This window comes from Antennarius striatus, chromosome 23, assembly GCF_040054535.1.
Source record: "Antennarius striatus isolate MH-2024 chromosome 23, ASM4005453v1, whole genome shotgun sequence".
NCBI lineage: Eukaryota > Metazoa > Chordata > Actinopteri > Lophiiformes > Antennariidae > Antennarius > Antennarius striatus.
Window position 1 is genome coordinate 8,654,090 of NC_090798.1, and position 138,795 is coordinate 8,792,884.

Genomic DNA, 138,795 nt, shown 5'->3' on the forward strand with positions numbered 1-138,795 from the left:
ACACACACAAACGTACACACACACACACAGACACACACACACACACACACTCACACAGACGAAAACCCCATTGGCAGAAATAGTGGTTGCACAGTTTTAATCTCAATCATGACTGAGCAAAAGGGACCCGACTCCTAAACAGACGTTACTCTCGTCAAACAACGGATGCATTCTTCTCTCTTGTTTCTGCATAGCACTAGAACCTAAACTTAAGAAGGGACCTAGACCTAAGACCTTCACGGCCGCCACAGAAAATGCATTGATTAATTTGGCTGACTTGAGGAAAACAATCCCGTTCCATTTGTTCTTTCTCAGTTATATCGCTTGATAGTCCAGCCATCTGTCAGAAATTATGGAACCACAAGACAGAGAGAAAACCGATGGTTGAAATCACTAGAATCACCCGACACACAGCCTTCAAAAGCTGGTTTCATTCACTGTCACATGTTTCTTCATGAGGCTTTAAATCCGGTCGGCACAGAGGATGTATGAACGGAGAGCAGCCAGTTGAGAAAGACAACACAGGAAGAGAGGGACAGATGAAAGGAAGGAGTTTTACACTACAGAATGGCAATAAGTGAGAGCAACAATAATGGAATAGAAATATAACATTACTGAAACCTAAAGTCGCATTACGTAGCAATGTCACTGGATTTCTAGATTTGCACTGTCTGCGCCAACAGTCTGTGTTTGTGGTGTTGAAGAAAAACCTTAGAGAAGAAGATTAAGACAATGCAGCAGAAGAAGAAAATGTATATTCAGGGGACCAACACTGGTGGGGGGTGGGGGGTTTGAATGCAGAGAGGCTTACTACTGTATGTAACATTACAGGGGGGGGTGTGAAAAATGGAGAAAAAAACAACTATGTGCTAAAAATGAAACTTCACTTCGAGAAAACACTCTGGATGTCAGTGTTGTTTTTGTGTCACCTCTTTTGTCTCCATTCATATTCCGCACTGTTAATTCAGCTACATTTTATTGATCATCTTGATCAACAGCCATAATGTACTCAACAAATTTCTACCATTAAATAGACAATGTTTGATGTGACAGCGGTCGCTTGTTTCATTCTGAACCCAACAGTCGACCAGAGGGCGTCTCAGTGCTGCACAATCACCATCAAGGCCGAAACATGTTTGTGTGGCTCGTCTCCACAAAGCACTGCTAATAGACACAGAAATGATTTGCATGAAAGAGAAAATAGAATCCTATTCAGTGTAAACTTTCCGCGAGATCTGATTAATATGTAAATCTATCTGCACAACAACAAACAGATGAAGTTAGCACCGAGCTAGCGGGACGTTCCTCCCAGGATAGGTGGAGACCAAAGAAGAGCGAAATCGAGGTTTATTTGTTGTCTCTTATAAATGCACATATAAAAAATACAGCTTTAACCTATGAGAACGAGTCACAAATTCATCCAGTTCTGTATTGAGTTTTCTTTGCTGGTCGTTTCACACATTGTTCAACAATTAAAGACCAGCGTGGATTTCCACAGGATGTCCAGTTCCCACCGTTGTCCTGTTTGTTTGTTGTTGTTTGTCAACATGAGGATATGAAAACTGTTTGAACTAAGTGGAAGGGTTGGACATATGGCGGAAAAGAAAAATTTGGAGCTGATTTTCTAGGAGAGAATGTTCGTTTTTCTTCATGTTACTATACATTTTATACATTTACATTTTTTCTTATTACATGTATTTCACATAAATTCCCTGACAGAATGTGACGGAACTTTTAGTTTACATTAGGTCAAAATTACAGTGTGTTCTACTGAGGTTACATAAGGTGTCAAAATCTAGTTGCGGACCCTCAAAAGTTGCTTGACTGTTCTGAAGAAACAGACAAGCAACAAACAAAACAGACAATTATTTGGACATCAAAATACAAATTTACAATTTTCATTATCAAATTCTATTGATCACTACATTCATTTATGTCCTTTAGCTTCGGGTTTCTTCATGATTTTTTCTAGAATAGGAGAAAACAGTTGAAGGCAATGAATGTTGGACATTTAAATGTGATCAAAATGTTATCATACAAGACATGACCAACCATTTCTACAATATTATGAAGACCTTCTATGTCTCTGCCACCACTGGTCTGTTTGAAGGGCTTACAGAAAAGTTATTTAATGTTTTAGTTTTTCCTGTTTGGGTTATTATCTGTAATTAATCTCATGATAACCAGTCTCAAGTCATTTTCTCCAGAAGTTATCAACTCTCACGTGCTTCAAAATGTAATAATTAAATTATTATTCATTTTACCTCTGTACTGCATCTGTTTTACATGTTGAACATTTTCAGTTGAATTTATGTCTTGTAATTTTTAAGATAATTTTTTCCGTTTTTTTTTGTCTCGTGTTCTGACACTATTAGCTTTTGTGAGGCTTTGAGGTTTGATGAAGAAAACACATTTTGATGTGTGAATGACTTCACTACATTAACGCCCCGTCCACACGATGACAGATTTTTTTAAAAACGGAACTTTTTAAAGACGCATCGAAAATGACAGCATTTTAAAAAAAATCTCCGTCCACACGTAAACGCATCAGTGCATTTTCGAAGACGGCTATAAGCATGCCAAACCATGTGCTGGCAGTATTGAGTCACATTTTATCCAATAGGAATCCTCCGTGTTTTGTTGTTACAACACATGGGCCGATAAATATGACGTCACAGCGGTTTTCGTCGCAGGCAAGACGTCAGCGTTTTTAAAAAGTTGCGGATAGGCCGTCCACACGACAAAGTAGACCCAGCGTTTAAAAAAAAATCCACATAGGCCAGTGTTTTTAAAAAGTTGCGTTTTCGTTCTGGATATCTGCGTTGTCGTGTGGATGGAACAGAAAAGTTTTCAAAAAATCCATCATCGTTTGGACGGGGCCTAAGTGACACAGTTGATGATAATTATCTGGGAGTTGCCTACATTGCAAACCACCCCTGCTGTTTTGTCTTCCGTGCCCGTCTCCCCCTGTTGCTGAATTAACACTTTATTTTTCCCATGAAAACAAATATGTCTCTTCCTTTAGCTCCTTTTCCTGTGATTTCTAGGAAGTTCTTTGCCTGGGTAGAAGAATTCCTGCATGCTTTACCTTCCCACCACTCCTCACAGTTCAGGTAAACTCTTTCACCTCAGGCTGATCACGTGTGGAGGGGTGGTCAAAGAACCTGCACTACATCTTCAGGCCAGTAGATGGCGGTAAGCATGACCTGAAACAAATACAAGCATGATGAAGACTACAGGCGTCAAAAAATACTGCATCTCAATTTTTGAGGCATTACGTCAGGGTGGAGGATGAGAAGGATCAAAGGATGTGTCAGAGAAGACTTTTCATTATTTCTGCCATCATCTTAGACCAGACCCATACAGAAAAACAAACAAACAAACAAACAAACAACAAGTTGGTAAAGTAACCAAGTGTCTTTTTAAGCTTGTGTTAAATAAATAAATAATAAAGGAAAGAGTTTTACACTACAGAATGGCAATAAGTGAGAGCAACAATAATGGAATAGAAATATAACATTACTGAAACCTAAAGTCGCATTACGTAGCAATGTCACTGGATTTCTAGATTTGCACTGTCTGCGCCAACAGTCTGTGTTTGTGGTGTTGAAGAAAAACCTTAGAGAAGATTAAGACAATGCAGAAGAAGAAGAAAATGTATGTTCAGGGGACCAACACTGGTGGGGGGTGGGGGTTTTTGAATGTAGTGAGGCTTACTACTGTATGTAACATTACTGTGGGGGGGGGGGGTGAAAAGTGGAGAAAAAATCACTATGTGCTAAAATGAAACTTCACTTTGAGAAAACACTCGGATGTCACTGTTATTTTTGTTTCACCTTTCTGTCTCCATTCATATTCCGCACTGTTAACTCAACTACATTTTATTGATCATCCAATCAATGGACATAATGTTTTCAATAAATTTCTGCGTTTAATAGACAATGTTTGATGTGACAGCGGTTCATTCTGAACCCAACCGTCGACCAGAGGGCCTCTCAGCGCTGCACATTCACCACCAAGGCCGAAACATGTTTGTGTGGCTCGTCTCCACAAAGCACTGCTAATAGACACAGAAATGATTTGCACAAAAGAGAAAATGTTATAGAGAATTCTGTTGAGTGTAAACGCTCTGTGAAATCTGATGAATATGTAAATGTATCTGCACAACAACAAACAGATGAAGTTAGCACCGAGCTAGCGGGACGTTCCTCCCAGGATAGGTGGAGACCAAAGAAGAGCGAAACCGAGGGAAGTCTATTCGTTGTCTCTTATAAATGCACATATCTAAAATACTTTTTTAACCTGTGAGTATGAGTCACAAATACATCCAGTCCTGTATGGAGTTCTCTTTGCTGGTTGTTTTCCCACATTGTTCAACAATTAAAGACCAGCGTTGATTTCCGCAGGAGGTTCGGTTCTCACTGGCGTTCTTTTTTATTTGTTGTTGTTTTTTTTGTCAAAATGAGGACATGAAAACAGTTTGAACTGAGTGGGTGGGTTGGACGTGTGGCAAAAAAGAACTCATTCAAATTTGGAGCTGATATGGTAGCAGAGAATGTTCACTTTTCTGTATGTTAATATACATTATATACATTTATTTTTTCTTATTATATTTATATATATATTATATTTATATGTATTTATTTTTCTTATTATATTTATTTATTAATTTATCACATAAATTCCCTGACAGAATGTGACGGAACTTTGAAGCTACATAAGGTCAGAAACACAGTGTGTTCTACTTAGGTTACATCTTCTTTCTTCTTCTTTTCCTTTCGGCTTTTCCCTTCAGGGGTCGCCACAGCGAATCAATTTCCTCCATCTAGCCCTGTCCTTTGAATCCTCTTCTCTCACACCAACTACCTTCATGTCTTCCCTCATTACATTCATAAACCTCCTCTTTGGTCTTCCTCTAGGCCTCCTGCCTGGCAGTTCAAAACTCAGCATCCTTCTACCAATATATTCACTATCTCTCCTCTGGACATGTCCAAACCATCTCAGTCTGGCTTCTCTGACTTTATCTCCAAAACCTCTAACATGTGCTGTCCCTCTGATGTACTCATTCCTGATCCTATCCTTCCTGGTCACTCCCAGAGAGAACCTCAGCATCTTCATCTCTGCTACCTCCAGCTCTGTCTCCTGTCTTTTCTTCAGTGACACTGTCTCTAGACCAAACAACATCGCTGGTCTCACCACAGTTTTGTGCACTTTTCCTTTCATTTTAGCTGAAACTCTTCTATCACACATCACACCTGACACTTTCCTCCACCCGTTCCATCCTGCCTGTACACGCTTCTTCACCACTTTTCCACACTCTCCATTGTTCTGGACTGTTGAGCCTAAGTACTTAAAATCCTCCACCTTCTTGATCTGTTCTCCCTGTAACCTCACTCTTCCACTTGGGTCCCTCTCATTCACACACATGTACTCTGTCTTACTGCGGCTAACCTTCATTCCTCTCCTTTCCAGGACAAACCTCCACCTCTCTAGCTTCTCCTCCACCGGTTCCCTGCTCTCACTACAGATCACAATGTCATCTGCAAACATCATAGTCCATGGAGATTCCTGTCTAACCTCGTCTGTCAGCCTGTCCATCACCATAGCGAACAAGACGGGGCTCGGAGCTGATCCCTGATGCAGTCCCACCTCTACCTTGACTCCTCTGTCACACCTACAGCACACCTCACCACTGTCTTACAGTCCTCATACATGTCCTGCACTGCTCTAACATACTTCTCTGCCACTCCAGACTTCCTCATACAATACCACAGTACCTCTCTGGGCACCCTGTCATAAGCTTTCTCCAGATCTAGAAAAACACAATGCAGCTCCCTCTGGCCTTCTCTGTACTTCTCTATCAACATCCTCAAAGCAAATACTGCATCTGTAGTACTCTTTTTTGGCATGAAACCATACTGCTGCTCACAAATGCTCACTTCTGCCCTTAATCTAGCTTCAACTACTCTTTCCTATAACTTTATTGCATGGCTCATTAGATTTATTCCTCTGTAGTTGCCACAACTCTGCACATCTCCCTTGTTCTTAAAAATGGGCACCAGCACACTTCTCCTCCATTCCTCAGGCATCTTCTCACTATCTAAGATCCTGTTGAACAACCCAGTCACAAACTCTACTGCCACCTCTCCTAGACACTTCCATACCTCTACAGGTATATCATCAGGACCGACTGCCTTTCCACTCTTCATCCTCTTCAATGCCCTCCTCACTTCATCCTGACTAATCTTTGCTACATCCTGGTCCACAACAGCCACCTCTTGTAGTCTTCTCTCTCATTTTCCACGTTCATCAACTCTTCAAAGTACTGTTTTCATCTTCCCATCACACTACTGGCACCTGTCAATAGACTTCCATCCCTATCCTTAGTCACCCTAACCTGCTGCACATCCTTCCCATCTCTATCTCTCTGTCTTGCCAACCTGTATAGATTAGTCTCTCCCTCCTTACTGTCCAACCTAGCATACAAGTCATCATAAGCTTCTTGTTTGGCCTTTGCTACCTCTACCTTCACCTAACGCTGCATCTCCCTGTACTCCTGTCTACTCTCCTCAGTCCTCTAAGTGTCCCACTTCCTCTTGGCTAACCTCTTTCTCTGTATACACTCCTGTACCTCTTCATTCCACCACCAAGTCTCCTTATCTACTTTCCTTCCAGATGACACACCAAGTACTCTCTTACCTGTCTCCCTGATCACATTAGCTGTAGTTGTCCAGTCATCTGGAAGCACCTCCTGACCACCCAGAGCCTGTCTTAACTCCTTCCTAAAAGTCATGCAACACTCTTCCTTTTTCAGCTTCCACCATTTCGTCTTCTGTTCTGCCTTTGCCCTCTTCATCTTCCTCACCACCAGAGTCATCCTACACACCACCATCCTATGCTGTTTGGCTACACTCTCACCTACCACTACTTTGCAGTCACTGATCTCTTTCAGGTTACACCGTCTACACAAGATGAAGTCTACCTGTGTGCTCCTACCACCACTCTTATAGGTCACTCTCTGTTCCTGCCTCTTCTGGAAGAAGGTATTCACTACAGCCATTTCCATCCTTTTTGCAAAGTCAACTACCATCTGTCCTTCTGCGTTCCTCTCCTGGATACCAAACCTGCCCATCACATCCTCATCACCTCTGTTTCCTGCACCAACATGTCCATTGAAGTCTGCACCAATGACAACTCTCTCACTTTCTAGGTATGCTCTGCATCACTTCATCAAAGTCCAACCAGAATTTCTCCTTCTCCTCCAGCTCACATCCTACCTGTGAAGCATACCCACTAACAACATTGAACATCACACCTTCTATTTCTAGCTTCAGACTCATCACTCTTTTTACCTCCAGGGCATTCCTAACAAACTCCTCCTTCAAGATAACTCCTACTCAATTTCTCTTCCCATCTATACCATGATAGAACAACTTGAACCCTGCTCCTAAACTTCTAGCCTTGCTACCTTTCCACCTGGTCTCCTGTACACACAGGAGTTGTACACACAACTCTCTACCATTTCCTGTCATAGTTCCAACATTCAACGTCCCTACTCTTAGTCCTATGCTCTTGGTGTTCCTCTTCTCTTTCTTCGAGCGAACGCACTTTCCTCCTCTCCTTCTTCGACCAACAGTAATCACATTTCTACCGGCGCCCTGTAGGTCAACAGCGCCGATGGCGGTCGTTGTTAACCCGGGCCTCGACCGATCCGGTATGGAAGTCATAGGTTTGATTCACATCTTTGATTTGGCAAAAGTTTTACGCCGGATGCCCTTCCTGACGCAACCCTCTGTATTTATCCGGGCTTGGGACCAGCACAATAAGACACTGGGTTGTGTCCTCTTGCGGCTACATTATCCGTAAGAAGAAAGAGTATACTTTATTAATACCTGCAGGAAAATTACATAGTCACTCAGGTGTATACATGTTTTTTGATATGTATAACACACAAACAACAAAGAAGAAGTCGCTAAAGTAATCAAGTGTCTTTTTAAGTTTGTGTTAAATATGAACGTTCAACTGGCCACTAGACTCATAGGGTCTACAGTTCACCTAGAAAAAAATTATGCCTGTTAATTGTTTATTTTTCTCATGATAAAATAAACAACAGAAAACAAGCAAAACATCCTCCCTCCCTGTACGTTTTTTTCATCATTTAGATATATCGCACCCTGGAGACTTGGATGTATTCTTCTCCACACATGAAGTAGAACAGACTAGATTCAGATTTTTTTTGTCCTTAACATTAAGATGAACTTTAATCTGTTATTTTACACTTAACACAGATGTTCTTCATATTCAATTTTCACGATGACCCAAAATGGTCATTGCTGTCATCATTTCTACAACCTTTATTCTGGTAAATCCAGGTCAGCATTATAACGTTCTCAACACAAATGAGATCAGTCAGTCAGTCATTTTCAGATTACCACCGCTGTATCTGCTGCAGCGGGTCACGGGGAGCCGGAGCCTATCTCGGCGGCATAGGGCGTGAGGCGAGGGACACTCCTGGCGCGACGCCAGTGCACCGTGGAGCCACATAGAGACATAGACATACACGCACACATCTACTGTCAGTCTAAAACCAGCCAATTAACCTAAAGCGCATGTTTTTGAAGGTGGAAGGAAGCGGGAGAACCGGAGAGAGCCCATACAGACAAGGGGAGAACATGCAAACTCTGCACAGAGCGGGACTCGAAACCCGGAACCGCCTTGCTGCCCACTGCGCCATCGTGCTGCCCAAAATGAGATCATGATGACAATAATCTAAAAATCAGACAGCTCAGTACAGTAATCTCTAACTACCATCATCAATGACGTCATGTTTTCTGTGTTTTACCACAGAATGGATTTCAGACACCCCTCCTTGAGTCGTCACTGTATCGTGGTGGAGGGGTTTGTGTGTCCCAATGATCCTAGGAGCTAAGTTGTCTGGGCTTTGTGCCCCTGGCAGGGTCACCCATGACAAACAGGTCCTAGGTGAGGGACCAGACAAAGGACGGCTCAGAAACCCCTAATGATGAGTACAAACAATGGAACACGTTTTCCCTTGCCCGGACGTGGGTCACCGGGGCCCCCCTCTGGAGCCAGGTCTGGAGGTGGGGCTTGAAGGCGAACGCCTGGTGGCCGGGCCTACATGGGGCCCGGTTGGGCCCAGCACGAAAGGACAACTTGGGTCCCCCTTCCCACGGGCTCACCACCTGTGGGAGGGGCCATAGGGGTCAGGTGCACTGTGAGCCGGGTGGTGGCCGAAGGCGGGGACCTTGGGGATCCGAACCCCGGCTACAGAAGCTGGCTCTTGGGACGTGGAATGTCACGTCTATGGCAGGGAAGGAGCCCGAGTTGGTGTGTGAGGTTGAGAAGTTCCGACTAGATATAGTCAGGCTCACCTCCACACACAGCTTGGGCTCTGGTACCAGTCCTCTTGAGAGGGGTTGGACTCTCTTCCACTCTGGAGTTGCCCATGGTGAGAGATGCCGAGCAGGTGTGGGTATAGTCATAGCCCCCCGGCTTGGTGCCTGTATGTTGGGGTTCACCCCGGTGGACGAGAGGGTAGCCTCCCTCCGCCTTCGGGTGGGGGGATGGGTCCTAGCTGTTGTTTGTGCTTATGCACCAAACAGCAGTTCAGAGTACCCACCCTTTTTGGAGTCCTTGGAGGGGGTGCTGGAGAGCGCTCCCACTGGGGACTCCATTGTTCTGCTGGGGGACTTCAACGCTCACGTGGGCAATGACAGTGAGACCTGGAAGGGCGTGATTGGGAGGGACGGCCCCCCGATCAGAACCTGAGTGGTGTTCAGTTATTGGACTTCTGTGTTCGTCACACCCTAGGCCACAGTTCGATGATCGACTTTGTGGTCGTGTCATCGGACTTGCGGCCGCATGTCTTGGACACTCGGGTGAAGAGAGGGGCGGAGCTGTCAACTGATCACCACCTGGTGGTGTGTTGGCTCCGATGGTGGGGGAAGATGCCGGTCCGACCAGGCAGACCCAAACGTATTGTGAGGGTCTGCTGGGAATGCCTGGCGGAATACCCTGTCAGAAGGAGTTTCAACTCCCACCTCCAGCAGAACTTCACCCACGTTCTGGGGGAGGCGGGGGACATTGAGTCTGAGTGGACCATGTTCCGCGCCTCCATTGACGAAGCGACCGACCACAGCTGTGGCCGTAAGGTGGTCGGTGCCTGTCGTGGCGGCAACCCCAGAACCCGCTGGTGGACATCAGCGGTAAGGGATGCTGTCAAGCTGAAGAAGGAGTCCTATCAGGCCTTTTTGGCCTGTGGGACTCCTGAGGCAGCTGATGGATACCGGCTGGCCAAGCGGAATGCAGCTTTGGTGGTTGCTGAGGCAAAAACTCAGGCGTGGGAGGAGTTTGGTGAGACCTTGGAGGACGACTTCCAGATGGCTTTGAGGAGATTTTGGTCCACCATCAGACGCCTCAGGAGGGGGAAGCAGTGCAGCATCAACACTGTGTATAGTGGGGATGGGGCGCTGCTGACCTCAACTTGGGACGTTGTGACTCGGTGGGGAGAATATTTCGAAGACCTCCTCAATTCCAGTGACACGCCTTCCCATGAGGAAGCAGAGTCTGGGTTCTCTGAGACGGGCTCTCCTATATCTGGGGGTTAAGGTCACCGAGGTGGTAAAAAAGCTCCTCGGTGGCAGGGCCCGGGGGTGGATGAGATCCGTCCGGAGTTCCTAAAGGCTCTGGATATTGTGGGGCTGTCCTGGTTGACACACCTCTGCAACATCGCGTGGATGTCGGGGACAGTGCCTCTGGATTGGCAGACTCGGGTGTTGGTCCCCCTTTTTAAGAAGGGGGACCGGAGGGTATGTTCCAACTACAGGGGGATCACACTCCTCAGCCTCCCTGGCAAGGTCTAATCAGGGGTTCTGGAGAGGAGGGTCTGTCGAGAAGTCAAATCCCGGATTCAGGAGGAGCATTGTGGTTTTCGTCCTGGCCGTGGAACAGTAGACCAGCTCTACACCCTCCACAGGGTCTTTGAGGGGGCATGGGAGTTCGCCCAACCAGTCTACATGTGTTTTGTGGACTTGGAGAAGGTGTTCGACCGTGTTCCTCGGGGGGTTCTGTGGGGGGTGCTTCGGGAGTATGGGGTACCGAACCCCTTGATCAGGGCTGTTCGGTCCCTGTACGACCGATGTCAGAGTTTGGTCCGCATTGCCGGCAGTAAGTCGGATTCATTTCCAGTGAGGGTTGGACTCCGCCAAGGCTGCCCTTTGTCACCGATTCTGTTCATAACTTTTATGGACAAAATTTCTAGGCGCAGCCAAGGCGTTGAGGGTGTCCGGTTTCGTGGCCTAAGTATTGCGTCTCTGCTTTTTGCAGATGACGTGGCAATTTCCTCCGGGATTAATAAAGTATCTATCTATCTATCTACTGTTGGCTTCATCAAGCCATGATCTCCAACTCTCACTGGAGCGGTTCGCAGCCGAGTGTGAAGCGGTTGGGATGAGAATCAGCACCTCCAAATCTGAGACCATGGTCCTCAGTCGGAAAAGGGTGGAGTGCCCTCTCCGGGTTGGGGATGACATCCTGCCCCAAGTGGAAGAGTTCAAGTATCTCGGGGTCTCATTCACGAGTGAGGGTACGATGGAATGGGAGATCGACAGGCGGATCGGTGCAGCGTCTGCAATGACGCGGACTCTGTATTGGTCCGTTGTGGTGAAGAAGGAGCTGAGCCGAAAGGCAAAGCTCTCGATTTACTGGTCGATCTAAGTTCCTGCCCTCACCTATGGTCACGAGCTGTGGGTCGTGACCGAAAGAACGAGATCCCGGATACAAGCGGCCGAAATGAGTTTCCTCTGCAGGGTGTCCGGGCTCTCCCTTAGAGATAGGGTGAGAAGTTCGGTCATCCGGGAGGGACTCAGAGTAGAGCCGCTGCTCCTCCACATCAAGAGGAGCCAGATGAGGTGGCTCGGGCATCTGGTTAGGATGCCTCCTGTACGCCTCCCTGGTGAGGTGTTCCGGGCACGTCCTACCGGGAGGAGGCCCCGGGGACGACCCAGGACACGCTGGAGAGATTATGTTTCCCGGCTGGCCTGGGAACGCCTTGGGATTCTCCTGGAGGAGCTGGACGAAGTGGCTAGGGAGAGGGAAGTCTGGACTTCCCTGCTTAAGCTGCTGCCCCCGCGACCCGACCCCGGATAAGCGGAGTAAGATGGATGGATGGATGGATGGATTTCAGACATGACATGAAGAGATATAAAGAATCGCCTGGGAGGTTTTGTGTTCTTACATATATATCAAAAAAGAATAAAAATAATCTGCTAGAACCTCTTTTCTTATGTCTGACCTTCATTTTTGCTCATCTGACTTGCAAGTTGTTCAAAGGGCGCAACACAAAACAGCTGCCTGCTGCTATACCTCATTATTTATCTGTGTGCTTACAGGCCCCCTCTGTGTGAGTGCATGTTCAAGGGCCTGTACCTATTTATATATGTGTGTGTATGAGTGCTTGTGTGAAAATAGGCTGCAGTGGAAAAATAATTTCCCTAAGGGGATACATTAAGTACGTTTCTTCTCTTTAAACAAATTCCAGATCAACCTAAACACTTTAACACCATTGGTTATTTCAAAACAATGTCCTGGCAGCATGATCCAATTTAATGTACATATAGGGCGATGTACTTGTAAGACGTCAGAGATTCTAAGTGTCTCTGTAACATTTTGCAAAGTTCCAAGACTCTTTAAAGCCAGCCTGATGAGGCAGAAACACTCAGCAGCACGTCTGTTTGCTTTAGTTTTACAATGCATACCGTCCTTTCTTTGGGATGTTCTCACTCATTTCATGCTGTGCTCACATGTTAGCAGAAAAAATCTGTCTCTAGATCAAATATTTATAGTTTCACCACAGCCACAGTTTCACCACAGTTTCAACACATTTCATTTAAGAAGTCTCTTTTTCTTTGGATGAGCCATGCAGCCACTGCATCAGCTCCTTGTATCGACTGTTGTCCATACAAACTTGACAAACAGCCATTTTTCCTCATTTGAGGATGACTCAGTGTTCCGGATAAGAGTGCGGCTACAGCGCTTTGCATCCTGGGTGGTCGTAGGTTCGCTCTCAGTCATCACAGGATGTTCGTAATTTCCAAGCATGTATGTATTTATAGCTGCTGAGCTGCATTGCCATGATGGCGAATCGCGTCGATCACGTCGCCAAATGATTTATCCCAATGTTCACATGAGACTACTGATTGTATTTAAGGCAGTGCAAAGAATCTTCACCACAGCTCACTAACGGCTGCCAAACTGCAGGCTTGTTCTTAAACAGCAGGCGTTCTTCATGTCAGGAGTTTTCAGATTCTAGGCTGATTTTGCAGGCTTCAATGCGCTCTGGCACGGGTGTGTATAGACTCCCAGTAACCTGGAAATGAGAGCAGGATAACAAATGTTTACAGACATGGAAGGAAGAATTGAGTACAGCACACCCCTAAATGTGGAATGTTTCCTAAAATATACCTTCAGTTCTTTGCTTCCATTCATCATTTCCTCGAATATTGCTGAAGGATCTGGAATGACGGGGAAAATAACGCCTCTCCTGCAAACACAAGAACCACAACAAACATGACAGGCAGCAACAACCAGCACATCAATATTTCCATCATTACATTTAAAATTATATTTTATGTCTGATCTCATCAGGGCTTGAAGTAACTTGTACTCTAAGAATTTACATAGAAGTGATAATAGATCCTTCCTAAGTGATGACATCCACAGCTACTCTAAAACTCTTTAATGTTGTCTGTCATCTTTAAATGTTGCTCAGTGTACCGACGTCTAGCAGCTGTTTGATGGTAGCATTTTATTATGCTGTGTGCTTGTTGAGCTTCAGCTTCCTGCTCTATACTCCAGACGTAGGAAAGATATTTATGTGAGCAAAATATTTTTGTTGCCATTGCTGCACAAAGTAGGCTTAAAGCGCATGTGCAGACAATATTCTGGCATATGAAACATGACTCCACACACACAAACCTACAAACACCACACTTTAAACGTTAACAAAAGATCACTTCAGCATCACAAAAACGTCCTCCGAGAAAAATACACTTAACTAACCCCAGGTCCATTAGTAATTTAAACAGGGAAGTAAGATCATTTTAATGTCAGGTTTGACCTGCTGGACTTCTAACTGACCACTTGTGATAGGATGACCCCTGATAGACACCAGATATGAAGATATGAGCCCCCCCATTCAGAATTATTTTTCTGGAAAAGGTTTCTCCAGCCTATGATGTTTTACTATTTCCTGTAGCTCTACTAGAGAACCTGCAGATGTACCTGAGGGTGAGGAATGGAAATCCTGACACACCCACACCCACAACACTCACTATGTGTTCTGGCAAAGCATTGAACACACTCCACTGGCATTGCTCCCAGAAGGTCCGGTGGAGATGAGCCTCATCAACTTCCTTTAATGGAAGATTCAGTGTTGTTTGATATAAGTATGAATTCCTATGTAGACTATAAACTGACAGCAGTTTATAAGTGTGTAATAAGTGTGTATGACATCCCCACTATACACAGTTATGGTAGGTGGGTATAGGCTGGTTAGTTCTCTTTCCATAACGTACCTCCTGTAGGAGCAGCAGCACAGAATGACACAGATGGACAGAATTAAAGGGACGGCAATGGAAACTGCAGTCAGGGTCAGGTCAGGTGGTTTATTAACACCTGTGACGAACAAGAGACACGTGTTCTTCAGGGTGTTGTTGTCATGAGGTGAAAAATTTGTTTTAGAAATAGTAACTGCACACGTTTGTCCAAACGAAGAACTTAGAAATGAAATTATGAGCCTGACACAAGTTCATAAAATTGGAAACAGGGATTTCAGCAAACATAACTAATATTATAGTCAAAGTTGACACTAATGGAAAAATACAATTTGGACCAACTAAATTCTGAAAGAAAAAAACTTTGTACGTATATGGGTCAGTCTACCGAATCTGCAAATTGCTGTCCCAGGACAAAAAAACCCACTTAACAAAACAATTTAAGAATTCAGACTTTCAATATTTACAAAGATTATGTTGTGATCTGGTTAAACACAACACTGTAACTAGATAGTAATTAAACTAGAGATATAGTGCGCCCTCGCACATCAACGCTCACAGCTTCACTTCATTCCGGACTTTTGGTAGGCACGTGATACCGTACGCACATTCTATTGGCTGATGGCATTTGGAAGTGCGCATTTATGCAACCTTCCTAGGTACTTTCTATTGCAAAGTGGTTGTCCCAATCTCCAACTCCTAAATTTCAATCCCTGAAAATAATACTTGAAAGATTTTTTTTTTCTCATTTTTTCCAATGGTATATTTTAAAATATATATTTGGTGTATTTTAAACAGAATGTAAAATTTTTAGATTCCCTTTGCAGTTGTTTTTGAAATTACAAAACATGCTTAAAAAATGCTGTCCCACGCTTTTATGTCACAACTGTAACACAAGTTGTTTTACCATGTGGATCCTGGTTTTAGCCACACATCTGAATTTTTGGCCAGGAAGTTACACAGCATCCCTGTCCCTTATGGCTGGATTGTGAGTCATTATCTCACATCATTTTTAAGTAAATGTGTTTCAAAGTCTGAAAAATCAGTGTTATATATATATATAAGTTTTGGTTGCAATGTGTTGCTGTGTTAGGGTACTGACACATTTCAGGTGTGGGAACATATTTCAAGAACAGGAAAGGCATTAATATATGAAATTTGACTGCGCCTTTTCTGGATTTGTACCGTAGAAACATGGCACAATTTATGTAAGGACAAGGTTTTTGGAAAAAAACAACTTTTAAAAACGTGTCTCCAACTCTGAACTTTGCACAAATTCAGTAGAATGGCCAATGTACAGGCCTCAATGTCTAAAACCTGCAGTTCTCGAGATGTTGTAACACGAGATATTTACACAGAGATATTTTTAACATTTTTAATTACCGTTTTTTTTCTGAATAGTACCTGTAACACAGTAGTAAAACAAAACCGCAGGATTCAAAGCATGACAAAAAGTAGCAGCTTATAGTCTGGAATTTATGGTAAATTAAGGATTACATTTGAACCCTTTGTGTTGGCATGGTCCAATGGTTGAATGATGGTTACTGTATTTATAAAACCTGTTAAAGACTACAGAGATAGTTTGTTTGGACATTTTTGATTTTCTTGTATTTTGGACATTAGACGGGCTACGGTGAAGTTATCTCATTAATGACACAGATTGTGTGTTATTTGGATCTTTTATAAGGAATAAAACAAAAAAAATCATCTTTTATTTTCCTCTCTCTGGTTAGTATCTGTATTTGGGTCCTCGTTCTCTATTTTTTATAATATCATATGACTTGAGTCACCTTTCAGATCACATGATTGAGTGACAAACAACAGAAACACAACTGGTTGGATTACCATGAGTCACAGTTTCACTGAAGTTGCTGTTCAAACGTGAGCAGTATTTACTCATCCTGGCTTTAGACTGGAACTCATAAAGACAGTTCTTATCGTAGGGCACCTTTATGGTAGGCTCGCCAATGCTTGTGTTCTGACATACCTAAAAAATAGCAGCAGACCAAAAAGATTATTTTCTCAACATTATTACAAATGACTCAAATGGTAGATCTAAGAACACAAATCATCAACGTAGCAGCTAGCCTATCGTCACATCATCATCATCATCATCATCATCATCACACTTAATAAAGATAAACACTTAAGCAGTTTACTTTGGTTTTGCTGCAAGGTTTATGGCAGACTTCATATGTCCAGCAGGCTTTTTCTCCCACTTCAGGAGGCGTGGCGCTCACTGTGAGATAATCGCCCACTTCTCTGATGGTCAGCTTTGGAGGAGGAACACCTAGAGACGTGTAGAGAACATAAATTTATATAAATTCTTATACGACGCCAAGTATCTCATGAAATGTTTTAACCATCAGAGGCTGCACCGACTGAGTCGAGCTATAAACGTGCTCATTGCAGCTTCAGTCTCCACGAGGACACAGACGTCCTCCACAGAATAATTGAGGTGCAGGTCACAACAACTCCTCTCCCCAACGATATAAGGCTCATCGCATGTTTTTAAACTCTTTATGCTTTCCTCCAAACTTCCACAAAATCTGTAATGACATTTTAATGAAAAGAAATTGAATTCAAAGCACACACACAGTACATAGGGTACTCAATATCCATAGGCCTATGGTACATATATAAATACAGGTAGTCCTAAACATATGAACACAACTGTTTGTGAGAGGTTGTTCGTAAGCTGATTTGTGTGTAAGTCATTATTAAATTTCAATCTATAATCACCATTTGAGGTTATTTAAATTCCATTACTACTCTAAATACTAAAGTACTCTTTCCTAAGGCCAATCAGAAACAATAACAGGATATAAAAACAACACATAATAAATAAAACACAGGTAAAGTTTGTTTCCAGTTAAGTCATCTCAATTATACATCATATAATGCGCATTAAAAGTCATGTAAAAATAATAATCAAATTTATGTAATTTCACTCGACTTTATGTCTGTCTGCCACAAGTGTTGAACTCTTAAAATCACTAGGAAACCAAGGCACATAATATCATGTTACTGTTTAGTAAATAAGAATAAAAACATATAATCATAATAAAGTACATATGTATAGTAGCAATATCTACTGTTAAGAGCCACTTGTGATTCACATGAATGTTTTTAATTCTGATTAGTTTAATGCAAACTTTTGCTCCTTATAATTTAATCCTTGTGGAGGAGACGAGGAAGAAAACACAAAGGATCCCTCCACCCTGGCTGTGAGCACTGGGGCCCCCGAGGGCTGTGTCCTCAGTCTGATACTGTACACCCTGTACACCCATGACTGCATCCCGTCTAGCAGCAGCAACTTCCTCATGAAATTTTCTGATGACAATACTGTGGTGGGGCTGATTACAAATAATGATGAGGAAGCGTACAGGTAGGAGGTCCTGAACTTCAATACCTGGTGCTCCCTCAATAACCTGGCACTGAACTCCTTTGAAGCCAAGGAGATGGTGCTGGACTTTAGGAGAAAGAGGGAATCTTCTAATCCAGAAGGACCTGGTGGAACGGGTCAGTGACTGAAAGTTCCTGGGAATGCAAATCTCAGAGGAACTTACATGGGGTACTAATACTGGTGCCCTTGTGCAAAAGGCGCAACAGCGCCTGTACTGTCTAAGGTCCCTGAGAAGAGTAAAAGTGTCCCAGGACCTGCTGCTGTCCTTCTACAAGTGTTCTGTGGAGAGCAACCTCACCAACAATATGCTGGTGTGGATTAACTGCTGCTCTCAGGCAAGAAGACTCTGGAAAGGGTCCGGAAGTCAGCACAGAAGGTTGTAGGTATACTTATCCTCTCTGTCGGACATCTACAACACCAGATGTCTGTGTGGGGCCACAAGCATCACCAGTGACAGTTCACACCCTGCCCATAGCCTGTTCTCACTGCCCTCTGGGAAGAGGTACAGGTTCATCAAGGCACGGACGTCCAGACTGACCAACACACTTTACTCGTGTGTGATCAGAGTACTGAGCACAGCACTCCGAAAGTAAGGGTTTGTATGTCGGAAGTCCATCCCAGTTAGAAACCCAGTGCCATGCCCTTGTTGCAGTTGCTGCTACTGAGCCTTCTACCACATCGTACGTTGTACAATCTTGAGGGCTCATTGTAAAAATATTCTCTTAATTGCTTGTTTTTGTACCTGTGTTTTCTTGTTTTATATTTATAGTTAATTTATACTTGAACCTTTTGCACAGAGAGTTGTAGAAGAATTTTGTTGTACATTTGTGTATAAAGACATTCAAGGTATTCTATTCTATTCTATTTCTACTCTATTCTATGTTAAGCACCGCATCTCGAGACATACTGCATTCTAACCTGTAGAACAGCGTCAGGCTGAGAGAACGATTCACTGGGATCCAGGAACACTTCATTACCTCTGAATAGACGACACATTTGAAGTCCTTCACCAGTTGGGCTGGAAGGAACAAAGACAAAGGAGTCACACACAGACATTTGGTCAACCAGCAGCATCTAAAACATCCTCTCAACAGTCTGCTTCTCACCTCTGGGCTTCCAGGTAGAAATGATTGTATTTGCAGGTTTGCTGCTGTGTAAATGTTCACAGTCTTTGACAGTCCAGATGTTGTACGTCCAATCTTTAGAAATATTTTCTTCGGTGAGAAAATTCTCTGAAACTCTATAATTCCTCAAAGATCCTTTTACGCATGTCGATTTCTGTAATAAAAAACAGCAATCAATTTTAATGATGACAATGACACACAAGTGTAAAAATTACACTTCATTCTTTTTTTTATTATTTATCTTGTGGATTCACAGGACTTCAGTGTTTAAATATCTTGATATTATTGTAGAATTAAATCAAAATAATGTAAAAAATAAATAAATATTGATTTTTATAGCAATACTTGTCCACATAATGGGATTAATGTTTTTTTTTTTACATGTGCACAATTTTGGACACTTAGGCCTGCCTACCCCCCCCCACACACACACACAGACACAGTTTTTCAGCAATGATGATGCATCAGTTAAAATGTTGTTTTCCACATTTCACTGTGGTTGAAGCAGCAGAATAATCTTCACCTAACTGGTAATACTTGTCTTAAGCACAAAAGAATTTCCATGAAAAACACGGTGGGTGCCAGTCATGTGAACAAACGTCAACGCGACTGCAGCCTGTTACAGTTGCTCTGCTTGTTTTTACTTTTTTTTAAAAACTTTATTAATTTATCACTACTTCTTTCTCACTAAGTTTTTAATTACATTTACCATGCAGGTGTCCAAGTTTTTTTTAATGCTAGAAGTTCTTTCACGCTTGCTCTCAGTTAGTGGAGCACAACAACTCCATGGCCGAATGGTTTACACCCGGGAACAGCTGATCAAACTAAAGCTGTCTGGCACTGTTCCAATTCTAAGGCCTACTGACATCCTACTGACTAGCAAATCTGTATAACCAAACATTGGCATATTTTAGCTAGTGACCCTCTAGTGGGTCATGCCTTTAAAGATTTGCCTATTTTTGTCAATAAGGGGGCCAGAAACCTAAGAGATATCCTGCTCAGAACTGATTGCTATACACCACCTCAACATTTTCTATCTCATTTACGTGGCGGCAATTTTCCCTGTTTGAACTGTGCTCAGTGTAATGCCATGATTAGAGGAGACGTGTTCCTACATCCCCATACTGGCAAGAAGAGGCTGTGTCAGGGTGGTTTTTCCACAGATGAATTCTGGTAGTTGATCATGTGTTCTCTGTGCTGATTGGTACTTGATTCTGACCTCACCTGTTTATGATGGATGTCAGTTCTATTGTTCTTGTTCACGCTGATGAAGGCTGTTTGCTGAAATGTGTCCGTGATTTTCCCATAATAAATTATTTAAGTATTTATCTGTGAGTGCCGGTTAACTGATTTTTTTAGCTCATTCACTCCACAGGGACAGTTCTCTCTCCGTTTTCTGTTTACTCTTTACATCACAGACTGCAACTACCACACAGATGCCTGTCATCTCCACAGCGTTGGTTGGATGTATCAGTGAGGGTGATGAGAAAGAGTTGACTTGGCGACACAGCGTAGTTTGCTGGGATTGATCAGAGAGATGGTGGTGGCTTTCAGAGGGAGTGGCAAGGAAATGCTTCATCTTTCATACATCAAAGACAAAGATTATAGTTGCCCCCCACTTCAGAAGCAAACAAATTAAAGATAGTCTCCTGACCTCACTGACACAAACATCTATCCCAGACACTCTATTCCACAACGGTCCTTACATCCTCTGGGTCCCCTTTCAAAAAGAAGAAGATCTCATGGTCGTCTGGCAAACTGCTGGGCTTCGTCCAGGACAGCATCACTGTAAATGGGTCAAGCCACTCATTCCAGAAATTTATAGGTGGAGGGAACTGATCTGTAGAAAAAGACAAAGAGCTTTTAGTCTCCTGCGTTAAGATTTGATGTCACTGTTCTATGCAAGCAAGTCATGAAATCCCCCTGAAATGAAGCTGCTGTTAACGTTTACATGACTGGAGTCCAGCATTTAATTTTAACCCTGACGGGGTTAAAATTATTATGTTATTATGTGAAATATTGTTGTCACGGTTCAGCGTGGCTGCACTGGTATGTGGCAGGGAGAGGCCAAACTCGTGGGTGGAGCCTCGACTCCACACCTACTGATTCTTTCCAAAACTGTTGATCATCACCACACCCATTACTGGTCGTCACACCTGGACTCAGTTTGGTGAAATCATCATGAGGCTTTTTAAGCCAGGAGGGAGTAGAGCTAGGCTCCGGTTTGTTTCTCTAGTTTGGTTCCTGTAAGTTTTCCTGATTTTGTGATTCTTGTTTGTCTGGGGAATTTTTGGGTTTCTTATTAAACCATGGAGTAAAGATTCGCTTTTGGTGTCCTGCATTTTGGTCCAAACCCCTCCAGTCGTGACATTTATGTTATAAGAAGGTACTGCTTCCAATATTGAAATTTTAACCTATATTTTATAGATTGATGTTATATCTTGTTTGTAAAAATTCTACCCAGTTGTTGGATAAAAATTAAAAGTACAATACTTTCCCCTCTGAATTTAAGGATGTAGTTTAAAAAAACCTTCCCGAGATACTCTACAGAAATAGAAATTTGTTATTAACACAGCAAATAGGAATAATTTATGTCAGAGGAACAGATTGATATTTTTTGGACATTTAACAACAGAGACAGTTCTAGGGTGAGACTTCCGAGATCCGAGGTGGGACAGATGATTGTGGACATTCGGATCTGAAACGAGTACTCAGCTCAATAAGTATCCGGTACGGATAATGCATTTTTGACGAGTACAAGCACGATAAGACTAAAACTCGTCAAAACTCGTGCTCGTAAAATCCTCTGAACTGACTGTCATCACCCTCAGTGATTGGCCAGTCACACACAGCGCTCGCCCCTCCCTACAGAGACTGACTGACCGATCTCTCTGTCTGTGGCTTGGTGAACTTGTTTCTAGTTTTGTTTTGTTGCATTTGACCAGACAGAGCTGAAAACTGCTTGTGTCGCATCGGTCACTACCCCCACTCCAGTGGGGTTTTTTTTTTAGCTGCTTGCTCTTAGTTTAATACTTTCTCACTTCAGTTCAAATGAATGATTTCTATACTGTATAGATATTTTAACTGTTACATAGCGCATGCACAGACACACACACACATACACACACGTGCTCTCTCTACTTCTCTCTCCCTCACACAGTCACACACACCATGCACAGACACACAAACACACGCGCACACACACACACACACACACACCTTAACACTCAGCCTCCCAGAATTCTGCAGCTGCTAAAACTCCCATAGACAGCGAATTTGACTGCTCGAACAATATTTGTATATAATTTGGATTATCATTGAAAATATCTAACGAATAAATTGGTGGAATAGATAAAAACAAATCAGGACACTAAATTAAAACTATAATGATTGTATGTTTTGCTTATTTAATTGACACAACATAACTTCTCTGCAATTACACATCCAAACGAAAACTGTGAAATTAAAACAGTTGTGTCCTGCTTCAAAATAGATAAACAATAAAAATTATTAACTATTATGAACATTCAATAATGCTGTGATGGCTGCCAGCCAGCTGGAGACACTGCTGTTACAACGCCAAGTTGTTGCTTATGCCTCACAAACACTCAGTCAACACAGGTAACTTGTGTTGAGGGGGGGAAATATCACCACTGATAACTTCTTTACTTCTCTTGAACTTTCCAAGGCACTAAAGGCCCAGAAAACCAGCCTGGTTAGTCCAGTAAACAAGAATAGACGAAAGCTCCCTCCATCTGTAGAGGAGCAAAGGGCCCTGCACACTAAAGAGGTGCTGAAATGTGACAGTGCAACCCTAACAACCTATCAATGCTAACCAAGGAAAAATGTCTCCATTCAAATCAAAATCCACACAGCTGTCAACATCGCAAGTGGCCATGAGGCTAAACTGGAGACTGTTACGTACAGTACCACAACAGAACCAAGGTTGGAGTAGATGTGCTTGATCAAATGGGGAGGAAATATTCAGTGTAAGCTCCTACATGATGACGGCAATTGGCGGTGTTTCGTAATATTCTTAACCTGGCAGCCATAAATGCTTCAATCCTGTTCAAGAAGTGCACCAATAAGATGATGTCACAGAGGAACCTCATGATGCGACTTACAAAGGAACTTTGCTCATGACACATGAAAGCAAAACCCTGACAAATGATAGTGCAAGAGCCCCTTTTGGAGCAGCAGAAGATGGAGAGGAGGAGGCAGTGCCAAGTGAAGAATTTTTAAGAAAAATAAAGCAAAGGATAATGGTGTCAAATGTCATAAAATAGTGGGAGCTGCACAAGGAAGGTGCAGGTTACCTGTGTTGACTGAGTGATTAGGAGCCATACGAAAACCATATTGGCATCGCAACATCAGTGTCTCCAGCTGGCTGGCAGCCATAACAGCATTTTGGATTCTTCATAATACAGTAGTACCTCTACTTATGAATGTCTCTTCATACGAAATTTTCAAGTTATGAAATGCCTCAACAGGAAAATATTGTCTCGTTACAAAACAAATTTCAGGATATGGGTTGCTACTTGCCGCTCCCAAAGTTCCCTGAAAGCAACATTCTTATAGCTGCTCTGCCATTGGCTATTACCTAGCATTTTCTTGGCATCCCATTGGCTAAGAGGGACCTCTATGTGTAGCTAGATTGGTGTCTATACAGCGTCTTTGTCATTCGGCCCTCCACCCATGAGATGTTCTGATAGTTTTAACTAAATATATTAACTTTTAGAGTATTTGCTATGGACCCCAAGAAAGTGACGGAGAAAAGAGGAAAAGAAAGGAAGAAGAAAATAGTTTTTTGTCCGTACAAACATAGCAAGAGATAATAGAAAAGCATGAAAAAGGGATGCATTTTGTTGATCTTGCCAAAGAATATGGCCATAATGTATCTACAATCACCACGTTATTAAAAAAAAGGAAGCCATAAAAGCTATAACTCATTCCAAAGACCTTGCTATGATTTTGAAGAGGAGGTTGGCAGTGAACGATGAGATGGAGAGATTGTTTCTTGTGTGGATAAAGGAGAAAGAGGTGGCTGGTGACGCAGTGACTGAGGCCATAATTTGCAAAAAGGCAACTGTCCTTTTTAATGACATTGTGAAGGAGGATTCAGGCGAGGGAAAGTCGGTGAAAGAACACCGGGAGTTTAACGCATCAGGTGGGTGGTTGGAGAAGTTCAAAAGGAGGACTGGAATTCACTCTGTTGTTTGGCATGGTGAGGCAAGTAGCGCATGAACCAAAGAGGGCAAAAAACAATGAGGACAGCAGTTAAAAGGTAAATGACCATCATTTTTATTCTTTCTTTGTTTTATTACATTATGCACAACTCTCATTTATTGTGTATAATCTAATTGTAACATGTATTTTTTTTACATGTTTTGATGCATTTTTATGCTTTATAAAACATTTATGTCTGAATTTTGAGGGGCTTGGAACGGATTAGGGCATTTGGATGGAAAACGCATCTGTACTTACAAAATTTTCTACTTAAAAAATTTCTTTCAGTACCAATTAATTTCGTAAGTAGAGGTACCACTGTACTTAACAATTTTCATTGTTAAGGTCTAATGATGACACCAACGTATTTTGAAGCAGGATGCGTTTGTTTTTATTTCACAGAGTTAAAATTGCTTTTATTTCAAAGTTAGAATTTGGATGTGTAATTGCAGAGAAGCTACTGTATATTGGTTCAATTAAATAAATAAAACACTCAATCATTCTGGTTTTAATTTAGTGTCCTGATGTGTTTTCCCTGTTCCACCAATTTATTCTTGGATATTTTATTGATAATCCAAATTACATACAAATAATATCCGAGCAGTCACTACTCAGACCTCTTTTGTGTTTTGGAATTTTAATGATCAAACAATGTCAGAATAAAATATACACACATTTAGGAAAACTCAGGCTCCTATTGGTAGATAAGTTTTTTTTAAAAACCAAGTTATGACATAGCAAATTTACAAAGCAGTCAAAATGACTGCTTTGGGAGTTCTTGTGTTAATCAACGATGTTTAACTTAACGTGAAAAAAAATGGCAAGAACATTAGGTGGTAAAAATAAACAATTTAAAAAAAAGTTTGATCAGAAAAATAAAAGAAAAATTAAAAAGAAAAAGAAAAAAATAGAAAGTTGTGTTGAGTATGACCATTCTTGGTCATGCATATTTTGTAGTTCATAGTTTCCTATTGCATGTGTTGTATTCATTAATGCACTTCATATTCTGAGTTCATAAAAAACTTGTTCTGTAAATAGTTCTTACTTTTGTGATCAAAAATATTGATTTGAATCTCAATTCTGAGGCTGTTCTTTAAATAGTTTTAAAATAAACAATAAATATAGCTGTAGATGTAACAGGAAGCCTGTCATGAACGTGGATCAGGTAACGCATGGCACAAATGCACGACAAACTGGCAGAAATATGAGACACAAAGGAGGACATAAACAGGACTAATGCATCTGACTGGAGACAGACTAGGACGGACAGACAGGACAGAACCACCGCCATCTCTGGGCTCAGACTAGTTTTAGTTAAACACAGGTCAGTGAGTGGAACTGAGCTGAAGGCGTGTTTCTATAACCAGGAAAACACAACATGACATCATGGAGACAAAACAATGTTAAACACTGAAAGAAACATATCTGTTGACTTTGTTTGGGTCGGTCCCATTTCATAATGCTTATGTTTCAAATCATTTCTATTTAAGGATCCTGTTTCTATTTAGACTTATAATAAGAATTATTAGTTATTATTATTTCATCAAACATATTATAATTAATTAATAACAATAACTATGATACTGTATTAATCCCCGATTGGAAACATTTTTACTCTTTAGTTCACACATGTAGGTCACAGACACACACACACACGCACACACACACACACACACACACAGGTGAAACAGACTTGTGGTATCTTGTGGATACCGTGACAACTTTAAATGGTTTTGGCGTGTCTTTCTTCCCAAAATGACACATGTTTGTGAAGAAAAATACAACAAACAGTCCATGGTCAACACAAAACGCCTGCTGACTGCAGACAGTAACAGTTCATTCCTCATCTCACAGTTTCTGAGGTACGTGTACTGATCCACCTTGATGAGGAGACCAGGGTTTTATTTCTTCAGTCAGTCATCTTCAGATTACCACCGCTATATCCGGGGAGCCGGAGCCTATCTCGGCGTCATAGGGCGGGGGACACTCCGGGCACGACGCCAGTGCACCGCCGAGCCACACACAGACAGACAACCATGCACACACACACACACACACACACAAACACAAACACACACACACTCATTCCCACGGGCAATTTTGGAATGACCAATCAACCAATCAATTTTGGAGGAAGCCGGAGAACCCGGAGAAAACCCACCAGGAGAGCGTGCGAACTCGAACCCGTATCCGCCGTGTTGTGAGGCGGCTGCGCTACCCACTGCGCCACCGTGCCGCCGGTTGTTAATTCATTTCTCAGAACGATTTTTCTGTGTGTAACATAATGTTTCCCATTAGGACGTTTGATTCTGAGACATCCTGTTCACGTTACACCAAAATATAAAAAAAGGATTTGGCAAGAAAAGTAAAAGTGAGAACGAATCATTTCACAGTCCTTAGTTTAAGCGTGTGAGACTTTTTAAATGGACTAGGTTTTGTGACGATATACTCTAATTACATTTCTTAATAGTTTTATTTAATTAAATTGAATTAAAATAAGACGAGAGAGGCGTCGTTACCTGCGTGACAGTAAAACACGGTCACGGCCGTGTGCGTAAGGAGGAGGAAGAACTCCAGCGTGAACCTCATGTCGCCTCGTGGTGAGTCCGCGTCCCGCTTCACCTCCAGTCGGTCCGCCGGATAAAACCGAAGGTCCCGCGGTTTCTGTCCCGAAGCTCGATCACACCAGGGGAACACCGTCCATATAAACAATAGGGTGGTTGTCACCGTGGAGCTCCGTGGGTGTCGTTGTAACAGTGGGGTGGAGTCGGCGTGGAAGTGGGAGGGAAGACTTGTGTCTCCGTTCCACATTGTTCCAAACAAGCAACAATCAAACATACCCTCTGGAATCGTCCTAAAATAATAGATAATCATCTTCTCCTTTCAGCTTTTCCCTTCAGGTGTCGCTACAACGAATCAGTGTCCTCCATCCAACCCCGTCTTCTGCATCCTCTTCTCTCACACCAATTACCTTCATGTCCTCTGTCACCACATCCATAAACCTCCTCTTTGGTCTTCCTCTAGGCCTCCTGCCTGGCAGTTCAAAACTCAGCATCTTTCTACCAATATATTCACTATATTCACACTATTTTAAAGACAAAACTGAGATGATTAAAATCACATTTTATTTACAATATCAAATGGTAGTTCTCAGGGATGATAGCAATATTGTTGGATCAATAAAGTTGATCTTGTCTGATCTTCGGAGGCACTAACCCACCCATAACGATGTGACATCAACATAAAGCAGTCACCTAGTAAACTATCACAGGATTATTTACCTGATGAGTCATCCTTTATAACAGTTCGAAGTGGAAGGCAGCCGTCCATGCAGCGCTGTCTGTGAATGCATCAAGCCTGAGTGTTGGGGTTAGTGGAGCATCTCAAACCACAGGCCTCCTTCCATCTCCCCAGAATGGGTTCAATGCATCATTAATGTAATAATGTGTGTAATAATGGCTTCACACAACTGAATCAGCATTCAATTACAAAGCAGTCATATCAGGAAGAACATTCTACAGTTTGAAGAGCAATTCATGTTGGAGATCGCATCCTTCTACCAATATATACTGTAGATAAACAGTATTTAAGGCAGTGGAAAAAATCAGAAGGGCCAACTGGGGACACTATCATGTTCTGACACCTGCTCTGAGGGTTCTGTGTGATTAAACAGTGAAGGTGCAGCAGTAGTAAAACTGAGTCATACAGTGACTTTAATTACCAAACTTTGATCAGTCTGGTTTATCTCCCCACTGACCGTCAGCCACCATCCGCATCTGTGGACTTTTAAAGGAGACTCCAGTAAGACTCCCAAGAATAAGCGACTCAGATTGCATGTTAATGGTTGAACAGTTCCAAACTGTGTTAAAGTTTAATAATAACCAATGAGTGTGGAGAGGCACAGAGAACAACTGATCTTGTGTTGGAAAACTCAGTCCTGAAGAGCTGAGATTCTCAAGGAGACTAAATGTACATGTCAAACTCAATGTCCCTTTTTTTTAAAAAAAAAAAGAACGTGTCATTGCAAAGGCACACATATCTATCAATCACCATTTGATTTGCATGAAGTCGTTTTTTGTTTTTTTTACATTTCAAAACAAGCCTTTCTCATCCATGCTGCTGTGAAGCAACCAAAGTCAAGAAGCGATGCAACTCTCAGTTGTTTTTCCCAGTTTTATTCGAAAAAGGCATTAAAAATAAGTTTGAAAGCAGCTGCATTTCAGCGTTCAATAAGACTTAAAACATTCTTTCTTGTGGACAGATTTGACTCAAGTCCAACATAATTGAAATCCAAACACATACAAACATATCTGGATGAAGACTCCACTTTACAGCATAACGTAAAGAATATGTACATTTCCTTAAACACAAGTCGCCTGTCTCATAATTACAGTGTAGCGCTTGTGGAATACTGAGAATATCAAGCAGCAGGTGATGGCCGTCGCATTACTTTAGATGGGGAGTGAAAAGGCACTGGATTTGAGTCCAGACAGGAGGAACTCCATAATGAAACCAACCACAGCGCTGTTTATCTGCAGCACAGAAAATAGTCCTATAAAGAGTACTGTTCTACTTTTATACAACTTTTAGACAATTTAATGTGGTCATTTTTTTGTTATCTGGTGTGATGTTATTGACTTCCCTATAACCTAGACATTATTATTATTCATATTATATGTCAATTATTTGAAACAAGGCAGGTCCTTTAGTCATTAAACTAAAAAGGACTTAATTTCAGTCCAATGGCTTTAAATTTGGCTACCAACCAACCAAGACTAACCTTTAGCATGACAAGAATAACTTCAATGCTTCCAGTTAGTCTTCCTCTTACAACAGAACCGGTTTGGTTGTTTCACTTTGCCAGATAACAAAAAAACAAGAAACAAAAAAGTTCTCATATTTTCAGAGTCAAGTCTGTAGTTTAAAACCCGTTGTGGGGCATGCTGTCCCACATCTGATCTAGAACAGAATCTCCCCTGAAATAAGAAACAGTTAAGTCTAAAGGTGAAAAGTGCATCTCAACCTAGCATGACTCAGCAGAACAGCATGACAGCGCTGAGCCACTGCTGATGAATTGTCGTGGCAGGACGGTTTTGTCCTCTCAGCCTGAACACGTTCTGATCCCACAGACTGAAGTCCTGAACAGGAAATGGACGCGGCGGTGGAGGGAAGTCAGCCCAGGTCACTGGACGTCCCGCTGATGGCGCGAAAAACATGAAGGGAGTTCTGCAACAGCGAGCGCATCATATCCTCCTGGTAGATCTGTGGTCAAAACAACATTACAATTTGATCAGTTCTCAAGTAAAGGCAGAAAAAGAATAAACAGATAAGCAAAGATAAAATACAGCAAACGGAAATACAAACAAAACATTCACATATAGTGCCTACACAGCATTTCTTATTGTCAAATGGAAAGTCACATTCCTATACATCAGCAGGAAAACAGACGCGTCTCAAGATATTAGAATAGCATGAAAAAGTTCATTTTTTCCTGTGATTTAATGAAAACAGTGAAATATTTTATTGCAGATAAATTGAAAGATTTCAAGTCTTTTTGTTTCAATTTTGATAATTATGGCTCATAGCTCCTCAAAATCAAAAGTAGGTTCGCCCATCAGACCCAGTAATACCACAGTGAGTAAAGAAAATCAGAATATTCATAAAACGTGTCAGCAGGTGGAAAAATTAGAAATGAAAAAACTCCTGAAACTGTTTTGTTTTAGTTTATGTTATGCGAAGACTTGATAACTTTTCTAGAACGTTTCTATTATTTTGAAGAACAATTAATAGCACGGTGGTTCAGTTCCTTTGAAGGTGACCTGAGATCAGCGATAATGCTTTGTTGTTTTGGTTTGATTTCAGAATTCTTTAATTGATAAATTGCCGCCCTGAAGGATTTTCAATACAAGCCTGACACGAGTGTCTGAGGAGGTTGATATGTTTGTTCCCTGGCCAGATTCCCAGATGAAACTATTTGAGCTGATCAATGCTAACAGGTTTAACTTCAAATTGTTAATGACTTTATTTTTCCTACAAAGAGTCTCCAGAGTGTTTCTGGCTTATAATTCTGAACATTTTGATTGGTCAAAAGTATTGCAATACTTTATTTCAGCCAACAGCTAATAACCTGCAGTGACAATGTGATGTTTATTATTTTTAGTGCTTGAATGCATCAACATGGAGTTAACAAAGAATGTTACCAAAAAATATATGAATAAGTTAAAAGGATGTGAGTGATCTTGTGTTCACTTTTTGGTTTTTAGGGCCATGCTGAACTACATCCATAAAGCTGTCCATGTAATGTTGAGCTGAAATAATACATGGACTTCTCTGAACATGCAGTGGAAGTCACAGTAACTAGGACTTCAACAATGCCTGCTGCCAAAAAGGGAAAAGATCTCAAAACATTCCAAATCCATCTGTGGGAGGATCTAATTTGTAAAACTTCTGTAAATCCTGTGTGTCTGAGTGGAATCCAGTGACTGGACTCAGGGCAATCAAAAATCAGGGAATAGATTTTATTTTAGAACTCATTTCTTTTGAATTATTATGAATGATTATTATGACTCTTTATACTATATTTATACTTTATTAATCCTACTGAAAACAGAAAACTGGATGACGCGTCAGTCTTTCGGTAACTGAATGTAATTTTTGGTTAATGATGTTTGTATTTTTCTCATCCTTCGGTTAGGTTTATCTAAGGAAAACATCTCACATGAATGCATTTTATTTAACCATAAACAAACAAAAAAATTTAAATACAGATTTTAAATACAGACAAAAGCACAAACTAAGTTTGAACATTCTGATCATATTACCTGTTTTCCTTAAAGCTAATGGCCAGCACATTGGAGAGAAAACATCACAACAGTTAGTTGGAGAGAAGTTGCTGTTGTTATCAATGTCAGCAGGAACAATAAAACAAACCAAAATGTGGTGGTTGTGCTGCAACACAGCTGTAACAACACAGCTGTGTGTGTGTGTGTGTGTGTGTGTGTGTGTGTGTGTGTGTGTGTGTGTGTGTGTGTGTGTGTGTGTGTGTGTGTGTGTGTGTGTGTGTGTGTGTGTGTGTGTGTGTGTCTGTGTGTGTGTGTCTGTTTGTGTGTGAGTGATGGATTGTACAAAACACCAGCAGTCGTTTCAGGAAATGTTTCATTGGAATCACTCCTGGAAATTGAATTTCCAATCAAACTGATCATGGTCAGCGTTAATGAAATGCAGATGAAGGATGTGGTTTTGCTAGTTGCAACAACTCCAGTCACCTGAGTCACACACTGACAGTAACTAGAACAGTATTATTCCAAGCAGTTACACTCCTGTTTGCCTTGTTTAATTTTATGGCCAATTCACTTTGAAAATTAGAAATAAAAGTTAAAGAGTTGAAAATCGCTTCTATTGTCTTGCTTTCCAAAATGAGTGGGTTGGGAACAGGTGTCAGATATTAGAATTTGAATTATTATTTGCATTTATGGCTGCTTCTCTATTGCAAAGCTGACTTGTTCAACCGACAGTTGATAATCTGATTAGAAGGTTCAACCAGAATGAAGAATTCAGGAAGTTGGGGGACATGGTTTAATCTTAAACTTTACGCCGTTTCAACCATAAAACAGAAAAGATTTTCTCCTTCAGCTCTGGGTTTTGTTTCATTTTGACATCTGTACTAAAGTGAAGTCATTCTGATGATGGAAGTCAAACCTAAGCCAGCACACATACAACCAAAGAAAATTTATCATTTAATAATCGACCATGTCCTCATTATTTGTGGACTATTGATGGAAGCTAAAAACATGGATTATAAAAATGTGACATGATTAAAAAAGATTTATTGACTGACCACGAGGATACACAAATGTTCAGGCCACTAACCACCAAACTTAACATAGGTGTGAATTCATGGAATTACCTGTTCATGGATGATGTTAGACAGTTCCTTTACCATCTCTTTGAAGTTGGCCTTCAAGCCCTCGTGATACTGAAATTGATCCTCTTTGATTAGACGCTCATTAATTTCCAGAGCCATACTGCAAGCCTGGACAAAACACCTGCAAGGATCCCAAACATACAAATTAAAAAAATTAGAGGTCAGGTTATCCAAATCTGTTTAAATCAATCCACTGGACTTTAAGAAAGTTTCTTGAAAACGTTTCACCTCTCGTCCAAGAGGCTTTGTTACTGAAGCCTCTTGGATGAGAGGCAAAACGTTTAAGAAACTTTCTTAAAATCCAGTGGATTGATTTAAACAGATTTGGATAACGATGACCTGGATAACTGAGAAACTACAGACACCTTAGAGGTCAGGTTGTGTAATTCTGATTTGACTCCTGGAGCATCTGACAGCTCTACAAAGCAATGGTTCCGTATGCATCCTAGCCTTTGAGACAACTGTTAGTTAGCCTACCGTTGACAGAACTGCTGCAAACCGTGTTTAATGTTTAAAACTGTTGGAGATTGTTAACAGCAAAACAACAGAATAAAAATAGAACCAACAAGCAGCTAAACGTTAATTGAAAGCTGAAAGGATACCTGAAAATGTCTTTTAGGTCTTTCACTTTCTTGTTGCCAGACTGGTTGGACTTGCTGTCATCCAGGAATGTTCTTGCGTATGCCATTGGACCTGCATTCACCTGCAGACAAACCAGGATGTATTAGTCATTCTGGTACTACGATTAGCACACAGATGCTAATCACATTCATGAAACGCCACCTATCAGATTTCCTCTTTGTATGAATTTGACATTAAATCAAATGTGACAAGCAAATGCTGCTGTAGCTGTTTTGAATGCAGCAGTGAGGGTTCATGGTTCACCTGAACAGAGACACAGCCCTGAAGCTTGAGCTGCAGCTGGATCATGTCCACCTCCTGGCAAGAGCACAGTTTGGTCAACTCTGCCGTCCGTAATTTCATCTCATCTATGGCCACATCCACAGGCTTGAGCTCCACCTGCTTAATCCCCACCACCTCCACCCGCTTCTTCACGTATGGGAAGGTGTTAGCAGCTAGGGACCAAAGGCAAGAAGAAATGGGAACATGAGTGAAAGGCGCTTCCCCGGATCTGTTAGGAAGGTGTGGGTGAGCAAGCAGCTGCAAATGACAACTGGTTTGGTGTCAATGAATTAAACTACAGTAGAACCTCGACATACAAGCATTTAGAGATACGAGCCTTCGCTCTGTCCATATTTTTTTTTGACACACAAGGGAAAATCCGAGATATGAGCCGCGCTTCAGGACACCACCACATGTTGATGGATGGATACATCAGCTGAGACAGGATCTTGTTCTCATTGGTGGAGTAAAGATGTAGCTCGCGTGTTCTCTTGACTTTAGCGTTTTTCATTTATCACTGTTTATGTAACTCATAGAACTATACACAGGTGAAGTCTGCATGTCTATTGGTTGATAAAAAATGTTTTCTTCATAATTTAGGGGGTTTGGGGCTTTTTACAGGATGAAATGGATAAAAATGATTTTAATTATTTTAAGTGGAATAAATTTGACTTACAAGCTCAGCTACGGAACAGATTTAACTCTTATCTTGAGGTTCTACTTTTTCTGCTTTTTCCCATTCATTTACATTGACTTTCATCTCTCTTGTCAAATCAGTTTGTGCACAATGAGAGGACAAGAGACTAGTCACCGAAAGCTGCTGGTTATAAATGAGCTATTTGAATATGTTATAACATCCAACTGGTACCTGACAGTGCTGAACACATTTGTACACATTAATGACTTTAAACAGACTAAACAACTAATCTCTGATGTCTGGTCCAGATGTCATGACAACATGACTATAATAACACGATGTTTGTTGGAAGTATTAAGGAAAACAGGTTCCCAGTGGGTTTTTCACCACAAGAATGTGTGAACAGTGTTTTTCATGTACTTGTAAGCACCGTCCTCCTCTTGCACTGCTCCTCCACCCCACCATGTTTTTTGCCAGACAGTGTGTAAGGGGTCTCGAACACAAAGCGGTTGATGTTATGACACTTCTCAAAGTCAGTCTTCTTCTCCGGCACCTCCTTCTCATCGAAGAACGGCTTGACAAACGTCACCTGGACAAAGGCAAACTTTGGGTCCAGATCTTTGTGGTTTACCTGTGAGAAAGCAAATTAAAATTAAAAAGACAGGCTGCAACCAAAACAATCATTAATTATCTCCTTGAATTTTTCCACTGCACCTTGTTCGAGTCCTGAATTATCCTGACATTTTCCTGTCCAAACTTTTCCCCGTAGAGCATGAGCAGCCGCTGAGAGATTTCAGACAGCCCAGTGAGTTTAGGTTCTTTGTAAATGTACTCCTTCCCATCCTCCTCCTCAAAGTAGCACTGTGCAAAATATACCAAAAAAATAAAATAAAAAGCAAAAGAAACACATGTTCACATCTGATTTACTAGAAAAAATGTGTGTAAAGTCATCACTGCAGAGAAAAGAGTGATATGAATTAGTCTTCACACATTCATTACATTTTGTTTTACTGGCAACACAAACATATGTGACATTGAGCAGAATTTTGTCAAACTGTTGCTCTGCAGGAGAAAAGCTGTGAATGTAACTTAAAATCTCCAACACAATTTTTATACACACACGACTTTCATAATGACCCCCCCCCAGAGAATACGGAGTTGTTGGAATGCTACTACACAAGTAATCCCAGAGAGTGGGGATATATGGGGCGGATGTGGGACCAATGGATGCTTCGAAACCCACAATCAGGGCTAACAAAGAAACAGCTGTTAGCCCAGTGTTCCAACATCCGTAACCAAAAACTACTGTCACAACTAGAGATCGATGAAATACTACAACAATGCTACGGCAAGGGGGAGCCAGGACGCAAGGTCAGCGGGGGGATATCACCCCCCCCACAATCCATGATTGGGTACCAAGCCCCAAGAGACATACACAGCCTCAATACAAGAGCTGCTGACCTGCGAAGGAAGATTGTGACCCAAATGGAAACCTGGAGCCTCCAACAAATACCGAAGCTAAGTTGTCAAGTACCTTCAGAAGATCTGCTACAAGATGTGAATGCTGCAATAAGAACCATCCCCACAGGGAACATAACTGAGACCAACAAGCAACAGTAGTAAGTAACTGAGACCAGTACAGCAACAGTAATCCTCGAGATGCTGGGATATAAGATCAACACAGGGCATAACAAACTATACCCTCCGTGGAAAAAACGGTTAGAGGCCAAGATAAAGGCGACACGGAGAGAAGTCAGCCAGCTAGCCGAGCTACAGAAGGGGAACATGGTGAATAAAGGGGCACCCAGGAAATACAGCAAGCTCTCCATACCTGAAGCACTCGAGACTGCCAAACAGAGACTAACGGCTCTGGCTACCCGACTGAAGCGATACACCAAGGAGATTGAGGCCAGGAGAATAAACAAGACCTTCTCCACTCAACCAGCAAAGGTGTACTCTCAGTGGCACGGAAATAGCATCCGGCCGGACCCACCAAGAGCTGAGGTGGAGAAATACTGGAAGGGCATATGGGAAAGAGAAGCATCACACAACACTGATGCCCAGTGGCTAGTGGACCTGAGGACTGACCACAGTTGCCTCCCAGAACAAGAACCAGTAACCATCTCAATGGCAGACATCCAAGAAAGAGTGTCAAAGATGAAGAGTTGGTCAGCACCGGGCCCCGATATGATCCATACATACTGGCTAAAGAAGCTGACAGCACTCCACGAGCGTCTAGCAGCACAGATGAACCATCTGCTAAGGGATGGGACGCACCCAGAATGGTTGACTGAAGGCAGGACAGTCCTGATCATGAAAGATCCACAGAAGGAATCTACCCCATCCAACTACTGGCCAATAACCTGTCTCAGTACAACATGGAAGCTCCTGTCAGGCATCATGGCAGCTAAGATGAGTAGGCACATGGATCAATATATGAGCTGGTCACAGAAAGGAGTTGGTAGTAACACCAGGGGAGCCAAGCACCAGCTACTGGTGGACAGAGCAGTACACAGAGACTGTAAGAATAGGCAGACCAACTTGTGCACCGCCTGGATTGACTACCAGAAAGCCTACGACTCACACCACACACGTGGATACTGGAATGTCTGGAACTGTACAAGATCAACAGGACACTAAGAGCCTTCATCAAGAACTCAATGGGGAAGTGGAAGACAACCCTGGAGACTAACTCCAAGCCAATTGCCCAAGTTAACATCAAGTGCGGCACATACCAAGGGGATGCACTATCACCACTGATTTTCTGCATAGGCCTGAACCCCCTCAGTCACATCATCACAAAGAGTAGCTACGGATACCGATTCTGAAGCGGGACAACAATCAGCCATCCCCTCTACATGGATGACATCAAGCTGTATGCCAGGAATGAGTGAAAAATTGACTCACTGATCCACACCACCAGGATCTACAGCGACGACATAGGGATGTCATTCGGATTTGACAAATGTGGCCGGATGGTATCAAGAAGAGGCAAGATGATCGGAACTGGAGGGGTCAACCTACCAGGGGGCAGGATAGAAGACATCAAGGACAGCTACAAATACCTTGGAATGCCACAGGCTAATGGCAACCATGAGGAGGCCGCAAGGAAGTCATCCACAGCCAAATACCTCCAGAGAGTAAGGCAAGTCCTGAGAAGTCAGCTGAATGGCGAGAACAAGGTCCGAGCCATCAATATATATGCACTGCCTGTCATCAGATACCCCGCTGGGATCATAAGCTGGCCAAAGGAGGAGATAGAAGCCACAGACATCAAGACGAGAAAGCTCCTCACCATGCATGGAGGGTTTCACCCCAAGTCCAGCATCCTGAGGCTGTACACTAAGCGGAAAGAGGGAGGCCGAGGACTAGTGAGCATCAGGGCCACTGTCCAGGATGAGACATCAAAAATCCAAGAGTACATTAGGAATCAGGAACTGCTCAGTGAATGCCTTAGACAGCAGAAACCTGAGGAGGAAGAGGAGGAGGAGACGACATGGAGGGACAAGCCCCTACACGGCATGTACCAACGTCAGATAGAGGAAGTGGCTGATATCAAGAAGACCTACCAATGGCTGAATAAAGCTGGACTGACAGACCTCACAGAGACACTGATCATGGCAGCACAAGAACAGGCCCTAAGTACAAGGGCAATAGAGGCCAATATCTACCACAGTAGATCTGACCCAAGGTGCAGGCTATGTAGAGAAGCCCCAGAGTCAGTCCAGCATGTGGTAGCAGGGTGTAAGATGCTCGCCAGCTCAGCATACATGGAAAGGCACAACCAAGTAGCTGTGATAGTGTACAGGAACATCTGTACCCGGAATGGACTAGAAGTACCCAAATCCCAATAGGACATACCACCGAAGGTGGTTGAGAACAGCAAGGCTAAGATCCTGTGGGACTTCAGCTTCCAGACCGACAAACAGCTACTGGCTAACAAACCGGACATTGTGGTGATGGACAAAGAGCAGAAGAGAGCAGTGGTGATAGATGTGGCGATCCCAGCTGATGCCAACATCAGGAAGAAGGAACACGAAAAGATTGAGAAATATCAAGGGTTGAAAGAACAGCTGGAACAGATGTGGAAGGTTAAGGTTAATGTGGTCCCCGTGGTAGTAGGAGCACTTGGGGCAGTGACCCCCAAACTGGAAGAGTGGCTCCAGCAGATTCCTGGAACAACATCTGAAGCCTCAGTCCAGAAGAGCGCAGTCCTAGGAACAGCTAAGATACTGCGCAGAACCCTCAGACTCCCAGGCCTCTGGTAGAGGACCCGAGCTTGAGGATGACACAGATACCACCCCACAAGGGTGAGAAGGACATTTTTTATATATATATATATATATATATATATATATATATATATATATATATATATATATATATATATATATATATATATATATATATATATATATATATATATATATATATATATATATATATAATCTCCCCACCTACAGTCAGGTCCATAAATATTGGCACTTCAACACTATTTTCATCTCTTTCCAAATCAGTTGAACAGTGTAGGAATTACAACAGTTTCTACATGTGCCTCCCACTTTTTAAGGGACCAAAAGTAATTGGACAATTGGCTACTCAGCTGTTCCATGGCCAGGTGTGTGTGATTCCCTCATGATCTCATTTACAAGCAGACACAAAGTCTAGACTTAATTTGAAGTTTGCCTTTGGAATCGAATTGCTGTCAACTCTCAATATGAGGTCCAAAGAGCTGTCACTATCAGTGAAGGCTGAAAAAGCAAAACAAACCCATCAGAGAGATAGCAAAAACATTAGGTGTGGCCAAATCAAGTGTTTGGAACATAATTAAAAATCAGAGATCAAAGATCAATGCTCACCTTGACTTCATGTCATTGAAAGCTACAAATCAAGCCAGAAATCTTGGTGTAATTATAGACTCAGACCTGAATTTTAGCAGCCATTTAAAAGCTATTACTAAATCTGCCTATTACCACCTAAAAAACATTGCTCAAATTAAGGGGTTTCTGTCTCAACAAGACACAGAAAAACTTGTCCATACTTTCATTTTCAGTAGGATAGATTACTGTAATGGTGTCCTTACAGGTCTACATAAAAAATCAATCAGGCAGCTGCAGCTGATCCAGAATGCTGCTGCCACAGTCCTTACAAACACCAGAAAACTGGACCACATCACACCAGTCCTTAAATCACTACACTGGCTTCCTGTGAGTCAAAGGAAAGATTTTAAAATCTTACTGCTGGTTTACAAATCTCTAAATGGTCTTGGACGAAAATACATGCAAGATTTATTAAGTCCTTATGAAGCATCCAGACCCCTTAGGTCATCTGGGACAGGTTTACTGTGTGTCCCCAGAACAGCAACCAAACGCAGCATTTAGTTATTATGCTCCTCACCTGTGGAACAAACTGCCTGACTACCTGAGGTCTGCTCAAACGGTAACTTCATTTAAATCAGGGCTAAAGACATTTTCGTTCACTGCAGCATTTTCCTGAATTTGTTTTTTTAATTATCTGCATTTTTTAATCAGTGGTTATAGTTTAAATATTTTATTCTCCTGTTTAAATTGACTTCTATTTTTAATTGCTCTTTTATTGATATTTTATCGTCTTGTTTTAATCCCCTTTTATCTTTGAAGTGTTCTTGTGTTTTGTTGCCTTTGTAAAGCACTTTGAATTGCCTGTGTATGAATTGTGCTATATAAATAAACTTGCCTTGCCTTGCCTTAAAAAGAAAGACCGCAACGGTGAGCTCAGCAACACCAAAAGACCCGGAAGACCACAGGAAACGACTGTAGTGGACGACAGAAGAATTCTTTCCCTGGTGAAAAGAAACCCCTTCACAACAGTTGGCCGGATCAAGAACACTCTCCAGAGGTAGGCGTCTCTGTGTCAAGAGAAGACTTCACTAGAGTGAATACAGACGCTTCAGCACAAGATGTAAACCACTGGTGAGCCTCAAAAACAGGAAGACCAGATTGGAGTTTGCCAAAAAACATCTAAAAAAGCCGATACAGTTCTGAAAAAACATTTTATGGACAGATGAGACAAAGATCAACTTGTACCAGAATGATGGGAAGAGAAGAGTATGGAGAAGGAAAGGAACTGCTCATGATCCAAAACACACGACCTCACCAGTGAAGCATGGTGGTGGTAGTGTTATGGCGTGGGCATGTATGGCTATCAATAGAATTGGTTCCCTTGTATTTATTGATGATGTGACTACTGACAAAAGAAGCAGGATGAATTCTGAAGTTTTTCAAGCAATATTATCAGCTCATATTCAGCCAAATGCTTCAGAACTCATTGGACGGCGCTTCACAGTAAAGCTGGACAATGACCAGAAACATACTGTGAAAGCAACCAAAGAGTTTTTTAAGGCAAAGAAATGGAATGTGATGGAATGGCCAAGTCAATCACCTGACCTGAATCCAATCGAGCCTTTGTTTTACTTGCTGAAGAAAAAACTGAAGGGAAAATGCCCCAAGAACAAGCAGGAACTGAAGACAGTTGCAGTGGAGGCCTGGCAGAGTATCACCAGGAATGAAACCCAGCGTCTGGTGATGTCTCTGCCTTCCAGACTTCAGGCTGTCATTGACTGCAAAGGATTCGCAACCAAATATTAAAAAGTGACAGTTTGATTTATGATTGATTAGTTTGTGCAATTACTTTTGGTCCCTTAAAAAGTGGGAGGCACATGTAGAAACAGTTGTAATTCCTACACCGTTCACCTGATTTGGATGCAAATACCCTCAATGCTGGAAGTCTGTACTTAAAGTACATCATGTTTGTATCATTTCAAATCCATTGTGGTGATGCACAGGGCCAAAAGGATGAAAATAGTGTTGATGTCCCAATATTTATGGACCTGACTGCTTATATTTGAATAAGCTCACTTGAAAATCTGACTTTGTCAAGCTTTTTAACTCCATCCACGACCTGTCAATCAAGCGCCCAACCAATCGAGGCACATCTGCCAGAAGGAATCACGTGAACAAGAGCTCCTGAGAGCATCGTGGAAATAAACAGCTGTCACCACAAAAAATACTCTATTTTCTGTTTAATGTCCACTGACATATAATGCAAACACACTGTACAGTTTTGGCCGGCGTATACCCGGAACTTCGGGCCGTTAGCCGAGTTAGCTCCGGTCGTCACATTTGTCCATGTCTCTCACTTACGGAGCCGTTTTGGCTTCGTTAAACATAGTAGTTTATATTCTTTGATTGTGACGGACCTCATGGTGTCGTGTGGTGAACCTGATGCCTTATTCACCGGGACCGAACTCCGGAAGCCGGCGTCTACCCGGATGGCCGGACCGTAGCACCAAAACGGCCTTCGTCTTTGCGTTTGTCTGTCCCGCACACATGGAGCCGTTACGGCTTTGATGGACACAGCAGTTTGTTTTCTTGTGACAGCGAAGGAAAAAAAGAAAACAAACGAAGTCTGATATTATTGTTTTAACGTGGAATTTCCACGGGTAAAACAGTATAAATATATATAGATTGTGACCCAATTGGAAACCAGGAGTGTCCAACAAATACCGAAGCTGAGTTGTCAAGTACCTTCAGAAGATCTGCCAGAAGATATGAATGCTGCATTAAGAACCATCCCCACAGGGAACATAACTGAGGCCTTAGCTGACTCACAGCACAGCAACAGTAATCCTCAAGATGCTTGGGATACAAGATCAATACAGGGCATAACAAGCAATACCCTCCATGGAAGAGATGGTTAGAGGCCAAGATAAAGGCGACACAGAGAGAAGTCAGCCAGCTACCTCAGTTGTGGAAAGGGAACATGGTGAATAAAGAGGTACCCAGGACATACAACAAGCTCTCCATACCTGAAGCACTTGAAACTGCCACACAGAGACTAACAGCTACCCAACTAAGAAAAATACGAAGGAGATAGAGGCCAGGAGAATAAACAAGACCTTCTCCACTCAACCAGCAAAGGTATACTCTCAGTAGCAGGGAAATAACAGCAGCCGGCCAGACCCATCAAGAGCTGAGGTGGAGAAATACTGGAAGGGCATATAGGAAAGAGAAGCATCACACAAAACTGATGCCCAGTGGCTAGTCGACCTGAGAACTGACCACAGCAGTATCCCAGAACAAGAACCACTTACCATCTCAATGGCAGACATCCAAGAAAGAGTGTCAAAGATGAAGAGTTGGTCAGCACCGGGCTCCGATATGATCCATACATACCAGCTAAAGAAGCTGACAGCACTCCATGACCGCCTAGCAGCACAGATGAGCCAGTTGCTAAGAGATGAGAGGCACCCAGAATGGTTGACGGAAGGCAGGACAGTCTGGATCATGAAAGCCCCACAGAAGGGATCTACCCCATCCAACTACCGGCCAATAACCTGTCTCTGTACAACATGGAAGCTCCTGTCAGGTATCATTGAAGCTAAGTAGGCACATTATGTAATATATGAGCAGGGCACAGAAAGGAATTGGTACTAACACCAGGGGAGCCAAGCACCAGCTACTGGTGGACAGAACAGTCAGCAGAGACTGTCAGAACAGGCAGACCAAATGTTGCACCGCCTGGATTGACTACCAGAAAGCCTACGATTCAATGCCACACACATGGATACTGGAATGTCTGGAAATGTATAAGATCAACAGGACACTAAGAGTCGTCATCAAGAACTCAATGGGAATGTGGAAGACAACTCTAGAGGCCAACTCCAAGCCAATTGCCCAAGTTAACATCAAGTGCGGTATATATCAAGGGTATGCACTATGACTGAATCCACTCATTTAGATCACCACAAAGAGTGGATACAGACACCAATTCCAAAGAGGGGCAACAATTAGCCACCTACTCTACATGAATGACATCAAGCTGTATGCCAGGAATGAGCAAGAAATCAACTCACTGATCCACACCTCCAGGATCTACAGTGGTGACAGAGGTGTTATTCGGATTAGACAAATGTGGCCGGATGGTATCGAGAAGAGGCATGATGATCAGAACTGAAGGGGTTGACCTACCAGAGGGCAGGATAGAAGACATCCAGGAAAGGTACAAATACCCTGGAATCCCACAGGCTAATGGCAATCATGGGGAGGCCGCAAGGAAGTCAACCACAGCCAAAAACCCTTTAGAGAGTTTGACAAGTCCAGAGAATTCAGGTGAATGACAAGCCCGAGACTCACGGAATGAGCGCACTTCTGGATGCCATCAGCCATCCAGAAGCTTATGCTTATGGTATCACGTGACTGCCTACCAAAAATCTGCGATGTCGCGAGCGTTGATGCGCGAAGGCGCACTGTGTAATGCATATATAGATATACTGTATATATATCTACAGTACAGGTAGTCGTCGACTTACGACCTATGCAACTTACGACCGACCGACTTTACGACCACAATGTCCGGGTAACGCGGGCATTCCCTCCAGCCACAGTACTCACGCTCTGAGACTCCCGCGCTCTCTTCAGTCACCACGGCGCACTCACGCTGTTCAGTCACACTGTGAGATCAATAGCCCAGCCCACTACTGATGGGCTGGGCTGCTTAGGAGGCTGTGACGGAGAAATGTATGAATGGCGTATGGAAAAACTGTCAAGCGTTACGTGAACTCTTCTGCTGGATTTGAAAGTGACGAAGAACTTGATCAGATTCGGGAGAAAATAGTGAAACTGGCAGAAAACCTCTCCTTGGAGAACTTACGAATGATCGCGCTGTAAGAAGAACTGATCGCGCTGGAAGAAGAAAGAGTGGAAGAAGAAGAGAGAAGCAGAGAAAGAAGAGGAGGAAACAGAAAAAATGTTCACCACCAACGGCTTGTCAGAAGGCTTTTCCCTGTTAAATAAACTCCGTGCACACTTTGAAGAAATGGACATAGAACATAGAAAGATTTGCAAGGATTGAACGGATGGCAAACAACGCTTTCCGTCCATATCTTGAAATTTATGAGGAGAAAAAGAAACAAACAATTCAGACAAAGCTCACAATGATTATGAAAAGATCGTCTCCCGCTCCCACCAACCTACACGCTGTCCCAGCTGACGATCCGGACGACCCACAGCTAAGAACCAGCGCTGCTGGATTGAATTTTTACTTAAGAGTCGATTTACGACCAAGTCGAATTACGACCGATCTGTCGGGCCCTATCGCGGTCGTAAGTCGACGACTACCTGTAGATACTTTATTAATCCCGGAGGAAATTGCACATATCCACAACATAATGTAAACATAAACAATAAACGTAAATAAATATTAATAACTCAAAACCTAGTTAGTTCAAAACTTAGTTAATTAAAACTTAGTTAGAAAACGAATAAGTTTAAAACTTAGTTTAAAACCTAGTAAGTTTAGAACCTAGTTTGTTCAAAACCTTGTGGGTTACTTAGTTCAAGTCCTAGTTTAAACTAGTCTAGTTAAAAAACTAGTTCATTTAAAACCTAGTTAGCTCAAAAACATAGTTTAGCACCTAGTTTGTTAAAAACCTAATTATTTTGTTAGTTATTTCAAAATCTAGTTAGTTTAAAATCTAGTTGGTTCTAAACCAGGTTAACAATAATTACACTCAACAAAAATATAAACGCAACACTTTTGTTTTTGCTACCATTTTTCATGAGATGGACCTGAAGATCTATAATTCATTCCAGATACACAATATTACCATTTCTCTCAAACTTTATTTACAAATCTGTCTTCTTCTTTTCCTTCCGGCTTTTCCCTTCAGGGGTCGCCACAGCAAATCAGTTGCCTCCATCTAACTCTGTCTTCTGCATCCTCGTCTCTCACACCAACTACCTCCATGTCCTCTTTCACTACATCCATAAACCTCCTCTTTGGTCTTCCTCCAAGCCTCCTGACTGGCAGTTCAAAACTCAACCTTCTACCAGTATATTCACTATCTCTCCTCTGGACATGTTCAAACCATCTCAGTCTGGCTACTCTGATTTTATCTCCAAAACCTGTAACATGTGCTGTCCCTCTGATGTACTTATTCCTGGTCCTATCCATCATGGTCACTCCCAGACAGAACCTCAGCATCTTCATCTCTGCTACCTCTAGCTCCGTCTCATACATATATATATATATATATATATATATATATATACATATATATATATATATATATATATACACACACACACACACATATATATACACACACACACACACATATATATATATATATATACACACACATATGTATATATATACACACATATATATATATATATATACACACATATATATATATGTGTATATGTGTGTGTGTATATATATATATATATATGAATGAGAGAGGGGGGGGGGTGCTCGATAATTAAAGTCATATTTTCGGTTCTTCAATAAATCCCTCACAGGTTGGACACAGGCTTGGAGCTGGACTCCATCATGGACCACATAAAACTTCCTCTTGCAATAAAAATGACGTGGCCAGCACAGAAGAACTGATCTGTGGAAAGCAGGATTCATAATAAGCAAAAATATTTATGACGTGGTGGCGGTTTCCTCTTTTCTGCCTCTGTTAACACGTCTGATCTGTTCAGCAAATATGTTACCAGAATTGTTACCAACAGAGTTAAATGTAAATACTGAAATACATTTTTTCAAATGTAAGTCTATAGCTTTCTAACACTAGTAGCCACAGATGCTAGCACAAATAGCCAGTTAACTGTTCAGTGTGCTATGAAGGAACATGCATATATATATATAGATATATATATATATATATACACACACACACACACACACACACACACACACACACACACACACACACACACATATATATATATATATATATATATATATATTCATAAACAACCATACATTGTTTTTACACAATGACTCACTTGTAGTTTTTAAAAAATATGTTCTTCAGTTGTGAACTCAGCATGTGATCGATTTTGAACTCTACATGAACTGGAACAGAGAAATATAACTGAAAAGAGCTTTGCTGAAGTCCTGTGATAACAAATCTCTGTATCGCATTAGCAGTGTGCTGCGTGTTGACTCTTAAGAACTGCAGACCGATTATAAGTCTGAACAGTGATATGGGACACGCCTCACGATTAGAGGTCAAAGCGTCCAGTATGGAACAGAGATGGCCTAATCCCAGACACACTTTCATTTATCCACCCCTGGACACTAATGATTCTACAAAGACCTCCTATGTCCTCTGTTGGCTAACTTTGACTCAAATTTTTTTATCTAGTTTACCCGTGTCTCGCCCTTTATTTTCTACTGCAGAAAAAGCTGCACGAAAACATTTTGCTTCAAATCACACTGTCACTTCTAACTTAAGCAATACGTCTTTTTATTTTTCCTGCAAGTACAGTACATGTATCTGCTCCAGAGATGCTCCTGTTTCCTGAGTTGGGATGTTGTTCTTCCAACCTCAACCATGTAAATCATAATGTGAAAATAATGTGGACACTAAAAAGAAAACGTTCTGCTTTTAAAAACAAGTTGATAGTTGTTTGAAGCTTGAAAGGATTTATAAACAGATATGTTGGTATATTTTAAAACCACTAGAAGATTTTTTACTGACTTTTAATCAAATAGTTTATTAAATCCATACTTATTTACCAGTAATTCAATAACTCCGATTGTTTTTAGTCATGCTACATTGACAGATAGTTGTGTTTATAACCTTATTTTATAAAAATGTGTCTGCAAAAGACTGACATTGATAAATAGGTTGAAACCATCACCTGAGCATTAATGTCCATCTGCTCTCTCTACCTCCACAACACTAACAACTTATTCCAAGAGTTGAGTTGGCATTCATTTGAATTTTCCATCTCACGGTGAATGCATTATTATTTTCAATTTTCTCATGTATAACTGAGAGGAGAGTGATTCATCACCATACCCAGGTGCTGTAATATCCCCTTCCTTCGCCTGTGTACCTAAAATAAAAAAAGTTCATTGTTGACCTAACCTGTCCATAAAAAGCCACTCTGAAGTAGGTCCCCAGCAGCCTGCGGCCTGATTGTATCACCTCTCTTATCTTATTGTAGGCTCTGTGCAGGGTGTTGTACAGCTGGCTTAGTTTCTGGAACAAAGGAAGAAAAAAGTTAAGTTTGGTTAATGGAAAATGAAACAGTTTGCAGAAACAATTACAATTAACAAGCACGCAGAAAATACAAGAAACAGTGGCTGTTGCTGTGTGGAGTAGTGACATATTATGAAGTGCCTTTAACAGTTTTGACTGATAATATCAGCTTCATTGACATCACAGCTAAAAGAGCTGGTTGGGTTACTGCATATTATGCAGTATGCAGTTTTATGCAGTATAGTTTTGAGTTTTAAAGAAAGATGCCAACACTGTTTTTTTTTAACATTATGTTTGGTGACTTTCTGTAAAATATCATATTCAATGACTTTGTCCACTTTTCTTTCCTTGAAATAGAATGTGAAGTGTCCCCAATGCATTTGTGTGTATTGAAATAAAAATTATTTGAATAATTTTAAGGTTTACTCACATTTTTAGACACACTACTATTATGACCATAATTGCATATAATAAGAAGATGAAGATCTTCAGAAGACAAAGAGCTTCAGAAACAGCTCTATGTTTAGACAGAACATCTCTGTAAAAGCAGGTTGGGACTCTGTTTTGGTACCTCATACTCATGACGTTTCTCATAAATGGGGATGATAAGTTTAGCGATGTGTGTGATGAGTTCATAGCGTTCCGCTTTCCACAGCGCATCCACACACACTTCCAGGTGCTCAACCAACGCCTCCTGAACAGGGACGAATAAGGAATAACAGGTATAAATACTTACAGCATGAAGGAATCTAATCAACACATAAGGTTTGATATAAAGACTAATATAGCATTTAGTGTGGATCGTCGGATTTCAAAAAACCTTCCTTGACAAGTATCAGACATTTCTTAGTTTATCGGTGAATATTCTTTAAACAGAAGTTGCTATTCAGTAGTAAAAATGTGATTACGATCTAGTTTATAATCCTGCTCAATCAATATTTGTAAGGGGTGATTTATTTCTTTGTCCCTGTACATTCAGAGCTAAACACACACATGTACGAATGGTCAACGAGGTACTTCTAGCTTTAGACTAAAGTTATTCTAATAATTTACCCAAATTATATATTTTTGAGAATTTTGGGAAACAAACTACCAAGCCAAAACAAATCTAAGAGAGCTAAATATGATCATGCAGACCAACACTAAATACACCTTTAATAAATCATTGACATGAAAAACAAATTACAGGTTTCTTTTGAAACTTCAAGACAGTATTTGATAACGAGTGCTACAGAAACAAGACTGAAGCAAGTCACACAAAGTTTTTCTCTCAGCTCCAGCAGTAAGCTTTGAGGGCAATGTTTGTTGTAGATAAAATCAAAAATAAAGCAAACATATGTGTATCACATCAGAAACTAAACCCAACGTGAATGGCCATACCTCAGTGTAGTAGACATCTTGCATTCCTGTGTCTTCCCTCATGGCAGCTTCCTCCTCTATATTTGATGTTATCTTCTTAAAAGCCAACAGACCGCTGGGAAACAGCTCTGAGAAACAAACAGCAAGAAAAAGTTTACAAAGTACAGTTGGTGCTCTTCTGACTTCTGAGCAAAAAACGTTTGTAAAACGTATTAGTGCTTTGTAGTGTTTTATAAAGAAGACGATAACTTTACTCACTGTCTACATTTGACTGCCTGTCCCAGATGGTAAACATATTTCTGAAAGCTGTTGATTCTTTTACATAACCAGCACTGCTCCCAGTAGACCACACACACACAATCACTCGCACAATTGGTATGACCAGTGTAAGTTATAAATTTTATATATCTATGTATAGATGTTTGAATCTCTCTTCCTCTACTCTTGTTACTTATCCAATTGATGTCTATCTTATCCTCCCATTTTCTCTGAACAATACTGCTGTGATCGTGAAAATTTCCCCAATGTGGAACCAAGAAAGGATTATCTTATCTTATTTGTCATTGTCCATTTAAAAATATCTGTCTGCCCAATGTTTGCACACTGTAATCTAAAAGTGTGTATGTGTGTGTTTCGAAGGGTGGAGGGGCCTACTTTTCCTGTGCAGGTATTCTGCCACCAGTGCTCCCACATGAACATAACACATGGCCGCCTGTGGAAAAGAACAGGAGTGAGTGAATGTTTCCCTAAAGGAACCACAGGAACTACAGACGTGATTAGAGACGCCTCTCCATCGGGTTCAGAGACACAGCAGCTTTAATTAGAAGTACAGAAACACCCCAGGAGAACTATAACAATTAATTCTACTGTAAATTTTCCATATTTTGTTTTATATCTGCAAAAAACAAGCTGTCAGCTCTTCATTTGTGAGATGAGAGTCCAGTCTGCTGCTGCTGCAGTCGTTCCAAGTTAACATAAACAGAAACAACATTAATAAGAATTTGTTTTGTCTGGTGGAAAAGAGACGGCTTTTCTGAATTATTAACAAACATTTGTGTCTTTTCTGTATAATTTATTAAAATTAATACAATAAAGCAATATGCAAATTAAAATGATAAAAAAATAAAATGAAACGATACGATGAGCACACAATATTTGCTGTGGCAATCCCTGAAGGGAAAAGCCGAAAGGAGAAGAAGACGATAAGAACATAATAAAGCAACTGACTTGATTTTGAAAAGTATACAGTGTTATTATTAAGACTGCTAATAATCAAAATTATAATAAAATACAAAAATAGAAAAATTCTACAAATAAATTTGTTGGCTTTGCTACGTTGCCATCCTTACTATAATAGTAAAATGTGTTGATGTGAACCAGACCACCCAGGATCTAGCTCTGTGTCCAGTGATGTGTAGCGAGGTTCATGGCTGATGAGGCACTGACATTCAAGTCAGATTTATGAGCCAAACAGAGTGGCATGTTTTCCATTGTATTATCAGCCTGACATTAAATACTGGTTAAAGTCTCGCCTCAGATTGGACGACCAACAGAAACAAAATTGAATCAGTAATAGTAGAACAACGTCGGAGCTTAAAGATCTGCTTCGAACATCAGATCAGAAAATAACCCACTTGTTTCAAACTGAGTGGTACACTTCTAATGATTTTAACAAGTTTTTAACATCAGGCTGTTAATTTAAAGGGAAATACAGCACTGTTTGGCTCATAGATTTGTAATTATGACTTTAATGTCTTTAACATTACTGATTTGCATCAGTAATGACTATTGATGTTCCTTTGGGAAGGAACAAGAGAATCACCTCTCTGAAACATCATGTTGTTTCTGCAGCTCAACTAAATGAGAGCAATAGCAGAGTAATGTCACACTACTCTTCTTTTTCTAACCAACTGTGTTCCAAATAATATAAACTTTATTCTATTTGAGGGAACAACCAGTGTTTAGTTCTTAGTATCAAAAGAGCTTCATTGAAGCAGTGATAGAACGGTAAGAGTTTAAAACAGAACATAAACCATCTCTTTTGGTATTTTGGAATATTATTGTTGTAACAGAGAAAAAAATGGGCCCGTCTCGTTTCTATGATGAATATTATTCCGTAATAAAAAATATTTAATGAATAAAAAACAATGTGACAGAAACATATAACAGGATTTACTCCCAGGTCTCTAACACTAACCCTAACCCTACCTCAGACAGGTCTCCGTTCTTGAGGTGAGCTCGTGCCATGTTGTCCAGCCACGTTCGTCTCAGTTCGGGGGTGCTGGCGTAGGACCGGGCTAGGCTATACTGGAGGTCCAGCAGCATCTCGGGGTCCTTCTCATGTTCCCTCATCTGGGCTGTGGCCATCAGAACTGTACGGATGCGTTTGGTGAGACCCTTCACTTCAGAGGGGAACACTGTGGCCTACATCACGCAGAGATGAGGAAACACATGAGGACTAACAGGAAGTCTTACATGAATCAATACAACATCACTCACTACCAGCATTAGTAACTTGGCCTATAAAGACATATACAGTATAAGCAGACTGTAAGAAATTCTCAACAACACGCCTCCATTTGAAATCTACATCAACCTTTTTACAATGGAAAACAGAAAATAATCACAAAAAAAATTTAAATCAGCAATTCTAAACAAAATTAAAATGTAACCCATCATGATGTCATCTAAATTGTCGATGGATAAGCCTTAAGATTGGGGTTGAAGTTTGAAGATGTTGACATTGTATTTGTGTACACAGAACAAAGCCTGATAAAATATTTCCATCAGGAGATAAAAAACAGGATGCATTATTCTGATAACACACAGTCAATTGTAAGTCTGATAATTTTATGTACTTTGTCCTCTGGAGCTTCAGAAGCTCTGTCCATAGTTCTCAGCTTGGGAACTGGAGGGTATGACATTCAAGACAAGCATGGACCACACAGCCAGTCTTTTTAACATGTTCTTTAACTGGCTTTACTGAATTCAGAACTGTGATTAGAAATATTTTTGTTTTCTACATGATCTGGGGTTGACTTTTACAATACCTTCATGGCCTTGTCACTGTTTGCAAAGTTGTTGATGATGGAGAGAGACTCCTGGAAGCGTGAACTGCCTGTCAGCGCCACATCAGATATCAGCTGGCTTACGGCGATGATGATCTGAGAAAACAGTGGCGCGAAAAGAACAAGGTGGTAAAAGGAAAAAGGGAGTGGAGAAGGAAAATAAACAGGACATGGTGTATATTTTGACACGGTCCAGTGTGGAAATGGGGAGAAACCAAGATGGCTTCTGTGTGTAAACCTATTAATCATCACCTTAACAATACAACTGAGATGCTTAGAGCGCAAGTGGATAAACATTTACTGATTCAGGTCAACATCATGGTGACTAGAGGCCTGGTCACTGATCACTAACTTCAAATAATAGCGAGGGAATCTCCACTACCTGCAGGTGTGTGCGTAGGAAGGTCTTCCTCTTCGTGTATTCGTAGTTGTTCCTCATTAGCAGGTAGAGCAGGGCAGATGCCTCGGCCCTCAGAGATCCCAGCTTGGAGATGCAGCATTTCAGGATCTCACAGCACAGAGCCTCACAAAGCGTCACACGGCCTTTGAAGAGCACCGATGGAAACTGGGGGGCACCAGGGACAGAATGTGTGAACCCTGCACTTGCTGTCATACACTGGGTACTTTGGATTATCTGTTTGTTCGCCGTTATGTCTGTAACAAAGTAGGACAAGTATATCTTCTGGAAGCAAACACAAGTCTCTAATCACACAGAAGGTTTTCTTGCCACAACAAACTTTAAATGCTTTTGTTTTATGATGTTTTATTTTTTTGATCACTTTAAATCAGAGAAACCTGTGCTTACTCTGCTACAGTTTAGGGAATAAAAACATAACTAAAAACACAAAACACAAAAAATCCAAGTTCATCCACAAAACTGAGGTGGAATTCCCGTCTTTCAGGGTCGTGTACACTAGGGATCTGTATCAGCTGCTCTATAAGGAAGTAGATCCAGAGCAGATCCGAATTGTCTGGTCAGGATGAAGCCACAGGAAACTCTTGTGGAGGCCTGCAGCACTTCTGACATGCTAATCAAGTAAAGGACGAAGTCATCAAACCTGGCTATAGGGGCTAAATACAAAACAAACCATAAAGTAACCAGTGCTCAATCAAAACACAGCAATAACAACCAATTCTCCTTGAACATGAGCAGCTGAGTATGATGAATTATGATCTGACACTGAGAAACCACTGATTTGGAAACGCTACTCTGTCTAAGGCAGTGGTTCTTAACCTGGGTACGATCGAACCCTAGGGGTTCGGTGAGTCAGTCTCAGGGGTTCGGCGGAGACGGAGGTCAAGACAAAATACCCGACACGATGTGTCAGGTGCTTTTGCCGAACATACACAAATAACTGTGTACGTTTGACACATTGTGTCAATTCGTGATGACACGCCCCCCTTAGCATCACTGGCTGCAGGTAATCACGCTACGTTGATTAGCCTACCTGTGCTACATGGGGTTTTGCGGACTCATTAGTCGATTTATGCCTGTCATGATGCTACGTCATCTGATTACTTTCTCAATATTTGAATTCATAGTAACTATGTTGAGCAAAAAAAGAAAGTGTTCGGACAAATATGTGCCACGGCTTCCTCCCACCTCAAAAAGCATGCGCTTCAGGTTGATTGGCCGGTCCCAAATTGGCCGTAGGAGTGAGTGTGTGCGTACATGGTTGTCTGTCTTTGTGTGTGGCTCCGCTGTGCACTGGCGTCGTGCCTGGAGTGTCCCCTGCCTTACGCCCTATGCCAGCTGAGATAGGCTCCGCTACGGCGGATAAAGCGGCAGAAAATGAGTGAATGAATTTACATGTACTGTATAACAGAATGTGATGGGAGTCAGCGTTCTGCATGATTTGCAATGTCAAGTTGAGCAACTCTAGTCTCGCACTGGCAAAAATAAAGGAACACTTCCTTTAGCTGCATGGAAAACAAAAGAAACAGACTTTGCTGTGAAAATGACATAAGAGAAGCACTTGCCAAGGTGAAGCCACGCATATCTGAACTGGTCTCTATAACAACAGCAGAAGTCACACTGATTTGCAGGTAGGTCATTTCATGTGAGTTCATGCACTGTCTTGGTTTTGTTCTTTGAAAAAGATAACATTAATGCACAATTCATTAAATACACCAGTAAAACATATACTTTTGTCTTAAATTTGAATTTTTTTTTTTTTTTAAACTAAGGAAGGGTTCGATGAGTGAGCATATAAAACCGGCAGGGTTCGGTACCTCCAACAAGGTTAAGAACCACTGGTCTAAGGTCTTAAAAACTGAGCCCAAGTATCATATCTGAGCTGCTGCTCATTTAGTGTGGATGTTCTTTGTGAAGCTTGTCTTGCCAAAGTAAACACTGGTCTCATCACCAACTGCATCGGCTGTATTTTTACCTAACACCCCCTGTGTTGAGAGGGCTATGTCCATGTCTGACAACTGTGGACCACATGAAAGGTGACAGACAGTAAACAAGTTTGAAGACTGTTAGCTGTGTTGTCTAACCTTACAATTAAGGACCTAAAAGTTAAATCTCACACATAAACATTTTTCTTTACGTCAACCAAACACTAAGCAAAAAGAACTGTGTCTACACATGAATTTTTCGCCAATCATAGACGACTCCTCAACAGTTTGTGAACTTGGAATCATTCTAGATTCAATGGCTTCACTTCAATTCCTTTACCTGTAGACCAGGGGTGTCGAACTCATTTTCACCGAGGGCCACATCAGCATAATGGCTGTCCTCAAAGGGCCAGATGTAACTCAAACGTAACTAAATGTAATGTAAAATGAACGTAACTACTCCTTAATGATAAATAACGCTGAATTTATTAGTTATTCTAGTTACAAACATTACAATTAGACAGAAAAAATGTTTATTTGTTTCTCTTTTACAACATAAATTCTATTTAATTTGTCAGGTTATGAAACCCACATAACCCTATCAATCAAGGACCAAACTATTTAAGTGAATAAAGATAAAATAACATCATACACAAGACATGGGAAATGTAGCTTTGGTCAAAAGACACTTTTGACCTTTTTATTCTTAGACACTCTGGCCTTTTTTGCTCTCATGGGCCACATAAAATGATTAGGCGGGCCACATTTGGTCACGGGCCTTGAGTTTGACACATGTGCTGTAGAGGGGCCAGTGAAGGAATTAACAAGCTGAATCTTATCTGTCATGGCTTCACGTCACTCAGTCCCCACCACTACATACCTTTAATGCTGTGCTTCTTGCTGTTTGTGTCTGCGAGTTTACCAACATACCTTGTTAATGAATGCCCTGAGGGCAGCAAAGACGTGTCTGAGTGCCGTCTCTGATGGGCCAACTTTAAGGAAAGTCAGATAAACATCAAACACTTTCTTCATCAGGAGGTTGTGACCTTCACTGTCCATCAGCTGGGTCTGACAGACACATTTTATTAAAATGTGATGCATTAACTAAAGCATAGATATGAAACTGAAGAAGTCAGGCTTGATAATGTGCGTGTGTGTGTGTGTATTCTGTGCATGAACTTACCTTAAAGCACTGGGTGAAAAGAGAAAGGACGTCCAGGACACTCAGGCAGACCTCAGTAGACATGTTGCCCTCCAACAGAGCCTGATGGTAGATTTCTGTTTCTGAGAGCCCTGTCCCTTGAACATGAAAACACCATTGTCATTTTTTGATTCATATGTGGAGATACTTGGGCAGCATGGTGGCACTGTGGGTGGCACTGGCAAGGCAGTTCCCTGTTCAAGTCCCGCTCTGTGCGGAGTTTACATGTTCTCCCCGTGTCTGCCTGGGTTCTCTCCGGGTTCTCCAGCTTCCTCCCACCTCCAAAGACATGCGCTTCATGTTAATTGGCCCGCTTCAAATTGTCTGTAGGTGTGAGTGTGTGTCTGCATGGTTGTTTGTCTATATGTGCCTCTGCGGTGCACTGGCATCGAGCCTGGAGTGTCCCCTGCCTCACACTGCCAGTCAGCTGGAATTGGCTGCAGCAACCCTGCGACCCTTGACGGCGGAAGAACCGGGTAATGAAAATTAATGAATGAATAAATGTGGTGATACTGACGAGAACCATGAAATTCAGCACAAATCAAACAGACTCTTCTCCTTTGGGTCTGTCCCGTGAGGTGTCTCAACAACGTCTCTAAACCGCCTATCATGTCTGTCACCACTGTGTCATAAACTTTGTCCTTCGTTCTAGCAGAGACTCTTCTGTCCCATCAGACACCTGATACTTTCCTCCACTTGTTCCAACCAGCTCGGATCTGTTTCTTCATCCTCTTATCACATTCACTGTTGCTCTGGACTGTTGATCCCAAGTAAGGGACAGTAAACTCATTTTTAAGTGACATATATGTTGTTCATCATTATGAAAAATAGAAGAAGAAAATTTTTTGGTGGTCTAGCATCATCCCTTAGGTCAGAGAACCTTACAATCTGCGCTGCAGCATCTTCCGCATCCAGTGGTCACGTGGGCATCATACGTCATTGGTGACATACTTCGCTTCATCAGTCAGGGCATCCATTAGAACACAGTGCGATCACCAGAGCCATAAACCCGGTAAAGAACATGGTTACCTGTGAGGTGAACGATTGTGCCAACACAACAGGACACAAACACAAAGACATGGACCTATTCTTCTTCAAAATACCATCTGGGAAGCTTGGAAGGAAATGGAAAGCAAGGCTGAACAGGGTCAAAATGACCAAAGATCTGAGAATCTGTCATGAGCACCCTGATTTCCAAAGAGATTTGAAGGTAAGATCATTTTCGGACAACCCATATTATTTATTCTGAAATCCCAAGGTTTAGTGGATAATTAATTAATGTCTGGTGCAACTGGGGTTATTGCAAAAATGTTTTTATGACCAGATTATGGCACTATCGAAAAGTAAATATAAAAGTGATAGACAGGTCATTTTACTGAGAAGATCTGTGAAACTGAACTAAAACATACAAAAACAGCATGTCAGGCCCTGATCCTTATACATTTGTAAATACAAGACATATGAATATAAACTAGAGTACAACAGTAACAAATGGCAGTTAGCTCAATGCTAACATAATATGGAAAATCCCATTGACGGGCTTGCGCATTAGCATCTGTAGTGCGACTAACTTCTACATACACGCAGTAAACCAAAACGGGACATTATAACTAGTTGGATATCTCTGTCAGAATCTGATTCAGATGAAGACACCTGGGATGAGTCGCTAGATGTCCAAACTCTTATCCTCTGCATACATCGGGTGATAATTATCCGGGATAATTACCCCCCAGGTGGGTTCACAGGGAACTCGTCCCCCGCATCTGATGATGATGACATGATTTTAGGCGATATCCCGATAAATATTAGGTGAAAATGTTGGCTCGTTACGTTGTCGCTTGCTTTATCGGCATTGATATGGTTTCACCCCGATGTCTACGACTGCGTCACTTCCGCTATCATGGTACACTCCATAACTTATGATAAATTTTGTTTTTTTAAGTCCCCATTGCTCATAAAGAAATAAAAATGCCACCAAAGCCTTTTTTTATTTATGTACTTCACATACAGACTTGGTTCATTTCGATTTTACTGTCACTTTACAGTACTCCACCTTTGCTATTTCTTCTCCTTGTACCCTCACTCTGCCTCCTCAACTCCTGTCATTTATGCACAAATATTTTGTTTCACTTCAGCTAATCCATTCCTCTCCTCTGCAACGCATACCGCCACCTTTCTCAATGTTCCTCCACCTGCTCCTTGCTTTCACTGCAGATCACAATGTCATCTCTGCATACTGTTCTCCATGAGGATTCCAGTCTAACTTCATCTGTCAGCCTATCCATTACCAATGCAAACAGGAAGGGGCTCAGAGCTGATTCCTGATCAGTCCTGCCTCTTCCTCAAACTCCTCTGACACACCTGCAGTACACCTCAACGCTGTTCTGTTGACAAATCAAAAAGACAATAGTGTAATATATATGTAACACACATTCCATCTGAAGATCCCAAACACAAAGTGAAGTTCTGATAAATGACTGATGACACAGCTATGATCCCATCTGCCAGTGTCACCCTGTAGAAGGTAATTCATGCTGTGTATGAAACCACAATATCTCTAGCCAAGTATAATCTGGAATTAAACAGTCTACCTCACTATTTAATTTGAAAAATTAAATAAGATAAACATATAAAATATTGAATCTCCAAGAGTATCAAAGGGTCCCTTTATTGTACAAGATAGTTTATGTGTTATGCCTTGGAAACTCATTCTGGGGGGAAATGCCACTCGCAGAATGAAGATTATCGCCTCATTTCTCATGCTGATGAGTAACAGGCATTTTACCTCAACACTTACCTATATTGAGGGTAAGGGAGGCTTCCATGGTACTCAGCTGTAGCTTCGTCTGCATGAGGCTGGCTTGGTTGCCGCGTACTGCTGGCAGGGTCTGAGACTTCTTGTCTGAGAACAACTTCGAAAAGCACGACTCCTGACTGCTGCACAAAGAGGAAGACGGACGAAATTCTGCATGAGCTGAAGATGTCAGAGATTCTTACCGATGTCATTAAAAGAATAATTGCTCAGATGCACCACTTTCAGTGCAAACATTTGTCAGAAAGTCAACTACGACAGAAGAGCAACACTGTTGTTAGTTTATTTTGTTCTTCTTACCGGGCAATGCTCCTTTTTCCAACATAACGGAACTGAATCAGACAGATCCTGTTGGGAAAATGAAAAGAATATTAGCAGTGTTATTTTACATATAAAGATGATAAATTTGGGATCCTGATCCTTGGTTTGTACCGAGCCCTGAGGTTTTATTTAAAAAGCACATGTAAATAAAATGTATTATTAGTATTATTATAATTCTGGTCGGTGAAAAATTAAAAATTGTCTTGGAAACTTCATCAATTTTCTCCTCAACTGATGTATCCAATGTTAGGGTACTTCCATGTGGTATTCAAAATAACATTAAAAAAATAACAGTATAAAGGTACTGATTTCTTTATAACATAGTTTCTTCAGTATCCAGTACAGGGTTATGTTCTTTTGGCACATAAAGGCTGTTGACTTTTAAAATGATCAATGTGCCACAAGAGGTTTGTGCTTCACACAAGACTTATTTTCTGTCATTATGTTATGACAGTTTTGTACACTTAACTTACTCAAGCAAACTGAGGAAGTTCATGACATCCTGTGGGTTCACTTTGTTCCAGTAGGTGTTAAGAGTCTCTGTGGACAAACGCAAAGTTAAACCTGATTAAAATACACTTATCTTTCATGGAGAAACTGAAAGTCACCTGGAGGACAATCTGATCCACTTGATCTTTAACAGTCACTTCAAAAATGCTTCAAATGATCCTATGAAAAAACTATCCAGACAAACATTTTTACAGATTTGGATGAAGGATATTCGATTACCTTTGTTTCTTTTGTTTCTCTGATTGCCTGACAAGACATCTTAAAATATTGATACATTTCAACAATGTTTTGTGGAGGGATGGTTTTGGGTGACATTTTGTGAATTTTAAATTTAAATTTTTTTTCACTTCATCTGTTTTTACCAAACAACCTTTCAGATTTTCCATAAGAAGGTGCTGTCAACTTAAAAGAAACAACTCAACTAAATTTAAGGTGTCCTTTACCCAGCATCCTCTGTGTGAAATGCCTGACTGACCAGCTGTCACTCTTTCTGATAACATCAAAACCAACATTCCACATGAAGACCTCACTTCATGGTGAGGGTATCTGCCACCACTGACCTTCTGATAAGGTCTTGACAATGTGCAGAAAGGAGAGGAGGAGGCTCTTGATCTCATACTGTCCCAGTCTACCAATGGGAGACACGGTGCTGCAGCTGGCGGTTGAGGTGCGTCTCTGCAGCTGCAGAAAAAATAGAGCATGTATGAAAACACAGAGTTAATGTACAGTATGTGATAATATTTAAGACATTCAGCATGAAGCAGTAAAATTATGTGTGAGACAAAGTGTTTGTTCTTTGTAATACATTTGGTTTCTTCACTAAATGCCACATTTTTAAAGTGACAGGCTGATTGCCATGTATCCAATGAAAAATATCAAGAGTGTTACTCTAAATACATTCCTGCATTTATTGTGTATTAATTTTCTTTTTAGGAAAATAATTCCACTCACTTTCAATAATTTATGGTTAATTCAAATCTATTTAAGTTTGCAAACCAATACATTTTATTTTTGAATATACAGTACTTCAGAAAAAAATCTAAATGTACAAATACAATTTGGCTATGTTTACCATACATCACGGACGCTTTATTTATGAATGAATGATAAAATAGAATCCTTTCTTAAGTCATATAAAAAATACAGGAATCATTATTATTTTGCAGTAGTAAAAAACTATTACTTTAAGTTTACCAATCTGTGTACATTCAATTAGGTGGTTTACATCGCGGACGTAGATGGCTGTGGATCATCAACATCAACAGTTGACTGACTGTTGTTGGATCCTTGTCAGTTCTGACGACGCCTCTTGAATGAGAGGCAAAACGTTTTCAAGAAATCTTGGAGAATAGTACTTTTTGATTTAGAAGGATGATGACATTTAAATTACTTCAAATGGAGATTATAGATTAAAATGTTATAAATAACCAATTGGAAGCAATTGTGTTGGGAGCTTGAGGACTACCTGCACATGCCTAATTGAAGTACAGTGCGCCCTTACGCATCAACACTCATGACTTCAAATCATCGTGGATTTTTGGTAGGCAGTCACGTGATACCGCACGCGCATTCTATTGGCTGACGGCATCAGGAAGTACATTGCGTTCCGTGAGTCTCGGACTTCCGTGAGACACAAAAGTGCTGAAAACAGTATATCAGAATGTGGGAAAAGGTACTATAGGTATAAGGCGGTTTAATATCAGTATGGGGAGGGTTCATAAACATTTAAATTACCGTGATTAATAAGAAATAGTTTGTCACTCTATCGATGAACTCGTTATTCACCTGTGGTTCCTGGAACGCTTTAACCACAAGTAATGAGGGCGCACTGTATCAAGAGGTGGAAAGATATACCAACAACAGTAATCCTTTCATTTAATCATTGCCTATACCAGGAGGTCATGACACTCCTACAAGTAACATCCAACTGGGCTTTAAAATGGGAAAATATTAGGGTATCAACAAATGTGTACAGAATATCACTGTGGTAATGTAGCTGCAGCAGCTGCAGCAGACATCAACCTGAGACGGTGAGCTGGAAAGCCAACATCTCACCAGGTGTGAAACGTTCTCACCTCGACGCTCTGTGGTGTCCATGGGTCCATCAACAGGGAACTTCTGGAGTTGTCTCTCCTCACAGCGAGGCCATTCTGACCCAAAGAACCTGGAATAGTGGAATATTGTGAAGGTCAAGAGTTTCAGCTAAAATGAATGGAAAGGTGTACAAAACTGTGGTGAGACCAGCGATTTTGTTTGGTCTAGAGACAGTGTCACTGAGGAAAAGACAGGAGACAGAGCTGGAGGTAGCAGAAATGAAGATGCTGAGGTTCTCTTTGGGAGTGACCGGGATGGATAGGATCAGGGATGAGTACATCAGAGGGACAGCACATGTTAGAGGATTTGGAGATAAAGTCAGAAAGGCCAAACTGAGATGGTTTGGACATGTCCTGAGAAGAGATAGTGAATATATTGGTAGAAGGAAGCTGTGAGACCTGGAAGGGTGTGATTGGGAGGAACGGCCCTCCCGATCAGAACCCGAGTGGTGTTCAGTTATTGGACTTCTGTGCTCGTCACGGACTGTCCATAACGAACACCATGTTCAGACATAAGGGTGTCCATATATGCACTTGGCACCAGGACACCCTAGGCCGCAGTTCGATGATCGACTTTGTGGTCATCGGACTTGCGGCCGCATGTCTTGGACACTCGGGTGAAGAGAGGGGCGGAGCTGTCAACCAATCACCACCTGGTGGTGTGTTGGCTCCGATGGTGGGGGAAGATGCCGGTCTGACCTGGTAGACCCAAATGTATTGTGAGGGTCTGCTGGGAACGCCTGGCGGAATCCCCTGTCAGAAGGAGTTTCAACTCCCACCTCCGGCAGAACTTCACCCACGTTCCGGGGGAGGCGGGGGACATTGAGTCTGAGTGGACCATGTTCCGCGCCTCCATTGTCGAGGCGGCCGACCGCAGCTGTGGCCGTAAGGTGGTCGGTGCCTGTCGTGGCGGCAACCCCAGAACCTGCTGGTGGACATCAGCGGTAAGGGATGCCATCAAACTGAAGAAGGAGTCCTATCAGGCCTTTTTGGCCTGTGGGACTCCTGAGGCAGCTGATGGGTACCGGCTAGCCAAGCGGAATGCAGCTTTGGTGGTTGCTGAGGCAAAAACTCGGGCGTGGGAGGAGTTCGGTGAGGCCCTGGAGGACGACTTCCAGACAGCTTCGAAGAAATTCTGGTCCACCATCTGGCGTCTCGGGAGGGGGAAGCATTGCAGCATCAACACTGGGTATAGTAGGGATGGGGCACTGCTGACCTCAACTCGAGACGTTGTGACTCAGTGGGGAGAATACTTCGAAGACCTCCTCAATCCCACAGACACGCCTTCCCATGAGGAAGCAGAGTCTGGGTTCTCTGAGGCGGGCTCTCCTATCTCTGGGGTTGAGGTCACCAAGGTAGTTAAAAACCTCGGTGGCAGGGCCCCGGGGGTGGATGAGATCCACCCAGAGTTCCTAAAGGCTCTGGATGTTGTGGGCTGTCCTGGTTGACACGCCTCTGCAACATCGCGTGGACGTCGGGGACAGTGCCTCTGGATTGGCAGACTGGGGTGGTGGTCCCCCTTTTTAAGAAGGGGGACCGGAGGGTGTGCTCCAACTACAGTGGGATCACACTCCTCAGCATCCCTGGCAAGGTCTATTCAGGAGTTCTGGAGAGGAGGGTCCGTCGGGAAGTCGAATCTCGGATTCAGGAGGAGCAGTGTGGTTTTCGTCTTGGCCGTGGAACAGTGGACCAGCTCTACACCCTCCGCAGGGTCCTTGAGGGGGCATGGGAGTTTGCCCAACCAGTCTACATGTGTTTTGTGGACTTGGAGAAGGCGTTCGAACGTGTTCCTCGGGGGGTTCTGTGGGGGGTGCTTCGGGAGTATGGGGTACCGAACCCCTTGATAAGGGCTGTTCGGTCCCTGTACGACCGATGTCAAGAGTTTGGTCCGCATTGCCGGCAGTAAGTCGGATTCATTTCCAGTGAGGGTTGGACTCCACCAAGGCTGCCCTTTGTCACCAATTCTGTTCATAACTTTTGTGGACAGAATTTCTAGGCGCAGCCAAGGCGTTGAGGGTGTCCGGTTTGGTGGCCTAAGTATTGCTTCTCTGCATTTTGCAGATGACGTGGTGCTGTTGGCTTCATCAAGCCGTGATCTCCAACTCTCACTGGAGTGGTTTGCAGCCGAGTGTGATGCTCCTCAGTCTGAAGAGGGTGGAGTGCCCTCTCCAGGTTGGGCATGAGATCCTGCCCCAAGTGGAGGAGTTCAAGTATCTCGTGGTCTCGTTCACGAATGAGGGTACAATGGAACGAGAGATGGACAGGTGGATCGTTGCAGCGTCTGCAGTGATGCGGACTCTGTATCGGTCCGTCGTGGTGAAGAAGGAGCTCAGCCGAAAGGCAAAGCTCTCGATTTACCAGTCGATCTACGTTCCTGCCCTCACCTATGGTCACGAGCTGTGGGTCGTGACCGAAAGAACGAGATCCCGGATACAAGCGGCCGAAATGAGTTTCCTCTGCAGGGTGTCCGGGCTCTCCCTTAGAGATAGGGTGAGGAGTTCGGTCATCCGGGAGGGACCCAGAGTAGAGCCGCTGCTCCTCCGCATCGAGAGGAGCCAGTTGAGGTGGCTCGGGCATCTGGTCAGGATGCCTCCTGGACGCCTACCTGGTGAGGTGTTCCGGGCACGTCCTATCGGGAGGAGGCCCCGTGGATGACCCAGGACACGCTGGAGAGACTATGTCTCCCGGTTGGCCTGGGAACGCCTTGGGATTCTCCCAGAGGAGCTGGACGAAGTGGCTAGGGAGAGGGAAGTCTGGGCTTCCCTGCTTAAGCTGCTGCCCCCGCGACCCGACCCCGGATAAGCGGAAGAGAATGGATGGATGGATGGAAGGAAGCCGAGTTTTGAACTGCCAGGCAGGAGGCCTAGAGGAAGACCAAAGAGGAGGTTTATGATGTTGTGAAAGAGGACATGGAGGTCGTTGGTGTGAGAGAAGAGGATGCAGAAGACAGGGTTAGATGGAGGCAATTGATTCACTGTGGCGACCCCTGAAGGGAAAAGCTGAAAGGAAAAGAAGAAGAGGAGAAAACAGCAACAAAACATTTTTCTGACTGCTTTGCAAGCTCACAACTACTGTAAATTCAAAGAAGAAGTTGATACACATGACTACATTTAGGCTCATACTGATAACATATAATACCATGTTAAACAGTTATAGTTTCTCTGCATTGGACTTGCAATTCCTATTGATAAATAGATGTTTCACAGACTTTCAGAACACTGTGGGCTCTACCTCACACCCACTGTGGGCTTTACTTCACAGCCACTGTGAGCTCTCCCTTACACACACTGTGGGCTTTACCTCACACCCACTGTGAGTTGAGACACAGCATAACTGTCTGGTTGAGTCTGACTCATGCAGCTGTTTATTCAGGTGCTTTTATCCGTTGGTACAACGGTTGGGAGTGTTTTTTAACCTTTATTTGACCAGATAAACTGTTTGAAAACCAGTTTTCTTTTACAAACGTTGTGAGTTTGTTTGTTGTTGTCTTCAGGTTACAAAAAGCCAAAAACAGAAATCTGGTCAGCAGTTAATAGTCTAGTTCACAAAACATGTACCTAATACACACGAATCACGCATGAGTGGACTCTGACATCCTCCACCTGCCTACTGCTGTAGGAGTGGAGATCTGCTCTAAACAACTTCACTTTGTGAAAGTGTACTGTGGTACGAGTTTGAATGGGTACAAGAACAAAGAACATTCCTCAGGATCAGATTCTGATGGCATGTAAGAAGAACTTAATAATTCATCAGGTTAGGCTGCTGTGATTTGTACATCAATTGCACAGATGTAAGAGACTGTCATCAACTACTGGTTCTGGTTCTGGAGAATGACACCTGAAAACAATATCTCCATATCTTAACTCACAATGGTCTTTCTCAGGTGCAGTACTGACTCTCCTGCTGTCTGTTGACCCTGTTGATATCAGGTCATCTCTGGAGCCCTGAATATCACAAGAACAAGATATGAAATTTACATTGGGATCATCTGATTCACATGTTAGTAAAACAGTATGAAGGAATGCACAGACAACAGTATGCATATGTACTGTTTTGTGTGTAAGGATATTACACATCTACACCTTTAGTTAAATAATGTGCTGCTGATTAAATATTTTTATTTCTTCACTTTAAAAAAACAAATATTGTAGTGTTTTAGTTATATTTAGCATTTTTGCCCTTATTTGAAAGATAGTTGAAACATTGACAAGAAAACAAATATGACAGTGAGAGTAAGACATTATACGGAACAAAATCCATGTTGACTACTGAGTGACGACAGCCTGTGTATGGAGCGCTCGGTCGACTCACTGCAGCATTATCAGCATAAACAAGCATTTCCAAGTAGGTAGAAGACATTGGAACAAAGACTTGAAGGCCCACAGTGGACGTCCAGGCCTTTAGGTTGACTTACATTGAGGCTCATCCGTGGACTCGCTGTGATTGGTTGGACAGAGAGCTGCTTCAGGTTCTGATAAAGCAGCTCAAAGAGTGGCAGGTAGAGAAGGCAAATCCTTGCCTGCTGGTTCTGAAACAGTCCGACGTGTTTAGATGACGTTTGCGATGTAACATGACATGTGATAATTACCTTGTAATATTCTACATACATATATTTATATGTAGACTAGTATACTCTCTTTAGGCGTGAAATATATGTGTATACACATTCATTTAATCATTTTGGTTGCTTTTTACATCTTAAAATTTGTCCCTGTCTTCTTCAGCTGAATGTTACAACAGTTTTTCTGTGAAGCTCAAAAGATGCTGAAGCTTCAGTTTGAGGTTAGTTGGTTGTTGGGTGATGTGTTATTTTGTGTATACCCCTCACCACTGTTACTATCAAGTGTTATTTTACACAGAATTATCAAATCAATAAATTATTCTGAACTGACTTCTCTTTTCCCATTTGCTGACTCTCCCTCTAACTATCAACACCCCTCACCTTGAAGGCCGTGTAGCGGTCATCCATGCTGTGTTTAATCAGAAGGTTTTTGAGAACGCTCACTGCCAGCTGTCTGACCTCGGGCCCTTGCGGTAGGGCCTCAGCCACTTCCCTCAGGAGCAGGCCCACCAGGAAGTGATTGCGGCAGTACTCCTCTGTCAGGCTGAACTCCAGACTTTGCTCTGTTGTTGCATCAGACAGGAAGTAAACGGACTGCACTTATACAGACTGCACTTAGACTTATACATGGATTTTCGATTTGTATATTCTTGGTGGGTTATTCATTACTCTTTCTAATTGGTGTTGGTGCTACTTTCTATGTGCTGGTGCTTTCTGTGTGCTTTTTCTGTGTTTTTGTGTACTCACTGTGCTGTGTGTGACAGAGATGTTAATTTCCCTGACGGAACCTCATTAAGGGATCAATAAAGTTATACTCTACACTTCTCTACAGCCAGCATTCACCCTTTCACAGAAACATTCATACAGCGGTGGCATTCCGACCATGCAAGCTGCCCATTACACACTGACACTCAGGTATTCTGATTATCCATATGCATGCATTGGTGGAAACTGTGGTTTAACATTCTAAGATGAAATCAGTTGAAACGGTGTGTTTACAATCACCAAATACCAGATCTGAACAGATTCTCCTGAGTAAAACACCAGTAGTTAGAGGGAAGACATGACATATTGTAAAATATTGTGTTAGCGCTTGTTAGTGCATCAAAATCAAACATGAGGGTCTGCGTAGCAGTCTTCTCAAGCAGGATACGAAGCTTCAAATGCATGTGAAATAAGAGGCGCTGTCTGTGAGTTGCCAGTGGGTGTGAAGCCCACTGACCCACAGCACACTCCTGCTAGCTCCAGGAGCTAGCAGGATGCATCAGTGCCAGGAAGACACTTGTGTTGCCATCCCGAGAGGCACCTATAAAGTGTTCTGCTCATGGATTCAGCCCCAGAAGGCATTGCAGCTCCCAAACAGTTTCCCAAAGAACAATTCCCTTATGCACACGAATGAGTAAAACCGAAGTCCTCAGAGGGAGGAAACTAAACAGTGTGAAATATTTTGTTGAAGCTTTTTAGTGCATGCAGTTAGAAATCAAATTGCATGGACTTTTTATCAGAATAAGAATAAAACTGACTAACTAGTTTACTGTATGGATTAAAACATTGACAAATATGTGAGAACATATGAAGACTCTCAAAGCGATAGAATCAACATGTAGCACAAGTCAGACAACAATGTTCCTGTGTTGCGCCAAAAAAACTCATGAAACATTTTTACTCTCAGCCTACAGAGAGAATACAGTACCATGAGATATTTTTGTCTAGTTTACAACTACTTGAAAACTAAGTATGAAGACAAGAGGGTCAACTGATTCCCACCACAGCAGTACTTGACTCCTCTACAACACACAGGCCAAGGCATATGAAAGAATTTGTGTAGCGCTGTGCAGCATGACTAAGTGTCCGATGAGGGAGAAGAGAGGGTGAGGTGCGTCACCTACCTATAGGGCCAAAAAGTTCTGTGGCGTATGGAATAAAATCTGACCATAGGCAAAACAGAGAGGAGGAGGGTAAAAAATAAAGGAACTGGGGGTTAAAATGTAAACAGTCCATGCAGAATTTCCACAGCACTCATTACATGTGCATCTATAAAAACGTTAGTGTTACATGTGGGACAAATTCAGTGGATATTATAGGTGTAATTATCCAGCTGCTTCATGTGTGATGAATGTTTAGGTTAATTAAAGGACGGGTGTACTGGATGCAGATCAGAATGAAGTCAGTGAGGGACTGGAGACGTACGAGCTGGCTAGTGGCGGCAGATCACACGTGGTAGTACACGTCAACTGGGGAGGAGTTTAACACGACACTCACCTTGAACCCTCTGCAGCTTGCTGCGCCCAAAAGCCATGGGCAGGTTGAGCGGGATGAAGTGTTCATGATTACACGTTGTCATCAGGAAGACAAACTTCATTTCTGTCAGCACCTGTGGTGTACAAACAGAAGTATGTGCCCCGCCTTGCATGCGAACACACACACACACAGACACACACACATACTTTGCCTCGGTGTACAGTTCTCATTTTTCTAGAACCAAAAGTACCTAAATCCACCTTTGGAAACCATTGGTTATTCCGACCGGGGCAGCATGGTGGCCCAGTGATTTTGCCTCACAGCAAGTTCTGAGTTCAGATCTGTCTGAGGATGTGGGACTTTTTTTGGGCAAGGACATGTTTTCCTTCTGTCTTAATCTTCAGCTTCATCCATCCTCACATTCAGTTCATCATGGCCTCTGTGATAGCTGTGGTGCAGCATGGGTTACTACGAATGTATGCATTTCAGCCTCAGCATCACTTGATGCTGCAAAGTTTGGATCACTAAAGAAAAGCTATCACGCTGAAAGATGGCTGTCATGATGCAGGGATTTATGGGAAAGTGGATCCTTAAATATGTCACCACAGGTACACTCAGTGAAAAAATACCTACACCATAGCAAAGGAGTAAATACTTCCTGTGCATGTTCTATTAATTACAGTTAAAGCCACGTTAATGTAGATGTGAAAGCGCCACTGCCACCTACTGCAGCAGATGTGCAATTACACTTTATTCTATCACAAAAATGAAAAAGCTAATGTTAGTTTAGCCGTTCATGTTACCTGGGGGTCATACGTGCCTCTACAGGCACCTCATCATGCCCCTCTTGGAGGGCACGCCCCACTGTTTGAGAATCACTGCTTTAAGGTGGGAATAGAGGTGTCTTCAGAAAGCTCACACAAAAGAGGTATCTTGTGCCATATGGGTTGTACCAAGTGAACCAACTGAAGGGGGCTAGAAGCTAAAGCCAAAACATTTCGTTCTGTTGGTACTCTGACAACTTTCTGAATGACTAAAACATTTGTGACTGAGGAGACAGATGTCCCTGGTGCTATATTTGTACCACAAATTAAAATGAAATTGAATTCAAGTTCAAACAGCCCAAAAATGTATAATACGCAAAACTAAATAAGAAAACCACAAAGTTTAAATCTTTAGGTTCTGAACAAGGCGTATCTGATATCTAATTTGCATCCGTCATGTACTTTTGTGGATATTTATAAATTTGATAACATTTAGAATTTAATGGCTGTTCATTCTGACTTTCTCGTAGTTTTGTTTTTTGTTTAAATCATTCATGTCAATAAACATTGACAACTTTTACTCTCGTTATTTTTAACTGTAACTGATTATTTATGTCTGACAAACATTTATTACATTCGTGACGTGGTGATGTATTGTAATTGTCAGCGTTTGTATGTCCGTCCGTCCACCAAATATCTTCACAACCATTGCAGATAGAAAGATGAAACAAAAAGCAAAGGAGGCAAAGTGCGGCAAAGGGGATGACGATGAGATGATGACCTTGACCTGGAAAAAGTAGGTCATGGTCAAATTTAAAATTTTGTACACTAGCTTTGATCTATGATCTGAGATATTTTCTATCCTGAGATATTTTTGCACATATCTCAGGAACCGGATAAGATAGAAAGACGACACAAAAGGCGTTATATTCAGGGAGGCAAGGGGATGAATATTAGATCACAACCTCGACCTTGAAAACTAGGTCAAGGTCACAGTTTTACTTTGATACCTTTTTAGATATATAGTTTCAGTATCTCTGAAACTTCATGACAAATAGAATGCACCAGTTACATGTTGGATCATGGGTCTTTTATTAAATGACCATGACCTATGGAAGTAAGTCAGGGCACAATTTTCAATTCAATTTAGGGGTGTCACAGGATGTTGCAGTCTCTGACTGCCTCGTTGGAAATGGATCTGTGAACCTGATTGTACATTGTTTACAGAGGTATGTGCTCCCTTACTGTGTTGTAGTTGGGTGTAATCTTGTGAGCTGGGACATACCTTAGGATCCCTGAGACTGAAATGACACATGTAGTGGTTGATCAGACTGAAGGCAAAGCCCCGGTTCATGACGGTAAGGCATCTCTACAAGTGTGAGAATGTGATTAGAAGACACACATGAGGTACAGAATGTTAAAGACATGACAGGAAGTGACATGCAGGCAGCTTTAACCACCAGGACTTAAACATATTCTGACATATTTTAGGAAAGACTGATGACTGAAAAAATGAACTTGATAATTTCACAAAAGTATTAACAAAACTGGATTTTCAGTTAGAATTCATAACTTAAAAAGATGGAGAATATTTGTCCACTTTAAAGAGCCATTCAGTAATAACCCACATATAGACGAAACTGGTGTTTCTTAGTCCACAAAAACTGATGCAACCAACAATGGTGGAGGCTTGTTATAAATGTAAGGAAGAAAAATGTGTATAAAATATAGAATCAAATATCAAATCACTCCATACAGCTGATGATTGTAATGCAAGCCTCCAAAGCGTCCCTGAACTACAAACAGGCTTGAAAAGACTGAGCCGCAACCTGTTTGTCATCTGTACCTTCGTCAGAGGGTACATGCTACTAGCTAAGATACTCCACAGAAGATTCCATGTTGCATAATTCCGGTCTCCAGAATCACCGTGGTTCCAAACTAATTTGAAAACAGGTTAATTACATGCATTTATGAAAATGTAAACTTTTCATGTTAACTGTTACGTTAGAAGAGTTATAATGGGTCTGCTTCAAGAGAAAATTCTTCAGTAACTTTTTACAAACGTTAGCATTTACTTTAAGTGCCTCTTAGATCCATCCATCCATCCATTTTCTTCCGCTTTATCCGCAGCAGAGGGTCACGGGAGCTGGAGCCTATCCCAGCTGGCTTAGGGCGTGAGGCGAGACAAGCTCAGTACACAGCGGAGCTATACAAAGACAGACAAACACTCACACACACACACTCACTCCTAAGGGCAATTTGGACCGGCCAATTAACCTGAAGCACATGTTTTTGGATGTTTTCATAGCAGGACTTGAACCCGGACCCGCCTTGTTGTGCGGCGACAGCGCTACGCACTGCGCCACCGTACCGCCTGCTGTGAAACATTCTTCTTGAAAAAGCGTGTAATAATTTAAATTAAAAAACATTTTTTAATCTCAGGGCTCTTGGACACTTGGCTCAACTTTTACCTCCTATGTAATTTCACTGTTTATATTTATGATAAAGACTGGATGTTAATTTCTAGCTTAACTGTTCATTTAACTGAGGTTGAATTCATGTTTTTACAACTCCGTATTCAGACCTTGATGAAATTGGCCAGGCTCAGATTGATGCAGCGTGCTTCCTCTGGGATCTCCATGTGGCGGATGGTGATGTGTGGCATGATGGACAACACCAGTGACTGTAGCACCTGGTGGAAAGTGTCCGGGAAGCGCTGGGCCCGTGGCATCTGAGAGAAAGATTGATGATTACGTCATGATTCACTTAAGCATCTAAAAGTTTAAACGGGGAAACATTAAAAAGACAGATTACCAATAAATAAATAAACATTACTACAGCCCTCCCTCTGCTTATGGCTGGAGGTCTGGAATCATTAGTTAAAACCCTGATGCACTGCTGACCTTCTGAACACGCTGTTATTATCTTCTCAGTGTTGATGTACAAAAGCTAGAAGATTCATTCATGACCAACCTTCATGCGGTTTCCCTCTTTCAGGTACTGGGCCATGGATTTAGCCATAGTTTCAAAGAAGAACCAGCAGTACTATGGAAAGGGAAATAAAAGTTAGATTAGTATAATATGAACCAACAGTTGTTTTATCTCAGAACTGAAATGTGGGGTTGTGCTGCTATTCAGAGTGATTTCAGATGAGTTAAAACTGAACAGTCAAAGGGAAAAAAAACAATAAATTGGACAATTAAAAATTTTACATCGTTTTTAACCACAGTGTGATTGTAGTGACAGTAACATAAAGGTGGTCGTCACACCTTGAGCAGTTTATTGCTGGTGTTGAAGTCAGCAGTTTGCTTGAGGGTGGCTGTCATGGCGGTGGCCAACACCTCATGAGTGGCTGCAGAGTTCCCTGAGGCAGGTTTGTTGGCCGCAAACACATACTGTAAAAAACCCCACACAAATATTATATTCACATAGACTGAACAATGTAAAGCATTAACACTGGAGCTGACACTTTAGAAGAACTGTATGAATGTCATTTACGACGACATTATGTGCTTGAGTGGTCACCTTCACAAAAGAGCGTAAGAAGTGTTCCAGGCCCTCCTCGTGACACCGTGAGACTATATGTATGAGCACCCTGTGAGAACAGAGGAAGGCAGTGCCAGCCTAAGAACACATAGATGTTAAAAAGCAAATCCAGCAGCTGTAGTTTACCCAGGAGTCAACTGACCGCAGAGAGTTGACAGCGATCTCATGAGCTTCTTTGGTTGCTGTAGTGAGCACGTCGAACAGCTGCATCAGCACCGTTGGGAGGAAGTTGATGATGACATGAGTCTCCATAGCATGAAGACACTGTTGGGATGTAAGAAAGTAAAACTAAGTCAGGGTGCAATCGGGACGTAGCTTTAAAGTATGAATGAAAATAGCATTGATTCAAACACACCTCACCCAAAATTACAGAATAAATCATACTCATCTGGTTATATGTAAGTTGTAAATGATGCCGTATGTCAGCTGAATCATCAGTGTTTCTCGATCAGTTTGTTACATAAGCTAAATAAAGACCATCATTTCCAAATACATATACTGATCTCTCATATCTGGGATCAATACCATTTTCTACCAAAGTAATAACAAATACATATATATGCTTCTTGCATTTCATTTCCTACGAAATTAGAATTAAAAAAATTTAAGTTTCCAGGACAGAAAAATTTTAAACAATGTGTGTGGTTCTTTCTTGGTCTGTGCCCTATACTTGTGGAATTTTGCTCAGTAATGTTGTGCGAAATTCTACTAAAAAAAATCCCACGACGTCTGCAGATTAAATTTTTAGAGTTTTTAAATTTTTTAGAGTTTTAAAAAAGATATCAAATAAAGTGCTCAAATGCATAAGCAGCATTTTAATGGTATTTGTACAAGAATATTATTCTTTGTAAATTGTTGGTCAGCACATGCAGTAGATTAGACTTAAATACATTACTTTAAGGGCTTGAAGAAAGAGTCGATGCACATGAATGAGAAAATACATCAATAATGTAAATTCTACCTGATGAAACCAACATTGAACCATCATTTACTTGATGAGGGATATAACTTCATTCAGACCTTTAGTTGTAAGTTATTATCTCTCAGATGATGGTGAAAATTTTGTGAGGTTTCCATTAATGTACACTGCTCTTAATGATCCCAAAATACTGATTAACGACTAAATTTATTGAATGAGAAGACAAATCTGTGAAACCTCAACAAGGTAACAAAATTACAGTTTGTCCCATAGATGAAAGTCTGACAGAAATCACTGAGATGACTGAGATGAGGAAGAACCATTTCAACCCTGACTTATCTGAAGCTGCACATCTGTAAACCAATGCACGACAAAAGTCTCACTTTGAGGTATTTGATAAGTTCTGCTGGGCTGCCCTCTGATGTCGTCCTTATCAACTGGCAGTGCTGGAAGAATTTATGTAGATGTAGGTCCTGCAGAGGAAGCAGAATGTTAATGCTATCAACTAAACACTCTTTAATGCTGCACATGATATTTAAAGAGTGTACCTGAGCATATATTGTCGATGCTAGATGGACCCTCACTTTGAACAGCGTCTTGCCATTTTCTACCCACTTGATATCTGGTTGGGACTGTTAAAGCACAAACATTAATTATTTAATATGTAATTCAAAAGTTGTTGTGATCATGTCAGTTATAAGACAGAGAATTGACTGAATCAGGTTTCTATGGTACTCATTTACATCTAATCCTCTGCACATCTGTTAGCTTTTAACTTCAGACGTTTGTCTTACCATTCACGGGACATGATTAAAGAATGAAACGCTCCACACTGACAGTACCTTCCTGGTGTCCTGACACAGGTACCCAGGAGGCAAGGTGGCTGCTACGGGAAGCTGAGTCTCTACTGACTGCATCCTCCCATCCTTTAGCAGAGGCATCCAGGAGTAACCCACTGGAAGAAATGAAAGCAGCATATAACATGTTATTATTTAAATGAAGTAGGCCCGTCCTAAAGAAAAACATACTACCCAGCTTTGTAGTCTTGTGAATAGTCGTACAAAAAGGCCCCCACTGACTCACCCACTGACTGGACGCCGTCTCTACTCTTGCTGCCAGCCTTGCTGCTCGACTCACAGCTGATGTGGTAAAAGGTGAAAATGATGTGGTGTTTCTCATGCACGTGGACGGGAAGCTCTATCTTTACCTGAACACAATGATGCACGTCAATGTTTTGAAATGAAGGTGTCATTTGATCAGGAGCAGGAATGCTAATGTGAGCTTATTGTACCAATTTTCACAATCAAAATAGATTTCCACAATTGGCTCAAAATGTATCACTTTGGTGGGCACTCAGCTTCATCCTTTTTCTACTATAACCTATTGGTTTTGACAGAGTCATATTCTGTTGCGTCATCCTGTCTGGCTCGTCCATGTCTTTAGTTTAGACCTACTTCTCCCCCTTTCATTGAGGAATTGAATTCGTACTCATCTCTGGCTTGCGACCTGTTGGTTTTCTTAAATATTGTCACAGCTGATATATTTGAGATTATCACACAGCTTTTTGAGGAATTTCATTCCAGAAGGCAAAAATAATAAAATGTGTTGTTCCAGTTGCAGTTTTTATTATTCCATCTAAAAGGAAAATTCAGTTTAAATTACCTGATGAATGACAAGGCTTTATTCTACTGCATTAAATAAAAAATAAAGTTGCAATTCAGTGTGTGTAATGTGAAACTTGATCTGATACTGTCTGTGAATTATATTATTACAATGAGAAACAGTCTGTACCTCATCGTAGAACTCTGGACTCTGATTGTGGTGCAGGACGGCTGCATAGGTGCTGCTGATGAAAAGTGAATCCCCTGGTTTGCCATACATGCACTGAAAAGCAAGCGACACATCCGGTTACCTCACGAAAGAACTGTACTAACATAAATATGTACTCTGATGTCTTTGAATACTTTTAAAATTCCAAGTACAGATGGTGTGAATAACAAAACAAAGCTCTGCTGTTGTTATCAAAACCTCCTCTTGTGCCTTTTGACAGAGAATGCACCAGTTAGAATAAATACATTTCTGGCAACTCACCTTTAAAGGAGCAGCACTTTCATCATCTGAGTCTCGGAACTGGATACAGACGGCAATGTTTCTTGCCTAGCATGGAAGAAACAGCACATGAGTCAATCAGTGCAGATAATAAGGTAACCTATCTATGAAAGTGGCCCACTGAGTCAAGGATATGTGCTTTGCAGGCAGCAAAAACACACACATTTGCTTACAGTAGTTCATCCTTTATTCACATATACAGTACATATTCACAGACCTTGGTGAAGGTCTTCTGGTTGTCATATCTGAGCTGCAGCGGGTAGACGTAGAGTTGGTTCTTGTAGGTGGTGAAGGGGTAGTTGTACTTGGCCTCCTTGGGGAGAAACTCCTCTATCTCCACCGACACCCGGTCACAATCATCCTCAAATGGCTTGACAGGAATGTAAGAGGAAGTCACCGTGTCTGGGGAGAGAGAGAGAAAATTAGGAATCTAAAACTTCTCTGCTGTTTCCTGCTGACTCCAAGAATAAACTCAAGGTCACTGCGTATGTTTACGAGCACCTTATACAATAAACCAAGCTGCATCTCCAGTCAGATTCTGTTGATGGTGACCAAACAGCTGAAAGGTTACAGAGCAGATGTGTATGGACTGAGGCTGAACCGATCCGAACAAATGTTAATTTATTACAAGAAATATTTTACTATTGTCATAAAAGAAGCTGTCCAAACTGCAGAAATATAGAATTACAGTGGTACCTCTACTTACGAATGTCTCTACATACGAAATTTTCTACTCACAAAACACCTCAGCATGAAAATACTGCCTCTAGTTACGAAAGAAATTTCGAGTTACTAAAGGTAAAAATACAGTATGGGCTGCTACTCGCAGCTCCCAAAGGTTCCTGAACGCAACCTTCTTATAGCTGCTCTGCCATTGGCTATTACCTAGTATCCTGGTATCCCATTGGCTAAGAGGGACCTCTGTGTATAGCTAGATAGGTGTCTATGCAGCGTCCTCATCATTCGGCCCTCAACCCATGGTGTTCTGAAAATATATAGACTTTTTGAGTATTCGCTATGAACCCCAAGAAAGTGACGGATAAAAGACGAAAAGAAAAGACGAAGAAAAGTTTTTTTGTCCGTACAAACAAAGCAAGAGATAATAGAAAAGCATGAAAAAGGGACGCGTTTGGTTGATCTTGCCAAAAAATATGGCCGTAATGCATCTACAATCGCCACATTCTTAAAACAAAAGGAAGTTTAAGGAGTTTAAGGCATTGTGTGGGTGGTTGGAGAAGTTCAAAAGGAGGACTGGAATTCACTCTGTTGTTCATCATGGTGAGACAAGAGCGAATGAACTAAAGAGGGCAAAACACAATGAGGACAGCAGTTAAAAGGTAAATGACAATCATTTTTATTCTTTATACTTTGTTTTGTACATTATGCACAACTCTCATACTGTGTAATAATCCAATTGTAACATGTAATTGTGACATGTTTTGTTGAATTTTTATGCTTTATAAAACATTTATGTCTGAATTTTGGGGGGCTTGGAACGGATTAGGGTATTTACATGGAAAACGTTTCTCTACTTACGAAATTTTCTACTTACGAAATTTCTTCCAGAACCAATTAATTTTGTAAGTAGAGATACCACTGAACTTAAAAAATTGTGTTCAGTGATAGAGATGATCTCACATTACAACTCAACACTACACTAAATATTATTCTTGAAATATTATTAGATTACTGATTTCTATTATCAATGTAGCCCAAACTTCAATCTAAACCCCTGTTTTGACAATACAGGTGAGAGACACAATTTATATACAGCATGTAATGTAAAATAATAATGTAATTTAAAAAATGTTTAATTATACACATAGACCTCAGTTAGCAGCTGAATACTCTTTGAAGATGAAAATTTAGGGTGAACCAGAAAAGAAAAATACCTTTGGGGTCGGGATAAATGATTTATGTCTTGATCTGCAAACCTAATGCAGTACTTGAATAAATAATTGTTTCCTCATTCACCTTGTTCTTTGGATGAGTTCTTTATCTATGTTTTCAAAAATTCCAAAACATGTTTCCAAAATAAATTAACTACAATAAAATATTGTCTCTGAAAACTTTTTGCATGAAAGGCAGAAAAGAAAGAATGTGTTCAGAGTTTTTGGCGAGACAACTATGTTTCACCAGCTCAGTCTCCTTTAACTAATATTATGTGTGTATGGGGGGGGGTGTTAGGGTTGTTCCACAAAGATACATTGTATGAAAGAGTGAGTTTTAAAATATAAACATACTTGAGAAGTCAGGTGGGACACACTCAATGGTGACATTCAGCTGTCCAGGGATGATCTGAAGCTTACTCTTCTCAGGTCTAATGATGAAAATTAAGTAACATCAAAAGAAAAGGTATTTACAATCAAAAAAGCCTTAATTTACCAAGGCATTCAATTAATAACCATGAGTGGTGATCACTCACTTCCTTATGTCAGTCAGCAGCTTAATCATGTCATCGCTGGATATTTTGCTGCTGTCCTGCCGGAAGAGAGGAGAAAACTTCCCATCCATGTCCAGGCTTCCCTGACCATCTTTGAAAACCTGCCTAGAAAAAGAGTACATGTGGCTACAAAGTTGTCTTGTGTAAAAAAAACTGAATATCAACATGAACACATGCCAGACTGAAGAAAAGGTCAAGTAGCTGGGTGACAACTGGACAAGTGATATCTGGACACAACAACAATAACAACTACTACTAACAACAGCATAGTTCCCTGCTGCGCTTCATCTTTCTTTGTTTTGAGATAAATGTCACATCATCCTTATCAGGAAAATTTATCACAAGAAGTCCATATATAGATCATCACGGAGGCCCTCAAGCATTCTCCCTCCAGTTTGATCTTGAGGTCAGATTCCACCCACTACAAGGCTTGTGCCTATTTGTTCAATTCTCACATTTAAAGATCAATTTTTTGTCTCTTGAAATAAATAAGAAAACATTTAATACGCAGATGCAATATTGAGATTGCTGTTATGCTTCTGATAAAACTAGAAGATGTAACCCAAAAAGCACATTAGGATAGAGAGCAGATGCAGAATCTATGTTCGTATTTAATTCAAAGCAGTTTAGAATATCAGAGTTTTGAACTGCCAGGCAGGAGGCCTAGAGGAAGTCCAAAGAGGAGGTTTATGGATGTAATGAGGGAAGACATGAAGGTAGTTGGTGTGAGAGAAGAGGATTCAAAGGACAGGGCTAGATGGAGGAAATTGATTCGCTGTGGCGACCCCTGAAGGGAAAAGCCGAAAGGAAAAGAAGAAGAAGAAGTTTAGAATATCAGATAATAGTCCAAACAGGCAAGAAAATCTGATGAGGGCCAGGAAAAAGGCAGACTCCAGGGATCGGGCAGAATCAGTACAAGGAAAAAAGAAATTGAAGTTTGATACTAAAAAGGTTGTAAAGTAATAATTCTCTTGTTTTTTCCAAGAATCACATGCTCTAATAGAAACATAGATGTACAGACAACGGTTGTTAGTTTTGTTTGAATCTCTGCATACATGTTTCAAATGGTGCTATGTTGTTGATAGTTTAAAGTACACAGCAATTAATTATTTCTTTTTTGTTGTTGTCTGCATGTATTCTCATAGAGAAGGCTAGACGGAGCTGCATTGTGTTTTTGTAGATCTGCAGAAAGCTTATGACAGGATGCCCAGAGAGGAACTGTGGTATTGTATGAGGAAGTCTGGAGTGGCAGAGAAGCATGTTAGAGAGGTGCAGGACATGTATGAGGACTGTAAGACAGTGGTGAGGTGTGCTGTAGGTGTGACAGAGTAGTTCAAGGTGGAGGTGTGACTGTATCAGGGATCAGCTGAGCCCCTTCTTGTTTGCTATGGTGATGGACAGGCTGGCAGATGAGGTTAGACAGTAATCTCCATGGACTATGATGTTTGCAGATGACATTGTGATCTGTAGTGAGAGTAGGGAACAGGTGGAGGAGAAGCTAGAGAGGTGGAGGTTTGTCCTGGAAAGGAGAGGAATGAAGGTAAGCCGCAGTAAAACAGAACATGTGTGTGAATGAGAGGGACCCAAGTAGAAGAGTGAAGTCACAGGGAGAAGAGATCAAGAAGGTGGAGGATTTTAAGTACTTAGGATCAACAGTCAAGAGCAATGGAGAGTGTGGAAAAGAGGTGAAGAAGCATGTACAGGCAGGATGGAATGGGTGGAGAAAAGTGTCAGGTGTGATGTGTGATAGAAGAGTTTCAGCTAAAATGAATGGAAAGGTGTACAAAACTGTGGTGAGACCAGGGATGTTGTTTGGTCTTGAGACAGTGTCACTGAGGAAAAGACAGGAGACAGAGCTGGAGGTAGCAGAGATGAAGTTGCTGAGGTTCTCTTCGGGAGAGAGCAGGACAGATAGGATCAGGAATGAGTACATCAGAGGAACAGCACATGTTAGAGGTTTTGGAGATAAAGTCAGAGAGGCCAGACTGAGATGGTTTGGACATGTCCAGAGTAGAAATAGTGAATATATCGGTAGAAGGATGCTGAGTTTTGAACTGCCAGGCAGAAGGCCTAGAGGAAGACCAAAGAGGAGGTTTATGGATGTAGTGAAAGAGGACATGAAGGTAGTTGGTGTGAGAGAAGAGAATGCAGAGGACAGGGTTAAATGGAGGCAATCGATTTGCTGTGGCGACCCCTAAAGCCGAAAGAAAAAGATTTCTGACAGGACAGTGGTTGAGAAATACTGAGATAAGTCAGTCAGTCAAACTTTATTAATAGAATTGTTGAAAATTCCCTATGTTTTGCTACATTATCGTGATGTTTATTTTTAGTAAAGTACCGTGTGTTTTTTTTTCTTTAGCCGGGTGCCACAACTTAGCGATATATGTTACACGGAGGCTGTTCTCCCATAAAAAAAACCAAGTCCGTCATGAAGAAATTACTGTATTGGCCCAAATATAAGACGGTGTTTTTTGCATTGAAATACGACTGAAAAAGTCTTACATTTGGGGTCTAGACATTGTACCCATTCATAACGCTAGATGGCACCAGATATCTTTAAAGCGAATGCTGAACTTAATTCCCAAGGCCAAAGCGAACCCCTGTCATGAAGAAGAAAACTAAAAATAGCGGTAACAGGAAGAAGAAAAATAAAATATAGCGATAAGAAAGAAAACAGAAAATTAGAGAGGAGATAACAGAAAATGGAGAAACCTAGCGACAATCTGGAGAAAAGTGGGTCGGTTCTCGGATGGTATCAAGGTTGGTGCCACTCACCATTCATTTACAAATGTGATTGCACTTTAGTTTACATATTTGAATGTTCAGATATTAAGACATTTTTTGCATGATTTGAATGAGGCAAAATAACATGCTTTTTCTCTCGAATATATATTGTTATAATCATTTGTTTCAGATGTACTTTAATTATTTTCTTTATAAAAATTAAATTTGGTGTTCAAAAAGTCTTTTTTCAAACTGTACTCTTGAAAAAGAGGAGGTTGTCTTATAATCAGGGTCGTCTTATATTTGGGCCAATATTGTAAGTTCTATAATGCTGCAAGTGATTAATTAAATGCCAGAAAACTGCCCGTAGTCAGGGGGAATAGTCCGGCCAGACTACCAGCCAGAGTGCTGGCTTTTTTTCAGCAATCTTGTTTTTAACCAATATTAATCCATATATAAGGCGCATTGGACTATGAGGCGCACTGAAGTTTTTTGAAAAAATTATAGGCTTCTAGGTGCGCCTTATAGTGACGAAAATACTGTACACTGTATTTGAAATGTCTTGCCACAAAGTGAGCTGTGGGCCCCAATATCTTCGATTGAATACCCACAATCGTCATGGACAATGAGAGATCGTGGATAACATGGGAGCTGATACTAGGGATAGCCCAGTATCACACACACACACACACACACACACACACACACACACACACACACACACACACACACACACACACACACACACACACACACACACACACACACACACACACACAGACACACACACACACAAACACACACACACACACACCTGACTGAAGCAGCACTAACTAGTTAGCCAAATGTCAGCTGACTTCAACAGCTTGTGAAGAACTTTCATTGTGTAGCTCTGAGCCAGGTCATTATCACACACTGGTACCGTAACCTGATTATGAACCACACACGCACATGCGCGCACACACACATACACATGACTAAGGTGGACCTAACTAGTTAGCCAAATGCTTGCTGATTTCAAAAGCTTGCGAGGAACTTTCAGTGCTTAGCTCTGAGCCAGGTCATTGCTACACACTGCTCCCGTAATCTGAACACGACCCGCCCCCCCCACAAACACACACACACGCACACCTGACTGGAGTGGAGCTAACTAGTTAGCCGAATGCTAGCTGATTTCAACTTTTTGTGAGGAACTTTTAGCGTGTAGCTCTGAGCCAGGCCGTTACCACACACCGTTACCGTAGCCTGAACGAACTCCCCCTTGGGGATGACCACGTCTACATCCGGGTGGACAATCAAATATGACTCAGGATAGGTCAATTTACTCTATTAATATGCCCGGAGATGACGTAAGGTCCGGTGCCTTATGAATACGATTGTTTTAATTCTGTCCAGCCAGGAATCCAAAAGATTCCATATATCTATTGATGCAGGAAGCGTTTGTTTTTCAGATTCTAGGATTTGGTCGGGTTAGAGAGGACCACTATGTATATGTAGAGACTTATTATGAAAAAATCTGTTTTTCATAATAAGACCCGTTTAACTTATGTGCCATATTACTTTTAATGTCTTGATTTTGTTACATGAATGCCATTGACTTTCAGCCACTACTGATTGTTTATTAAATCAGTTTGACTTACAGGAACAGGGAAAGGGGGAGCAATCATGTGGCTGTATGATGACCTCTAGAATTGTTCCTCCTGTGGCACAGTTTCTCTCCAGGAGGCCTTGATGAATTTTTTCTCAAACCCAAGAAAGATGAAGTGCAGCAGTGACTCAAAACCCTGTGTGCATGAAGTGCTCATGTATTGCAAACATATAGAAGTCACAGTATCCATGATACAAATGCACTTTAATCAAATACTACCTTAAATGATTCCCTCTCGTGCATAAATTTATGCAGATTTAAAGCTGATCCAAATAGATTAATTATTAGTTAATATTGTTCATGTCTTACTTAGCTGCCCAGGCAAATGGCATCCTGTACTTGCCCAAGCGTTGACATGTCTGCTTTGCAGCTTTGAGCACCTTTTGAGCAGTCTGTGGAGATGGAAACAGAAAAAAAGTGCAGAAATTGTGTCAGAGTGGAAAACTTGCTGATATAATTTGTGTTGTTTGTGAAAGAGGTGGAATGCAGACCTTGTTAATGTCGGAGGTCTTCATGTACGGCTCGGAGCAGTGAGTTATACCATTCTGTAACACTTTCTCCACACGGGCCACCAGGAAAATATCTGCATGGGGGTTGGTCACTGAGAAAATACACTGGAAGAAAGCAGGAAGTGTGATGGTCTTTGTCTGTCTTGCTTTTGTATTTTATTTTATGGGTTCAGTTCATGTACTTTTCTGTTTTGTTATTGCCACATTTAATGATTTGTTGCACCTGGTTTGTTTACCTTGATTGTTTCGTTTGGTATTTAGGTGTTTAGTTCCTCCCATATTTAATTAGTTTGTCATTAGTTCCGCTTGAGAGTAATTTAGACTAATTCAACACACCAACAGGGCATTCGGGGTACCTGGTGATGCCGTTCGGGTTGTCTAACGCTCCAGCAACATTTCAAGCTCTCATTAATGATGTACTTCAGGACATGTTAAACCACTTTGTGTTTGTCTATCTGGACGACATTTTGATCTTTTCTAAGTCCACAGAGGACCACAATGAACACGTCAGACGGGTGTTTAAAAGACTGTTGGAGAATCGGCTGTTTTTCAAGGCTGAGAAATGTGAGTTTCACGTCTCATCCACCCAGACCCAGAGGTCCAATTCATTGGTAACAATGAATTTGATGCCTCGGATGTGGGGGTTGGGGCAGTTCTCTCTCAGAGGGCACATTTAGACAATAAGGTTCACCCATGTGCCATCTTCTATCGCCGCCTTAGCCCAGCTGAACAGAATTATGATATCGGCAACCGGGAACTGCTGGCAGTCAAGTTGGCCTTGGAGGAGTGGCGACATTGGCTAGAGGGTGCTCAACATCCATTTCTGGTGTGGACCAACCACAAGAACCTGGAATACCTCCAAATAGCCAAGAGACTCAACCCTTGTCAAGCCAGGTGGGCTATATTTTTTGCTCGGTTCAACTTTCATCTCACTTATCGTCCAGGGGACAAGAACGTCAAGCTTGACACTCTGTTCCGACGTTACGAGCAGGAAGGAGCCCGTCCTTCAGATGACACCATCCCGTGGTCTTCGCCAGTGCTGTGTCTATGGACATTGAGGATCAGGTGAAAGCAGCCCAAGGGGATGGGGGTGCTCCTAGCAACTGTCCTGTAAATTGTTTGTTTGTGACAATTACCATGCGTGAGAAGGTTCTAGAGTGGGGTCATGCTTCATGACTGTCGTGTCATCCAGGGCCTGCTCAGTCTGTGTCCAAGGTAAAGATTCTTATCAGCACCACTCTGGTCTGCTCCAACCACTATCCACACCTCATCGCCCATGGTCCCACATTTCCCTAGATTTCATTACTGGTCTATGTCCATCCAATCATCATAACACCATACTTACCATAGTGGACAGGTTCTCCAAAGCCGTCCATTTTATTACATTGACCAAACTCCCTTCCGCACAAGAAGCTGCTCCTTTCTCATACAACACAACATGGAATTCCTTCTGATATTGTTTCGGATGGTGGTCCTCAGTTTACTGCTAAGTTTTGGAAGGCGTTTTGCAACTCTCTAGTCACCTCCGTCAGTCTCACTTCCGGTTAACACCCCCAATCTAACGGGCAAACCAGTGCATTGAAACAGTTCTTATGTGTCTCTGTGCTAGGAACCTGTACTCTTGGAGCCAGCAATTACCCTGAGCCGAGTACGCCAATAAGTCATACATCCACTCCTTCTAACTTGTCCCCCTTTTGAATGTTGTCCGGGGTATCAGCCTTCGCTATTTTCTAGCCAGGAGGAGGCAGTTGTGATGCCGTCAGCAGAGGCCTTCATTAGACGCTGCCGATGTACCTGGACGGTAGCCTGTCAGTCTCTTTTGAGAGCAGCGGCACGGATGAAATGGCTGGCTGACCGAAAACTCAGGCCTGCCCCCACCTATCGGGTGGGACAAAGAGTGTGGCTGTCTGCCACGGACATTCCTGTCCGCGGGGGTACTCGTAAGCTTTTCCCATTGTTCGTGTGATTAGCCCCACGACTGTTAAACAGACTGCAGCCAACCATGCGCAAGATACATCCCACATTTCATGTTTCCAGAATAAAGCCAGTTGTAACCCACCACCTAAGTTCTGGTCCAGACCCCTCACCACCCCCGAGTCATCGACGGGAGTGAGACCTACACAGTGCATGCTATCTTGGACTGCCGTCGCCGGGGGAGGGGAGTCCAGTACCTCATCAATTGGGAGGAGTACGGACCGGAACATTGAAGTTGGGTTCCTTCACGTTTCATCTTGGAGTCTGATCAGAGAGTTTCACAGGGACCATCCATTGCCCGGGAGATGAAAACGCCAGGAGGCGTTTTCTTGGGGGTGGGTTACTGTGATGGTCTTTGTCTGTCTTGCTTTGGTATTTTATTTCATGGGTTCAGTTCATGTACTTTTCTGTTTTGTTACTGCCACTTTTAGTGATTTGTTGCACGTGGTTTGTTTTCCTTGATTGTTTTGTTTGGTATTTAACTATGGGAGGAACTAAACATGGATTGGCTAATTAGTTTGTTATTAGTTCCATCTCAGACTAATTTAGCACCCTGGTCTGTGTAGTTAAGGCACTTCACTTCTGTTCAGCGCTGTCACAGCGTATTCAGTATTCGTTTGAGCAGAGTATCTCGTATGCCAATTGTTACTGTATTCCTCGACAGCTTTTTGTATGACCACGAGTTTGCCTTGCCTTATCTGTTCTGGTCTTGTCCTGATTTTGAAAAATGACTGATTAAAGTATTTGGATTTTGACTTTTGGACTCTCGTGCCTGGTTCCTTTGGAAATCATAACAGGAAGTTACTAAGATTAGCATCATAATGTGTATTAAAAGACTGGCTTATTCCCCAATATCTTCTTTTAAGGACTTTTTTAGTTTGGAGAACAGAGAGGACAGAACATGAAAGAAAAATGAACCTGCACAGAAAAAACCCTTCATTGGTTTGTTATTTGCTACTCAAACTAATCCACCTCTAAATGACTTCGGGTTTGCTTCATGAAGAGGAGAGAGCAGGGAGCTGGCTGCTCGTTGCTCAAAGTCACACAGGAAAACCACAAAGTGCTGACGTCTATTTTTGGCCTGTTAGACAGCTTGTAACCTCTTAGTGTCGATTCACAGAATGGAATCCCATTTACATGAAACCATATTGTTTAACAGGAAATCAAGACTTTCAAATTAAGACACAACGGAGGGACTAGTTGAATCATCGGCTCCCCCCATTGTGGATCACAAAATGTAGTCATCAGTAAATTGATGATCTCACATCTATTACCAATGTTTCTAGATGTGTCTGTCCGGGGCCGTGGGAAACCGTTTTCAGTAACTACAAACCTCTGCTTCTGGTTTTCAGTATTAAAGTGCGCCCTTGCGCATTCACGCATCAACGCTCAGACTTCACCCCATCGCAGATTTTTGGGAGGCAGTCACATGATACCTTACACGAATTCTATTGGCTGACGGCATCCGGACTTACGTGAGACACAAAAGTGCTTTAAACAGTCGATAAGAGTGTAGGAAAAGGTAATACAGACAGAAGGTGGTTTAATATCAGTATGGGAAGGGTTCATAACATTTAAATTACCGTAAATACTAAGATAAATAGTTTGTCATTCTATCGCGGAATTTGTCAATTCCGTGTGGTTGGAACACGTCACCCACGAGGAACGAGGGCGCACTGTATTATGATTTGATAGGGATATCAAGATTGTAGTCTTTGCACAATACGGGTACAAAAGACATGCAATTCAACATTTCAACGTTGTTCTCTGCTAGTGCTTATTCGCAGTGTTAAGAGAAAAAAATATTTAAGATTTGTGGAAAGTCAAATTTGTATAGTTATGTAATAAACTGGAGCGAGGGCTGCGGCCTCTTGAATCTGCTGATGTAGTAGAGAGTAATGAGCAGCAGAAGCTCGCTTCTTGGAAAACACCCAATGCACCAAAAGCAAACCATGATCTGAGCCATAATAGCAGACTAGAGGTAGACAGTCTGCCTCGTTTGTATCGTTTGTCTCAGTATCCGTGTAAAAATGACCAGTTATCCCAGTAAATCTGAGTGTGTGTGTGAGTGTGTGTGTGTGTGTGTGTGTGTGTGTGTGTGTGTGTGTGTGTGTGTGTGTGTGTGTGTGTGTTAGTGTGTGTGTAAAATATGGTAATCTAGTTCTTCATTTAGATCACATGTGTCAAACATATTTTTTCTGTGCAACAGTAATGTTTGTAACATCAAGGAGTAGTTGCATTTATTTTACATTACATTAAGTTACGTTTAGTTTCATTTATTAGATACATTTGGCCCTTTGAGGACAGCCGTTATGCTGATGTGTGGTGTAAATTAATTTGACACCCCTGATTTAGATAAAGACCTTCCATATGTGGTGCAACATGCCTGGATTGTGAGTGATCCAATGTGAATGGTGCAAGTAACACAGATGAATTTGTTTCACTGCTGTGGTCTTGATTTTAAATGCCTGCTCTGTCATTTCAGTATCAATCACCAAAGAGCTGAGAGCTGCCATTATTATTATTATTATTATTATTATTATTATTATTGTTATTATTAGTGATGGAGGTGAGGATTACAACAAAGGAGGGCATCTGGGAGTAAGAGAAACTGTCGGCTTTTATTATTCATTTCCACAATCCAACTAACTTCTGACAGCAGACGAGTTCCTACCTGTGCTGGGAAGCGCAGCAGAGCCTCTTCCACCCTCTGAAGAACAGGCAGGACGTTTCCTTTCTCCGAATCTCCGTTCAATACGACTCTTCCTCCATCCTCTGAGGCAGACAAGGGAGACTGTTGGCCTGAGGCATCGGTCAACATTTCCCTGACGCAGGCCGGGTTCATGTCCACGTGGAAGTCTGCTGAGATCTTACAGCTCTTTGAAACATCAAAAAGAGCGAGGCTGATAAAGAACGGCTCCACCTGGAACAGGTGAGCAGAGGGTTTTCAGACTGGAGCACATTAGACTGGAACACATCAGTCAGGGGTTATATTTATAATCTTCCTTGAGTCATTTCCTGTATATTAAAAGCACATGATATTTAACCCTTAGATGCACTTGTGGGGTCAGGCATGACCCCATTGGTTGTTTACCTTCAGCAGCTTAAAAATAAAAGCTTGTAATATAGTCATATTCCACGTGTTCCACATAAAATATGTCTGTGACATGAAGCCATATTCATTTTTTAAACATAATGAATTATTTTAAAGAAATTACAGTTTACAGACCACGAGCGAGGTCACACATTCTTTTCCTAACGGCTTTTCTCTTCCGGGGTCGCCACAGCGAATCAATTGCCTCCATCTAACCCTGTCTTCTTCATCCTCTTCTTTACCATCGACTACCTTCATGTTCTCTTTCACTACATCCATAAACCTCCTCTTTGGTCTTCCTCTAGGCCTCCTGCCTGGCAGTTCAAAACTCAGCATCCTTCTACCAATATATTCACTATCTCTCCTCTGGACATGTCCAGTGATGGATTTTCGGATGAACCTTTACTTTTTAGTCACTTTTAGTATACCACTCAGACATCTGTTGTCCATCATTCACTTCTGCTGGAACTTTCCAATCAACACACCCAGCGTCAGCAAGCTCTCCACCCAGAAGCCGACTTCAGCAGCCCCGTGAACCGCCTCCAGACACACAACCCGAGCCTCCAGCAGGATGACGGGCATTCACACCCCTGTTCCCAACTGTTAGCAACTACACTTGCAAACGCCAGACGCAAAATGGCCCATGATGCTCTGGTATAACATGATCGACGTCGCCGCTCTGAATGCCTATACACTTTACAGGGCTCACATGAGAAATCAACTGGACATACTCCGAACCTACCAGCCTACACCGCAATAGAAAAGTTCAAAATGACAAAGACTGCTGCAACCCATCTGCAGGAAACAGACACACATCGCCAGCAGAAGTGCAGGTTGTGTCCCAGAAAGAAAGATCGCAAAACTGTTGATTGCTGTGTCAAATGCAGTACCCCTGTGTGCAACGGCCACAGCCAGAAGCAAGTAGTTTGTGACAGATGCAGACATTTTTCAATGAAAAAATAAATAATTCAAATGGTTTCATCTAAAAAAACTTGTTTTATTGCAAATACCTGGAATATGAATGTATTGCAACTTTTCATTTCGAAGCTGTTGAAGAAAATCAGTCTGTGGGGTCATATTTGACCTCCCCTGTAGAAGAGTGGATGTATCGGTATCTTGTGCATACAAAGGGGTTAATACATTAACTTGCTGCATCCACCACGGTGGTTGTATTCTTTTCAGTTTACATGACTTTTAGTTACGAGGATTGAAAAAAAAAAAAGTTTAGCCTGAGCTCATGAAACCTCATTAGTCAGTAGTCAGTCAGACTTGGAAAAATCAATATTATAGGTATTTCCAAGATTACATGAGGGGTTTATTTCAGAATGATTTCTATTTATACTGGGATATCAGTAAATAGTAAAGCAGTCAGTCTATGGAAAAAAAGGATGGATGGGAAAAATAATTTGCCCCTTTTCCAAAACATAAATATGAATAGGTTCACCTTAATTCTCCTCTAATAAATTGGAAAACATGAATTTTCATAATTATAGAACTTCCTTCAAAAGCTGACGACCTTGTCTAAGTCAAGCATACTTCTCCTTTAGATAAAAAAAATAAACTTCTGATATTTTATTCAATTCAAGTACATAATCGAGCACCATCAGTCATCTTATCCTCTTTTGGTCGAGTATAATTGCTTCCAGACAGATAAACATGATATACGTATACTGTAAATATAGAACTAGCGGGAACTCGTGGAAATTTCAAAATAAAACAATATCAGACTTCATATCAAACATATGACAACAAATGTATTGGTATTATAAACCAAGCGCACCCAACATAGTCAAAATCAACGAGGTGACGTAACAACTTTGTGTTGGCAAATATATGGATTGCGCTGGGCGGGCATTGTGAAGCCATAGATGAATGTTAGCAAGCTAACCGTAGAAAGAAAGCTAACTATTCGTGAGATTGGGAAAGGAACTAACGTTAAAGGAAGAGGCACCTGTCAAAAGAGCAAGCGGAAAAGAAATTTTAGAGAAGTGATAATTCTGTTAGCTGACTACATGAACAGAACTATAGTTACTTAAAGATGCCTGAGGAACATTTTGGATACTACATTGATTGTCCCATTCCAAATGCAAACCATAGCTGGACAGACTGTTCATGCTAGCCAGCTAGTTTCACTCAGAATTTGTGGCCGTTTTCTGTGTCGTTCCTGCTGTTTGGACTCTCTGCTCCGAAATATGAAAATTGTTGGAACAGTTTCGACACTCTCAAATTATGTTAACTGGGAGGTCCATGTATAGTTTCTGATGGGCAGATGAAGCCCCATGAACCATTGAAGCGTTTCATCCCAATCGGTTCACTGCGGTTCAACGCTTCATGAGATGTCTGTGTAGGTTCTCAGTCATCCAGGTCATCCAAAACTGAACTGAAGAACTGAAGAAGTCTCTTGGATGAGAGACGAATCGTCTACAAGAACTTTCTTAACGTCCAGTGGATCGACTCAACAGCTTTTGGATAACGCTTCATGAGGCTTCATTTGCTCTAGTATGACATCTACTGGATGCTAAAATATCAGTTGGCATTAGTTTGAAGTGTGTGGCATTTTGCTGAAAAGCCTTTGAATAAAAATGTCAGCAAAATAAGGAAGTATGCAGAACATGTACATTTTAGTGATGGCAGTAGGGAAATTACTTTTGTTTAACTCTAAATGCTTTCACACATATGCAGTATACACACACACACACCCACACACACAGAAAATAGCCGGTTTTAACTCCGCCCATGTGTACATACTATAGACATGGGTCACACACACTTAAGTTACAGCGGTTTTCATTGCAGGGAGACGCCCACCGAATAGAAAAAGTTTCACTTACAGCATCCACACAACAACGCGTTTTCAAAAAACTTCACTTTGACCTTCACTTTTCGTCCCAGATATCTGCGTTGTCGTGTGGACAAAAAGCATAACCGCAACAAAAAGCCTCGCTGCCCGATGCCTTATATCATATTGTTCACGTAATTCCTTCTGGCAGATGCGTCGTGATTGGTTGGGCACCATGATTGGTTGGGCGCTTGATTGACAGGTAGTGAGTGAAGTTAAGAAGCGTGACAGCGTGAGGTTTTCAAGTGAGCTTATTCAAACATATAGGTGGAGAGATTATGATATATTGTCTTGAGTGGCACTGAAGAGGACGAGGATGCTGGTGAATTTTGGGTAAAAGTAAAGTACATAGAAACATTTCGGGGCAGTCTTTTCACTGCTCACCCTTCATATTTCAAGGGTATCTGGTCATATTATTGACAACTAAACAGTCATCTACTCAGCCCGGTGCAGAAAGGAACTTGAATGTAATCCTTGGCCACAAAGCACCTACACAGCTTCACTACTATGTAATGCTGCAAAATTCATCTAAATTTTATTCTCTTTTAATTGTACATTAAGTGTTTGAATATGTATGTTTTTATTATATTGTAGATGTAGATGTACTTTACTGCTTTCACTGCTTTTTATACATCATGGCCAGGGGACTACAGATGAAAACTAGCCTTCTGGCTTATTCTGGCTTTTTTAACCATGTGTAATCATGTGTTTTATGAAATTGCATTGTCCCCTTTCAAATTAACTAAACTAACAAACTAAAAAAGTTGGAGACATGTGAGGTGCAGATAGGGCAGTGGTTTTGAAGGGCAAGAGGCTGTAGGTTGAATTCCAGCACGTGGCCATTTGCCACATGCCTACCCCTCAATCTCTTTTCAAACTCAATCATCTTTGATGAGATATACTTTAAAAAACAACAACTCATTTTGAAAACATTTTGCAGCATAACTTAACTCTCATGCAGCAATGACATCTGACATCAACGTGAAAAGATGTTAATTATATCCCTATTGTGAGGTGAAATGTTTCCTCTGGTTTAGAAGTGTTGCTTACCCTATCAGTACACAATCTGGACATGCGAATGTGCACATTAGATGTTAGATGAAATCAAAAAGACGTAATGATTTCAGTACACCTCAGAACTAACAACCAAATGTAACATTAAATGAAATAGAAACACTTGATCAGAGAAATAGCTGATCAAATTATTTAGGATCTCTGAGCTTCTGAAGATTGAATTATTTTGTGTAAATTGCATCAAAGTAATGGTGTCATGTTAATGTCGGACTGTTGTTAGCACTTTAAATTGAGTACACTATGAAATAATTAAAAAAAATATTTAAACTATGAATAGTGACAAAGAGAAACCAAGATAAGACATTCTCAGAAAATGAAGTGAATCTTATTGACATACGTTTGTCAGGACGCTATTGCTTTTCTCGCTAACACAGCCTTGAAGACTGAATGTCAAGTCGTGACAGCTGACGGCGATGCGACGACCAAAACGTTCCTCGAATGGCTTCACTTCTGGCTCAATGCCTGAGAAGTCCAGTCTCTAGATACAAGAAACAGGGGAAAGAAAACAAGAGGATATGAGAAGAGATACAAAGGGAGACAGGACAAATACAAAGATGAAAGTAATGGAGAAAATTGTCTGAATCAATAGTGGAATGAATAAATAACTGGACAACCACTAAAACACAGAAAAAGAGCTACCTGTGTCTCCGGATCCAGTGAGAAAAGCTTCTGTCTCCCTTCATTCCTGCTGAACTTATTGAGCTGGTCTGTTTCCCTGGCATACTACACGCACATGCAAACGCACACGCACACACGCGCACACACGCACGCGCACAGGCACACACACACACACACACACAAGGAATGGATCCATTATTTTTTGTACAAATCAGGATATGGAATAATTAAATGATTGTTGTATTATTGATTGTTAATCAGTTGATTTACTAATTAATACAAAATTAAGTTAATTAATGATTAACGATTTTTAATGATTAATTTATGACCAAATTTTCTCTTATAATAGACAAAACCAAGATCTTTTGTAGAAACATACCTTATTTTTTTATCATTATTTCACCATTTTTGATAAACTCATCCTATTTAAAATTATTTCAATATGTAACTGTAAGGCTGAGAAAAGTTACTCAATTTCTGAAACACAGAGCAACAGAAATGGGTTTTAAATTAACTGTGTCAGGCAGGTACTGTGCAGTGTAAGATGCATTCTGGTTCCATCTATATCATACAAACAATACAAATACAAAAAAAAGTACGACAGGGAGAACAGGAGACGAGCAGTCAGCAGACCCAGACAGAACAAGAAACAAATCACATGAAAATCATGTGATCAAATCATCTTTCCCACAGTCGCTGGGACTGCGACCAGCCTGCAGACAGACTCCAGTGATCTAGACTAGTGAAGAGCTGTGCTAGAGCAGCCCAGGGGAAAGACACTAAAACCACAGCACCAATGGTTATGTTGTCTGATCATGTGTTATATTTTACAGATAGGAACTATTCAGAACTTTCAGGCCTGCTCTATTCAATCCATACAGTCTCAGTCTCCCTCATCATCAGATTTGGTAGTTGTCTCGGGCTAAGATGAGAAATTTTGACTAAAGCTGTCAGTCAAAAAAATTACATTAATAAATTGGTCTACAAGGCCTAACAGATTTAAAGAAAAAAATATATATACACGTATTTTGAAAAGTGACATTTTAAATGTTTCTGTTTCCTAATAAATATGAATGAATCATTCATTCATTCATCTTCCAACCCGCTTAATCCGCTACCGCAGGTCATGGGGTAGCCAGTGCCTATCCTGGCAGTCTCAGGGCGTGAGGCGGGGGACACTCCGGGCACGACGCCAAATAAAAATAAAATTCAATCCGGTCTTCTTACCTTTATGAGTTCAGGGTGTAAGTTCCTCCCTAGGCTCTCCAGCAGGCTCTCACCTTTATCTTGACAGGAAGTGTCATCATCTAATAAAACAGGGAACAGTAATAATATGTAACTATAAAAGGATCTGGAATGATCTATATTTCATCTGCTTATCCGAGTCGCAAGGGCAGCAGTTCTTCTGGAAGGTTCCACCAGACAAGAGACACATTCTCAAGACCCAGTCTATTATGGAAAATCAAGACAAATAAAGCTCCACTCATCTGATTTCCCTGAGTGTTGCCTTGTGTGGCTGTCAAAGATAAGCTAATATGCTACAGGAACAATACAGTCCAGAGATACTAAATTCTTTTTAAACCACACAGATGGTGGCAAGTCATATGCAAACTGTTGGTATTTGTACACAGGGGAGGCAATGAGTTAACAATCCATTGTAAACACACAGCAGACTATTTGGGAAAAAATGAAAGACAGGAAATGAGGATAATAATAATAATTCATGTTCAAGACACCACATCCAACATTCCACAAGCAACAACTCTAGATGTCAGTGTTAAACCTCACTGTAATATGGAAACCATTGACAGAAGTCTCTGGGGAACAAATGTAACTGACACTCATTTTCACTGAATCAGTCTCAGACCCATGATGATCAAACATACCGCTATCATAATAATAACTAAATGGGCCATGAATGTTCAGTAGCTATTTAGTAAGACTTTATAAATAACTGGTTGATTGAAGATTATCTGGCCATGAGTTGTGGACTCACCCAGGGGGCAATCCACTGTTTCTGCCCCATTCCTCTTGTCCTGGCTGCTCTCTGTGCTGCTCAGCAAAGCCTGTTTCAATGTGATCACCCAATCCTCCATCTCTGGTTCACTGTCTGCAGCCATGAAGTGGCTGTAGCGGTCCTGCATCTTCAGCTCAAAGCCGTTGCGGCGCACCTTAGGACTCTGAGGAGACGAGTGATCCAAGTATTTTATCATCATCATATCACAACAATAATTTTATTTTTACTGTTTCCCCCCCAAAAAAATAAAAGATGGATAAGAGCATCCTTAATTCTGATCAACTTAGAAATATGAATAAAACTGCACATATTTTTTCTAGACAAAACTAGTCTTGACAAGTACTATATGTTATTAATAACATTTTAACTTGCACATGGAGAGTCACATGGAATCAAACACAATGTCATTACAATGGATCACCTTTTTGGAAATACAATATTCAAATATACAATAATCAACAAAGTTATAATGGATTTACTGAGACTGTTTACAATTAGTGGCAATAATCCAGCTAGAAGTCATGTCTAATTTTGGTGGCCATCACTAATATGTACAAAGTGGGATTCATCTGATAAATAGGGTTTAAGACAATTCTCTGCAACAGGATGCAATGATCAGTGACTAATGCAGATCAGATCTAACAGAGACATGTCTCTGTGCCATTGCAAGGTCAGAAGGTCATTTTAAATTTGACTACTGTGCTCTCTGTTCTACCATGCATGCTGAATCCTAACTGAAACTACTCCAATAGACGGTTGTCATGGAGATAGTCAGAAATCTATGCCTATTGCAATGCCCACCACAGACCAACCACATCAGAAATTTCTATCTCTTCTCCTAGAGCAGTGGTTCTTAACCTTGCTGGAGGTACCGAACCCTGCTGGTTTCATATGCTCACTCACCGAACCCTTTTGTTAAAAAAAATAAAATAAAAATTAGTTGAAGATGTAAGTACAGTATATGTTTTACTAGTGTATTTAATGAATTGTGAATTAATGTCACCTTTTTCAAAGAACAAAACCAAGACGTTGCATGAACTCACATGAAATGACCTACCTGCAAATTAGTGTGACTTCTGCTGTTGTTATTGAGAGACCAGTTCAGATATGAGTGGCTTCATCTTGGCAAGTGCTACTCTTATGTCATTTTCACATCAAAGTCTGTTTTGTTTGTTTTCCAAGCAGCTTGAGGAAGTGTTCCTTTATTTTTGCCAGTGCGAGACTAGAGTTGCTGAACTTGACATTGCAAATCATGCAGAACACTGACTCCCATCACGTCCCGTTACACAGTACATGTAAATTCACGTTAATAAAATTAATGGATTAGATTTATATAGCGCTTTTCTGGACACTCAAAGACGCTTTACATTGGATCCATTATTCATTCGCTCCTCATTCATACTTGGTGATGGTAGACTACGTCTGTAGCCACAGCTGCCCTGGGGCAGACTGACGGAGGCGTGGCTGCCAATTTGCGCCTACGGCCCCTCCGACCACCAGCGGAACAATCACAAACATTCAAACACCAGCGAGTGCCCCACTTGAGGCAAGGAGAGAAAAGTGTCTCGCCCAAAGACACAACGACAAATGACTCGGCGGGAGCGGGAATCGAACCGTCGATCTTGAATCATTGACCCGCAATACCACTGAGCCACGGCCGCCCGTTGCACATATTCCTCCGACCACTTTCTTTTTTTGCTCAACATACTGTAGATACTATGAATTAAAATACTAATGATGGCGTACCATCATGACAGGCATAAATCGACTACTGAGTGTGCAAAATCCCATACAGCACAGGTAGGCTAATCGATGTAGCGTGATCACCTGCAGCCAGTGATGGCTACAGGTGGCGTGTCATCACGAATTGACACGATGTGTCAAACGTACACAGTGATTCGTGTATGTTCGGTAAAAACCCCTGACACATCGTGTCGGGTGTTTTGTCTTGACCTCCATCTCCACTGAACCCCTGAGACCGACTCACCGAACCCCTAGGGTTCGATCAAACCCAGGTTAAGAACCACTGTCCTGGAGACTTGATAGCTCAGTCAGTAGAGCATCAGACTTTTATTCTGAGGGTCCAGAGTTCAAGTCCCTGTTTGGATGTTAAAGCCTTTGAAAATTTCCTGACAATGGGACAAATAAAGGTTGATCTTATCTTCTTCTTTGATTTTCCATCAGGATTTCTGAGCTTTGGAACCGACCAAACCCAAATATTCATCGACTATATGTAATAGATATTGATCCTTGGATGAAATTCCTCAATGAAGCAAGCAGAGGAGGCTACTGGCAGTATTAACCTTATACCGGTACAAGGCCGGACAAAATGATTACAGAACACATTATTTTCGTTTTAAGAAGAAAAAGAAAAACACTTTAATAATCCCCTTGTGGAAATTACCATTTCACTCTTGATTATATATTGAACATGCCTATATATGTGTGTACGGGCCCCTGAAACAACCAGACACACACACACACACACACACACACACACACACACACACACACAGACACACACACACACACACACACACAAAAACACACACACACACCAGGGGCCTGTAAAAATGCAAATGTATTTACAGTAGTAGAAGTTTTATTCAAAGGTCTGGAATGTGGTAATCAATCAAATTATATGGTAAACAAACAAATGATGCTGAAATCCCCTGGACTGTGGTTACTGAGCAGGAAACAAGCTGTTTAGAGCTTGTGTCAAGAACAGAAAACAGCACGGTACCTCAAACATTCTGCCAAACTGATAAACAAATAAATAAATAATAGGGCTGTCACTTTAACGCGTTAATTCGATTAATTAATTACGCTGCAAATTAACGTACTATAAAAATTGACGCAATTAATTGCAAGTGGCAAGTCAATGCGCAATCATTTTAAATTTGGCCCATTGAGTGACCCGTAGGCTGCAGTGACGTCAATTCCTACCTGCGCCACTAGTCAAAAGCAGAGTGACTGACAACAGAGATAAACGCGACACAGGAGAGGGAGGCAAGCCCACTCGGACCTTTGGGCAGAAAGTTTATTTATAAAAAGATGAAGACGGGACTATCAACAAAAACGCAGTGACGCCTCCGTCAGTCTGCCCCAGGGCAGCTGTGGCACACGTAGCTAACCATCACCAAGTATGAATGAGGAGTGAATGAATAATGGATCCGATGTAAAGCGTCTTTGAGTGTCCAGTAAAGCGCTATATAAATCTAATCCGTTATTATTATTATTATTATTAATAATAATAACAATAAGATTATTATTATTATTTGTACCTTTTGTAAAAGAGAATTTTCATATCACTGAAGCAGCTCCACCCTAACGTATCATTTAAATGCAAAACATGTCAAAGACACAGAGTTGAACGTTGGCTTACACTTTTAAATGAAAAGTCTGTTGGCATCTTGCTATTTAGTTGCCTTATTTAGAGGCATGTTATACTATTCATATTGATTTGCTGAATTGAGTCAGCTTTAGTATTCATTTTGATTGAGAGTCTGCCTATGTGCCTATTTGAGACTCGGCCTTAATTTATTTCTGAATTTTATTTTATTTACAGGTAGTCGTCGACTTACGACCGCGATTGGGACCGACAGATCGGTCGTAACTCGACTTGGTCGTAAATCGACTCTTAAGTAAAAATTCAATCCAGCAGCGCTGGTTCTTGGCTGTGGGTCGTCCGGATCGTCAGCTGGGGCAGCGTGTGGGTTGGTGGGAGCGGGAGACGATCTTTTCATAATCATTGTGAGCTTTGTCTGAATTGTTCGTTTCTTTTTCTCCTCATAAATTTCACGATATGGATGGAAAGCATCGTTTGCCATCCGTTCAATCCTTACAAATGTTTCTATGTTCTATGTCCATTTCTTCAAAGTGTGTACGGAGTTTATTTAACAGGGAAAAGCCTTCTGACAAGCCTTTGGTGGTGAACATTTTTTCTGTTTCCTCCTCTTCTTTCTCTGCTTCTCTTCTCTCTTCTTCTTCCACTCTTTCTTCTTCCAGCGCGATCAGTTCTTCATACAGCGTGATCATTCGTGAGTTCTCCAAGGAGAGGTTTTTTGCCAGTTTCACTATTTTCTCTCGAATCTGATCAAGTTCTTCGTCACTGTCAAATCCAGCAGAAGAGTTCACGTAACGCTGGACATTTTTTCCATACGCCATTCATACATTTCTCCGTCACAGCCTCCCAAGCAGCCCAGCCCATCAGTAGTGGGTAAGTTGCATAGGTCGTAAGTCGACGACTACCTGTAACTGTATTTGTATTGCATTTTTGAGAAAAGCACCTGGTCTAATTGGTTTGCTGATGTGCTTGGCCTTTTTTCTTTTGAATTTCATTTATAAAGCACGCTTAACCAATAAAAATGTGGATTTCAAATCTACTCTTCTCGGTGCATTCTATCGATTAGTCATGCACTACAATTTTGTAATGTCCTAGAAATCAAATTCTTTATTTGGGGGCCTTTAGCAGGTATGATATTAAAATGCGATTAATCAGATTAATTACAAATCCTGTAATTAGTTACATTATTTTTTTTAATCGCCTGACAGCACTAATAAATAAATAAACAAACAAACTGCTGCTACTGTTCTAATATGTGTCTCAACTGGGTAGGCATTGGAAATGTAACTGTACCTGAACCACATCTATGCAGGAGTCCAGGTAGATGGATCCCTTTGTTTCCTTGCAGTTCTTTTCGTCTTTGTAGGAGTTGAGAATGTAGGAGCCATCAGGGAGTTGAGACAAGTAGAAGTATCTTCTTTTAAATACCTACAATTTACGGCAATAGTGAAAGAGTCAAGAAGCTCCATACCTACAGATTACGAAATACTGTAATGTTCCAGATTAAAATTACACTTCTAACAAGAAGGGACAATGCTGGACATTTAGTGATATTTACTTTAACTAACCTTACATTATTCATGTCTATTTCTTTATATAATACGTTGTCTTCACTGCATTTACTATACAATTTATGGCTTTTGTCACTATTGACAAGTACTGTTGATTTCCATTAACATTTTCTGCAGACGTATTATGTGAGTGTAGCTGTAGACATAATTGTGCATCAGCAATGGAGGAGCAAACACAGAGTTTGTGCTGTTGTTGTTTCATGAAAAGCTGCTGTGATGCATGAATAAGCAGGTCTGGTTGGGACTCACCTTCATGGAGACAGACAGGCTGCTGTTGATGTTGGCTTTCTGGAGCCAGCCCTGCTTTAGGATGCCTCCCCTCTGGGAGCAGATTGATGCAGAGTCCTGGGCAGGTACAAATAAATCAATTAAGAACGACGCTGCTCAAACAGAAACTCATGTTAAAGCAGGATCAGAGCTCTTGTACAGAAATTAAACTGAAGACCAAGTGTACTTATTCTGGTTTTCTCAGTATCTCAGCATTTACGGTACCTGTGTTAACATTACACCATCATCATAGTCTGGTATTATGTATTATGTACCATCCAATGATACAACCATTGATTTGTGGAACTGCCATTCGCAGAGGATTATATTCTGTGCTTTTTAGTTTTCAGCTTTCAGTGGCTCACAGGGTAGCTTTATCAGTTGATCTGGAGCCTTTCTGGGGTTTTTCATAATTTTCTCATTGTAACTCAGCCTCAGTTCCTTCAGTGGAGTTTTTGTGACTCATAGGTGTCATTGGACTGCTCATCACCATAGCAGAGAGCATCAAGATTCATTAAAAAGGACTGAGGTCTCATACAAACACATACAATGGATGCACATGAATATTTTAGTAATATAAAGAGGATTAAGTAAATGAACATAAGCCTGCAACATGACATGCATATCATGACATCTGAGTGAACAAAAGCATCAGGGTGTAAAGAACTGTGTGCACAACAGAAACAGATCCAATCACATCAACAAAGCATTCTGACCTCTGCGCTTCAACATCCCTATTTCGTCCAGCTTATTCCTGTAATCAAATTGGCTGGTTGTTCCCTTCCAACAGCCGACACAACATACAGCATCTGACATTGGCCATCATCGCATATATCCATCACGACACCATCATATCAGTCACCTGATGCCTAACGTCCCTGACTGCATTATAACTGATTTATAATTATAGCTCTACAGATACAATGATTGTTATGTTGTGTGTTTCTGCTAACTTCATCCTTAAACATTCTGTTTGCATCAGGAATTCCTCCTGTGGATGTAATGTCGGGGGAGGTTTGAAAATTGAGCCACCACTTCCTCCTCCCTGTAAGCAGAGCAGCATTCATGTTCATTCAATTACACCTTTTCTTTAAGTTTATCTGCATCCAGCCTGAGGTGAAACCGGTGTGGCTGTTAATAGTCAGCTGCTTTTACTGCCCTGCTCTCCAAGGCTGGACAGACACACCATAAGTCACAGGGAATCTTCTTGCACAATTACCAAGCCAATGCACATCTCCTCTACGCGCTTTCATTTCTAGGTAGGTTGAGTGACTCAAATTTATGTCTTATTTTTGTGATTTGAACAGACTTGAATTGAATGTAATGTATTGTATGTCACTATAAGAGCAGTGTGTGCACACATCTATCCACGGAGGAAGTCAATAGCAGATAATTCAACCTCTGCAGCGATCAATGTTTGCTATCTAACCGGAGGCACCTCGACTCACCTCGTCTTTGGTGTCTTCGTCGATCTCAAAAACCTGAGCTGACATCTTTTCAGCCTTAAGGCCTTTGCTGTGAAATGACAGTAATAGAAGATTCAATTAATCTGCATATTTTCACTGTGCATTTCCTGCAACAACTCTGCTATCTCTTAGATAGAGAGATAGAGATAGAGATAGAGAGATAGATAGATAGATACTTTAATAATCCCACAGGAAATTGCACATATCCACAGCTCAGCCAAACACCAGAAAAAAACAAAAGCAAAACAGAACATACCACAAGACATACACTACACTAGCAGACACATGTAGCATTAACAGTACATATACTTAAAAAATTAAAATTAAAATATACACAGTATAAAATTAAAATATAAACAGTATAAAATTAAAATATAAACAGTATAAAATTAAATTAAATCCATTTAACCCCCCCACCCCCCCGCTCCTCCTGAGAGAATCATTGTACCCCCTGATGGCACGGGGCACGGAGGAGGACCTCAGCCTCTCTGTGGAGGTGCTGTGTGACAGCAGTCTGTCACTGAAGGTGCTCCTCTGCTGGGAGAAGGTGGTGTGCAGGCGGTGGCTGGTGTTGTTCATGATGGCCCTGAATTTAGACGTGGTCCTGTTCCCCAGAACTGTCTCCACAGAGCCCAGGCTCAGCCCGACCACTGAACCTGCTCTGCGGATGAGTCTATTAAGACGGTCCATATCTCTTTTCCTGGCCCCACCACCCCAACACACAATGGCGTATGACAGCACACTGGAGACTACGGACTGATAGAACATGAGAAGGAGCTTAGGACAGATGTTTAAGGAGGCCAGCCTCCTCAGGAAGTACATCCTGCTCTGTCCCTTCTTGTACACACAGTCCGAGTTGAGTGACCAGTCCAGTCTGCTGTCCAGATGCAGTCCCAAGTACTTATAGTTTCCTACCACCTCCACCTCACTGCCCTCGATGATCACTGGTTGTGGAGAGGGAGGTGCCCGCCGGAAATCCAGCACCATCTCCTTCGTCTTGGAGACGTTGAGCTGGACCTGGTTCTGTTGGTACCACTCCACGAAGTCAGCCACCAGTGCCCTGTACTCCCCCTCATCACCCTCCCAGATACATGCCACAATCGCAGTGTCATCGGAGTACTTCTGTATGTGGCATGTATCCCGTGTTGTGCTTGAAGTCCGATGTGTAGAGGGTGAAGAAGAAAAACAGTCCCCCATACGGACGTACTGGGGTCTGTCCGTTAGGCAGTCCGTTATCCAGCTCACAAGGTAGGGGTCCACAGCCTTGGAGGTTAGTTTGTCCTGTAGGAACCGGGGCTGGATGGTGTTGAGGGCGCTCGAAAAGTCAAAGAAGAGCACCCTGACGGCACAGCCTCCGGTGTCCAGGTAGGAGAGCACACGGTGGAGGAGGTACAAGACAGCGTCGTCAACCCCAACCTTGGCCTGATAGGCAAACTGGAGAGGGTCCATTGTACTCTGAACCTGTGGACGCATGAGCTCCAGGACCAGTCGCTCTAGGGTCTTCATTACGTGGGAGGTAAGAGCGACCGGTCGGTGGTCTTGAGCTCAGTAGGGCATCTTTCCATCTCTATTCTTTGTTCTGCAACCCCTACAACAGTCACCTGACCTTCGCAGTCTTGATTGCTTAGCATGAGGTGTTTTAGTTAATAAAGGTTTTGCGAGCTTGGTCCCTGTTGCGTTTAACTTCTCTTCTTGTTCTGTGGCCTTCTTAGTGTTCTGTTTCAAAAATGTCCACCAAAAAATGTTTGGTTTGAAGGATGGTGCAATAAAAATCATGAAGGAAGATTAATTCAGCTTTATTGCATGTAACAAGGCTGACAAAGGAGTTTGGGTGACCTTAAGGTGGCAACACAGCAAATTACATGTCATGGCTATGAATGGAAATACTATGACACTGGATGCAGTTCAGCTCTAAATGTTAATCTGACTATAAATATAAACAGGTCAAGCAGACTGAAGGAGCAACAGTTGGTGACCTCAGACCTCATGATAAAAGACTTGCTTTTAGATTTGAGCTTATACGATGTTTCAGTAGAAAATCCATGCAACATACGCACAAAAATCCAGAAATATGACTTAATGGACACACACAGACGCACACACAAAAGGATAAAACTGTTGGCGACCAAAAAGGAGTTTATAAACTCAAAACATGTACAGCACATGGACTGCTAGACAATGCTAACTCCTCACCTGATAGTTAATCTCATAGTTAGCTGTAACCAACTACAACAGGCGTCACGCACAGTAGACAGAACTCAGCTGGAGCTGTAAATCAGCTGATAGCCATTGCAAGGTCTCACATTGATCATGAATTCAACCTTATATCATCTAACTCTGCATGTAAATGTGTTTTAGTTAATGTACCTTCAGCAGTCTGTTGAGCGTCTTACCTTGGCAACATGCGGAAGTCACCAGAGTAATCCTCATATTTGTAGTTGATGACACTCCAGTCAGTGTTGTACATCTTGATGCACTGTTAAAAGGGTCAACATGGAAAGCTGGATTAGAGGTAGCACACATTCTTAAATGCAGCATGCATACTATACTGGCAAAATCTGGGCTTGCACTAGGAGGTAGTATGACTAAGCCCCTGTGGTTAAGTGTAAAAGAATTGAGTAAGCCACAAAAAGCCACATTCTGTGTCTAAGAGAGCGGTTTGCTGTAATAGCAAGTAAAACTTACAAATAAACATTGACTAATACCAAGAATCAAATTTATTAAAATCAAAGTGTCTAAGTCAAAGTTAAAATGTCTTGTAATTCAAGTAAAACTTACAAGTAATCATTGAGTAATATTTTGTATGACTGTATCTTCACATAGTGAATGCAAGCTTTCAATTGTTGGGGGGTGTAAAACCGCACTTGTCATAGGGGGGTGTGGGGGGATAACCCCCCACATGGTGGATCGGGCCCCCCCCCGGAAAATTTTTTAGAAAATGGGGTTTTTTTTCCTGCATTCTGGTGCATTCTGAGGGCAAAATCTTCTGTTCAGTTTACCTACAAAAATACACTAAAGTCAACAGTTCAAGCTTAACTATCTTTATTTCTATCCTACTTTATGCAGGTATAAATGTGAGATTCAACAATTGAAAACTTGCATTCACTATGTGAAGATACAGTCATACAAAATATTACTCAATTTTTACTTGTAAGTTTTACTTGGACTAGAATACATTTTAACTTTGACTTAGACAACACCATTGGTATGCCATAGTGTAATTTTTTTTTTAATTCGATAACATGATTTTTCATTTCAATTTAAAATGGCATATAAAATAGCAAGCGAGGTGAATACACATTTACATGCATCGCTGGTTATTCCTGCCGGTCATAGAGATCAAAAGTCTAAGACTACAAAAAGTATTGATAATATCTTTCATTTACCTTCTGATCGGTCTGTCACAACTCCTACCCCCTCTCAACATTCACCATTTGTTGTTCAATTAGAATTTTAAAGCAAAATCTACTATAAAACACTCTATTCTCATTTTCTTTCAATCGATCGTCCTCGCCTTGTCGTACACCAATTTGCAGTTTTAGCTTATAAAAAAGAATCTTTTTGTTTTTCATTGGACGAGAGGAGGTCATAACCTGAGTCTATTTTTAATGATCGGGAGCGTTCGGGTCACTTCAGCTATTTCCGTCGGCATGCTTCGGCTAAATTCCGTCGGCATGCGGAAATAGCGGTGCCCGCGGAAACAGCAGCGCTAGCGGAAATAGCGGCACTAGCGGAAATAGCGGCACTAGCGAAAAGAGCGGCGCTAGCGAAAATAGCGGTGCTAGCGAAAATAGCGGTGCTAGCGAAAATAGCGGCGCTGGCGAGCGACGCTGGTGAGCTGCGCTGGTGAGCTGCGATGGCGAGCGGCGCTGGTGAGAGGCACTGGCGAGCGGCGCTGGCGAGCGAAAAAGTATGAAGTTTTAGTCTTTTATCTGTAAAAATAAGAAAGCCACTGTGGCTACTCAGTCTAAAAATCTTGTAGCCAAACTGGAATTTACTTCGCCTATGGCGAAGTGGCGAATGGCTAGTGCAAGCCCAGTAAAATAACCAGAACCAGTTACAGTTTGTACTGCATACTGAGACTCATGTAGAACAGATTCCATCTCATTATAACTCATTTAGAAACTCAAAATAGGTCTGTAAATCATCAGAAGTCTTCAACAAATTCTGTTATTTAGATTTGATATCACACATAAAATGTTTTGGATTATATCCTGTAACTTATTTAGCAGTTTAAAAGTACAAGCAGAAATGAAATCAGCTGAAGGGATCTACATTCAGCAGATGCGAAGTAAGCCTGGCTCGGTTTCAACCATCCCTGTGATGCTGTTCCCACAATGCATCACAGTCATGAGACCAGAGAGCAGCAAAGCAGCAGAGCATATCCAGTTTTAGCCAGAAGAGTGTAGCTAGTGTGATACATCATCAATGCTACATTAGTTTATAGTGGCCAGATCAATTAGGCTCATGTGGGGCATAAGAAAACACAACTATGCTCAAATAACTTTGTTTTATGAATCCTCAAAAAATACATATTTGTGTTATGTTAAACTCTTCCACTTACAGTTCACTGTGTTTCAGTCTAACTGCTGCCATTTGGCACAATTTAACACAGACAACTCAGACAGGAAACAGTAAGCGAAAGAAGTAAACACAACTAACACAGGCAAACAGAAAAATAAAGCTCTGCTTACAGTGGTGTTAAATATCAGATCGCACTGAATCACAGCCCCTGCATATACAGTAGTTTCCGCACTATAAGGTGCACCTGAAAGCCTATAATTTTCTCATAAACCCGCAGTGCGCCTTATAATCTGATGCGCCTTATACGTATGTGGATTAAAAACAAGATCACTGAAAAAAAGCCAGCTGTCTGGCCGGCAGTCATGTTACACTAGCCACCAGAGAACACCCTCACAAAGCACTGTAGCCAGACTACGCCCCCTGACAACAGTAGTCAAGGGGCGTCACCCAAGTGCCGGCTCTCACTGACCTGCTGTCTGACAGCAGAGCAGCCTGTGGAGAGCACCAGTGCCTGGGTACGATAACATAGCAAAACAGGGAATTTTCAACAATTCTGTTAATAAAGTCTGACTGACTTATCTTAGCTATTTCCAGCGCCAACTACTGTGGCGCCAGAAATAACCCACTTTAAACTTAATTGGTCTAATAAATGCTATTATAGAGTGTCAGTGCTGTAATCCGGAATCTAGTGACGGTCCATTCTATTAGTTTGCGGAAACACACGGAGAAACTGGCATAAAGGTTAATGAAAGACCCTCAAAGCTGAACTTCCAGCCTTTTCTGAAATTTTAAGAGCTGAGTCACTGCTAGACAAAGGTGCCTGGTGTGCTGCAATTGATTTGCAAATGTAGTTGGTACCTGAAAAAACACGTTACTGGGGGGAGCGCATGTGTATTCTGTCTGGCAGCGATGTGCTGTGAGATTCACTTCGGTGAGACACCAACGTTAAAGTCATTTCTATGAGTAAAACAGAGCGTCGCATTTGCCAGTAAATTAGCGGTCTGACATTAAAAACTGGTTAAAAATTGTTTAGGACACACAGTGCAGCAGCAAATAGCTGCACCTCACCTCCGACTGGACTACCGATTGACTGAAACAATATTTAGTTAATAAACGAAGACGAACGTCGGAGCTTAAATATCTGCGAACTTCGGATCAAGAGATAATCCGCCCTGTTGGAACTGAGTGGTCCACTTGTAATAAATTTAACCAGTTTTTAATATCAGGTTTTTTAATATGGCGTATTTTGCCGACAGTGGCAAATACGCCACTTTGTCTGGCTCTTACCCCTGTGAACCTCACTACATGTCACTGAGAGCTATAGGAATAAAATCTAATTATTATTATTATTAACCTTTATTTATCAAGGTGAGTCCCATTGAGATTACAGATCTCTTTTGCAAGGGAGCCCTGGCCACATTCATGCTCACATTCACACCTACGGGCAATTTAGGCTGACCAATTTACCTGTGGTGCATGTTTTTGGACTAATTTGACTATGTTTTCAGATAATTTTTTACTACAGTATTTTGTAGTACTTTTTTGAGTAAATCTCAGCAACTAAGGGAAAAACCCATGCGTGTTGACTTCTTTCTAAGATGGCAAAGTGATCAAGTGATCAGATTGCCTTGATGAGGCTCAGAATGGCCTCATTGACATAACAATAGTGGCCGTTCACAGTTGATTAAAGGGACAGTAAAGTTAATTTTAAGTGACATATACTGTATGTTATTCATCATTATGAAAAAAAGAAAAAAAATACATTTTATATGTATAGCATCATCCCTTTGGTAAGAAAACCTTAAAATCTGCGCTGCAGCAGCTTCCGCATTCAGTGGTCACGAGGGTGTCATATGTCACTGGCGCCCAACAGGCTTGGCAGCCACAAGAAACAATACAATCCACTACACGATTAACTCCAAAAATATCATGGTTACCTGCGCGGTGAGTGGAAGTTTCAACAGAAACACAAAGACAAGGGCCTATCGTTCCTTAGAATATTAATTCCAAGTCCAACAGTAACAAATGGCAGCTAGTTATAATGTCCCGTTTTGGTTTACTGTGTTTATGGAAAAGTTAATTGCGCTACCGATGCTAACGCGCTAGCACGTCAATGGGATGTTCCACATTATGTTAGCATTTAGCTAGCGGCCAATTGTTACTTGTGGACTGTGTGGAATTAATAACACCTCTAGTTTTTATGTCTTGTATTTACGAATGCATAAGGATCAGGACCTATTCATATTTATATTGTTTATTTTTGCCTAGGACGTCCTGGTGCCAAGTGCACATATGGACACCCTTATGTCTGAACATGGTGTTCGTTATGGACAGTCCGTGACAAGCACAGAAGTCCAATAACTGAACACCACTCGGGTTCTGATCGGGGGGGCCGTTCCTCCCAGTCACACCCTTCCAGGTCTCACTGTCATTGCCCACGTGAGCATTGAAGTCCCCCAGCAGAACAATCGAGTCCCCAGTGGGAGCACTCTCCAGCACCCCCTCCAAGGACTCCAAAAAGGGCGGGTACTCTGAACTGCTGTTTGGTGCATACACACAAACAACAGTCAGGACCCGGCCCCCCACCCGAAGGTGGAGGGAGGCTACCCTCTCGTCCACCGGGGTGAACCCCAATGTACAGGCGCCAAGCCGGGGGGCTATAAGTATACCCACACCTGCTCGGCATCTCTCGCCGTGGGCAACTCCAGAGTGGAAGAGAGTCCAACCCCTCTGGAGAGGACTGGTACCAGAGCCCAAGCTGTGTGTGGAGGTGAGCCCGACTATATCTAGTCGGAACTTCTCGACCTCACACACCAGCTCAGGCTCCTTCCCTGCCAGAGAGGTGACATTCCACGTCCCAAGAGCCAGCTTCTGTAGCCGGGGATCGGATCGCCAAGGTCCCTGCCTTCGGCCACCGCCCAGCTCACAATGCACCCGACCCCTATGGCCCCTCCCACAGGTGGTGAGCCCATGGGAAGAGGGACCCACGTTGTCCTTTCGGGCTGCGCCCAACCGGGCCCCATGGGTTGTAGGCCCGGCCACCAGGCGCTCGCCTTCGAGCCCCACCTCCAGGCCTGGCTCCAGAGGGGGGCCCCGGTGACCCGCATCCGGGCAAGGGAAAACGTGTTCCAATGTTTTTCATCATGTCTGGTCCCTCACCTAGGACCTGTTTGCCATGGGTGACCCTACCAGGGGCAGAAAGCCCCAGACAACTTAGCTCCTAGGATCATTGGGACACACAAACCCCTCCACCACGATACGGTGATCACTCAAGGAAGGGTCCTTGGTCATATTGACCCGGTTTATCCCTGCGTTCCATCTCCTTCCTAGCTTCCCGGAAGGTATTCAAAAGAACGATAGCTCCTTGTCTTTGTGTTTTCTTGATGTTCTGTTGACACAACCAATCACCGCGCAGGTAACCATGATATTTTTGGAGTTAATCGTGACGTGGATTGCATTGTTTCTTATGGCTGCCAAGCTATGTTGGGCACCAGTGACTTATGACGCCCACGTGACCACTGAATACGGAAGCTGCTGCAGCGTAGATTTTAAGGTTTTCTGACCAAAGGGATGATGCTACACATATAAAATGTATTTATTCTTCTATTCTTCATGATGAATAACATGTCACTTAAAATTAACTTTACTGTCCCTTTAAAGGTACAGTCATGAATGCTCTATCTAGTGGACGGATAGTGCAACTACAGCCACTAGTTTTTCAAATGGATTTTAAATTTTTTATTATATGCGCCTTATAATCCAGTGCGACTTATATATGAAATGAATTATGAAATGTGCAGTTCATTAAAGGTTTGCATTATAATCTAGTGCGCCTTATAGTGCAGAAAATACTGTACTCATAGTGATAGTCAACTTTATTGTCAAATGTGCCATACATGCACGACATACAGCACACATGAAATTACAGTCCTCTCAGACCCACAGGCAGTAAGCATATGTGTTGTATCACCAAATTCTTGTGTACTACACACAAAGCATCCTTCGAAGTTTGTTAACAGTTTAATTTAGACTTTCCTGTTCTTCATTTCTATGTTTATTCAGCAGATTCCAAATTAAAATAAGGAATTAAAAGTGTATTACTGGGATGTTTCTTAAACTATTTTTTATTTATGCTTGCAACACTAACAATAGACATTAACAATGTTATCAGGCTGTTAGGGGATTAAATACGATATAAAATGAACTAAAGCACCGCTTTGCTTTGGTACCTCTTTGGCAAACAGACTCCTGGCTTCCTGCTCAGCATTCTGAGGCACTGAAATAAAGGCAGTCCTCCTCTGCCGGGAGATCTGGGACTCCTGCTCAAACAAAATGAGACACACAAAAGATGGAAAAACAAACATGTAAATTGAAAATCCTTGAAATGTTTTTGATTGTTCTTTCTTTGTTTCAGCCCCAGGGCTAATACTGTATATATTTATAACATATTTATAAGTAAAACATCTAAGAGCAGAGTAAGTGCTTCAGCTAATTTTGGAAGATTAGATCACCAAAACACAACATCTGTCCCAAAAATGTGACCGTTTAACTAAGTAGACTTAAATGATCCTGACTGCATATGAACTCTTACTTTAAGTTATTGCGCAACACACCAGATTTTTATTCTATACATTACATTAATTTATTTATTGAATTAAATTGTGAGTTATCACAATTATTTTTACCAATAAAAATATTTCAAGTACATTCCTAGCTGTCACCCTACCAATCATTGCAGTGGTCTTGTGGCAGCTCGCCCTGAACTCTTAGCCTTCTTCCTTCAATCGTTCCTAAACTCAACAAAACAACCTTTCTTTTGCCACTTTCACCACTTGATTTTTGCCATTGTTTTCACTTGCTTCCTGTTCTTGACCTCCCAAGTCATTCTACAGAATACCATCTGATGTTGCCTAGTGACACCCTTCCCTACCATCACTTTGCATTCACTTATGTCTTTCAGACTACACCTCCTGCATAAAATGTAGTCCTCTCGTGTACACTTTCCTCTACTCTTGTAGATCATTGTGTTCCTCTCTCTTCCTGAAATAGATTGTCTAAACAGCCAAAGGAAAGTCTGCTCCAATCAGGACTCTTTTCCTCAGGAACACACTGCACCACTTCATTCAGCTCAGTAAGAAATTCTTGTTTCTCAGCTATCTCAAATCCAACATGGAGAACAAATGCTTTGACCATATTCACTACAACACCATTTAACTGCAGTGTCATATTCATCTGAATATCTAAAACTCCCTTTACCTCTCAAAGACTAAAACATGTCTGAAACACAATATTTCTTCAGTGCAATTCCCACCCAATTTCTCTTGTTTTCTGTTCCATTATAGCAAGGCTTAAACCCTGACGTTCCTTTGCTTTCTTTCTGCACACACACTACATCTACAATCCTTCTTTTCATGATATCAGTCAGCTCTCTCTTAACAATCCATGCTACCAATGTGAAGAGTCCCTTCGCCCACCTCAACTTTCCTATTCTTCCTCTTCTCCTGTCTATTGACTTGCCTTCCTCCTCCTCCTGCAGTCTTCAGTAGCATTGACAGCATGTTGGCTAAGAGCGCCAGTGGTGTTTGTTGTTAACTCGGGCCTCGATCAATATGTTATATTATCATACATGTGATGTGGATAATTGAATAGATAAAAGTTCTTGTCAGATAACCTTCCTACACCGTTTCTATGTATCTGGGCTTTGGACCTTCACTAATTTTATGCAATCTGAAACAAATCCACAAAAAAGGAGCTAGAGTAATTACTACAATCCAGGCAACAAACCTAATGACGGAGGCCTGCAGTAACTTAATTACAACATGTCCATTTGAACAATATGTTCATTGTATTGAATGGAGGGTCTACTAGGATGGTGGTCATTTTCCATGCAATGATAGCCCTTCCTCCATTCACTCTCCTGTCCACAATGGTTGCATTTTGCTTCGAAAACACATCTACATTCTATTTTGTGCCAAGAAACTACTTCACAACTGCCATATTAGTGTGTAGCTTCTGCCACCCATATTTAGTATTAGTTGTCCAGTCAATGGAAAATTATTACAGAATATACAGGTGCCATTCACGTCTTATCAAGTGGGCTGCACACAACCCACCTCCAAAGTCAATCTCTCCTGTATTTGACTGATAAAACGGCAAGACCAGTTACTTCTCTCTCTCCTCAGACCCCAAAGTGATGTAAGAAGACCTCCAGCTTCAAGTTAAAGTCCCAATCTTCTATGAAGCAGCACTTTATTAAAAGCTGAGAGTAGTCACTTAAGTCACTTACAGAGGCAGGAATGGGCCATAACTCATAACTCATGACCTGTGGTCTGATGCACAGAAAATTTCTTTGAGTCTTCTAAATTCTCATTGTGAAATACATGGAACATGGGGGAAGGCTAAGTCACTTCTGCGCCTTGTCTCAATTCACACATAACCTGGTGAATAAAGTCAATTGACATGCAACATCCCCAGTTCTGCTAAATTTGAGAGAGAAGATTATGTTCATGTCTAAAATCATTTTTTTAAAAATAGGCCTTTTAAGATGGGATAAAACAAATCTCCAAAAACGCAGAAGCAGTACTAAGAAGTAAAGTTCAGGCCCAAATCAACCATATCTTATGTTTCAGCAGCATTATTGTTTGACCACATTCCGCAGGAGAGCACGAGTGATGTGGACTCAAAATCTGGACCCTGTGAACCCTTTTCTCACGTTTTTCAACATGTCAGCCAATCAAACACAACACATCAACAAATCTTCTTCTTTGCCTTTCGGCTTTTCCCTTCAGGGGTCGCCACAGCGAATCAATTGCCTACATCTAACCATGTCTTCTGAATACTCTTCTCTCACACCAACTTCCTTCATGTATTCTTTCACTACATCCATAAACCTCCTCTTTGGTCTTCCTCCTCTAGGCCTCCTGCCTGGCAGTTCAAAACTCAGCATCCTTCTACCGATATATTCACTATCTCTCCTCTGGACAAATCCAAACCATGTCAGTCTGGCCTCTCTGACTTTATCCCCAAAACCTCTAACATGTATTGTCCCTCTGATGTACTCATTCCTGATCCTATCCTTCCTGGTCACTCCCAAAGAGAACCTCAGCATCTTCATCTCTGCTACCTCCAGCTCTGTCTCCTGTCTTTTCCTCAATGACATTGTCTCTAGACCAGAAAACATCGCTTGTCTCACCATAGTTTTGTACACCTTTCCTTTCATTTTAGCTGAAACTCTTGTCACACATCACACCTGACACTTTTCTCCACCTGTTCCATCCTGCCTGTACACGCTTCTTCACCTCTTTTCCACACTCTCCATTGCTCTGGACTGTTGATCCTAAGCACTTAAAATCCTCCACCTTCTTGATCTATTCTCCCTGTAATCTCACTCTTCCACTTGGGTCTCTCTCATTCACACACAAGTACCCTGTCTTACTTACCTTCATTCCTCTCCTTTCCAGGACAAACCTCCACCTCTCTAGCTTATCCTCCGCCTGTTCTCTGCTCTCACTGCATATCACAATGTCATCTGCAAACATCATGGTACATGGAGATTCTTGTCTAACCTCGTCTGTCAGCCTGTCCATCACCATAGCAAACAAGAAGGGGCTCAGAGCTGAACCCTGATGCAGTCCCACCTCCACCTTGAACTCCTCTGTCACACCAACAGCACACCTCACCATTGTCTTACAGTCCTCATACATGTCCTGCACCGCTCTAACATACTTCTCTGCCACTCCAGACGATAGCATCAGGGTATCTGATCTAATCTACAGTATACTCCTGCTTACAAGCTTGTTGCTATCTCTCCTCCAAATACACCTGTCAAACACTGGCTTTAACTGAATTATGCTGGTTTAAGCTCAAACAAAATTCTATCTGACCTTTGTAATTATTAATTATATTATAATTCTGACTTTTCTTCGAAATTTCTGAATTTCCTTCGGGATCTATTATTATTATTATTCATTCATATTGATACTTTTTCATTATTAATTGTAGCTCATGGTAGATTTAATGGTATTATTCTCATTATGAAAATGAAATTAGAGTTCAGTCATGCAAAATTATTTAATGAAAGATGGTGTGCCATAATGGTGAAACCTGATCTACCAGTATACAGTATATCGCAGCAAATAACAGCAAAGGACACAGCAAACAGGGGACTCACAGAGACATCATCAACCGGGCAGATAAGCAGGTCCCGTTGGGGGTCACTGTGGATCTGGGCTTTCCTCTGAAACACCACAGCCTCGTAGTCCAGTGGTTCAATGATCTTTGGCTGCTCCTGAGAGAAGAGAGATTAATTAACATAAACTTTATTTTTGATACAATTCTCTGGTCATATTGTCTTTTCTATATCTATGGTGAGCTCCATTCATTCTTGAACGCCGTAAACAAGAACTCACATACATTCTTAACAAAAATGTAAAATAAAAGTTTACGAAAAAAAAATCATCCAATTGACATGAAAAAAATAAAAAAACATATGTCAGCATGTCGGGCGGCACGGTGGCGCAGTGGTAAGCTCTGTCGACTCACAACACGACCGGTCCGGGTTCGAGTTCCGTTTTGTACGGAGTTTGCATGCTCTCCCTGTGTCTGCGTGGGTTCTCTCCGGTTTCTCCAGCTTCCTCCCACCTCCAAAAGCATGAACTTCAGGTTGATTGGCCTGTCCCAAATTGCCCATAGGAGTGAGTGTGTGTGTGCGTGCGTGTTTGTATGTCTTTGTATGTGGCTCCACGGTGCACTGGCGTCGTGCCCGGAGTGTCTCACGCCCTATGCCACCAGCTCCCTGTGACCTGCTACGGCGGATACAGCGGCGGTACATGAAAATAAATGAATGAATGTCAGCATGTCAACTAGCTGTTCTAGATAAACACCATAGCTTCATGATTTCAGTTTCACTGAGAAGTGAATGATATTTCCTCTTATTTCCAAGAGGCCTGGTCTTCCACAACTAGGTCACAGCATTAACTTGAACTACTTAAGAAGATTCTGAATTAATTCCAAAAAAGGGCCTGTTTAAGCTGAGGCTAAGCTGATGGTGATGAATAGCTTAGCCAATAAGCTTTGGCAATAAGACAATTATGTCTAGTTGCTGGTCAATCTTCCCTTCTGCAGTCTTTCTTCTATCACATTTGCATTTACAGTGCGCCCTTGGTCCTCGCGGGTAATGCGTTCCAGGAACCACACGCGATCAAAGAATTCTGCCATAGAACAAAGAACTATTTATCTTATAATTTACAGTAATTTAAACACTTATGAACCCTCCTCATACTGATATTAAACCACCTTCTATCTGTATTACCTTTTCCCACACTCTTATTGACTGTTTAAAGCACCTTGTGTCCAAGACTCACGGAACATAGCGCACTTCCGGATGCCGCCAGCCAATAGAAGGCACATATGGTATCACTTGACTGCCTACCAAAAATCCGTGATAATGTTAAACCGTGAGCATTGATGCACGAATGTGCTAGGGCGCACTGTATTTGCTTTGAAGTCTTTGAGATGTTTTACTTAATGTATGGATATAATCTCCAGATTGCTGAAGTTTTAAATCCTGGATCCTAATAATAATCTCCACTGCTTTCTTTGACTGTTGCTTTGTGTTCAGGGGATTTAACTTGTTCCTCCCTAATCCAGCCTGCAGGCGTGACAATTCACATTGCTCTAGAGGCCAAGCCCAACTACAAACGTGGTAAACAAGATGTTTATGTAGTTGAATCCTGACTTCAGGTGTGTTAATCAAGTCGTGTGTAGTTGATTCCACGGGTAGCACAGAATTTGAAGGTTTCATGACAAATAATGTGGAGATATTTCAGGTAAAGTTGGATAGATTGTTAGAGAACAACACGCGGTCAGGTTTCCAGCCTCGTGGACAACATTATTCCCAACCCCAAGTGCGAGACCACCCAATGTGAGACACGTGAAATCCAGGACTGGCTGACAAATTTACAGTGTTTCAATACAAACTTGAGAAACATTATTTTGCTGAAATTATATGTTGATTAAATGCTGTCATGTGAAGGGAAAATAATATTTGAAGCTTAACAATAAAATCTGGTAAGTTACTTTTAATAACTGTCTCAAGGCACATTGAGGTTGGTTGTTGTTCCTCCCCAACAACCAACCCCAGATGGTTGTTGGGGAGGAATGGGTTAAGAGGTTTTGTATCAGGGTCTCTGATGTCCAGTATTCACAGTATCTGCTATGCATTGATCTTAATTAGAATTTAAACATGTTGCTGGGATTTTGAGCAACATTTGGTTTCTTGAATATCCTGATGTTCAGAGGTTAATAAAGCAACTCTCTTTTCTATGATCTCTAACCATAAAATGAGCTGGATGGGGTTGGGGTTAGGCACTCACTGCCATTTTCCTACCAGAGCACGTCTTGCGTGTTTTCCACATGAACACTGCCTTCAGCAGTTTTTTTTTAACCACTAATAACAATGAAAATTTTCTAACTAAAAACATGATTGTGAAAACAACTAATACTACATTACTCTGCATCAACTTTTCACATAAAGACTAACCACTTCGTGGACAGCCCGCAATCCAAGGAGCAGAAATCTCAACATCTACAAGTCAGCTGGTGAATGCGTCATGAATGACTGTTCCTCATCTCTACTCTCACCAGCAGCTCTACTTCCTGTCATGTGCAAGAGAGAGGCAAGTGTTCAGAAACACACTATGGCTCAACTGTGACACTGATCACGTTAGAGGCAGAGAAAGAGAAAAGAGGAGGGAGAAAGAAAGAGGTTTCTGCTTTCATGGACAACCAAAGAGGAAGCGGAAGGAAAGCTGTCAAGTCCTGGTTTCTGATGGAGCAACAGAGCAAACACTTAGACAAGAACCTGGGTGTAACTGTGTGATGCAAACCATCAGGAATCTTTCCTAACCCATCCGAGTCTAATAACACTGAACCATAAATCACTCAGGACTCAGTATGCTTCGGGCTACGGCGATCATAAAGATGTTGATTTCAGCAGAGCTCCAGTCCTGAATGTCTGTGTCTGATACACACATCAGGTGTGTTATCATAGTTGCTCAAAGAGCTTATGACACATGAATGGTGTACACACACACACACACACACACACGCGCATCTCAGTCGGTTTGACGCAGCTCCTCTGTCCCATTACTGATTCGACTCAGAGCTTCCATCTGTGTGTAGAGTGCAGCCCAAACACACACCAGCTCAATCAATGCTGGGCTTGCACTAGCCATCCGCCACGTCGCCATAGGCGAAGTAAATTGCAGATTGGCTACAAGATTTTTAGCTTGTGTAGCCACAGTGGCGTTCTTATTTTTAGGGAAAAAAGGCTAAAACGTACGTTTTTGGACTAGCAAAAGCCCCGAGCATATCAAACTTTTTCTCTCGCTGGTGCCGCTATTTCCGTCGGCGCATTTCCGTCTGCGCCACATTTTCAAACAACTTATACACTCTCTGCGCATACTCCTATTTCGGCTAGCGCCACTCGCTAGCGCCACTATTTTGGCTAGCGCCGCTCGCTAGCGCCGCTATTTCCGCTAGCGCCGCTATTTCCACTGGCGCCGCTCACTAGCGCCGCTATTTCCGCTGGCGCCGCTCAATAGCGCCGCTATTTCCTCAGGCGCCACTATTTCTGCATGCCGACGGAAATAGCCAAAGTGACCTGAACGCTCCCGATCATTAAATATGCACTCGGGTCATAACCGCCTCTCATCCAATGAAAAACAAAGATTCTTTATTACAAGCTAAACCTGTGAATTGGTGTACGACAAGGCGTGGACGATCGATCTAAATAAATTAAGAATCCAGTGTCATACAGTAGAATTTGTTTAAAAATACTAATCAGCAAATGGTGAATGCTGAGGGGGGTAGGAGTGGTGGCAGACCGATCAGAAGGTAAATGAAAGATATTAAAATACTTTTTTTTAGTCTTACACTTTTGATCCCTATGACCGGCAGGAATAAACAGTGATGCATGTAAATGTGTATTCACCTCGCTTGCTATTTTTTATGCCTTTTTAAATTGAAATGAAAAATCATGTTATTGAATTTAAAAAAATAAAATAAACTATGGCATACCAATGGTGTTGGTGGTGGTCAAAGTTAAAATGTCTTCTAGTCTAAGTAAAACTTACAAGTAAACATTGAGTAATATTTTGTATGACTATCTTCACATAGTGAATGGAAGTTTTCAATGGTTGAATCTTACATTTATACCTGCATAAAGTAGGACAGAAATAAAGATAGTTCAGCTTGAATTGTTGACTTTAGTGTATTTTTGTAGGTAAACTGAACAGAAGATTTTGCCCTCAGAATGCAGGACAACAACCCCATTTTCTCAAAAATTTCCGGGGGAGGCCCCCCGGATCCCCCCCGCGACGAGCGTTGGTCGTCCGCGCTGCGCCACTGTCTTGGACACAGTGTGGCTTTTTGTGGCTTACTCAATTCTTTTACACTGAGCCACAGTGGCTTAGTCATACTGGCTCCTAGTGCAAGCCCAGTTCATTGTATGGCTCATCAGCTTTATTCCTCTGTAGTTGCCAAAACTCTGCACATCTCCCTTGTTCCTGAAAATGGGCACCAGTATACTTCTCCTCCATTCCTCAATCATCTTCTCACTATCTAAGATCCTGTTGAGCGACCCATTCAGAAACTACTGCCAACTCTCCTAAACACTTCCATACCTCCACAGGTACAACCTTACAACACACTTTACACCATGATTCACTCATCCATACATTCCCAACATGACTGATACCCTTCATACATACACATGCCATCAGTAATTTACTTTTGCTCATTTGTTTTAGTTAAATAAAGCTAACTTTGACCGCTATATCTGTGTGTGGCCTCCCTTTTGTTGCCGGCCTTGAGCCAGTTGGTAACACTATATTAGTAGAAGGATGCTGAGTTTTGAACTGCCAGGCAGGAGGCCTAGTGGAAGACCAAAGAGGAGGTTTATGGATGTAGTGAAAGAGGACATGAAGGTAGTTGGTGTGCGAGAAGAGGATGCAGAAGACCAGGTTAGATGGAGGCAACTGATTTGCAGCAGATCCAAAAACTGAGTCAATAGATTAAAGAGACAGTAAATTCAACATGAACCAGGTCTGTATTTGAAGTATAAAAGTAAAAAAAAAGTTTGGTGGCATTTTTATTTTTTAATGGGGACTTAGAAAAATGAAATTTATCATAAGTTATGGGGTGCGCCATGACAGCGGAAGTGACACAACCATAGACATTGAGGTGAATCCATATCAATACTGATAAAGCAAGCGACAAGGTAACGAGCCAATATTTTCACTATTATTTATCAGGATATCATCTAAAATCATGTCATCTTCATCAAATACTGAGGACGATTTCCCTGTGAGCCCACCTGGGGGTGTAATTCTTCTTTTCCTTTCGGAAAAATATATACGTAAAAAGTACAACTCCTTTTTCTCTCTATCTGTCTAATGAACTGACTATTGCTCAGTGGGTCCATCCCTGTAGATAAAGGAGACTCAGACACATTTCAGAACCAGGAACAAGGAAGCCATGCTGCAGCCGTCCAGCTGGCACTGCTCCTCATCCTCCAGCACACAAAAGGAGCCACGGCAGACCGAAAACGATGATCTTAGTCCTGTGGATAATGTCATGCTACCTTGCAATAAGAGCAATTTTGACAAACAGCCCATTCCAGAATAACATGGTAAAACGTAGCAACACTGTTAATTTGCGTCAGGGTTTCCGGAGCCGCTTCATTTCGGGTTTAAGGCTGGAACGTTAAGGCTGGTTGGACGGGAGGACACAACAACGTCTGAAGGACAACAAATAAGCGTAACAATGTGAAATTAAGAAAAAAATACTCGCCCCACAGAGAACATAAATGAGAGCTAACAAGCTAGTCACATGAACCGTTAGCTGAACTCACTACCAGCGCCGCGGTGCTTCTCACAGCCTCCGACACGCTCTGCCTCACTTCGGCCGCTGTCCCGGGCTTGCTGAGCCGCTTGGTGAATTTTCGCACCTCGCACATGGCGGCCCTCAACGGTTAAAATCCACTTGGTTTGTCTTTCTTTAAATGTGACCATTCCCCGGTGCTACATGGACAGACGCGCCACGATCCCGGCTGACAGCCAGATGTGAGTTTCAGCTCAGGACAGAGCACGAGCGTCGAGCCGCGCGGCTCGAGGCGGGGCTGCTGCTGATGCGAGGGGAACGCAGATCGTCACAGACAAGACGGACCACTCAAGACTACATCTGGAGAACTTTGTACAAAGATCGTCCATACAGACAGACGACAGAGGACGTCAACTTGTTTGTCAACCAGTTATTTTTATGTCAGTGCATGTAATTTTGTTTTTATTAAACACGAGGGAAAATTGAAAAAACAAATGGGTACTTTGTCTCCTGATAGACATGAAAAATAATGCATTTCACTTGTGTTAAGTCTTACTGAACACAATTAAGGTAAGTGCACTTCTTCATTTCAAAATTAATGTGCTAAAGATTTGCACTTCAGGTTGATTGGTCGGTTCTGCATTGTCCAGAAATGTGGATGTGAGCATCAGTGGTTGTTCATCATTCGTGTGGTTCCGCGATGCGCTGGCAACATCACCAGAGCCTCTCTCTGCTTCATGCCCATACGTCTGCTGGGATAGACTCCAGCAAATTCCCAGACCCGTGTAATTGGAGGAAGAGGTGCCGAAAATGAATGAATTTTTTAATGAATAACTCAACAAATTTTCAAGATGCTTGAAAGAAAATTTGTAACTACAGAGAATCAATCAACAGACGTTGAGTGTAACTAAAGGAGCTCTGCTCATTTCAAACTCATTCTTCAGTTGTAAATAAACAGCTGCATGATTATAGAGCACATGTGTCAAACTCGTGGGCCAAATGAGGCCCATCACATCCCTTTATGTGGCCCACGAGAGCATTAAAGGTCATTTTCTAAAAATAAATAGGCCAAAAGTGTGCTTTGACCAAAAACTACATTTCCCACTATGAGGTAATTAAGCCCATTTTAACTTTGACAGAAACGTTTTGAACAAAGTTAATGTCCTAACTTGTGTTTGATGTTATTTTTCTTTGTTATAACAGAGCAAGCAAACATATTGTTTCTGTGCAACTGTTTGTAACTTGAATAAGTTCAGAGTTATTTAACAATAAGCAGTTAATTTATTTTACATTACACTGAGTTACATTTAGTTACATTTCTAAGTTACATCTGGCCCTTTGAGGACAGCCATTATGCTGATATGGCCCTCAGTGAAAATGAATTTGACACCCCTATTTTAGAGTAAGAACTAAACATTTGCACAGCATTATTCCCAGGTGAGGGACCAGGTTGAACCCCACCCCCACCCCCGCCACTGCCTGCCCTGAAACAAACAGCAGCATCCATGACAGTGAAGCTTACTGAAGTGAGTGGACGGTCACTTCAGTGGAAAGGACATGCTGTTGCTCCACATTTGTTGCCACCCGAGTGGTGCCTACCATATTTTGTTTGTGGTTCCAGTCCCAGAATGGTTTGCAGCTCCCTAATGCAGTCTCTCAAGTACGATTCTCTTCTCTACAGAAATGCACATCTGGGTTCTCAGGGTTTGTTAAATGTACATAATCTCAGTGCTCTGTTGTTGGCCCATGTTCCTGGAGGTTTACGTAAAGCTAATGGTGGATAAGGTCAACATTGGAATTTCACAATGTGCAAAATGCATTTTCCTAGTCCTAGGCTTCTGTAATTATGAATGCAATATAGTGAGCACTGACAAAAGAACTACTATAATAACCTGAGATGGTTTTTCTGCCGACTTAAATGCAACCTACCATATATGTGACATTATGATAAATATTGTCATCAGAATGTTGCCAGGTCTACACTATTATTAAACCACAGGTTCAATTTCCAACAACTGACAGAATTCATTTGTAAATGATCACTTTTTAATTCAGACCATGTTGCTCACTATTCATCCGCTGCCTCTTGCACTTACACATAAGTGCACAACAGCACTAACAAGCATTTACCAGCTTTTTTGAGTAGTGATAAATTATGCTATTGTAACTCATTGGCACATCCGTATGCTTCCTTTCTCTGACCCTGGACATATCTTTAATTCAATTATTCATGTTTTATAAATCGTTCTATAACATTTAAAAGAAGGCTATCAGAAACTACAACATCTCGTGACACCCCTGAATTCAAACATTTTCCCTGACCTACTTGCATAGGTCAAAGATCAAAGCCAGTGCTCTGACCAACTTTCATTGATCAAAGCACGAGCTTTGATCTATGGTCTTATTCACACTGGCCTTCTCCCACGTCTATCTTATCTGGTTCCTGAGTGCAAAAAAAAGTAGAAATCTGACCTTGACCTACTTTTCTCAAGGTCATCATCTCATTTTCATCCCTTTTGCCACCCAAGTAATGTGCTTTTTGTTTCATCATTCTATCTGCAATGTTTGCAAAGATATTTGGTGGACTAACGAACGGACAAACGAACAGACAAAAGGGCGGACGGACGAACACACGAACACTGACAATTACAATACATCACAGCTTTGAAGCAGGTTGTAACTATTTTAGAATTTTAGATTTCCATTATGACTCCCATTACCACCACATTCTATCGTGTTGTTGGGTCATATGGTCCTCATACATTTGTGAATATCTATTGTGAAATTGACTAATTATTCTGATCAACACAGGAAACCAGCAGAACAAGTTGCTCTTACATTTAACAGCTTCATGACTGACTGCTATTCATCCAAATGAAAGACATGCAGAGCCAAATGTAAATTTTCTACTTCTAAAATTTAATATAATAAATCATATATTAATTATAATTTCCATAATTATATAATTACTATAACTGTTTGTAATTTACTGTATGTTAACATGCTTTGCTGAGGGTTACTGAGAGTGTGTCGAGGTTTACTGTAGGACCCAAATGCGCAGACGTCAGGTAAAAGGGAAAAATAGATTTATTTAACACTAAATGTGAAGCGATGATGAACCAGATGCTCAGGCTGAACAGGTAAATCGGCAGGAGAGGAGAAAACAAGCAGGCGGCTGGAAATGGTTGTAGTCCAACAGGCAACAGATCAGAACTGGAACACGGAGAGAACAGAGTTATCAAAAAGTCAAGGTGCAAGTTCAAGTGAGCCAAGGTGTGGATACTGACAAGCAGTACAAACGAACTGGCGATGAATGGTGGAAAACTGGTCCTCATGAAGGTCTGGAGATTGGAGATTGGTCACAGGTGTGGTGCTCTGCTGCCAGCAACAGCCACACCCAGGTAGGTGGAAACTATGAGGGACTAAGAAGAGGGAGAGAGAGAGAAGCAACTGCAAATCCTGACAGAGTGAGGTTACAGGGAGAAGAGATCAAGAAGATGGAGGATTTTAAGTACTTAGGGTCAACAGTCCAGAGCAATGGAGAGTGTGGAAAAGAGGTGAAGAAGCATGTACAGGCAGGATGGAACAGGTGGAGAAAAGTCTCAGGTGTTATTGCGGCTGACAAATGAATTAACGACAAAAACAGCCGCCATAGGCTACACACAGGAGTTAACTGATGACGTGGGACTTCTGTATCTCATCAATAATCCATCCATCCATCCATTCTCTTCCGCTTATCCGGGGTCGAGTTGTGGGGGCAGCAGCTTAAGCAGGGAAGCCCAGACTTCCCTCTCCCTAGCCACTTCGTCCAGCTCGTCCGGGAGAATCCCAAGGCGTTCCCAGGCCAGCCGGGAGACATAGTCTCTCCAGCGTGTCCTGGGTCATGCCCGGGGCCTCCTCCCGGTAGGACGTGCCCGGAACACCTCACCAGGGAGGCGTCCAGGAGGCATCCTGACCAGATGCCCGAGCCACCTCATCTGGCTCCTCTCGATGCGGAGGAGCAGCGGCTCGACTCTGAGTCCCTCCTGGATGACTGAACTTCTCACCCTATCTCTAAGGGAGAGCCCGGACACCCTGCGGAGGAAATTCATTTCGGCGCTTGTATCTGGGATCTCGTTCTTTCGGTCACGACCCACAGCTCATGACCATAGGTGAGGGCAGGAACGTAGATCGACCGGTAAATTGAGAGCTTTGCCTTTCGGCTCAGCTCCTTCTTCACCACTGATACAGAGTCCGCATCACTGCAGATGCTGCACCGATACGCCTGTCGATCTCCCGTTCCATTGTACCCTCACTCGTGAACGAGACCCCGAGATACTTGAACTCCTCCACTTGGGGCAGGATCTCATCACCAACCTGGAGAGGTCACTCCACCCTTTTCCGACTGAGGACCATGGTCTCAGATTTGGAGGTGCTGATTCTCATCGCAATCGCTTCACACTCAGCTGCGAACCGCTCCAGTGAGAGTTGGAGATCATGGCTTGATGAAGCCAACAGCACCACGTCATCTGCAAAAAGCAGAGACGCAATACTGAGGCCACCAAACTGGACACCCTCAACGCCTTGGCTGCGCCTAGAAATTCTGTCCATAAAAGTTATGAACAGAATTGGTGACAAAGGGCAGCCTTGGCGGAGTCCAAGGCGACGCGTGCCTTTCCCATTACAAATGCACAATGCACCTCTCTATGGATGTTACGCGGGTTAGGGTTAGGGTTAGATCTTGGCCATGATCTCCATCTGGCCACCAAAGAAATCTTAACAGGTCTGAGTGCCGACTTGGAACTCTCACCTGGTGGAACATAGCCTCCACATCTGCCATAAGCGCCACCAGCTCCTTTCGGAATCTAGAATTTACTCCAACCAGTGAGCTAGTGAGATCTGGACCCTGTAGCAGTTCTGCATTCAGAGAGATCCCTTGGAATGTAGCTCCACAGTCAAAAACCGCCCTATTTTTTTCTTCTGTTGATGATACACACCGTGATGTGGTATATACCACACCTTTCCCTCCGAGTAACACAGATCTTCAGCTGGCACTCTCTCGGCGTAGCCCTTGGAAATAATATCACTCATGTCTACTCCAGAGTCAATCTCTAATATCTTTACACTATCAAGGTGTGGCCATCTTTGAATATCTTCCTGCTTAGGTATATTTCCCTGTTGTACAGGCATACAGGTCTGAGTAAAGATATCAGGCAACTCACAAAAACAGTCTGTGTCCAAACCAGCCACCTCAAAACCCGACACAATATAGCTGCTGACAACTCCCTCCTGAACCATTGTCTGCATTAGAATGCTCGTTCTTCTCCCAGTGACATCAAGCCTGTTCATGAGCCCCTCCGTAAAAAACGATGCTGAGCTTCCAGGATCCAGAAAAGCATAGGTAACCAATGTTTCATGACCTTTCTTGGACTTCACTCGAACTGGTAATATTGAGAGGGAACAATCTCGCTCACCGGCCCTGTAAGACCACTAGATTTAACAGAGATTAAAGCATTTTGCTTGTGCAGAACCAGCTTCCTTCTCCTTGGAGTGGACTTGCAACATGGTGGGATGCTTTAAATTGCACACTTTACATGTAAGATGTCTACAACAATCTTTGCTCCTGTGCCCAATGCACAAACAGCCAAAACAAACACCATATTCCTTAAAGACATTTTTTCACCATGTGTCTTCTTTTCTAATAGAAGACACATCCAACATATGTCTAGCTCCACAAAACAAGCAAACTTTAGCAGGTGAGCTCTTTTCTGTGGTCATTCCAGATCCAATTTTCTTGTCTACTGTTGCAACCGTGGTGGCAAAGGTACTTCTTTTTATCTTAGAGAAACTGAGATTTAGATTGTTTCACATCCTCTTTTACAAATGCAGGAGGATCCTGCAAAGCCCCAAACAGTGGGTCACTTAGAATTTTCACCTGCCTTTCAATCTTCTTCTTTTCCTTTCAGCTTTTCCCTTCAGGGGTCGCCTCAGCGAATCAATTTCCTCCATCTAGCCCTGTCCTTTGAATCCTCTTCTCTCACACCAACTACCTTCATGTCTTCCCTCATTACATCCATAAACCTCCTCTTTGGTCTTCCTCTAGGTCTCCTGCCTGGCAGTTCAAAACTCAGCATCCTTCTACCAATATATTCACTATCTCTCCTCTGGACATGTCCAAACCATCTCAGTCTGGCCTCTCTGACTTTATCCCCAAAACATCTAACATGTGCTGTCCCTCTGATGTACTCATTCCTGATCCTATCCTTCCTGGTCACTCCCAGAGAGAACCTCAGCATCTTCATCTCTGCTACCTCCAGCTCTGTCTCCTGTCTTTTCCTCAGTGACACTGTCTCTAGACCAAACAACATCGCTGGTCTCACCACAGTTTTGTACACCTTTCCTTTCATTTTAGCTGAAACTCTTCTATCACACATCACACCTGACACTCTCCTCCACCCGTTCCATCCTGCCTGTACACACTTCTTCACCTCTTTTCCACACTCTCCATTGCTCTGGACTGTTGAGCCTAAGTACTTAAAATCCTCCACCTTCTTGATCTCTTCTCCCTCTAACCTCACTCTTCCACTTGGGTCCCTCTCATTCACACACATGTACTCTGTCTTACTGCGGCTAACCTTCATTCCTCTCCTTTCCAGGACAAACCTCCACCTCTCTAGCTTCTCCTCCACCTGTTCCCTGCTCTCACTACAGATCACAATGTCATCTGCAAACATCGTAGTCCATGGAGATTCCTGTCTAACCTCGTCTGTCAGCCTGTCCATCACCATAGCGAACAAGAAGGGGCTCAGAGCTGATCCCTGATGCAGTCCCACCTCCACCTTGAACTCCTGTCACACCTACAGCACACCTCACCACTGTCTTACAGTCCTCATACATGTCCTGCACTGCTCTAACATACTTCTCTGCCACTCCAGACTTCCTCATACAATACCACAGTTCCTCTCTGGGCACCCTGTCGTAAGCTTTCTCCAGATCTACAAAAACGCAATGCAGCTCCCTCTGGCCTTCTCTGTACTTCTCTATCAACATCCTCAAAGCAAATACTGCATCTGTAGTACTCTTTTTTGGCATGAAACCATACTGCTGCTCACAAATGTTCACTTCTGCCCTTAGTCTAGCTTCCACTACTCTCTCCCATAACTTCATTGTATGGCTCATCAGCTTTATTCCTCTGTAGTTGCCACAACTCTGCACATCTCCCTTGTTCTTAAAAATGGGCACCAGCACACTTCTCCATTCCTCAGGCATCTTCTCACTATCTAAGATCCTGTTGAACAACCCAGTCACAAACTCTACTGCCACCTCTCCTAGACACTTCCATACCTCTACAGGTATATCATCAGGGCCGACTGCCTTTCCACTTTTCATCCTCTTCAATGCCCTCCTCACTTCATCCTGACTAATCTTTGCTACATCCTGGTCCACAACAGTCACCTCTTCTAGTCTTTGTTCTCTCATTTTCCATGTTCATCAACTCTTCAAAGTACTCTTTCCATCTTCCCATCACACTACTGGCACCTGTCAATAGACTTCCATCCCTATCCTTAATCACCCTAACCTGCTGCACGTCCTTCCCATCTCTATCTCTCTGTCTTGCCAACCGGTATAGATCAGTCTCTCCCTCCTTACTGTCCAACCTAGCATAGAAGTCATCATAAGCTTCTTGTTTGGCCTTTGCTACCTCTACCTTCACCTTACGCTGCATCTACCTGTACTCCTGTCTACTCTCCTCAGTCCTCTCGGTGTCCCACTTCTTCTTAGCTAACCTCTTTCTCTGTATACACTCCTGTACCTCCTCATTCCACCACCAAGTCTCCTTATCTACTTTCCTTCCAGATGACACGTCAAGTACTCTCTTACCTGTCTCCCTGATCACATTAGCTGTAGTTGTCCAGTCATCTGGAAGCACCTCCTGACCACCCAGAGCCTGTCTTAACTCCCTCCTGAAAGTCATGCAACACTCTTCCTTTTTCAGCTTCCACCATTTTGTCTTCTGCTCTGCCTTTGCCCTCTTGATCTTCCTCACCACCAGACTCATCCTACACACCACCATCCTATGCTGTTTGGCTACACTCTCACCTACCACTACTTTGCAGTCACTGATCTCTTTCAGGTTACACCGTCTACACAAGATGTAGTCTACCTGTGTGCTCCTACCGCCACTCTTATAGGTCACTCTATATTCCTGCCTCTTCTGGAAGAAAGTATTCACTACAGCCATTTCCATCCTTTGTGCAAAGTCAACTACCATCTGTCCTTCTGCGTTCCTCTCCTGGATACCAAACCTGCCCATCACATCCTCATCACCTCTGTTTCCTGCACCAACATGTCCATTGAAGTCTGCTCCAATGACAACTCTGTCACTTCTAGGCATGCTCTGCATCACTTCATCAAAGTCCGACCAGAATTTCTCCTTCTCCTCCAGCTCACATCCTACCTGTGGAGCATACCCGCTAACAACATTGAACATCACACCTTCTATTTCTAGCTTCAGACTCATCACTCTATCCGACACTCTTTTTACCTCCAGGACATTCCTAACAAACTCCTCCTTCAAGATAACTCCTACTCCATTTCTCTTCCCATCTATACCATGATAGAACAACTTGAACCCTGCTCCTAAACTTCTAGCCTTGCTACCTTTCCACCTGGTCTCCTGTACACACAGTATGTCTACCTTCCTTCTCTGCATCATGTCAACCAACTCTCTACCTTTTCCTGTCATAGTTCCAACATTCAACCTCCCTACTCTTAGTCCTATACTCTTGGTGTTCCTCTTCTATTTCTTCGAGCGAACGCACTTTACTCCTCTCCTTCTTCGACCAACAGTAATCCAATTTCCACCGGCGCCCTGTAGGTCAACAGCGCCGATGGCGGTCGTTGTTAACCCGGGCCTCGACTGATCCGGTATGGAAGTCATAGGTTTGATTCGCATCTTTGATTTGGCAAAAGTTTTACGCCGGATGCCCTTCCTGACGCAACCCTCTGTATTTATCCGGGCTTGGGACCGGCACAATAAGACACTGGCTTGTGTCCTCTTGTGGCTACATTTTTCACCTGCCTTTCAATAAACTCAATATCATATTAAACCTGTCCTGTAAATCACAGACAACATCTCTCCACTTATCTCTGAGCTTATAAGGCAGTTTCTTAATGACGGTTTGCATGTTTGCAGGGACGTCCAACTCATGACTAGGTTTGATCGCATTGCAACACCCTCACAACAAGAAGCTGTATGCCTGCAGGGCTTTCGCAACCTCAGATTTTATCACCGGCCATGCGAGAACTTTCTCCAGATAAGCTGTCACGATTTCTAACGAACTGCCGAAGTGTCCTTGAAGCAAAGTCTTAGCTTTAGCATAGCCAGATTCAAGCGGCATATGCTGGCAGCTTCTAACCAGTTCTCTGGGCTGACCCCTGGTGTATTGCTCAAGAAAATATTAACGGTCTTTAGAGCTGTGAGTCTTTTCTTTGGCTCAAACTGATTTAACAATGCCGTTTCCAGCTTTAAATCCACATTTCTCGCAATGTGCGTGAATGTAGCTGATCACCTCTAGCAATATGCTGAGCTGACTGACCAACAGCCAAGGGCACAAAAGTGTCAGCATCAGCATTCAGTGTTTGAACTCTCTTATGTTCTCTATTGAAATATGAATTCATTCCATCTCATCTATCAGGAACAGCACTAGACACCTGGAAGCTAAAGGCTCTTAACACATTTACTTTGGTGACAGATACAGCTATCTCCATCTCCATATTGAGCACCTCTTTCTTTCTCCTAAGCTGCTCCTCCTCCTCATCTAGAGCATGCTTATCCTTCAGCAGCCTTTGACGAGCGAGAAGAGCAGCCACATCTGCCTCGGCCTTGACTCTTGCTGATGAGGTAGAGGACACAGTAGACTTATTTCTGACAGAGCTCCTTCCATGTGTTCTGCTTGCAACGTTAGAGATGCTATCACTAGGCTTAACATCGTCTGCCATAGCAAAGTTTCCATCACTGTGTTCAGGATGTTCAGTTACACCGGACTCGTTTTCATTGTTATGTGTGATTCAGCACACGGTAAGTGTGACTGGGGTAAGATGGCGATACCTTCCAAACTTTTCACAACCACGCCTTAGATGCCTTTTGCATTAGCATCAGAAAGCCATTTCTTAACATCTTTTACAAAACCGGTATTATGCTCATGTACACTGAAAAACCAAGCATTTTATCTGTCTCGTTCTTCCTGAGGAAGAAACGGAATCACAGTGTCATGCAGCTGATTGGCATCTTCCCACAACATAGATAGATAGATAGATAGATAGATAGATAGATAGATAGATAGATAGATAGATAGATAGATAGATAGATAGATAGATAGATAGATAGATAGATAGATAGATAGATAGATAGATAGATAGATAGATAGATAGATAGATAGATAGATAGATACATAGATTTTATCTATCCTAAACTGGAAAATGTAGGAACCTTTAAATTTAGGAAAATGTAGGAAAGTTAAAGGGTTACAAATTTAGGTTTAGAAATTTAGGAAATTTAGACAAACTTTCAAGATGACACTGGATCTTTTGTGCATTATTGTTTGTTTGCATGAGCCCTTTAATGGATTTCACGACACCCTTAATTTGGTGAACTTTGGCTTGTGATCTGTCTGGAGCCTTTCAATCTTATTTGCCATGGCTTTGGCAGTGACTTTCCTTTCTCTTTTGTCATCACCTTTTATACTAATATCAGGTAGTGACTATGATTCATTTAAATCCATGCTCCTTTTATTAATACTTAAAGCTCATAAATATCCATCAACATTGGCAATTTCACATCCCTTGAGTCACTTAATGAGCAAAATATGGCATAGACTTTATTTTCCATTTCCCATCAAACAGGTGCATATAAATAGAATCCCCCCTAAACTATATATTGAAAACTAAATTATCCACTTAACCTAGTCTTCTGTGCATACTAGCGAGGGGTAATTATGTACCTATATACCGATAGTATTGAACCGAGCTGGAGACACGAAAACAACAAACGGCTGAAAACAAAAAATCAAATCAACCATCATATGTGGCTGTGTTGCTGAAGTCTAACTGGCGAATAGTTCACCTCAAAGGAATGACCTGTTGTGTGTGTGTGTGTGTGTCCATACCTCTCATCCAGCGACTCATGAATGACTCGCGCACACGCTGGGCAGGAACGAACGCACCGTTTCACAGCTGGGAAAGGATGAGCTGATGAGCTCCAATAGAGTCATCCGCTCGCTCCGTTTCCATGTTTGAAGCGTCGTTAAACATACCCAGGAATCCAATAACGAAACTTTCCGCGGATCTATACTTCAAATATATCTTTTTGGTTGACTTTTATTGCGGCTGACAAATGAATGGACGACAAAAACAGATGCCGTGGGCTAAACACAGGAGTTAACTGATGACGCACGATCCAATAAATTGAAATTGACTTCTGTATCTCATCAATAATCTGTTTATTAATACACTGCACCGCAATCCACACTTAGTCATTCTTGATGCCCATAAAATAAAGGCAATAATACAGGTAATCAAATCCAAATGCAAGCATAAGCGTAAGTAATCAATGGAGTTTTACCCTGGTGTTCACCCCAAGTCACAACCAACAAGCAACCCCTGAATTTTTTAATTTAATTTTTTTTTATTTTATATACTGGTTTGATCCCTGGAGGGAAATTAAGAACGCACACTCTAGCTACTGGTTCCAATGCATGCATACATATATATTTGTGAGTACAGGCCCCTGTATCACACACACACACACAAGGGGGCCTGTAGGCATGCAGGGGAGGTAGAGTGGCAGGCAGCTCCTTCTTGGTGCGCCTCAAATGAGCAATTTGTAAAGGGGACGGCACCTTGCTCAAGGGTGCCTCGGCAGTGCTCCGGAGGTGAGCTGACACCTCCCACTGTCAGCTCACCTCCGGGTATTTTTTGGGGGGGCGGGAGCGGGAATCGAACCGCCGATCTTAAATCATAGGATGACCCGCTCTACCGCCCGCTTTACCACTGAGCCACTGCCGCCCCCAAAACAGGTGAATGGCATTAATTATTAACTTCTAAGAGACACACCCAGTGCCACTCCACCCACCACAAGCCAATACCCACACATGCACCATTAGACACATACACATCAGTCCAACCCTCATGTATGGCTCTTACAGGTGCGATGTGTGGTAGAAGAGTTTCAGCTAAAATGAAAGGAAAGGTGTACAAAACTGTAGTGAGACCAGCGATGTTGTTTGGTCTAGAGACAGTGTCACTGAGGAAAAGACAGGAGACAGAGCTGGACGTAGCAGAGATGAAGATGCTGAGGTTCTCTTTGGGAGTGACCAGGATGGATAGGATCAGGAATGAGTGCATCAGAGGGACAGCACATGTTAGAGGTTTTGGAGATAAAGTCAGAGACCAGACTGAGATGGTTTGGACATGTCCTGAGAAGAGATAGTGAATATATTGGTAGAAGGAAGCTGAGTTTTGAACTGCTGGGCAGGAGGCCTAGAGGAAGACCAAAGAAGAGGTTTATGGATGTAGTGAAAGAGGACATGAAGGTCAGTAGTGTGAGAGAAGAGGATGCAGAAGACAGGGTTAGATGGAGGCAATTGATTCGCTGTGACAACCCCTGAAGGGAAAAGCCAAAAGAAAAAGAAGTCATTCAGCTGCCAGATGTCCAACTACACTGTAGCTCTCAATTCCCTAGCCCCCCGTGCCGTCCCCATGAATAACTTTCTCAACTCCCCCCCTTGTTCATGGGTATTTTGTTTTGATCCAATGTCGGAGCGGTCGTCAGTCTGAAACTTTTCTTTCAGTAACTTCGTTACTATGTACTGTATTTCGCTCTCATTTTTCTCGTGTTTGTCTCTCTTGTTAACTATTGATTTCTCTGCGCTGAGCGTGAAGCTACTTTTAGCTGAACGTGACTCCGTTGTTCATCATGTAAAAACTACATGGGCTGATCCTATTGAACGGTAAAACATTGCAAGGAATTTAAAGTGTTTGCAAATAGGAAAAAAATCAGTGGCGAGGACAACAAATGTTTACTGGCAGGATGTATGCTGTTTGACAATTGTCTCGGGCAATGAGAGATCACAGGGAGCGAAACTATAGCAGTCTAAATGTAATATGGGACAGGCAAAGTGTTTCAGTAAAAAAAGCATTTCAGTATGTGTGTGAGAACGTATCCAGCCCTCGTCTCTCACAAGGCTGGGAAGGAGTCATAATTTCACCTCTTGATTTCTGCCTGGATTATTTCACATGCAGGGTTTGTCAGTTGAACGTAAACCCTTGACTGGTGACAGTGAATATCTGTTAGGCTGTAAATAAAGGCTGATTGTTCATGAGCAATGTGGACACACACAGCTGTGTTTGATATAACAATGAGGATATGCCTTTAGCGGACACACATACATGACTGAAGCGGAGCTAACTAGTTAGCCAAATGCTAGCTGACTTTAATAGTATGTGAGGAACTTTCAGTGTGTAGCTCCGAGCTACAACATTACCACACAATGCTACTGTAGCCTGAAAGAACTCCCCCTTGGGGATGGCATGCCCTTGGGGCATGTCAACCAATCAATATCGTCAATCACTCTGTCCGATCACAGAGCGCCCTTTGTGACATCACAAACACCACTCTAGCAAAATTTTATCGTATTGATTCGGTCCATGAATTCCTAGAACTCCGAATATTTATTGATGAAGGAAGCGTTTGTTTAGGAGTTGGTTGGGTTAGGGAGGACCACTATATGTAGAGACCTGAAAAAATGTGATCTTCCTAGTAGGATCTTGTCATAGTGGGATCTTGTACACTTCCTGTGAGTCATGAGGAGTTGAAGAAAAACACAAGGTCAAAGGCCAGTATTTAAATTTTTAGACCAACATTTATTTTTAATGTAACTAATTATTTGAAATTAAAACAGTTTACACAACATATGATCAAAATTACAGCATAAGTTGAAGTCATATCTAGCACAGAAATAAGCAGATTTAGGGTAAATAATGTGGAAAAAAATGCAATGAGAAAATTGACAAAGCAAAAGTATGACTTGACGAATGCGTTAAATTTCACAACAGATCTAACAAACATGAAGTAGTTTTGTTTTAACATTGACCCAGTCTACATTTGGTACAGCGACGTCAGTTTAGTCCACTGAAATCTAAATTTGCTTTACAAGTTTCCACATGTATTGTGAACTTAGACAAATATACTGAGATGCAGTTACACTGAATGTGGCTAAAAAAATGTATAAAATTTTACCTGACATTACGTTAAGCATGCATCATGCACTACTTTTAAATGTTTCTATTAATAGATTCTTTATGGTGTATTAACATATTTTCAGTTGCGCATTCTGTTCTTACAATATGATGAACAGATGTTTACCAGGTGATAAAGTCAGTGTTTGCACTTCACCACGTGGCACCAATAACACAACATGAAATGTGACAATGAATGCTGGTCAAAGTGAGCAGTAGCTGTACTAAATTGTATTCTGAAGTCAATGAAATGAGCTCACGGCATATCAACTGATTTCACCATGAAAACTACTACTTGGCTAATACTATAGCCAAGCTTTCCTGTACATGTTTTCCTACCACCCATAAGTCTCACATAGATGGGATAGCTAAGGTTTTGCCTCAAAATGCAAGAGAGAGCCCTCATTAGACTGTATGGTACAAGGATTAGTAAGTGTAGCCTGTCTGCTCGGTGCCAGGCTCCCGAATATTCTCGTAGTTGGTACTTCTTGGGAAGGTGGTTGCCGGAGAAACACACGAACGGTCATATACGTATCCGTCTGCATTTGCCGGGACTCTCCGAACCGGACTTCGGTCACGTGCATAGTATGAAGGTGTTGGGGCTACTGCAGGAGGAATGGAGCACTCGTATTGGTCGACGCTAGTGGCTGGCTGACGGTCCCTAATTACACCGGTGGAGGTGGATGTTGACGGCGCAGGCACGGGGACAGCGCGACGTTCTTCAAAATAACTGCCTCCGTAAGTATTGGCCCTGTACTTCTCGTAGTAGTCCACAACCCCGTACGGATCCCGCTCCTCGTACGGCGCCTGTCGCATCGGGTAGGGTGGTACCGCGTCATAGGGTGAGCCGTTGCTCCTGTATGCCGCTTCGCCGCCGTGCATCTGAGCCATGCTAGGTTCACCAACGGCGCCCATGCCATAACCTGGATGTGGCCTGTATCTCATAGCACTGTCGTAGCCTGCGCCCCTTCTGTACCCTGTCATGCCGGTGCTATGACAAGAACCCCTTGGAAAACCTGGAGCATAGCTGCCACAATAATCTGGACCGCCACTGAAGTCCATGGGGTAACCCCTGCTGCGACCACGCCCGCCAAATCTCGAGGTATCGTATCCGTCCGACTTTGGCTCTGAGCCGTTTCTGTGGTAGCCGTTTTGGTCTAGAGGGCATTCTTTGGACCAGTGGCCTTCTTGCCCGCAACGATAACAACCTGATCTGTCTCCCATTCCCGGCGCAGTACGGAGGCGGCTAGTCGAAAGCTTCACGCTCATCAGTTTGCCTTAAACAGAAAAGACTCAATAAGGACTAAAGCCTGCATTAAGAAAATATATTAGATTTATAAAGAAGCAATAAGACAGAGCTTATGATTTGAACTTCAAGTTATTAAAGCTGAAATCCGTAACCATCCCCCTGCTGTGAACAGAAGTTACACAAATGATGTTCAAACTAGAATAAAGATGTGACAAAACCTTGCAAATGCTAGAGTCTGCTGGATTAACATTTCAAAATGATTTGCTGAAATTATATTGTTTATGTGTTTGTAGAAAAAGTGTGACTGGAATATAACTGCGTTCAATTGTGTTTTTTTAAAAAAGTGTGCAAGATCCAAGTATGTAACCAGAACTGCGAGGCTACATTTTGGTCGTTATATTTCTTTTAAGAAACAAATAAATTTTGGTTTGATTTATATAAAATATGAGATGACATTACGGATACCAGCTTTAAAAAAAGTAATCAGTGTTACCTTACGTTCTTCAGTTGACCGGTATCCCTTCAATAAAGTTTACTTACCTGCGTAGTGCATTGTTATCTTAGCAATTGTATTGAGAAAAAAAATACAGATTAGCTCTCATTCATCCAAACCAAAGAGTTCACCTTTAAAAGCTGTGTTGTCTAATTGGTTAATGGCCTCCATGGCATCCTCCATTCGCTCCATGTGAACGAAGGCATAGTTTTTTACGATGTCACACTCCAAGACTGCTCCAAACTCTTCAAACTTGGCCCTCAGCTCTTGGTTGGTACAGGCAATGTTGCCAACATGGAGTTTAGCGGAACCTTTTGACTTGCCATGGCTCAGCTCCACATTCATGGGCTGGCCGTTTAGCTCATACTGGTGAAGGTTGGAAATGGCTTCTTCTGCCTCTGCTTTGCTATCCATGTGCACAAAGCCAAAGTTCTTGACAATGATGCACTCTGCAATCTTGCCATATTGGGAGAAGAGGGAGCGGAGTTCATCTGATGTTGTCTCTTGTGACAAATTCCCAATGAATATTTTCACCATTGTGGATGTCCACGTCACTAAGGGAGACAGACAAATAACGATTACTCGTGCAATAATTCTACTTACTGAATCCAAACTTTAAATATTGTAAATTATCACATGACAATTTTGGAAATGTAGCTTTTCCACTCTCACAAGGCTTATATATGTATATATTTATATATATGGATGGAATAAAGCTGTTTGACAAAGAAGTTGTATGTATTTAAATTTGCTTATTGATGTTTATATACAAACCCAACCCTAAACATTCATACACACATTCTTTATGTACATGTGTTACCTTTAAACAGTTTAAATCATGACACTGTAGTTACATATTATTAAACAAAAAAACTCCATGCTGGTATTGCCAACTTGGCTTTGTTCTCCAAGTCAGTACAGTTCCGGACCAGGAGGGGGCAGTGTCTCGTGGTTTGTGCTCGATATAGAGTAAGATGCCAGGAAGTATTCGAAGGTGGCCGATGAACAAAAAAAAATAAAAAATTGAGTACCGTAAAAACAGAAAAAAATTTAAACTTTTTTCCAGTTCTTTTTAACCTCTACCCATGAAACTGAGCAAATGACTTCCAACACAGTCGGAATGTCCGAGTGAACGCTTCTCTTCGTGTTCATACTCGCTTCAGGCGGTGGCGGTGCTGTAATGGAGTAACCAGCGCGAAAGCCAGTGTCCATAATGAAGGGTCTTATCGTTAGTGAAACATATTCGTGACTTTTCACCATTTTGCTTTTGTTTAAATCGTCGGGCGTACCTTACCGTCAAAAATGAAATTGCGTCTCAAAGACACAGATGTCGGATGTTTAACTGTTCTTATGATTTATTTCTCAACATAGCCCACGAGCTACACGTCGCGGCTATGTAGCTAACATTCAATACTAGATACTAAATGCTAGATATACTAACGTTAGCAGACTACTCAAAATAGATTAATGCTGATAACCAGACCATTGTGTTCGATTTTACACGACTAAAAGTAAGCTAATACGCTTCAGCGCCTGAACGTATACCGAATAGTGCAAACCACGCGTTTAGCTAACATGCTAAAAGGATTAGCTTGGCGTAGCACTGTATGTCGTGTTGTCCGTGTGTGTATTTGTGTTTATGTTTGTGTGTGTAGGTGATAGTAGAAGCACGTTGTTACCTTTAGAAGCAGTAATGTGCGTCCAGATTCAAGCTAATCAACCAACGGATGCTCTTTTAATATAAATAGTTGGAATGCAGCAACCGAGTAGTAAACTTACCAGTCTTACTATGGCCACACTTAGACCCGCCCTTCTTCCCCTATACCCTCGAGCTCTGACCAATCACCGTCCATATTACTGGAGTCAACCAATCCAATCCCACCCATATAACAATACTATCCAATCAAATGTAGAGTACAATTTCGCCTTCACTGTAGTGGGACTGGAGTCGATCAAACGCTTCCCAAATCGCTATGATACAAATTAAAAAAGGTGTAAAAAGAGCAAAATGAGGACAGGAGAGCGAGAACAGATGACAAAAGACTTAAGTTATTATCTGTAATGAGTATCCGCATTGTTTTTTGGTTTTCTATCAATACATGTCCATATCTTGTAAATGGCTTCTTTGATGTAAATTTCTACCTAATAATTGGAAATTGGCCATCAATGAACACCAGATTCATGAGATGAAATTGCATTTACAGCTTTGTCAGCACAATCCATAAAGCTGAATAAAGTATTTGTATTGTAAATTGTGATATCAGAAAAAAATATGACAAAAATTAATTTATTGCCATTCTTCCAAAAAAAGAAAGGCTATAGCAGAGATCTGAGATGTGATGCATAGAAGGAACAATTTACAACTGTCAGTTTTTATTCTGGGGAAATTTAGCCGCGAGAGGGCACAACCCAGTGTCTTATTGTGACGGTCCCAAGCCCGGATAAATACAGAGGGTTGTGTTGGGAAGGGCATCCAATGTAAAACCTTTGCCAAATCAAACATGCGAATCAAATGTATGACTTCTATATCGGATCAATTGAGGCCCGGGTTAACAACGACCGCCATCAGTGCTGTTCACCTACAGGGTGCCGGTGGAAATTAGACTACTATTGGTTGTCTGTATAGGTTCTAAGTCATCCAGGTCATGGTTATCCAAAAGCTGTTGAGTCGATCCACTGGACGTTAAGAAAGTTCTTGAAGACGTTTCGTCTCTCATCTGAAGAAGTCTCTTGGATGAGAGATGAAACATCTTCAAGAACTTTCTTAACGTCCAGTGGATCGACTCAACAGCTTTTGGACTACTGTTGGTTGAAAAAGGAGAGGAGAAATATTTGTTCGTAGGAAGAGAGAGGAGGAACGCCAAGAGTATAGGACTGAGAGTAGGGACGTTGAATGTTGGAACTAAGACAGGAAAAGGTAGAGAGTTGGTCGCCATGATGCAGAGGAGGAAGTTAGACATGCTTGTGTCCAGGAGACCAGGTGGAGCAAGGTTAGAAGTTTAGTAGCAGGGTTCAAGTTGTTCTATCATGGTGTAGATAGGAAGAAAAGTGGAGAAGGAATTATCATGAAGGAGGAGTTTGTTAGGAATGTCCTGGAGGTAAAAAAGAGTATCAGATAGAGTGATGAGTCTGAAGCGAGAAATCGAAGGTGTGATGTTCATGTTGTTAGTGGGTATGCTCCACAGGTTGAGTGTGAGCTGGAGGAGAAGGAGAAATTCTGGTTGGACTTTGATGAAGTGATGCAGAGCATACCTAGACGTGAGAGAGTTGTCATTGGTGCAGAATTCAATGGACAAGATGGTGCAGGAAAAAGAGGTGATGAGAAAGTGATGAGCAGGTTTGGTATCCAGGAGAGGAACACAGAAGGACAGATGGTGGTTGACTTTGCAAAAAGGATGGAAATGGCTATAGTGAATCCTTTCTACCAGAAGAGGCAGGAATATAGGGTGACCTATAAGAGTGGAGGTAGGAGCACACAGGTAGGTTACTTCTTGTGTAGACGGTGTAATGTGAAGAAGATCAGTGACTGCAAAGTAGTGTTAGACGAGAGTGTAGCCAAACAGCATAGGATGGTGGTGTGTAGGATGACTCTGGTAGTGAGGAAGATGAAGAGGGCAAAGGCAGAGCAGATGATGAAATGGTGGAAGTTGAAAAGGGAAGAGTGTTGCATGACTTTTAGGAAGGAGTTAAGACAAGCTCTGGGTGGTCAGGAGGTGCTTCCAGATGACTGGACACCTACAGCTAATGTGATCAGGCAGACAGGTAGGAGAATACTTGGTGTGTCATCTGGAAGGGAAGTAGATAACGAGACTTGGTGGTGGAATGAGGAGGTACAGGAGTGTACACAGAGAAAAGGGTTAGCTAAGCAGAAGTGGGACACTGAGAGGACTGAGGAGAGTAGACAGGAGTACAGTACAGGGAGATGCAGCGTAAGGTGAAAGTAGAGCTAGCAAGGACCAAACAAGGGGCATATGATGACTTGTATGCTAGGTTGAACAGTAAGGAGGGAGAGACTGATCTATACAGGTTGGCAAGACAGAGAGACAGAGATGGGAAGGACGTGCAGACATGCAGCAGGTTTAGGGTGATTAAGGATAGGGATGGA

General features: G+C 41.9%; 4 protein-coding genes across 10 annotated transcripts in view; 1 reads left to right on the forward strand and 3 right to left on the reverse strand.

Moving 5' to 3' along the window:
- Positions 1–1,735, forward strand: part of ppp2r5b (protein phosphatase 2, regulatory subunit B', beta) — a 43,964-nt gene extending 42,229 nt beyond the window's left edge. Inside the window, exon 13 of the mRNA XM_068307864.1 lies at positions 1–1,735. This exon is cut by the window's left edge and continues 3,373 nt beyond it. The gene's annotated coding sequence lies outside the window, so the exon portion shown is untranslated.
- Positions 1,736–12,603: 10,868 nt separating this feature from the next.
- LOC137590688 (interleukin-13 receptor subunit alpha-1-like) lies at positions 12,604–27,154 on the reverse strand. Its single transcript, XM_068308405.1, has 10 exons — positions 26,849–27,154; positions 20,810–20,943; positions 19,086–19,257; positions 18,898–18,997; positions 16,956–17,122; positions 16,733–16,863; positions 16,419–16,560; positions 14,595–14,694; positions 13,483–13,561; positions 12,604–13,387 (listed from the first exon to the last, which is right to left on the reverse strand). Exons 1-10 carry the CDS (start codon positions 27,138–27,140, stop codon positions 13,310–13,312), a joined length of 1,395 nt encoding a protein of 464 aa, XP_068164506.1. The 5' UTR covers positions 27,141–27,154; the 3' UTR covers positions 12,604–13,309.
- Positions 27,155–28,486: 1,332 nt separating this feature from the next.
- Positions 28,487–118,954, reverse strand: dock11 (dedicator of cytokinesis 11). Of its 6 annotated transcripts, none has more exons than XM_068308695.1 (54): positions 118,706–118,954; positions 112,961–113,077; positions 109,020–109,109; positions 102,660–102,742; positions 100,249–100,315; positions 98,783–98,878; positions 98,256–98,390; positions 93,596–93,779; positions 92,827–92,906; positions 91,621–91,704; positions 91,319–91,459; positions 86,649–86,897; positions 81,983–82,105; positions 81,801–81,883; positions 77,102–77,224; positions 76,920–76,996; positions 74,894–75,078; positions 74,659–74,724; positions 74,359–74,451; positions 73,651–73,774; positions 73,410–73,522; positions 73,116–73,199; positions 72,951–73,040; positions 71,791–71,912; positions 71,628–71,697; positions 71,372–71,497; positions 71,076–71,147; positions 70,687–70,833; positions 69,388–69,471; positions 67,360–67,471; positions 66,987–67,025; positions 65,479–65,660; positions 64,951–65,064; positions 64,405–64,480; positions 60,519–60,607; positions 59,004–59,124; positions 58,407–58,473; positions 57,913–57,960; positions 57,598–57,737; positions 54,783–54,898; positions 54,530–54,667; positions 51,642–51,824; positions 51,242–51,355; positions 50,400–50,615; positions 48,846–48,903; positions 48,213–48,319; positions 47,404–47,526; positions 46,719–46,832; positions 34,508–34,654; positions 34,214–34,424; positions 33,139–33,329; positions 32,856–32,956; positions 32,236–32,374; positions 28,487–29,591 (listed from the first exon to the last, which is right to left on the reverse strand). In XM_068308695.1, the coding sequence occupies exons 1-54, from the start codon at positions 118,805–118,807 to the stop codon at positions 29,502–29,504; spliced, it is 6,246 nt and encodes a 2,081-aa protein (XP_068164796.1). In that variant the 5' UTR covers positions 118,808–118,954; the 3' UTR covers positions 28,487–29,501. The 6 variants fall into 6 exon arrangements, with proteins under 6 accessions (XP_068164796.1, XP_068164797.1, XP_068164795.1 ...); XM_068308696.1 differs by having other exon boundaries at positions 57,598–57,734; positions 118,703–118,954; XM_068308694.1 differs by having other exon boundaries at positions 118,703–118,954.
- Positions 118,955–132,552: 13,598 nt separating this feature from the next.
- LOC137590370 (RNA-binding protein 4.1-like) lies at positions 132,553–136,501 on the reverse strand. Of its 2 annotated transcripts, none has more exons than XM_068307950.1 (3): positions 136,370–136,501; positions 134,822–135,244; positions 132,553–134,225 (listed from the first exon to the last, which is right to left on the reverse strand). In XM_068307950.1, exons 2-3 carry the CDS (start codon positions 135,225–135,227, stop codon positions 133,375–133,377), a joined length of 1,257 nt encoding a protein of 418 aa, XP_068164051.1. In that variant the 5' UTR covers positions 135,228–135,244; positions 136,370–136,501; the 3' UTR covers positions 132,553–133,374. The 2 variants fall into 2 exon arrangements, with proteins under 2 accessions (XP_068164051.1, XP_068164052.1); XM_068307951.1 differs by having other exon boundaries at positions 136,470–136,496.
- Between the last annotated feature and the right edge of the window lie 2,294 nt (positions 136,502–138,795).

What these genes read in the sequence shown, in the direction of transcription:
- LOC137590688 (XM_068308405.1), bottom strand. Translation starts at nt 27,140, where the DNA reads ATGTGGAACGGAGACACAAGTCTTCCCTCCCACTTCCACGCCGACTCC. An exon ending in TTCTACCTGGAAGCCCAGAG is followed by an intron (nt 18,998 to 19,085) that starts GTGAGAAGCAGA and finishes TGTTCCTTCCAG; the next exon opens with CCCAACTGGTGAAGGACTTC. An exon ending in AGCCTGACGCTGTTCTACAG is followed by an intron (nt 17,123 to 18,897) that starts GTTAGAATGCAG and finishes ATGTCATTACAG; the next exon opens with ATTTTGTGGAAGTTTGGAGG.
- LOC137590370 (XM_068307950.1), bottom strand. Translation starts at nt 135,227, where the DNA reads ATGGTGAAAATATTCATTGGGAATTTGTCACAAGAGACAACATCAGAT. An exon ending in AGACAACACAGCTTTTAAAG is followed by an intron (nt 134,226 to 134,821) that starts GTGAACTCTTTG and finishes TTTCTGTTTAAG; the next exon opens with GCAAACTGATGAGCGTGAAG.
- dock11 (XM_068308694.1), bottom strand. Translation starts at nt 118,807, where the DNA reads ATGTGCGAGGTGCGAAAATTCACCAAGCGGCTCAGCAAGCCCGGGACA. An exon ending in TGTGTCAGGACACCAGGAAG is followed by an intron (nt 73,200 to 73,409) that starts GTACTGTCAGTG and finishes GTGCTTTAACAG; the next exon opens with TCCCAACCAGATATCAAGTG. An exon ending in AAGAGGGAAACCGCATGAAG is followed by an intron (nt 70,834 to 71,075) that starts GTTGGTCATGAA and finishes TCTTTCTCTCAG; the next exon opens with ATGCCACGGGCCCAGCGCTT.